Source organism: Coptis chinensis, chromosome 2, assembly GCF_015680905.1.
Source record: "Coptis chinensis isolate HL-2020 chromosome 2, ASM1568090v1, whole genome shotgun sequence".
Taxonomy (NCBI): domain Eukaryota; kingdom Viridiplantae; phylum Streptophyta; class Magnoliopsida; order Ranunculales; family Ranunculaceae; genus Coptis; species Coptis chinensis.
In genome coordinates, this window is record NC_141457.1 from 21,644,949 (window position 1) to 21,780,862 (window position 135,914).

The 135,914-nt window shown below is 38.0% G+C and overlaps 7 protein-coding genes, 1 long non-coding RNA gene and 2 pseudogenes across 14 annotated transcripts; 9 read left to right on the plus strand and 1 right to left on the minus strand.

Annotated features, from left to right (window-relative positions):
* The first annotated feature begins 13,096 nt into the window (after nt 1–13,096).
* Nucleotides 13,097–17,272, plus strand: LOC147515342 (glycerophosphodiester phosphodiesterase GDPD2-like). 2 transcript variants are annotated; one of them, XM_086586977.1, is made up of 8 exons: nt 13,097–13,399; nt 13,474–13,658; nt 15,607–15,666; nt 15,778–15,855; nt 15,952–16,152; nt 16,254–16,349; nt 16,507–16,703; nt 16,836–17,272. In XM_086586977.1, the coding sequence occupies exons 1-8, from the start codon at nt 13,306–13,308 to the stop codon at nt 17,071–17,073; spliced, it is 1,149 nt and encodes a 382-aa protein (XP_086443103.1). In that variant the 5' UTR covers nt 13,097–13,305; the 3' UTR covers nt 17,074–17,272. The 2 variants fall into 2 exon arrangements, with proteins under 2 accessions (XP_086443103.1, XP_086443109.1); XM_086586983.1 differs by lacking the exon at nt 15,607–15,666.
* A 6,913-nt stretch (nt 17,273–24,185) lies between these two features.
* Nucleotides 24,186–25,292, plus strand: LOC147515343 (uncharacterized). Its single transcript, XM_086592874.1, has one exon. The coding sequence runs from the start codon at nt 24,186–24,188 to the stop codon at nt 25,290–25,292; it is 1,107 nt and encodes a 368-aa protein (XP_086449000.1).
* Nucleotides 25,293–39,248: 13,956 nt separating this feature from the next.
* On the plus strand, nt 39,249–41,477 carry LOC147515344 (uncharacterized). Its single transcript, XM_086592875.1, has 4 exons — nt 39,249–40,243; nt 40,364–40,969; nt 41,076–41,169; nt 41,244–41,477. Exons 1-4 carry the CDS (start codon nt 39,249–39,251, stop codon nt 41,475–41,477), a joined length of 1,929 nt encoding a protein of 642 aa, XP_086449001.1.
* A 13,693-nt stretch (nt 41,478–55,170) lies between these two features.
* Nucleotides 55,171–57,349, minus strand: LOC147515345 (beta-xylosidase/alpha-L-arabinofuranosidase 1-like). The gene is made up of 6 exons (XM_086592876.1): nt 57,279–57,349; nt 57,027–57,127; nt 56,729–56,847; nt 56,105–56,347; nt 55,931–56,018; nt 55,171–55,475 (listed from the first exon to the last, which is right to left on the minus strand). The coding sequence occupies exons 1-6, from the start codon at nt 57,347–57,349 to the stop codon at nt 55,171–55,173; spliced, it is 927 nt and encodes a 308-aa protein (XP_086449002.1).
* Nucleotides 57,350–59,187: 1,838 nt separating this feature from the next.
* On the plus strand, nt 59,188–59,868 carry LOC147515346 (uncharacterized). The gene is made up of 3 exons (XR_015213416.1): nt 59,188–59,577; nt 59,678–59,749; nt 59,848–59,868. It is a non-coding gene; the product is annotated as an uncharacterized LOC147515346 (long non-coding RNA).
* Nucleotides 59,869–65,903: 6,035 nt separating this feature from the next.
* Nucleotides 65,904–67,127, plus strand: LOC147515347 (receptor-like protein EIX1; annotated as a pseudogene).
* A 4,377-nt stretch (nt 67,128–71,504) lies between these two features.
* On the plus strand, nt 71,505–85,025 carry LOC147515348 (receptor-like protein EIX2). Its single transcript, XM_086592877.1, has 4 exons — nt 71,505–71,528; nt 71,590–71,730; nt 80,450–81,107; nt 81,303–85,025. The coding sequence occupies exons 1-4, from the start codon at nt 71,505–71,507 to the stop codon at nt 82,331–82,333; spliced, it is 1,854 nt and encodes a 617-aa protein (XP_086449003.1). The 3' UTR covers nt 82,334–85,025.
* Nucleotides 85,026–92,003: 6,978 nt separating this feature from the next.
* LOC147515349 (uncharacterized) lies at nt 92,004–98,051 on the plus strand. 6 transcript variants are annotated; one of them, XM_086586995.1, is made up of 5 exons: nt 92,020–92,424; nt 94,463–94,596; nt 95,497–95,552; nt 96,598–96,698; nt 97,549–98,051. In XM_086586995.1, exons 4-5 carry the CDS (start codon nt 96,602–96,604, stop codon nt 97,770–97,772), a joined length of 321 nt encoding a protein of 106 aa, XP_086443121.1. In that variant the 5' UTR covers nt 92,020–92,424; nt 94,463–94,596; nt 95,497–95,552; nt 96,598–96,601; the 3' UTR covers nt 97,773–98,051. The 6 variants fall into 6 exon arrangements, with proteins under 6 accessions (XP_086443137.1, XP_086443121.1, XP_086443128.1 ...); XM_086587002.1 differs by having other exon boundaries at nt 92,038–92,424; nt 96,586–96,698; XM_086587011.1 differs by lacking the exon at nt 95,497–95,552 and having other exon boundaries at nt 92,004–92,424.
* Nucleotides 98,052–107,172: 9,121 nt separating this feature from the next.
* On the plus strand, nt 107,173–107,733 carry LOC147515350 (secreted RxLR effector protein 161 pseudogene; annotated as a pseudogene).
* A 3,230-nt stretch (nt 107,734–110,963) lies between these two features.
* On the plus strand, nt 110,964–111,710 carry LOC147515351 (uncharacterized). Its single transcript, XM_086592878.1, has one exon. The coding sequence runs from the start codon at nt 110,964–110,966 to the stop codon at nt 111,708–111,710; it is 747 nt and encodes a 248-aa protein (XP_086449004.1).
* The last annotated feature ends 24,204 nt before the right edge of the window (nt 111,711–135,914 follow it).

Genomic DNA, 135,914 nt, shown 5'->3' on the forward strand with positions numbered 1-135,914 from the left:
ACTTAAAGCATCACTCTTATTCTTCAACAAATAAACATAGGTAAATTTCGAGAAATCATCAATGAAGGTAATAAAATATCTTTTACCACCTCTAGTTAGAACACCTTCAAGTTCACAAATATCAAAATGTACTAATGCTAGCAGATTTGTACTTCTCTCAACTGATTTGTGAGGTTTCTTAGTGATTTTGGCCTTGGTGCATGATTCACAATGTACAAAATCATCATTCTTCAAGATAAGAATTAAACCTTGTGTGCTAATGTTCTTAACATATTTCCTATTAATATGACATAATTTATCATGCCAAACATTAACATAATAAGCAATCATGTAAGCAGAAGTAGAAGTTTTACTCATGTCAACAACATTCAACTTAAACATCCCATTACATGCATACCCCTTGCCAACAAAAATTCCAGACTTAGTAATCACATACTGATCACTACTTATCACTTGCTAAAAACCAGCCTTGTTCAAAATAAAACCATAAACTAAATTCTTCTTAATATCAGGTGTATGAAGAACATCCTTCAAAACCAGTTTCTTCCCAGAAGTAAACACCAACTCCACATCACCAAAACCTACAACCTTGATAGTATGGTTGTCGCCAAATAAAACTTCCTGGTTCACAGTTGTAGTATAACTCTTGAACCAATTTCTATCAAAACAGACATGCCTAGAAGCACCAGTATCAGCCCACCATCCCTCAGAGACATTAACATAATTGACTTCAGTTATCATTGCCACAAAAGTGTCCTCAGTGACATTAGCCTCATTCCGGTTCTTGCAGTTACGAGCATAATGTCCCTATTTTTTGCATGTATAACAGATATTGTGAATAAATAACTGCGGAAACAACTTTATCCACAACAAACGGATCAATCCAACACAAGGATCGATCCTTCTCAATAGACAAGACTTCAACACCCTCCAAGCAATATCCCAACACTTCTCAATATCAAATAAAAAGCATATAAAGTAAAACAATTAATGTAAAAGAAGAACAAACCACAAGATGAGATATATCGTGGTTCGGCAATTTGCCTACGACCACACTACGAGTTCCAAGCTTTACTAGATGTCCGGAGTAACAGATTACAAGTCTCTCAATTCACTCACAAAGAATGAACACTCAACTCATAAAGAATTGCTCTCTTATAATCTCTCTCTTTCTTGGTTTTTGGAAAAGTTAGGTTTCTACAGAAAAAACCTATATTTATACTATTTTAGAAAACTTCCGAAATAAGTCAAATTCGTGCTAAAATACGGTGGGGCGCGACCCGCACCCTCGGCAAGGCAAAGTTGAGTGCGGGGCGTTTGAAGAGCACTGAGTTCAACAAGACATGAAGCTGACCAGCGCCCTTGTCCAGGCAAAAAGGAGCGCAGGGTGCGCTCAAGCCTAAATAGAGAAAACTTCGTCTTTTTCTCTACATTATCCACCTCAGTGAGGTTTTAACACATAAAACCAAGCCGAACACATCCAGCAAGAACACATCCAGTAGGAACACATCTAGTAAGGAAGACTCGCAGTCAATTGTCCTGAAGGGCCATGCCCACAAAGGGCTCTTTCAAACATGTAGGATTTGGAGCAAGTCCAAACAGTGTTGGAACTTAACTCCGGTGACAAGTTTTGTTAGCATATTAGCAGGATTGTCATGGGTGTCCACTTTCTCAAGTGCTACATCATCATCCTCAACGACATCCCATATAAAGTGATAATGGACATCAATATGCTTGGTCCGAGCATGATGAACCTGGTTCTTTGCCAAATGAATAGCACTCTGACTATCACAATACAAAGCAACATTGTTCTACTCAATACCCATATCATCTAGAAGACCTCGAAGCTATAGTGTCTCTTTCACTGCCTCTGCCACTGCCATATATTCTGCCTCAGTAGTAGATAGAGCAACTGTAGCCTATAGTATAGACCTCTAACTAACCGGTGCACCATGCATCATAAACATATAACCAGTAGTCGATCGTCGTCTATCTAGATCACCTGCATAATCAGAATCTACAAACCCACTGCCATAACAAGTGCATCCACCATAAGCTAATCCCACATCCAAGGTACCTTTCAAGTACCTTAGTACCCATTTCACTGCCTCCCAATGCTGCTTCCCAAGATTTGCTATATACCTGCTTACAACACTAACTGCCTGTGAAATGTCTAGGCGTGTGCATACCATAGCATACATCAATCTGCCCATGACACTTGCATAAGGAACATTTGCCATATGCCTTTGTTCCTCCACCGAACTAGGAGAGAACTTAACAGAAAGCCTAAAATGCCCAACTAAAGGTGTAGAAACCGACTTTGCATTCTCCATACCAAATCGAGAAATTACTTTCTGAAGGTATTTCTTCTGAAAGACAACTATTCGTCGCTTCTTCCTATCTTTGTCAATCTCCATGCCCAGTATCTTCTTGGCTCCACCTAAGTCTTTCATCTCAAACTCAGAGCTAAGTTGAGATTTCAACTTGTCTATCTCCACCATGCTTTTGGAAGCAATAAGCATGTCATCCACATAAAGCAGGAGATAGATGAAGTAATTACCACGAAGCCTTCTAAAGTAGGCACACATACTTACTTTGGGTGTACTCATGTTGTAACGTGTCAAAGCGCTTGTACCATTGCCTGGGCGATTGCTTTAACTCGTACAGTGACCCATTCAATTTGCATACATGATCTTCTTTCTCAGCAACGACAAACCCTTCAGGTTGTCTCATATAGATCTCTTCCTCCAAGTCCCCATACAAGAAAGCAATTTTCACATCAAGTTGCTCTAACTCCAAGTCGAAGTGAGCAACTAAACTCAATAACACAGGAATGGAAGTATGTTTGACCACCGGGAAAAATACCTCATTGTAGTCGACTCCTTCCTTTTGTGAGAAACCCTTTGCTACTACTCTTGCCTTGTACCCAAAGATCTTTGTCGGTTCGGGGAAGGACCTCTTTCTTTCTGAACACCATTTACTGCCGATAGTCCTTTTGCCCTTTGGCAATAAAACTAGGTCCCATGTGTGATTTTTATCAAGAGACTCTATCTCTTCTTGCATAGCAACCAACCAATCTCTGTAATGAGCATCTCTAACAGCTTCCTTGAAACTATCTGGCTCATCATCTTCGATATTCAATGCATATGCCACTAAATCCACCTAACCATAGTGTTTCACCGGCTTCTCGTGCCCATACTTGTGCACTTCTTTAACTTGTCTCTTTGGCTTAGGGTCAGCCAATACAAGTTACGGATGCTCTTTTCTTCTTCTTCTTATTCTTTGTGTGGTTCCATGATTTGGTACCTCATCATGAACCAACCGGTCATCTTTGATCGAATAACAACTCAAGCTCGATTGGCTTGAACTTCTATAGACTCACCATTCTGCCCAGCTCTTTCCGGCTTACTGAAAGATAACACGAAAGTCTCATCAAATGTAACATCTTTGTTGACCAGGAACTTGTGGTCTTCTAGACACCACAATCTGTATCCCTTTTCCCCATTTGTGAAGCCTAAGAATATGGCTTTCTTAGCTCTAGGATCTAGCTTGCTCTCCCTCACATGGTAGTAAGCAGTCGATCTAAATACTCGCAAAATACTATAATCTGCTGGGTTACCTAACCATACCTCATAAGGTGTCTTGTAATCTATAGCTGGAACTGGTGACCTATTATACAGGTAACACGCCATGGACACTGCATCTGTCTAATACTCTTTGCCTAGACTGGCATTAGACAACAAACATTTTGCTCTTTCAAGCAAGGTTCTATTCATCCTCTCTGCCATTCCATTTTGCTGAGGCGTGCCCCTGACTGTCCAGTGTCTGGTAATTCCCTGTTGTGCACAAAACTCTTGGAAAGGCCCATAGGTATACTTAGTACCATTGTCAGACTGTAGTGTCTTTACCTTCCTATCTGTGCGATTCTCAACCTTTGCCTTCCACTTCTTAAATGTCTCAAACACTTCATCTTTCATTTTCATCATATACACCCACACATAGCGGGTATGATCATCTATGAATGAGACATAATAACAGTTACCTCCTTTAGAAGTCACTCTGGAGGGTCCCTAAGCATTTGTATGCACATAGTCAAGGATGCATGTTGTCATGTGCTTGCTTGACTTGAACTTGACTCTGCACTGCTTCCCATAGATGCAATGCTCACAGAACCCTATACTTGGCTTCTTCAAGTCCTTTAAGAACCTTCACTTGCACAATTCAGACAAACCCTTTTCACTCATATGCCCTAGTCGCATATGCCACATCTTAGTGCATTCAGAATCATCACTACATGCAACCACTGCTACATCGCCTATCACCGTACTACCCATCAAAGTATACAAGGTTCTATGTCTTTGACCCTTCATAACAGTTAAAGAGCCACTGACAATCTTTAGGACTCCACCTTCGCCCACAGACTTGTGGCCTTTAGAATCTAAGGTACTAAGAGAAATAAAGTTTTTCTTTAGCTCAGGAACATGCCTCACATCAGTTAAAGTCCTCACTACACCATCATGCATCTTGATCCATATAGTCCCAATTCCCACCGTCTTACAAGCAACGTCATTACCCATCAAAACGGAACCACCATCAATGCTCTTATAAGAAGTAAACCACTTTCTATTTGGGCACATATGGTAGGAACATCCAGAATCAAGAATCCATCTTTCGGCCATATAGTCTTGTGTGGACACACAGAGACTCAACTCGTCCCCTTCAGAGCCTGAAGCATAACTTGCCTTAATTTTTGCCTTACATTTCTTCTTACCATCTCTCTTGTTATCTTTCTTTGGGTGAGGACAATTAATTGCGTAATGTCCCTTTTCATAGAAATTATAGCACTTCACATGTGTCAAAGGCTTCTTTGACTTGGACCTAGACTTCTCATTGCTTGTAGAAGCCTTTTCATACGACCTTCCTCTTGCCACTAGCCCCTGACCTGCATCAATGCTATTCTCAACACGTGTCTTCTTCATCAACTCATAAGAAAGAATAGCACTTAGAACTTCATCAAGATCAACGTCTTCTCTATTCATAAATGTAGTCATTAGATGCTCATAGCTTTCTGGCAAGGAGAATATTAAACATGCCACTTGATCCTCATCATCCATCTTCATGCCCACATTCAAATAATCTGCTAGGCACCGACGGAACTCACTAACGTGCTCTTGCATCGTTGAACCATCCACCATCATGTATCGATAAAGACGCTTCTTAAGGTACATCTTGTTCGTCATGCTTTTGGTCATATACATAGACTCTAGTTTTAGCCAAATACCGACAGTGGTATTTTCTCCCATCACACTATACATGACCTCATTAGCAAGACATAACCGGATTGATGAACAAGCCTGAAGATCGAACTCTTCCCAATCATCATTACTTATACTCGCCGCCTTAGATTTAATCCCCTTTAAAGCCTCGTGCAAACCTTGTTTGATGAGGATGTCCTTTACTTGGACTTGCCAAATCCCAAAGTTATTCTTTCTATTAAACTTCTCTACTTCAAACCTTGCGTTTGACATATTGGGAGCCATCTTTCAAGTTACACACAATAACCTAAAAAATAATTTCACTTCGGAATTTAATCGAACACCTTATCTACACAAATTTCGAGTACTAAACTCAAAATCCTAGGTCGTATACCTACGCTTTGATACTAATTGTTGTGAATAAATAACTGTGGAAACAACATTATCCACAACAAACGGATCAATCCAATACAAGGATCGATCCTTCTCAATAGACAAGACTCCAACACCCTCCAAGCAATATCCCAACACTTCTCAATATCAAATAACAAGTATATAAAATAAAACAATTAATGTAAAAGAAGAACAAACCACAAGACGAGATATATCGTGGTTCGGCAATTTGTCTATGTCCACACTGCGAGTTCCAAGCTTTACTAGATGTCTGGAGTAACAGACTACAAGTCTCTCAATTCACTCACAAAGAATGAACACTCAACTCACAAAGAATTTCTCTCTTATAATCTCTTTCATTCTTGGTTTTTGGAAAAGTTAGGTTTCTATAGAAAAAACCTATATTTATACTATTTTAGAAAACTTCCGAAATAAGTCAAATTCGTGCTGAAATACGGTGGGGCACGACCCGCGCCCTCGGCAAGGCAAAGTCGAGCGCAGGGTGCGCTAAAGAGCTTGGAGTTCGACCAAGACATGAGCGCGACCCGCTCCCTTGTCCAGGCAAAAAGGAGCGCAGGGTGCGCTCAAGCCTAAATAGAGAAAACTTTGTCTTTTTCTCTACATTAGACAACTTCTGTCATGTCTACTGGTGCCCTTTGGTTCATATGAACCTGGTTCTGGTTCTTATGTGGAGCTTTCTTGTTGTTATTAGGTTTGTTCTTCATTGCCTTTTTATTAGGTTTCAAATTAGAATTGGTTTTATTAGCATGCTGATTTATGATATTAACTTTAGCCAGCTTGGCAGATGACATAGCCACTTCCTCATTGTGGCCCTGTTTTCGGGATTCTTCTTCAATTCGGAGTCTCATAATGAGACTTTCCATCGAAAACTCCTTGGATTTATGTCTAAGAATGTTTCTGAAATCCTTCCATGAGGGAGGAAGCTTATCAATGACGATTGCAACCTGAAATTGCTCGTCAATCTTCATTCCCTCATAAAGTATCTCATGAACAATTATTTGTAGGTCGTGACACTGAGTCACAACCGACTTGTCAAGTAACGACTTACATCGTACTTTTTCGGGCCAGCCTCCTCATTATCATATTTCTTCTGCAGGGCATCCCACACATCAGAAGCAGTTAGAAGATAGCAGTACAGGTAGTACAGGTCGTCAGTAAGTGCGTTCAGGATATAGTTCTTGCACTTGAAATCCTCAGCATTCCATTTGTTGATAGCAATAATAAGAGCAGGTTCCAACAGATCTTTCACCATAGGTCGTTTCTCTGTCAAAACATTATCAACCTTCACCAAGGTCAGATAAAATGTCATCTTTGCTTTCCACCGTTTGAAGTTTTGACCGGCAAACTTGAAAGGGCGATTATTGTTGTTGTCGTTTCTGAACTGGCTTCCTTCCTCGTGTTCCATGGTTAAATAGACAAAATACCTTAAAATTGATGGAAAACAATCTGCAAAAAACAGGATTAACAATGAAATTGGAAGCTGAGGCGCGGACTAGGTCGCTCTCTTTAAGGTATCTTGGATCCGTTTCATCCCGGTGCGGAGACCATTACGAACCTCGAGGATACAACGACCTCTGTAAATGTCTTGATGATCCTTTGCCGCACAAAAACCAAAACCAAAACCGAAAAAGAGAACAAGAACTAATAGTTTACTGCTATTATAAGGGAGAGAAGTTTTTCTTAAAGAGAGGGAAGATGCGAAAAACTGGTGTGTTTGGTCTGCTGTAAAGCCTTGTATATATAGGCTCGAGAGAGTGTAACGTTAGCTCTCAATTGTCAACTCTCAACGTTATAGTAAAAAAGTAACGTTCCAACAATAATGTCTCGGTTACAGATTTACAGTCAAAGCAAAACGTTTCTTTTGTTTCAAAACAAACCAAAACTGATTTTCATATTTTAAAATAACCAACACACATGATGTAAGAAATCGAGTATTAAAATTTGGTTTTAATCGTTCTGGGGAAACTATTCATCATCATTTTAAGCGAGTTTTGAATGCAATAATACATGTGTATAAGTATCTTGTTAGACGACCTATGTGGTTTGGACAATTGAGATGGATCATGTATTAACTGAGACATTTCTTAACCAAGTTCAAAATGATAGGGAAACAAATCTGAACAAGGTTAGAAGCTTGTTGTTTGGACTATAACTGTTGATGCCATCAATGGAAAAATGTGGAAAACTAGTGACAAAGGATAATGTTCAAGCTTGTTTAAAGACTTGGACTAAGCATTTTAATATCATGATTGGGCTTCGAGACCAATCAGGATCCGAGTGGGATGACAATCGCAAGATGATTATAGTTAGGGATGACATCTGGGAGTACTATGTTAAGGTAATTTTTTTAGTAATATAAATTTGTATTTTCATGTATTTTTAAGGTGTTTCTTTTTAAATATTGGTTAAATAATTTGCAGTCACATCCTGATGTCAAAGGGTTCAGGTATAAGCCTCTCACAAACTATGATGAGTTAGCAATTATTGTTGGGAAGAATAATGCAATAGGAGTTGGCGCTAACACTGAAAGAGAACTTTATAAAGCAAGAGAAGAAGTTGAAAACAATGGCAGCAATGAGAATGATGGCCGTGAGGACATTAATGGAGAAAATGAAGGAAGTGACAAGCAATTGAAACGAGATTTGGATAAAAAACAATCCACAAAAAAAAAAAAAAAAAGTTTGCGCAGGTGATGTCATTGCCACAACTGTGACTTGCATGACTGATACATTGAAGTATATGGAGACCAACTCATGTGCACGTCTTCTCACTGTTGATGTGAACAAGTTATGCCAAGAAATTATAAAGTTCCGGATTTTGATCGTTCTCTAAAACTTCGAGTTGTTGATTTGTTTCCAACTAATAAGACTAAGGAACACGCCTTTTATGGGCTTCCAGATAATTTTAAGAAAGAATGGTTGATGATGCATCTCAATGTTTAGAATACTACTGTTAAGAAGAGGTTTAAACATTTAAAAATAAAGTTTATAATAAATTTGTTTTGTAGACCTATTAGTTTAGAGTACTTTTTTTTTTTAATATTTCAATTTTGGTTTGTAAAATTTTGAGTGGACAAACAGCTGATTTGAGATTATGTGGAATTTGAAAATGAATTTCTGTGTGCAACCAAACATAGGAATTCCAATTTGAAGAATTTTAACTACTTAAAAATTAAAATTATAAGTATTGGCGGAATTCTATTTCCAATTCCAATGGAAAACTTCCAAAACACACCCATAATATAATTCAGAATTCCAGGCGTATTCCGGTTTTTGGATATATTTGAATTCCGGTTAATTCATGTTCCTTTTAGTGGTTGTTAGTCCATACTGACATGGCAAAGCTTAAAGGTGTGTTGTGACTCATACAAAAGTGGACGAAGTCACCTTCTTCTTTTGTTTTTTGTTTTTCCGCTAAACAAGATCACCTTCTTTCAAAGGATAATAATTTAAGTATTTAACAAGCTTGAAGTATTCTGGACCGCAAAGAACGACGCACTTACTCTTGCTGGTCTACAGATGTAAGCAGGCTGTGCATTGTGACGTTTGTTGTCGTACAAAAGCGCAACAAAGTTCTGCTTTTCCTTTCACTTTCGATCAGTTCCTACGCATACGCGCATAGCCTTCATCACGTACGACAACAAAGTTCATTCCAACGTGACAGCAACACTGCACCCGGGCCGTCCCTGAGTTTTCAATGCCATGTGCAAACAGCGAAATGCGGTCCTCTTTCTGTACTTTTCCATCAACACAAAAGATTATTAAAATATTTTCATTCTCGCATTTTTGGCTTCAAAATCATCAATAAAATTTTTAAAGTTAATTTTCTTTAAAAATTTATTTTCAATAGATATTAACGCTAGCTCATTTAGTCTTTCTTGTGACATAGTCTCTTGTGACATAGTCGATCTAAGATATGATTTCAATAATTTTAATTTTGAAAAATTTCTTTCTGCGGACGCGACAGTAACGGAAACAATCAACAAAATTCTATAAGCTATGCATGCATTAGGAAAACAATCGTGTCGTTTCAAGAAATCAAGTATATCAATGACTTTATTTTTATCTTTTGGTGAATGAGGTTTTTTTTTTTTTTTTTTTTGAGTAATTGAGGCAAATAATTAATAAGGTATCTAGTAGAGATATCTAGTTGTTGAGAAGATCTTTGTTTTTCCTTTTTTCGATAATGCTCATTTATTATATATATTATTTCCTATTTTTACGAAAATGATTAATGAGGAAAGAGAATATGAAGGGATATTTCCGTTGCTTATTGTGATTTGTGAAATTTCCGGTTTTTTGGACTTTTGGTTGGGTTGGACTTGTGATTTGCCAAATAGGTCTTTTCTACTAATACTATTTTTTAGGGCCTTGTATATTGGGAGCCCTGTGCGGTCACCCACATTGCACCTGCTCAGGGCCAGACTTGACTGCACCATCACTGTTCCACCACTACTAGAGGTTTAGATCTCTTGATATACTAAAAACAGTAGAAGCCAAAGCCACATAGCAAAGAAATAAAAAAAACTATATATCTTCTAGACCAAATTCTAAAGTACGCAAGTTGTACCTACAGTTTGTTTGTTTGTTTGTTTTTTTTTTTTTTTTTTTTTTTTTTTTTTATAGCAATTTTGCCCTCGCCAAACACTATTATTACAACATATACCAAAACCTATGCCATCCGAAATTTTGAGAATTTCATTAGAAATTCCGGACAAATTTTTACACTATTATTACAACCCATGCCACAACCTATGCCATCCAAACTTTCGACAATTCTATCTGAAATTTCAACAATTTTATCAGAAATTCTGGACAAATTTTCAGAAATTACTTTTTTATTTTTTTTGGTTCAAGGTGGGTATTACCATACTTTTTTTTTTAAGTGGAAATTTTATTGATAGTGATAACAAATTTTACAAATAATTAAAACAAACGTGCAATAAGCTGCGCCGCAAGTCTTTTCTGAATAGCAAATTATATCTTTCTAAAAACAAACTCGTTAGAACTAGCTATCATAATGTTATTATTCATAACTTTCTGGAGTCTCATGAGAAGCTCAACAGACTGTTGTTCCAAAAAACCGAAAGTGTCGAAACTAAATGGAATGAAACAATGTTGGTTAGCCCTGCAAGCTTTCTCATGCTTCTCCATCTTTCCTGTCGTTGCTCTCTTAGCTGTTTCTCCCACCTCAAAGTCACCATTCTCCAACCTTACTAACGGAGAGACTCCAGTTACATCAACACATGCATGTTTTCACTCATACCAACTGTAAATCAAGACATCCGCAGGCCGAAGAGTCGATCTTCCTTCATTCGGATCAGTGAGAAAGTTAACAGGAGTTTCTTTCTTTACTTGTACCCCAGCCTTCCAAAATACATCACATAAAATGTCTCTGACATGATCATGTCGGTATTTGAAACCTGGAAAATACCAACAATATGTTGTATGATCCCCAAAAACATCCAATCTACTTTTTTTACAAACAGGGCATAAACCACCATCAGAGTACAAAAGAATCATGAGACGGTATCGGAGAATAGAACAATACTCTACCGGTGACATATGCTGTCCAAGTCCCTCCATCGGAATATCAAATAGAAAATCTTTTACTTGTTCCGACTGCAAGCATCCCATGACTGCCTTTTGACGAACAGATAAATCAAACTCCCTCTCGAGACCAGTAACAATCTTACTGTAGAACGCTTTCACCAAAATGTTTTGTGGTTTTGAGGGGATGGTAGCATTCGCAACCAGAGAATTGAGGTCAAAATCGGGTAGGCGGAGACTCAATGTACTGCTAGCAACATCAAGAATCTCATCCAAAGGTATTGTACCATAACTCCTAAGAATGTGGTCCTAAATCTTATAAGTCTGAAAACGGGATGCTACAAAAGCAAATGTAGAGACATCATTGGCATAATAAATACCTAAGCAAATGGGAGTGTTGATAAACGCCACTGCAAATCACCAAAGCCAGGAGCATTAGAAACTACAATACCCTGGAGAACACTACGGAGATGCCGATAAAAAGTTTGAGCTGCCTCTCTGAAAATGGACGGTGGACAAGTACGAATCGTGATGACCAACTTAGAGAGCCTAACACATGCTCGTATTTCTAATTTAACATATTTTATTTTATTTTTATCCCGACAAATTTAACATGTTTCTAACTACTTTCAAGAGCGCTCCCCCACCTACAGTATTTTTTCATACATTGTTTTTTCGTTTTTCCGATTTTGCCCTCACCAACACTATTATTACAACCCATGCCATCCAAAATTTCGACAATTTCATTGGAAATTCCGGACAAATTTTTACACTATTATTACAACCCATGCCACAACCTATGTCATCCGAACTTTCTACAATTCCATCTGAAAATTTGACAATTTCATCAGAAATTCCGGACAAATTTTCAGAAATTATTATTTTTTTGTTTAAGGTGGGTATTAAAGCTCCTACAAGGGGTATTTTTCGAGCTCTATTAAAATTCTACGACATCAACTTAATAGTTAACTTAAAACGGGAAACTCTTTTCTTTTTAGAATCTAAATTCAAACGGGAATCTCATTTCCTTTTAAAACCAAAACTCAAATAGTAGTATAAAAACTCTTTATTTCCAAATTAAAATGGGATTCCTCCCCCAATTAAAAAACACAGGTTTTTAAAACTTAATTAAAACAATTTGTTAAGAAATTAAAATGGATTTTAAAGATTTGATTAAAACAATTTATTAGGAAATTAAAACAGGTTAGCGACGAAAACAGAAATCACGATTTGTTATGATTGTTGAGCAAATTTTTAAAAGAGCCAGTGCATATGCACGGGTCTACTTTCTAGTATATATATATATACTATCCCAACAAATTTAACATATTTAGTCTAAAAGTCTAAATTAGTGGGTTAGTGGCATAGTTAATAATTCGTAATACGGCAAAAATTCGATATGAAAAATATTCGAATAAAATTCGAGCTTCAATAAGAATTTGTTTTTTCAATTCGGATTAAAAAAAATAGAAACGGCAAAAGTTCGGGTTCGTAAGTAAATTCTATATGAATTAGTTTTTTTCCACTGCGAAATTAAGGGTGATGAATTAGTTTTTTTCCGCAGTATTTTATAAAACAAAAAAACAGATAAAACAACTTTCTAGTAGCAGATGATTTGGAGCGGTAGTAGGTTTGTCAGTTGTCTCATGAACTGTTGCCTATGCGACAAAAGATAAGAAAACTCTGGTGATGAATGTGTTGGCCGATATGCATGCTGACGTACTCTTGGAACAAATTCTAATCTCCTAGTCTTGTCATAAACCCACTTATTCGCACACAATATTTTTAGCTGCCTCCAAATTGGACTGTAATTAACACGTGTCAATCTCACCGCCCTTGAAGCCCATTAGATCATTCCTATCTCCAGATTGTGCATTCAATTCCAATGGCTCAGATTTGAAAGAATATACCAATGCATAATCCAAACATTTCGAATATTCTACCAAAGAGTACGTCCCCCCATTTCCCATCTCTCTCTCTATCTCCACCATATATACCCTTCAAACTTAACACCTTCTTTCAAACAAATCATACAATTCCTTCTATACTAATACCCTTGTTGCATTGCTCATTCCAAGTTTTCTCCAATGGCACTTAAAGCCGTTCATGTCTCCGACGTCCCTAACCTCCACTTACCCAAAAACACCACGTCCGCTCTCTACACCGACCACGTGTCTAAAGGTATGTAAAGCCGTATATTATTAGCAAAGGTTGAACGCTGTGCCTGTGACATATTTCTTGTGTTTTATATTTAGGTGTCGATGCATTTCGGGTTTCGGTGCAATCACCACAAAAGTTTATGGTGATTGGACATAGAGGTAGTGGGATGAACATGTTGCAATCTGCTGATAGGAGAATGAAAGCTATCAAGGAGAATACTATTCTTTCATTTAACTCTGCTGCAAATTTTCCTGTTGATTTTGTTGAGTTTGATGTTCAGGTTAGATTTCAGACCATGTTCTTGCTCCTTGTTTTTTAATTTGCGGCAATTTCGGTGTTAGTGGCAAAGGTGGCGTTGTTTCCCAGCCGCGTCACGTAATGATCATGTGAACTCGGTAGGAGAAACTTGTGTTCTTTCGGGTTACTTGTCCAGTTGTCCGTATTACGTACGGTTCTACGTGTGACGTGGTGTTCTATAGCAAATGAAGTTGCTTTAGAAAGTTAACTCCCGGTTGTAGGAAACAATGTTCATTTTTAAATATGCAACGTTCTAGGTGGCTGTTGGAAATTGAAAGTTGAAACAGCTGGTTTTTTGCGAGAGTGTTCTGGAGCACGTGTAAATGTTCACGTGTGCGGGTGGTTTATTAATATTATCCCTTTTACTAAAGGATATTTAGACTTGGGTCCTTGCAGGGATAGTGTATTTAGGCCTCGGTCCCCAGTAAATCAGTAATGCATCTTTTTGGCCGTTGGTCCCGTTCCGTGCTTTTTTACCAATTCGGAATATGGGAATAGTACGGGAATAATTTGAGTTTTATTCGATTACATATTAGAAAATTTTGGTCAACAATTCAATCAAAAATTCGCAATACGTTAGTAATACGTAGTATGTTTTATATAAGTATTAAATGTTTTGAAATAAAAATTGGGTACACTTAAAAGAGAATTTGTAATATACATTTAGCAATATAATTAAAATGTTCCACCAATTTTACCCTACATAAACTCCAATAATTTAGATAATTAAGTATATGCAACAATTACGTAATTGTCATTCACAATTCACAAACATTTGTCTTAACTGCTTTTCAAAAATCGTGTTGTCCCAACTGGTTCATTAGAAATTAAAATTTTGAATTAGGTAAGTCAACTAGAGTCTAGTATTTGACTGCCCAAACATTAATCATTTTCTTCTCAAACACTTTTCTCTCTCTACTCATATCTATTTTAGAATGTAGATTTGCAAATTATATTTTATGGGAAAAAAAGAATTAGAAGCAACACATCCATATCTCTATATCCATATCTCTATGTTAGTTTACTATTTTGATTTGCAAAAAAAATAATGCTCTTCACAGATATACAAAAGTTTTTGAAGCTTTTAAGAATGCCCTTTAGAGTTTACTATTTTGTTCTTATTTATGTTTTTTCATGCTACTCATCCTTTCAAAAATTTGGGTTTATATATTTTTTTTATCATATGAAGTATTTTTTAAACGAATTTTTGAATAATTCGGAAATTCGTGTTTTGTACGTTTATGGTGAAAAAAACGTGAATTATTCCGAATTATTGAAAAGTGTGGAATTATTCCGAAAACGTGTAGGCCTTCAAAAATTCAATTCATGTATTATTCACGAATTATTCGGAGAATTGCTAACAAGGATTCTGTGTAGACTGTTATCTGTTTGCTTTATTTATTTTCCAGATTACCTTTCTAGTGTAAGGTCCAAAATCTAAATGTTCATGTTATTATAGGGATGAAAAACCACTAAATTAGATGTAAATTGCCTAAAACCCTTGTCTAGTGCCCCTAGAGGGTCGTAGTAGCAACTGCAATGTGGTTGCATCCTTGATAGCAAATTTGCTATCAGTGTTGCGGATAGTACTCTGTTCTTACAAGGCGTCCTTTTGTATCAGGCTGATGCTTGTTGAGATAAGTTTAATAAACGTTTAAAACTTAAAAACACAATGCTCAACTTGAAGTTACTTACCATTTTACTGAAAAATTATGATATTATAATCGCCGTGTATAAGGCTAATGCAAAACTTGTTACATTGTTTGTTAATGGGATATGTAATCTGTGGGTCGATTAAGAAGATTTTTGTTTGCAATAGTACTAATATGTCAACTTTTTCTTTTGTTCTCTTTTCTATTGATTGCGCTTCATTAGAAAAGTAAAAGGTAGGGCGAGAACCTTAGGAGTAAACAAAAATATAATTTTTGTAGGTCACCAGAGATGACTGCCCAGTCATTTTCCATGACAACTTCATCTACCGTGAAGAAAATGTAAGTTCAACAATTTCACAACTATAGTGTTGTATTCTGCTTATCATAGAATTTTCGTTTTCATGAGAAAGACTCGTAATAATAATATTTGCTTGCTTGCAAACATTTCAGGGTATCGTAGTTGAGAAGAGGGTTACCGAGCTTACTTTGGCTGAATTTCTTTGCTATGGGGGAGGAGAGTCTAGCAATGTAATCCTTTTGACATTTTGTATATCCTATTCTTTTTCCCGTTATTCTCCGTATTTATTAAATCAATTCGAGTTGATCCTCAACTTTCTTTTTCAGGCTGGGGAATCTTTGTTAAGGAAAACAAAAGACGGGAGGATCTTCAATTGGAAGGTAGAGAGTGATGACTGCTCCTGTACATTGAAAGAAGCGTTCAAGAATGTCGATTCTTCTTTGGGTTTTAACATTGAGTTAAAGTTTGACGACTACATTGTTTATCAAGAGAAGGAACTAATTAATATTCTGGGAGTAATATTACAGGTAATCATCTACTTTTCAAGAAAAAAAAAGAAGAGGAAAAGTTTGATAATAAGGTTAATTGATGGCTGGTTCTTATGCTATCCAATTCAATTAATGATCAGGTAGTTTTTGAGTATGCGAAAGGAAGGCCTGTCATCTTCTCAAGCTTTCAACCAGATGCCACAAGATTGATCAGGAAATTGCAGAATACTTACCCAGTAAGAGTTGCTAAACATTCATAATATTTTCTCCTTCCCTAGTTAGTCTATCCTATTATGATTATCAAAGGATATTTACCAATAATTTTGGGATTGACGGAGGTTGTATTGATGTCATTGAGGGCTAATGGTAGGGTTTTATATATTATATAAACAGGTGTTTTTCCTCACTAATGGAGGATCAGAAATCCACATAGATGTCAGAAGAAACTCATTAGATGAGGCCATACAATTGTGCATGGAAAATGGATTGCAAGGCATTGTATCAGAAGTTAAAGCAGTGTTCCGACAACCAGGAGCAATAACCAGAATAAAAGAATCTAGTCTATCCCTTTTTACCTATGGCCAGTTGAAGTAAGACTTATTTTCTGTGTCGCAGTTATAGTTAGTGGTTGTATCATGTGTATCAAAAACTTCGAAAGCAAGCTCTTCCGAGCGTTACAAGTCAAGTAAGTCTTGCTAAATTATATCTGTTATTCTGTGCAGTAATGTCCCAGAGGCCGTTCACATGCAACATCTAATGGGAATCGACGGGGTGATCGTGGATTTGGTTCGAGAAATTACAGAAGCAGTTTATGATTTCGTAAACAAGACAATAGAAGGTGGAGAAGAAAAAAACATAAATGAGGGAGAAGTGCAGATGTTGCGAACTGAACGACCCAACTTCTCACAACATGAGCTGTCCTTTCTTTTGAAACTCATACCCCAACTAATACAGCTCTAACGCTACAGTGCCAGTGTGCCACACACACACTATACCCTTTTAATTCTCCAACAAAGAAATGAAGTACTTGACCTAGAGCTTTACCCTCCTCCCTCTCTTCTTTCATTATTCAGTGTAATGTATAGTAACGGATTTTGGTTAAATGTGCACTAGAAGATCTAGACTAATGAGATTGTCGGCAAGTTCATCTGGTGTCAAACAACATTGGATACAAAAATGACCACCAAACACACCTAAGAGCACCTCATTTTTTGTCTCGGTGGCAATACCAATCCATTTTTGGACTTACAGAATCGATCAATATTCTGTGTTAACTAGAGTGATATACGTTAGCACTAATATGTTATGTACAAAACTCAATTGGAGTGCTGACTAGTGATTACTGAGTTACTGACGACTGAAAGAACGAAAAGAACTAAAATAGAAAGTAAAATCCATCCAAAATTTGGGTCCGCACATTAGCGTAAGATGAGTAAAAAATGACTAAAATCCACCCAAAATTTGGAGCCGCACATTAGCGTGAGATGAGTTAAGAGTCCAGACAAGAAGGAGTTGGACAGGGCACAAAATAATCATGAAGGGCTACCCCCATTAGTTTTGCGACAGGTATAAGACCCAGGTATTTTAGCAGTATAAAGCCCGACCAAGTCATGAACAGCCCTCGTACTCATCAAGATCTAATCCTTCTTCTTTCACCGAAAGCCCACTGAAGTTATAAACCTTTCTTCAGTTTGGGTTCCATGGTTTATACTTGATATATTGAATTTGGCCTTGTAGGGCCTTTTGTAAGGCAATCATGTCGACCAACTTATTTTTATTTTCTACTCCATGATGATACGATGAGATATAAGTGGCTTACATAGTTACATGTTAATCATTCTTCCAATATTAGTTCTTTACCAAAAATAAAAAGTAAAAAGTAAAATATCTTCCAATATTAGTTAGGGCATTACCAAGGGGGTTTTCATATCAGCCTCTACCTTCAAATTTGAGTAGGGCTGCCAATGGGCTGGGCAGGCCCGATACCCGATTGAATCCGAACCGATAAGATATTCTAAGGTTATATTTTTTAGTTTTTCAAATAAGTACTATTAAATTTGTAACTACTAGTATACATAAAATGTTAAGAGGCTTGATGGATTAATGTTGTAGTGCCACATATAAGGTTTGGGTTTGAGTCTTACTACACTCTATTTCAATTTTTTTTAGAGAAATAATAAAAAAATACACTATTTCCATATTTTTGAGAGAAATAATAAAAAAAACACACACACAATTTCCATGTAATCTTATTGGACCTAGGCCAGGCCTGAATCCGATAATGTCCAATGGGACCTAGACCGGACTTTGACCTTCTAAATGTAAATATAATTTGGACGGGACTTGGACATAGGTGAGTCTTGTTCAAGTCCGGCCCATTGACAGCCCTAAATTTGAGAGACCAAATACAGAAATTATAACACCCGACTATTTCTATTTATTATTTTTTATAATATATGATTAATATTAATAATAAGAATAAATAAAATAAAATAAAAAGGATAATGATTAGAAAGAGATAGGGGTAAAGAGGATAAACCCATTCTCTATTTTTCAGGAGTTTTGAAAAAGGGGAAACACGTAGAGTAGTTTACACGGAGAGTTGTAACACAGGAAGAGAGAGTTTGACACAGAGTAAAAAAAAAAAGTTTTAATGAGAGAGGAAAAGGGAGGCTTCTTGCTGGAGATACGGAGAGCATATAACTGTTTTCTACTATTTGTTGGGTTTAAGGGTGTTTACACGAATAGGCTAGATCGTTGGACTTGGGATCGGCTTCATAAGCTTTACTGGCTCTTCGTAGCATATTTTCCACGTAAAAGCCATATAGCGATACACTGTCATAGATGTTATAGATCTTCTATTAATTTTGGCTCTCAAGTTGCAAGGCAAATATTTGGTGAATTGTTACAAAGGAATTTAACGTTGTTTCGTGATGTTATACCCCCATTGGCAAAATATTCACCTGATTCGATTTTAGTGATTGTTTCTAACCCAGTTGATGCGGTGACTTATGTTGCTTGGAAACTTTATGGGTTTTCTGCTAACCATGTGATTTGGTCGGGTACTAATCTTGATTCTTCGAGGTTTCGGTTTCTTATTGCTGATCATCTTGATGTTAATGCCCAGGATGTTCAGGTACGTTTTAGTGTTATAATATTTAGTTGATTACATTTTTGAGTGCAAGATTGTAATTATTTCAATATGTTAAAAGTATTTATTGCTGCTGGACTATGCTTTGTAGTCCGTATATCAATCTGCCATATGCTCAGCACAACGAGATGTATTGGTGACAATCCTTCTAGAATCATTAATGTCATCATGGAAGGGGAACCTATACTGAGTAGTATAGTTGTCAGGGATTCTGGTACCTTCTAATGGTGAGTGAACTATTGCACCTAAGCCTAAAAAAATGGCCTACCTTAGAAGGATGTCTCTAGAGCTCTTAGCACGGTGAGGTTGATCCTACCATTGGTATGATCAAGCTAGCAATAGACCAATTGAAAAACAATTGTTTATAGTGAAAAAGTTGAAGTCTAACACAGAAACTAAGCAGTCTGTAGTAATAAAATCTTATAAAATCAAAATTTTATTCTTTTGTGTTGATTCCAAAACCATTAGAATCTAGACCTATAGAGGTGCAACCTCATACTTTGACCCGAGTTCATACTCGTGTTTAAGATTATGAAAATTGACTTCAATATATGTTGACTGTTTGTGCACATATTCTGGACATGTTGCATTGTAGGAAGTGTATAGGACACTATACTTTGTAGATTTGTGCGAAACCAAAACCTAATGAAATCTTAGAGAGTCTTTTATCTGACGCAGTGAGCCTCACTTAATTTGGATGAGTGATGGAAAAGATATGACCTCGACAATTTTATGCATCAGAAATTCTATTCGTCAGAAAATAGTTTTCTGCATAGGGTTTGATCACAAATTTCATAACTCTAGGGGGAGAGTTAGAGTTTTTGTAAAACATGAAAAAGTGAGTTTTATGAGTCTTCTTTCTAACTCAATTGGCCTTGTCCAATTCCGAGTCCTGTGGAGACAGCTACGATGTCTGGAAGTTTGGTTGACAGAAAACAGTGTGGCAGAAATCAGTTTCTGTGCAGTGTGTTCAAGTCCAGTTTTCATATAGTTAGAGTGAGAGTTAGTATTTTGTAAAACATGAAAGAGTAATTTCTGAGAGTCTTCTTTTCAACGCAAAAAGCCTTGTAATGTTTGGACACTTGTAGAAAGAGTTGTGGTCTCCGAAAGATAACTCGTCAGATTCTAGTTTGTTGAAAATTAGGATTTTTACCACTTTTGACCTAAGTTTTCGTTTTGATGGGCTGAGGTTGGGACTTCGAGTTCTACATGAAAAAGAATACCTACATACCCTAGTTTCTAAATAATTAAGTTACATGTCATTTGGATGAATGTAGGAAAAACTATAGCATTGACTATGTGGCTGATAAGAACTACGAAGGCTTGATTCCAATCTTGAAAGATTTGGATACGTAGGCAGCTTTAAGCAAAAATGCAACCACTATATTATATATTAGTTATTAGTTATTGTGATAACTATATATGTACAATGTTAGTACTTAATTGTGTACGTGATTGTGGTTGTTTAAAATGTGTTCACAAGACATTTAAATAATGTGTTATTCCTGATTGAACCTTTTGATATTTATGATTTATATAATTGATAATGAGGTGAGTTGATTAGTTATTGTGTGGAATATTTAGTAATGATTCTATTGTTTGAGACGATGTTTGTTTTGTAATAAAAATATTATAATAAATAAGAACTCTTGAGTGTTAAAATCTGGAGTAAAAGTGTCTGGTGAAAATTTAATGTGTAGCCCACATCTTTAGATCTCTCCACGCCTCTTTGATGGAAAGAAATATTTATCACTAATGAGTTTGGCGTGTTAAGCCTGTAAACTGTACAGGGAACACACATGAGGAAGTTCAAGAGCAAGAGGATACTACTAATAGGGGCTCTAACTATGCAGAATGTGAAGATGAAGGGGGTAGGAGAACTGCAAGGAAATGGATTGAGTATGGTAAACTATGTCCCATCTTCAAAGGAAGGAACAGGCAGTCCTATGCTAGTGGCCCAGCAATTAGTTATGTCCGACATTCCTCGAAGGGATAGCATGGCTTCAGTCCAGAGGGGATTAGAACTAGTGATCCATCAAGATACTCCAGCTGGTTCTGATCAGCTCCACCAGATAAACCTGGAAATTAGCCAAAAGGAACAGTTTATGAAGGAACAAAATGCGTTTTAGGTGTTGGCGCCGATGTGAAGAGATTGAGGACGATATTTCGAAAGAAAATCCGTAGAATTCTTCACAGATCATGAGCCGGTTAAGGAAAAGGTGGTGAAAGCTAAAACCAGGGCACAGAAAAGAGCAGAAATCAACGAGATAAACAATGAGGATGGAAGTGTAGCTCAGGGTAAGAATGCTCAAGTATCTGAGAGGAAGAAGAAAGGTAGACCAAAGGGGTCCGGTAGTAACAAACATTAAGCAAAATGATCAAGATTGGAACATGGAATATCAGGGGACTAAATGAAATAAAAAAAGCGAAGGAAGTGAATAAATTCATTCTGAAGAATAATCTTTGCTTGTTGGGGCTACTGGAAACGAAAGTCAAGGAGGTGAAGAGGAAAAACATTAGTGATATATGTGCACCGAATTGGCATTTTGAGAGTAATTATAGTAGTAATCCTGGGGGTAGAATATGGATTCTTTGGAACCCAAATTTTGTGGACGTGAGTAAGATTCAAGAGACAGCTCAGTTTGTACACTACAGGGTGACTATTTGTCCTAACTCAGCTAGCTTCCTATCAACGCTTATCTATGCGAGTAATAATAGCCAGGAGAGATTAAGGCTGTGGCAGGATTTGCGGCAGCTTCACAATAGTTTTACAGGACCTTGGTGTGTGCAGGGAGACTTTAATAATGTGCTCTATTCTCATGAGAGGATAGGGGAGCTGGTTCATCCTCGAGAAACAGTTCCTTTTAGGGCTACCCTAGTCGATCTGAGGGTTGTTTGATTTAAAAGCATCAGGGTGTTATTTTACATGGACTAATTATGGAGTAGGAGGTAATAGGAAATGGTCAAAAATTGACAAGGTTCTTATCAACATCCTCTGGTTGTCTTTGTTTGTGCATGCCTCAGCTGAATTCCTTCCATAAAGGAATTTCGGACCATTCTCCCATGATAGTCTGCTTGGTTGATGATGAAAAAGGGAGAGTTCCTTTCGGTTTTGTAATTCATGGGCCCTTCATGACAGATTTCAAAGAGTTGGTTCACCGAAGTTTGGGCTACAGAGGTGACGGGCAGTTGTCTATATATCGGTCCAAAATTGAAGATTCTTAAGTCTAAACTGCGAGGATGGGCAAGGGTGCATATGTCCGATATTCATATAAAAACTGAGGCAGCAAGGGAGGATCTTCACAGATTACAGAAAGAACTACAAAGTTCCCCTACATACCTCCAGTTATGCGAAAAGGAAAGAAAAGCTAGAACTCTCCTGTGTAAACTGATTGAGATGGAGTATATGGAACTTAAGGCCAAAGCTGAAAATGATTGGCTAGATTACGGCGATAAAGGAAATGCATTCTTCCATCAAGCAATAAAAGAAAGAAGGAACCGTAATTTTGTGTGGACTATTTCAGATATGAGCGGGGTAAAACATGAAGGAGTAGCACAAGTGTCCAACGCTTTCATCAGTTTCTTTCAGGACCTTCTGGGAGTTGAGGCACAGACGACTAGTACTGGGTTGCTGTTGGAGGACATATCAGTTAGGGGGGGGTGGTGGATTCGGTACAAGCAGCTAAACTGTCAGAAGAGGTTACAAGTGGGGAAATTACACGAGCTTTATTTGATATGGAGGAATTTAAATCCCCAGGGCCTGATGGCTATACAACATTCTTCTTCAAAGATTCATGGGACATAGTCGGTGAAGATTTCCTAAGAGGTGTCAAGGAAGTGTTCGGTCAAAACAAAATTCATAAAGGTACTAATGCAACATTTCTATGTCTGGTTCCTAAAAAGCCTGTTGTTTCACAGGTTGATGAATTTCGTCCGATTGCATGCTGCAATATTACTTATAAATGTATTGCAAAGGTTCTCGATAATAGGATGAAGCCTTACATGGAACAGTTGATCGCTCTTAATCAGTCAGCATTCGTTCCTGGAAGATGTATACAGGACAATCTTCTACTGGCTCATGAATTGCTTTCGGAGGATACAACGAAAGCATGGGCCGTAGAGATGCACTATCAAAGTTGATATCCAAAAGCTTATGACATTCGTTAATCGGGAATCACTACTGGCTGGTGCTCAAGAGATTCAGATTCCCGACAAGTTTATTGGTTTGGCTAGTTATGTGCTTCTCTTCTCCTTGTTATTCAGTCCTTGTCAATGGTAGTCCCAGATGGCTTCTTTGAAGGGAAACGAGGGTTAAGGCAAGGTGATCCTTTGTCTTCGTATTTGTTAAATCTTGGTAATGGAACTGTTAGGGTAGGTGGTCCGGAAGCAAGGGCTCTGTTGAAAGGCATCCAGCCTCATTCTAGATGTAAAAGACTTGCAATAACTCATCTGAGTTTTGCTGATGATGTGCTACTTTTTTGTAAAGGGGAAGCTGGCTCTATCTTGGCTGTTAAGTCGGCAATCAATTATTTCTCTTCTCTCACAGGGCTGAAGATAAATACTCTGAAGACGTCTATACTCACTGGTAGTATGACAAATGATGATGGGCTAGCTCTTGCTGGTTTGTTGGGGGTTCAACTGGTCACCCCTCCTATAAAATATCTGGGGCTGCCGCTCACTTCTGCTAGAATCAGCACCAAGGATTGCTTGCCACTGATTGAAAAAATCACCATGAGAATGTCCAACTGGAAGAACAGGTCTTTATCTTATGCGGGCAGATTACAACTTATCTGATCCTATCCCGCCCTCGTTTCATATATATTGGAAGCTTAAGACTTTTATCATTCCAGTTGGTGTCTTGGACAAGGTCGCTAAACTCTGTAACAGATTTTTGTGGTCTGGAGATTTGATGCAAGTGAAGATGCATAAAGCAAGTCATGCAACTTTGAGGTTGCATAAAGAGGAAGGTGGACTGAGTATTATTGATCCTAGGGTATGGAACAAAGCAGCATACTGTGGGTTGGTCTTTAAGGTTGCTACTAAGGATGAAACTCTGTGGACGAAGTGGACTTGGGAGTACCACATTCGACAGAAAAATTTCTGGACTATGAAGATTCCTTCGGATTGCTCGTGGGTGTGGAGGAGTATACTGAAACACAGAAAGATTGCTCGGAAATATATTAGATGCTTGATTGCTAACGGAGAAGGAACTAGTTTATGGCATGATCCTTGGATAGCCTCTATGTTGCTAATCCACAATGCACAAGCTAGAAATTTCATCCATGAACCAGATGATGCTAAAGTAAGTGAGCTGATTACGAACGGTACTTGGAACGATAAGGTCCTCAACTTGCCAGACGGTGAGTTGAAATTAAAAATCTTACAGACTCCCATCAATGTCAATATGGCTAAGGATTTGGTAGTGTGGACTGCTACAAGTTCAGGTAGGTTCTCCACTAAGTCAGCTTACATGTCCATCAAGAAGATGAGAGAAAAGGTTGGTTGGTATAAATTGGTGTGGGGCAAATATAATGTTCTGAAACATTCTTTCATCACCTGGCAACTGTTTGCGGGATGTTTGGCAACACAAGATCGGCTGATTCATAGGAAGATTCTCTCTCATTCAGAGTGTTGCTTGTGTAACGACAAACTCCCAGAAAATTCGAAGCATCTCTACTTCAATTGTGCGTTCACAAAAAAGATTTGGGCTGTGGTAAAAGATAATCTGGGGCTGGGAGTGGTGCGTGAATCCACTGCTGAGTGGCAGTTTCTGTTGCGCACGACAAGATCGAACTTGATCTCAAGTGAGATAACAAGGGTGATGATTTGTGCAACTGTGTATGGGATTTGGAACGAGAGGAATAGCAGGAGGTTCAGGAACAGAGCACATTCTGCAGAGTCGATTAGCAGCTACATCATGGAGAAGATGAAAACCTACTTGCAGCGAGTAATCAAGTCCACTGAGGACTCTTCTTCAGCGACAAGGAATTTGATTGTGAGACTTGGTATTGAGATCACTATAAGGTAGCGAGCGTCTGAGCTAGTTAAGTGGACCAAACCACCTTTGGGTTCGTCAAGATTAATTCGGATGGGTCGGTGACTGAAGATAGTGCTGGTTATGGCGGTATATTGAGGAACCATGAGGGGTCTCCTATACTCTTATACATGGGAAATGTGAACTTACGATCGGTGATTATCCAAGAGTTAAAAGGAATTGAGGCGGGTCTTCTGGCAGCTCTCAGTGTTAACTGTAATATGATTCTGGTTGAATCCGATTCTCTAAGAGCAGTCCAAGTTATTAACAGACAGGAGATGAGCCCTTGGTACTGTCTCGATACAGTGGAAGGCATCTGGAGGCTAATGAACCAGTGTGGGTCGGTTAGTGTGTCCCATGTGTATAGGGAAAAGAATAGAGCGGCAGACTTGATGGCTAAGTCTAGTACTACTCGGGATAGAATTATAAATCCTGGAGTTACTTTTGTAAGCATGCCTCCTCTTACGTATGAGCTTAATGTAATAGTAGAGGAAGATGCTATTGGTAAGTTGTACCAGAGAGTTTGATTAATACAGGTTGGGGTCTGCCAAACCCCTCATAAACGTTTAAAAAAAAAAAAAAAAGGCATTCGCCTTGCGAGTGAGCTGTATTCCTTGAATGTACGGGACTGTAGGTCTGTATTCCTTGAATGTTGTGGGAATGACCTAAGGTATTCATTGAATGTACCATGAATGACATGTTAGTATTATGATGGGTATTCCTTGAATGTGGCGGGAATGACCTAAGGTATTCATTGAATGTGTCATGAATAACCTGATATTTTGTTATGCCTAAAAGAGGCTTTGTGTATGTGTATGAAAAGCCCAGAGATGGCTGTGACTCACAAGTTACGAGTTTACAAGATGAAAATATATTTTCTGGAGGCGATATCCCCGCTTGGGACATATGTCTTGTAGTGGTACTCGGTGTGAGTGAGGCACACGGATATGTGCGATTTGGTAAATGTGTGAAGTACAAATCGTGGAGTATGAACTAAATGTTGGGCTGTGTCTTTTAATAAATGAGTCAACGAGATAATTAATAAGCAAAGTAAAATATTGATTTTACGTGTGATGGAGTTATTGCATATGTGTTATGATGTACATGATTTCTTATGAGAAATGTATACGTGGTTTGTGTGAGTTGATACTCACGAGTGATGAATGTACTCCCTGGTTGTAATATTTTTCTCGTTCTCATATGTAGACGAGTGGTTTTTAAGAAAAATATTGGTTTTAAGTATGAGCGAGTTGTTAGATATGATTGGTGACATATTATGATATAATGGATATGGTGGTGTGACATGAATGTTAATATTAGCGATATATTATGCCAGATTATATATACCAATGATGGTTGCAGTGAGAGAGAAATAGATATATACTATAAATAATTACGTTTGGGAAATCTAACTTTGTTTTGCACGAGGGTAGGACTTATTAACTTTTTATGCAGAGACGTTGTCCTACTCTAAGATGATGTGCTGGCTTAAAGGTAAGGTGTATCAAACTCATATTTAATTAGGTTATTATATGTGCATTTAATAAGTGGAATGTAAGTGGTATTTATGTTGTAAGTTATTTTGGGAAGGTGAGAATAATGAGTATTGTTATATGAGTTAATCTTGGAAAAATGAGAATGTATATTGGGATTGAAATCTTACTTGGGAAGAAACTACATGCCGTTTTAAAAAAACGGAACTAACTTGTCTTCCAAGTTGAAATGATTGTAATATTTTTATATGTGAATGAAGAGTTTTTCTTTTGGTTTTAAATTATATCTCATTTTTTCTATATCGTGTTTAGTAATGGGTTATTAGGGTTTCGTTTCATCCTGAGTTTTCAGAAGATGGAATAGGATGTGGATATTTCCCTATTTTAATTTTTTTGGAAATTTTGGGTGTGACAGAAATAGTTTCCAATGCAGCCCCTATATGGGCCTCTATAAATACCATCTTTCAAATATATCTTCATTTCAACAAACTATTTTAAGGGACCTGGCTCGTTTTGCAAATTTATGTCAAACATGAAAACTTAAATGCAAAATTTTGCTCTTGTGGAGATTCGAACTCGCAACCTACCCACTACCAACTTACACAAACCCCAAGCATTTGCCACCAATCCAATAGATCTTGTATTTATAAAATCTCTCAAGATTTTCATTTTGACGTTAGAGGTCGCAGTGTAGAACCCCTCATTTAGAGGTCCTTCATATCATGTTTTTCCTTTATCTAGCATGACCAATGAGATTGTGTAAACCACTTTTATTGTAAATTTAAACATCCAACTCTAAAAATTCTCTACCAATGGAGATGTGTAAAACCACTTTTAGTGTAAATTTAAACATCCAACTCTAAAAATTCTCTACCAATGGAGATGTGTAAAACCACTTTTAGTTTAAAAATGTGTAAACACATGTTTAAAAATGAAAATAATTTTACACATTTTTAAACTAAATTAGTTCTAACTACCCACTACTTCAAAAATGGGACTTCATAAGTTTTGCATTCTCACTATTTTAAACCAATGGGAAGCCAACATCACTTGTTTTTATACATTTTGCAAAAAGTTTCCATTGGTTCACTATTGGATGTGTTTTTTTTACACATTAAACTTATTATGTAAATCTCTTTTAAAAATACATGTGGCTCCTATGTGGAGTCTATGTGGTTGTGTAAATTTACACAACCCATTGGTGATGCTCTAACTTCTAAAATGCTGACGTGGCCCTCTATTTTGAGGGCATGCATTGGCGATTCCCTTAGCTGGAGGCCTGGACCCAGAGAACCATTCCCCGGTCGACCCTATTGTTACGAAGGACCCGCCATTGCTAACCAAGGAAAAAAATTGTACGAAAACATAAAGGTAATAGTACTTCGTACCATAGTATAAAATATCAGGACAATTGAGGCTAGTTGGATGCTTAAAACTCTTCCCCCCCCCTGGAGATAAAAAAGTTGTGAAGTCAATTCTTATTGGCTTAAAAGAATGATGTAGCGAGAACCCCAAACCAAAATCTCGATCGGGCAGGAAAAGTAGGGGATAAAGAAATAGAAATTAGAGAACAAAAAATTCGGAGAGAAATAAAAAAGAATGGGAGCAAAAATTACAAAATCGTCCATCCCCTTCTTCCTTTCTGATAGTGACTCCCATTAATAATGAAAACCAACTCACCAAAAAAACCCAAAATAAAGACCTACATACAAAATTCGGGGTAGGACTTGGGAAACAAGCAAGAAATCTTTTCTCTCTATTTTCTTCTCATAAAGAACTTTACAAAGAATTTGACCAAAACATTTTTTTTTTCTCGCTAATACCAATTCATTTGTGCCTAATTTTATCAGCTATGAAGAAAATTTGAAAGTCTAGACCACTTTGTAGTTTTGTGATTTGAATTTAATTTTGGAACTTAATGAATATTCGGAGAAAGGACTGATAGAGCTTCAACATTTGTTCACAAAATTCCAATTCTTTTTGGGTGAGGTCATGGAAAGGGAATGGTGATTGAGTGTTGAAGAATGAGAAGTATTAGATGTAAAACCAATTTGTGTTATTGTTATTGTTTTTTAGTTTTATTTTTATTATGTTATTTGTATATTAGGAGAAAAATAGTACGAGATTTTGGTTTTGATTTACTTTTGAGGTTCTCGCCACGTGAATTGACTTCGCAACTTTTTTGTGTGCTGGGCTACGTGTTGTAGTCACACCTTATTCATAAATATATTTATGGCCTATGAGTAATAAGTCTCTTGGTAGTTCTATCATTGGATTGGACTCTTTTTAGCGGCCTACCGCCTACTGAATTACCCTAGAGCCTACTGAATTATTAATTTTCAACTTTCAAATTGGACCCTTAGTCATGTTTGGTAGTTGGTACCTTGGTCTTATCATATATCGTGCGTCAGTTTTTTTATTTCCACCTTTTATCTTAATTCTCAACAGATATTCTTTCAAAAAGGTAGTGACGTAGCAACTTAAAAGTAAAAAACTGTAATTCTACCAAATGACGTATGTTTCTGAACCACTTCATTCTAAAGTACAATACTTCGGTTATAAACCGTTGATTACACGTGGGACAATTCTATAAGCCGGGCAAACAGAGTGACTAGATTTTCCAGATTTTGCGTTCCCTCAACAAAAAAATGGTACATAAAACCTTCCCGTATGCAAACAAACTAACAAAACACCCCTCTTTTCTAAAACAAAATAAACTGACAAAAATACCCCCAAAAAATTATGCCAATGCCGTAAACAATCCTCGTCTCTCTTTTCTCTTTTTCACATAAACAATCATCACCTCTTTGAAAAATTATCTCGATACCATAAACAACTCTTTCTCTCTTTACTCTCTCTTTCTCTTTCCTCTTTAAACAACCATAAACAACTATCCCGACACCATAAACAACCATTTCAACCTGCATTTTCATATCTAAAACTCAAAATTAACAAAACCCCAAAAAATGAAGAAAAAATCCAAAATTGTTCTTCAAGTTTGGCCTGACGACATTGATGAAATGGTCGAAGAAGAGAAACAAGCTAAAGGTAATAGAAAAAGAAAGTAATGTTCAAATTCTAACGAAGAAAGAAAGAAGAAGGTTGGTAGTGAGAGAGCAAAGTCATTGGAAGTCACATATCTGGTAATAATTGTTACTCTGCATTCTTATATTTTCTAAGTAACCAATTCAAAAATTCCTGATGTTAGAGTTTTGATAAGCCTTAATAGGTAGGCCTTTGAGTGTTTGTGTCTTTGAAGATGTTATTATAGGAAGTTACTTAGAAAACAAATATGCAATTATGGGAATGTAAACATGCAGTGATGGTACATTGCAAGGCTTAAGTCGAAATGTTATTTTTCCTTGGGTTCAATTATTAAAGGTTGTCTGGTTTATAGTAGTTTTATTCTGCAATCTTAAATTTTCATAGTAGTTTTACCCTGCAATCTTAAATTTCACTCTGCAATCTTAAATTTTCATAGTAGTTTTACTCTGCAATCTTAAATTTTCATAGTATTTTTACTTTGTATTCTTAAATTTTACTCTGCAATCTTAACTTTATATAATAGTTTTACTCTGCAATCTTTAATTTTCATAGTACTTTTAGTCCACATTTTTAAATTTGCGTAGTAATACATTTTTACGTTTGAAAGTTTGCATAGATGATCTTTGTTATTAATTGGTTTTCTCTCACTATAACATAATGTAAACAAGAAGAAGACATTTAGATCTTCCGTAGTAGGTCTGTTAGGTCTTGTGCAAGATGAAGAGGAAGAGTCCGAGTCAGATGGAGAGGAGGAGAAATATAGATTTACACATATGACTATGTGAAAATACATTTACATAGTCAGGTGTTGGGCAGTCTTTTGGTAATTTAAATATTGTTTGTTTTTTGTTGATTCTAATTGAATTTAATGCAGCAATAGAGGGTGGTGGAAGCTATTAGATGTAGGCGTCGGGAGCTGAAGTTGCTAGATGTGGATTTGATTAAAGATATCAAAGTTGGAACATGCCCATAACAAGGAGCATCGTATGAACTTAACTTTCCGAACTTAACTATCATTTTCATCTTTTATCTCTTATTTGAAACTTCTTTTTTTGCATTTTTAGTTCAAATTGTGGATTCTTCATCATTATGTTCGTGAAGGCTATAATATGTGGAAAACATATCCAAGATATTATGCTAGAAGTCGCGATACAATTGAGAGTTGACCTGACATATGAGATTGTATCGAGCCAACAAGAAAAATGAGATCCAAAAGAAGAATGCAATAAATGAAGAGTTGACTCCATATTTCCGTATTTCTAATTGATTATATTGTATTTATTTGTGGTAAAACATTGGAACCATCCTAACTCGGGAGTGTTCGATTGTGATGTACTATTACTGTTAATGTGTTGGAGTTGTTTAGTATTCTGGTTATGCATTTTCAGTCTTTGTTGGATTACACTTTTTAGTTTGGTTACTCTGCCAAAACATTTTATTATGACGGACGAAATGCTTATAGCTTTTTCTGGAAATATTATGTGTGCAGAGTTTCTTTCTCTGTCAGGTTTAGTGAAAAGTTTCAGTGTGTATATTATTGTCTCCCAACTCCTTTGATATGAAGGTTTTGGTGCCTAGATCTATGTATGAGGCAACTAAAGGCTTAACTCCCTTTCTTCATCATCTTGTCTTACCCAATGCTGGGTAAAACATTAAAGTCAATACTCCATCTCCAACAAAAATCCAATCATGAACAAACTTTGCTTGAAAATGAGTAGCTTAGGCACTTGCTAAGGGCCAGAGTGATGACTATCACTACTGAGATCATTTGATAGTTATAAAAGTGGAAGTGGCTTGGAGGATATGTGCATTAATACAAAGAATTAACCAGGAAATGAGTTGGTTATTGACTACGCTTTTGCATGTAATCTTTTTGGGTGTGGAGTCTAACGATTATTTCATTTTAAACTATACCATTTTCACATAATTGCAACTGATAACTGATCAGACCCCAAATGTTCGTATTATTACATTTACAATGCTGCAAATATGTCTTTTTTATGCTTAATAAACAGACAACATAACTTTTACTGCCATTTGTAGGTTACAAGCCTTTTCAGACAACTTATTGTAAAAGCTGCATTTTAGCGCCAAAATGAGCTCTATTAACTCTTGTTATGAAGACTCTAACATATACGAGGAAGTGCTAAAAAAGTCAAAGTCAAAGTTAATAGTCAGCGGTCAAGGACCCAAACCTAAAAGACTTAAGATTATATATGTCATCAGCTCAAAAGACTGAAGATTATGGCATTGTCTCAAAAGTAGGCTTGCATAACCAAAACTTTCTCAAGAAGATAACCAAAAGCAAAAGTAAAAAACATAAAGCATAAAGGAAAAAATAACTCATGAGGTGGCTTGCATCTAGAGAAAACATAAAGCAAACTCATGAGGTGTCTTGAATCCAAGGAAGGAGGGCAAATTTGTAACTTGGAAAAGGTGTAGTATATAAATTAAACCAAAAAGTGAGATGAGAGAAAGCACCTAGACTTAATCTATGGTCATGTAGGAGTAGTGTAGATTTTCAATTCAAGCCCTTTACATTTTCAAGTTTTTATTATTTTATTTTCTTTTGTTCTTCAATATAAGTTTTCAATTCAAGTTGTTATTCAAGTTCTTCAATACAAGTTTTCATTCAAGTTCTTGTGTTTTTACAATCTCTACTAAATGTTTTTCATTCCAACCCAAGTTTCTTTTCATTAGTTTCATTCAATCACCGATTATTTCAATACAAGTATTTTCCTTTTTACAAACAAACCAAGTTATGAACTTTAAAGAATCACTACATTTCCTTTTTCATTAAACTCCCATTCATCCATCTTCAACATTCTATGGTGAACCTCAAACTCCCCTATTTCTACTTCAACAATAACCGCGAAACAACAAATTAAAACAAAATCTAATATTATTCCATCATGTCCCTATAGATAGCTCAAACATCTACTAGTTGATACTCAACTAACCGCGACTGAAAAGAATTAAGTGCAAATTTTGAAAGTCATTATTTGTTCTCACACATATACACCTATGTAAATTTAAGTTTTCATAGTCAAGTTACGATGTAAATATAGATTTACATATATATAACTATATAAAAATACATTTACATTCTCTCAGGTGTTAGACAATTTTCATTACAAAAAAGTTACTATGTAAATTTAAGTTTTCATAGGTCAAGTTACTATGTAAATATAGATTTACATATATAATGACTATGTAAAAAGACATTTACATATATTCTATCCAGTGTCAGGCTAATTTTAGTCCCAAAAGTTACTGTGTAAAAGTATCTTTACACAGTAATACAAAACCTTTTTTAACTAGCTATTTTAAAAACCTCCAACTAAAAAACGTAACATATAAAATCCAACGTCAAACTATAAAATCCAACATAAAAAAATGAAAGAAAGCAAGTTCATCGACATCTCGTTTTTTATATACGAGCAATATCACAGAATAGATCAAAGAATGCAAAATCATCGACATCTTGCTTTTATATAAGAGCAACCATCAAAGAACACATAATTGAATCGGTATAGAGCATGTTGTAGGAGTGGAGCCCACTCTTGGGTTGCGGTGACCATAACAAGGGCGCTTGTTATTCTTCTTACCTTTTGCAGCACCCGTGCTCTGCTTCCGTTTCTTGTATGGTCTTCCAACTCTCGCCGATCAGACATCATTTTCATAATTTTCCCACGGATCTTGTCCACCATTGCAGTGATAGGCAAGTGGCATTCTAGCAGAATCCAAGAGTTGAAGCTTCCCGTAATACTGGTGCACATATCGTCGTATCTATTTCCTTTCAAATAAGCATTACACCAATGCTCATAACTTATGGTAGACAATTTTTTTTTGTTTGATTGCCACAAACATCTCGAAAATCAGCTATCACTTTCTTAAACTCATGGTGCGTCCCAGCATAGTCAAGGTCTGAAAAGAGATCCAAGGTATACAAGCAGAAGCAATGCTGGTTATTGAGCATAGCTAAATTAAGGTTATTTTTAATGTGCCACAAACAATAACCATGATGGGAATCAGGAAAAACACGAGGGACACCCACGAGCAAACCATGGTTTCTGTTAGATATAAAAGTCAGCCTATGATTGTTAGAGGCCACCAACTTAAGTTGCTCCAAGAACCAATCCTAATTGTCATCAGTTTTAGAAAGTACAACCGCCATGGTTACTGGAAAAATACCTGAAACACAAATAAACATCAGTTACTTGATTGGTTTTGCGTACCATACTCACTATGAAAATTTAACGTACTCTTATATGTAAAAATAAATTTTCATAGGCTAAACTATTATGTAAATATTAAAATTCAAAGGTTAAACTACTATGTGAACGTAAATTTTCATAGTTTATGTTAATTCATAGGCTTGTTCAGTTTTACAAAACTACTATAAACTACTATGTGAAAAGTCATAAACTTAAAAACCATCCCAAAAGACATACCCACATTCGCATTTTTGGCGGTAGCTGACAAGACACACCCTGTATTTTGTTTTCACGAAAGTTCAATCCAAACAAAGCATAGGATGACATAAGTTAAAACCGTGAATACAAGCACCAAATGCAGCAAATAATCTCTTAAACTTTCCTATTGTCAATTCATTTTCCAAAATAGCATGACTCCCTGGATTGGTTTCTTTCAGCTTTCCAACATACTAATACAATTGATGATAAGATAAAGCAAGGTCCCCATGTATCTCCTTCAATGCAAAATCTCTGCCGGTATGTGCAAAGTAATAACTCAAGGTCACACCATATATACCCTTTGAAAATGGTCAGTGATTTCACTTGGCTTAATCAGAGGCTTGTCTCTCACCATATCTAAAACAATACTCTTTACAAGCTTAATATTCACTGGGGGATTGTTAACATTAACAAAACCAGCTCCACATGTGTGTTTTGCTTCCATTATCTTTATTACAAAGAACTTCGACATCTTATACTTCTTGGATGCGTGAACTCTCCATGCACACCCGGTTTCAGTATTCAAATAGCACTCAGTTGTGACTCTATTGGGATCATTCTTCTTAATATGAACTATGTAATGTATGATTAACAAGACAATGACGTAAAAACTCAACACGAAACTTAGTAGCACCACCAAGAAATCTTTGTCCTACACTAGTCAAAATAGGCAAAGGAGCAACCTTAACATATTTTTCATCATATGTAGCAGAAGACAGAGAAGAATTAGCAACCAAATCTCTATAAGTACAAGAAGAAGCCTGAAGAGAGACTTTGGATCTATAACTAGCGTCACGCAAAACAAAAAATCCTCTTAACGATGCCATTATCAAGAATGTATCAAAATATTTAACCAAATTGAAGCAAACAAGGGATTGAAGCTCTGAGGTCAGTATCTATCACAATACGCCTGAAATCCCTTACAAAAGAAAGTTTTATAGATAATGGAGTAAGGGGTCAGACCACTTTTTAGAAATTGTACTCTTCAAATCAGTAATTATACCATTAGTTCCAACACAAACACTCATAATTTGGGTCTTGTACATAATAGCAAAAAGAACAGTCCCGGTAGAGGCAATTCATGGCATGGCAATTGCAATTACTGAAATGGCTAGTAATAAGAAGAAAGAAGTTCTTGATTCTAGTGTTGAACTTACACAAGAAGCAAAGTTGATTGCTGAATTAGAAAATGTGTCTGGGCTTGATAACTTAGCTTTCATGCAAGCTTTAGAGCTCCTTGAGGATGAGATAAAAGCAAGGGTGTTCATGGGATTAAGGGTGGATAAGCGAAGGGAATGGTTGCTATTTCATCTTCAGAAAAACTAATTTAGGATGTGGGAACTAAAGTGGTGATCTATTTTTATGTATGTTGCTAAAAATGTGTATTTTGTTGGGGATCATTAGGTGCTTTAGTTTTTATAAGTGAGATTTAGAACGTGGGGACTAATGTGGTGATCTATTTTGTATGGTGCTAAAAATATATATTTTGTTGGGATTATTAGGTGTTTTACTTATTTTGAATGACTTATATCGCCAAGTGCTTTTGTTTGTTTAGATTTATATTTATTTGGACTTTTCTTATCCTGTGCATTTCATTTCATATTTATTTGAAGTATACATGTAAAATGAAGAAAGAATAACTTACTGCTAATATGTTATTCATGATAAACAAATTACAATGTCAACCAAACACAGGACAAGTTAAAACCGTGAGAGAATAATTGAGGACCAAACAGTTTCCAGATTAATCATCTTTATGTAATATATCTGCAGAATTGGAACACTTAATCAGTGTTAAGCATTACAAAATCTTCTGCGTCCAAACAGAGCCTAAGGATTTGGCTAAATCTACAATATGCAAGACATACCGATACGCTTGATTCTTGTCCACTCATTCTGCAGAATGCAACCGATAGAATAAGTTTACAAAAAAGGGTAAAAAGGGTATATCACTTTCTTTAAAAATAAAATAGTGTAATTAGTGTTTCTCATGATATGATAGGTGGTGGGGTTGTTTTGAACTTTTGATATCTTGTCATATAGCCTATAATTGACTGAAGTTTAGGTTTAGCTTCAAATACTAAGGATCAGCTTCAATAAGTTTTTATGTATTTCTGTCTAAAGTACGTAAAAATTCTATGACAGGACATTTGTTTCTTATTTTTATGCTACAACTATTTTTAAATAAATTGATGTTCTATAATTTTGGCAATGCCCATTTTATATGTTAGCTTAGATAAATTAAGATTAACGATGTATAATATGTTGTAATGTATAAAATTTGATCTTCACATTTATATATTGTGTTTGGAATATTGTACGTGTTTGGAATGACTATTATTTTGGTTTTGTGAAATACTTTAGCAAAAAAAATTAACAAAAATGGTCTGGAAAATTGATGTGAGAATTCTTAGCAGTCAAACAACATGTGGGAAATTGACAGTACAACTATAATTCTCGCATAATCATGAGAATCGGATTCCATTAGAATTCTAACTCTCACGAGAATTCCATTTCTCATTTCCAAACGCACCCTTATAGATTAGAATAAGGTTATTTAGACTTTAGTCCTACTATTAATAGAGAAATTAGGCTTTGGTCCTACTTTTCAAATTTATTAGGCTTTGGTCCTACTTTTTTCCTTGACTGTGAGTCAATATAGTTGACCATGGTCAAGCTGCTTGTTCTTTCAAAATGACCAGAATACCCCTCCATGTGCATGTCACGTGTTTTTATGATGTCGTATTTGTTTCGCCACGTGTCGATACAGGGTGTGGTAACAGAGAACTAAAAAATCAGACCGTTAATTTGTTGTTGCGCACATCTCGAGGAGTTAGTGAATAAGGAGGGAAAATTCCCACCATTTTTCTCTCTCACTCCACCTGATCGCGTTGTCTGAAACCATTTTTCTCTCTCACTCTCTCTTTCTCTCTCAAGCTAAGCTCTCCTAATTTTTGTCAAAACAGAAACTTTTTACTCTCAAAACTAACATCTCATCGTGGGTTTTTGTCAAAACCAACTCATTAATTCCAAGACATGAGGGAAGTTTTTGTGGTTAGTTCGGGTGGTGTTGATGTGATATACACTAGCTATTTCTACTGATAGACGAGTTTGCTCTTGAGATTTCTCCCCTTTCTTAACTGTTGCAGACCGTGAACCCTTTTGTTGTGCATTGTAAGTATAAAGCTTTGATTTTTACCCATTTTTATATGAGTGGAATATGAATTTGCATACATGAATCTGTTTGGTGATGGTTTTTACATGAATTTGTTTAGTTAGTTCTTTTCATTCGCACTCACACCACATAATTTTATGGGAAATAGTTTTAGGGTTCAGCACGAACTGTGATTGATTCTATTGCATGTTTCTTGCATGTAGATGGACTAAAAACTAATCTTTTAAATTTTTGTGAGTCTAAAAACTAATATTTTATTGTACACTAGGATTAAAAACCAATTTTTATTTGTTATGATAATTTATTAAAGTGTTTGATATTGAATGCATGTGAAATAGTACATGAAGTGTTTGTTTTGTGGTCCTTTTTATTGATATTTGATGTCCCTATCCCTTTTCTAATTGTATGCTGTTGTTATGTCCAGGACTATGGCCCGTCCTTTGTTAGGTAAGAAGCCTTTTATGATACATTATAGTGGGAATTGGGAGACAACTATCCCTGGGAAGATTAATAGTAATGATTACAAAGGTGGTATGCAGAAGTATGTGAAAGTTGATGGAGATGAGTTCTGTTTGATAGATTTGAAAAGGGATGTCCAAATATTGGTTGGTGAAGGAGTTGGTTTTCAGATTGCTAGTATTATTCAAGGGTATATATGTAGGATAACACAGGATAAGGACCTTATGTATCTGTGGGATGAGCTTAAACCTGAGAAAGACAAAAAATACCACATATTTGTATTCCCAATTCCAACAAGTCAAAAACCCACTAGAGCTCCTGTAATTCCATCCACTGCTGCTCCAGTTAAGTCCCCAACAAAAATTGCTCTACCAGTTAAGTCCTCCAAAAATAATGGTCCACCAGTTAAGTCCTCCAAACCAATGTCTCCAGCAGTCAAGTCCCCCCAGAAGATTCCTCCTCCAGTTAAGTCCTCCAAAAAAATATCTCCAGCAGTCAAGTCCCTCAAGAAGATTCCCCCTCCAGTCAAGTCCCCCCAAAATATTCCTTCACCAGTACCCACAACTCCAAAGAACAAAAGTGTACAAATTAGTCAGAGTGCTAGGAGATCCCCAAGATTCACAGAAACTCCCCAACCTTCTCAAACATCAGTTAATCCTACTAGTACTGGACAAAAGGCCCAAATACTCCCAAAAGTAAAAGGCCCAAATACTCCCACAGGTAAAAGGCCTAAATACTCCCAAAAGTCACCTATAAGAAGGTCTCCAAGGCTTCACATACTGGTTACTAAACCAGTTTTAGGTCTTAATGGAGAGCCATTGGTGTTGGAGATTTCTGATGATGAAGTGGCAGAAGATGTTGAGGGATCTAAGAATATGGTGGAGTCTCAGTTACCACCCATGGATCAAGATTTTTGTACTCAGAATATTTATGAATATCTTGATGAACTAGAACATGCTAGTGAGGGATTAAATGATGCTGAGAATGTTGAGAACATGGTTTATGAATCTGATAATACTGAGTTGAATGGTGAGTTAAATGGTGGTTTGAATGGTGAGTTGAATGGTGAGTTGAATGATGATCTGAATGGTGAGTTTAATGGTGGTTTGAATGATGAGTTGAATGCTGGAAGTGATGATGAAGGGGATAAGTATAAGTATGATAAAACCTTTGGCCCGGATTTTTTGGCAAGTTGGATGGATGCAAAGGCTATGGCAGTCTTTGAAAGTGCATCGATGATGATGAGTACAATCCAACAGATAGTGATTACTCAGATAATGACTTAGATAATGACATAGATCCAATGGTGGTGGATGAAAAAGTACATAATTTAGAAGAAGAGTTACAAGGTTCTATGTTGGCCAATGTTATGGGGCTATCAAGAAACATCTATGAGGAAGAGGAGGTGGCAAAGGTGGCAGACCCAGTAGTTGAGAAGTTTGGGTTATGTGAGTTGAAGCCCAAGATGAGCTGGCCTACTGTTGAGGCTTGTAGGGAGTTTTTTGTGACAATGGCAATTAAACATAGGTTTAGTTTCAGACAAGTTAGAAATGACAAATTCAGGGTGATTCTTGTGTGTAAAGAGCTATCATGTAAGTGGACTGTATCTGCTAGTATAACAAAAAAAGACATGCACACTTTCATTCTTAGGAAATGTCATGATGTACATACATGTGAAGCTAATGAGAAGAATAAGAACATACAGGCTAAAGCACCTTGGGTTGCTAAAGTATTTCTAGATAAGATGAGAGATCATCCAGATTTCAAACCAACTGATATAGTAAAAGAGGTGTTTAATAAATATGGAGTGAGCATATCATATTGGACTGCTTGGAGGAGTAGATGGCTGATGCTTGAAGCAATGCATGGAAATTATGAAGAAGGTTATAGACTAGTCCCTGAGTTGTGTAGGCAGATACTTAAGAGAAACCCAGGTAGCATTGCCAAGCATTTTGTGAGTGATGGAACTAAGTCTTTCATTGGTGTTGCTGTTGCATTCAAGTCATCAATAGATGGGTGGTTGAATGGATGTAGACCCATAGTTGGTCTTGATGACTGTTTTCTCAAAGGTAAGTATGGTGGATGCTGCTTAACAGCTATAGGACTTGATGCCATGAATGGAATATTCCCTCTTGCTGTCTATGTTTGTCAAGGAGAGAACAAGGATACATGGATGCAATTGTTATGCCACTTGAAGCCTCATTTAGACAAGCATAAGGATAAGGTTAGCTTCATGAGTGATAGACATAAGGGGTTGATACATGCTGTAGCTCACTATTTTCCAGATTCCAATCACAGGTACACATTTATACACATTTTATTTATTTAAGATACACATTTATACATGTTGTAGCTGTAGCTCACTATGATGAATTATACACATTTATTTAAGATACTTATGCATGTTTTTTTATACAGATATTGCTTCAGACATATGTACAAGAACTTTAAAAAGATTTATAGTGGTGAGTTGTGGGAAAATCTAGTCTGGGGAGCTGCAAGGGCATACAAGAAGCAAGAACTTACAAGGATATTGGGTATCATTAACAAAAATGACCCAAAAGCTTTAGATTGGTTGGATAGAGAGCCAAGGAGTAGTTGGGCTAGGGCACACTTTGATTGGATCTCAAAGTGTGATGAACTGACCAATAATTTTAGTGAGTCCTTCAATAACTGGATACTCAAAATCAGAGATAAACCATTGGTTCGCTTTATAGACAGGTACAATCTAGACTTGTTGAATTTGGTTTATGAGAGAAGAGAGTTGTCTATGGAGCTAGTTGAAGGAGATGTAGTCCCAAATGTATATTTCATGATTAAAAAGAGGGAGTTGAGGCACCATTGGTATGAGATTAAGGGTGTTTCAGATACTGAATATTTACCAATCAATAACAAGAGTGGGAAGAGGTATAATGTTGATCTTGGGAAGTTTGAATGCTCATGTATAGAGTGGCAAATGTCAGGAATTCCTTGTGCACATGCAGTTGCTGTCATCAGAAAGAAGAGAGTAGAAAAGTGGTCAAGGTAAATTGTATCATTTTCAAATATTTACTTATGTGTACATTAATTTCTGTTGTATATATTTTAACCTTATACATTAATTTCTGTTGTATACATTAATTTATGACAGGTATTGCAGTCCATATTTTAGTGTTGAGGCATTCAGGAGAACTTATGCAAACTATCTTTATCCACTGGAGAACATTGAGGATTGGGAAGAAATAGTAAGTAATGTATGTGATGTTATCTATCTTGATTGTATATGATAGTAATTATCTACCCTTATCTTTATTCACAGGATGACCCAGAAGAGTTGGTACTACCTCCTGAAGTGGCTAGTAAGGTAGGAAGGCCAAGAAAACAAAGAATTAGGGGGGATGATGAACCACCTAAAACAAGAAGGAAGTGCACAAAGTGTGGAGAACTAGGTCACAACTCTATAACATGTGATCAAAGACAGAAGGGGATATATGGCAAAAAGAAAAGGAAAGGTGTCCCTGGACAAGAAGAACCAACTGAAGCCCCAAGATAAAGAAGAAGAACATCAAGAAGCCCCAATGCAAAGAAAAAGAAGCATCAAGGACCAAAGCCCTGAAGCCCGCAAAGATCATCAAAAAACCCCAGTCAAAGAAAGATCAAGAAGCCCCAATGCAGCAGCAGCATCAAGAAGCCCCAGTGCAGTAGCAGCAGCAGCATCAAGGACCAACTGAAAGAGGATCACCAGAAGGAGGTAGAGTAGGGAGAGGAAGAGGAAGAGGCAGAGCAAGAGGAAGAGCAAACATAAGGGGTGGAAGGGATGGAAGATGTAGAGGAGTACATGAGCCAGTTAGCCAGAGAACAAGGGGATTGCATCATTTGTTGTTTGGTGATGGCCCAGATACACCTTCAACTCCTCCACTGAATGCAACTATATCAACTCATGAGCCACTTAGCCAGACTCAATAGTAAGTGGCTTTTGCAAGTATATTTTGTATATTTTGCTACTTGTAAGGGGATTGCATCTTTTGCTACTTTTGTATATCATATGTCAAGTCAGGAAGTGTTTGTTTGTACTTAAGCTACTGGTGTTAGTCTGCTGAAGTGTTGTGTCTGTTTTCTATTTCTCATGGTTTAGGTCAAAGTGTTGTGTCTGTTTCTTATGGTTCAGGTCTGCTGGGATTTCATTTAATTTTGAAATTTAATGTAAGAAAGAACCCCTTGTTTGTACTACCAGTTTATGATTCCCTTTTTGTTATGATCATCTTTTTTATGTTCTGCAGATAGGTTGACATGGTTTTGATATTTTATGCTGTTACAACTTACATTTTATTAGAATGGAACAATTAGATCACCACTACACCATAAGGGCCATTTTGTAACAGAGCAAAATTTTCATTTGTAACGAATGTATCTGTTACTACCTTTCTAACGGACATAACTGTGAGGTTTTTTGGTATCCGTTAGTATATTTCAATTGATTTTTCTAATTATTATCAAAGCCAGTATTTTAATGTTTGGTAACAATTGTGTCTGTTAACAAACAACTAAAATAATGAACAGAAGGGTATATTCGGAACTAACAGATAACATTAAATTAAATAGAGAAAAATTGTGCCGATGATTTCCCATTTTCGTCTCTCTCTTCAAGCCTCCATCGAACACTTCCCCTCCTCTCATTCAACCCTAGCCTATTGAAAAAAGGAAATAAACCAGGTACGCTTTCTCTTTTCTTCTACCCAAACCCCATCTAGCGAATTTCTAAGTTTTTTTTTAATTGTGCTCCATGATCGTACTGTTCAAGTTGGGTTTATTTGGTTCAGTTGCTGATAAATTTGTGGAAATTAAGCTTTGTATTGAAACTGCAAGATTGGACTCAAAATTTACGCTTCTCGATCATCAATTGGGATATTTCGTTGGTTTGGGGTTCGGTTGGCTAATAAGAAATCTAAGGAATTTCGGTATTAATTAAATAGCTTATGTTTATCTAAGATTTAGTTTTCCTTATAAACTGTTTTTGTTTCTGTTTGATTTCCTAGGTTGTGCTACATAGCTTTTTCTCTCACGGACACGAGGCAAGTTATAGAATTTTTGTTACTTATTATTTTTTTTTTACTTTTTTTTTTTTTTTCTAGTGAAATCAATCTTCAGATAATGGGTTGGTTTATTCCTTGTTCATTTTTGTTTTTGTCAAGTGAAAAGCTTCGGCACATTGAATCTTTACAGTATTGTTGTATTGTTATGGAACATGCACGACATTCTCAAATTGATGAGAGCAAATCTTTGGAGTGTGTTATGATTGGGAAGGTCGATAATTTTTCATGTGACACAAACTTGTAAGTTATATCACATTTTTCTTCGTCTTTCTAGTACATCTATGTTGTAGAAAGTGTATTCATCGATTTGTTTTTTGTTCATAATATAAAGATTGTATGTGTTTTTTATGCTTGTAATTAGATAACTCTTCATGGTCTTATAAAAGAGCTTCTTCTTTGATTCTTGGATGGAAGGGTGCCATTGATCTTTAATATATGAAGACGTCAAGCTTTTGAATGCATTTGACTAGTCTGATGTTTAATATTCTGGTTAGTTTTTTTTTTTCTTCATCTTCTTTGTTTTCATTGTTTTATTGTCTCGACTTTATCAATTAGAATTAGCATCAATCAGGCTTGTCAATATGGTTGGGGTTGAGGAATCACTTCTTTTGGATGTTCATCATTTGTTGTTGCATCCATTACCTTGAAGAAGTATTCATTGCTCATCTTTGTTTTTACTACCTTCTCTTTTATTTCTATATTTGTTCGTTTGTGTGTATGTATCACTCGGGTTTTGGGTCTAGAACAAACCATGTACAAGTTCATACAAGTATTTTTTGTTCCTTTATTTTCAAAGCTAAACTTTATTAGTAATTAACCCCATGACTAGATAAATCATACATAAAGGGAACAACTTATAGAATTGCGAGGAAACAACTTATGGTGGTGTTTCTTTGGATAGTGTTGAATTGTCTTGAATCTATTGTGCTGATATTATTAAGGGTCGTATCCATTGTGTTGATTTTATTAAGGGTTGTATCCCATTGGTTGCTTGCATTCAGATTGCTCCTTACGCTATCTATTATGCTGATTTTATTAAGGGTTGTATCCCACTATTGGCTTGCATTTAGATTGTTCCTTACGCCTTCTATTGTGCTGATTTTATTGGACTTTTCCATCCATTTTAGCTTACTTACAAAGTTTAGGGAAGTCATTTGGAGGGTTGCATGATTTAGAACTCTGATTAATTTGCTGGTCACCAACACTTGAATAGTTAAGTTTCTGTTCAAAAGGGCGTAAGGAAAAATCTAAATGCATGTCCTTTTGCCTGACACATTGTTGTTTGAAGGAAAATAGTTCTTCTAGCTATTTTGATTTGTGAGTTTGTTGACATTGAGGATGCCATTAGGATGAGCGAGCAGACCCCTTCTTTTAGCTATTTTTATTTAAGTTCTTCATTTTTTCTATGTTAGTACCAATGTTCTGGTTTGATGCTTCTGAGGTTTACAAAATTTGAAGTTGAATAGCACACCACTCAACTTTATTCGTGCTTAATTTATATTAGTGTCTTGGTCCAAATATAGGTTCAACAACATTGCTCTAAGATACGTTAGAAACATCAGCTCACCTTTGAAAATATTGTTTTCATTAGACATGTCTACCCACCCTTGTGCAAATTAGAACTCACATCACAAACCTGCCTTGGGCACCATAGAAATGTATTGATCAGACTATCGGTATCGCTCTTGTTTGTTGAATCTGATTCAGCTCCAATATACCAAGCTAGGTCTCGCATAACATGAATTTATTGAATTGTCTTTTCTCTTTGGTTGTTTTTGGAACACTTCTAGTTAATTTGCTCAGTTGCGGTGTTTATCTTTCCATAGTGTTAACAGAGTTATCCAAAGATGCCTTTTTTTAGTGAAGTAAATGCATAGTATGTTTCTGAACAATCCTTTTGTTTTGTGGAATGGGTTCTTTTATTACATTTCAGACTGAACCGATTCATGTTTGACTTGAGTTTGCTTTGCTGGATGTAGGTGACGAGGAAATTTAATGTGGTTTATAAAGGGGGGAGTGTTATTGGTCCAATGGGTATGGTTTCACAAGTTGTTCAAGGTAGTGGTTGCCATGTCCGACGATACAATCATTTTTGCTTTGAGAGGTATGTATGTTTTCCTCTCTGAAAGTCATTAGGCTTTCCAACAAAGCACGTTTAGAAATTTATAATACTAGATTACTAGTTTAAGACTAACCAAAAGCTTCTTCCCTTTTCTGTTAATCCAATTTGAACCATGGGTTTTTAGCACTTGGTTCTACTGGTTTTTAGGGGTCAAACTATATGTTATGGATCGAAGTAGTGGGGTCAAATGTTTTGCATTGGTATAGATAACTGTTGTTCTTGTCCATAGGGTTTTTAGTGATCTACTTTATGTTTTGCTACTTTGGTTGTCTATCTTTTGATCTGAATAGAAAAAAAAAAAATTCTATTGTGTTGGTTGTCTATCCTTCGTGTAATTGGCTTTATTTTACATTTTTTTTACTTTCCTCCGTGGTACACTCAGTCAGATAATTAGTAAAAGAAAGGAAGAAATGAAGGTAGTTGTAGTCTTGTAGATATGCACCATTAAAAAAGAACACCGCTATGTACGGGTATGGACCCCACTATGTATGTTTGGGAACAACACGAGCAATCTCGCCTTTGATTATTTTTCCTTTATTGAACTGGACACCAATTAAGTTCATGGTAACTTCCTACACTTTGCATATAATATATTTCATGTATGAACGTAGGTTGCCACTGTCTATATGCATCGTGTTTCAGTAATAATTTTTTCATTTTCTAGTAGCTTGACTTATTTTTAATACATTATGGTAATGTCATTTCTAATAATTTTTTTAACCATTTGCTAGTGTGCAAAGGTGTTAGAAGCAAGCCTTTCTTATAGAAGTGCATGTCAAAGAAAGAAATGAAGTTTTGAGTTGGACATATTAGGTGTACTTGTAATTAATGAATTAAATGTGTATGGTAAATTTTGTTGGTAAGAAATCATTCACCCATTTAGTACCATATTTTTTATGTCAAGACTTAGTATTTATGATCAATAAAATATATTTGTTTGACTTGAATGGTGGAGTTGGTATAAATTGTGTTTGGAATGGTAGAAGTATTTTGTGTTTCTTTACATGGTTATATGACTTTAATGGAGTTTGGTTTTTTTTTTTTTTTTTTTAATGGTGGGGTGTGCTACTGCAAGCTTGGGTGTGGGTGTAGGAGGAGCAGGAGCAGGTAGTCCATATCCAAAACAACCGGGCTAAAATATATATTATATTTTTTTTCAAAACAGTCCCCATACACTAACGGATATATCCGTTACAAATTTGTTACAAATAAATATTGACTATTGGTCAATGACATTAGTAACGATCATAAGTGTGACGAATGTCATGAAATGAACAAAATTCACTCGCAAGGTAAGTGTTACAAATTGGAACACTAACGGATATAAGCGTTACTTAAATTAATTTTAGTAACGAATATATCCGTTACAAATATTTATGTAAGTGACTGTAACACCCCAGATGTAACGGATATAAGCGTTAGTAACAATTATTACCATTACCAAACCCCCTTTTTGGTGTAGTGCACCCTTACATTGATACAGACATTATAGCCTCACTTAGGGTAGTCAAGAAGATAGCAATACTCACTACCACACACATCACAGTCTAGTACAAGAGTAGTCTTCTTCTTAGTAGGCACCATAGGCTGATTGGAAGCACCATAAAGCATCTGGTGGTTGTGACACCCAACCATGTCACATGAAAGCCACATTTCAATTACTTTGCCCGACTGATTACGACATCTATACAATTTCATAAAGCCTCTGCACTTGACCATGTCTACCCCCTTGTCCATGTTGCATCTCTTATAAAGGTACTCACAATTTGGAGCAGTGTGGCCTTCTTGGTCACACAACTGACATATCTGTGGACAAAAACACAAGTTGGATAAACTTAGATTTTGGTACAGAAAACAAAGTCATCTTTTAGAAATTAAGCCTACTGATCTTCATAAAATTAGAGTTTAGTCCTACTTATATGCCATTACAGTTTAAAAGTTGGTTAGGCTGAAAACTACCTCATCTGACACAAAATATCTTACGGGAGCTCCACCCATTGGATTAGATTGGAGAAAGAAGAGGGGTACCCAAAGAAAAGAAAGAAAGGGTGGCTTACAGGAAGAAGATGACTGTAAGGGTTGAACTCTTATAGTATTTCAGTTCTAACGGCTATATTTTTTGGGCCATTGGATTGTAGAGAGGATTTTGACATGTGGCAAATTTTATCAAGTGAGTTTTAGTTGGATTCCAACGGTTATCTACTTATTCTCGTGACATGCACATGGAGGGGTATTCTTGCCATTTTGAAAATACAAACAGATTGAAACAAATTGACCATGGTCAACTATATTGACTCACAGTCAACAAACAGAAGTAGGACCAAAGCCTAATTTCGCTATTAATAGTATGACTAAAGTCTAAATATCCCATTAGAATACCACGATCTAACTTGTTCATGTGTTAATTTTCTAATAGCTTCTTTTTTTATTAGGGACATCTGGATGCCGAACTAAATGAGGTTGGGAGACAACACGCAGACGCAGTAAGTGTATATTTCTGGAGATCCTTTTCCTTATATTGATACTTGATTGGGTACTTTCTTTCTTAAAGGTGGCTGATCGATAGTCGAAAGAATATAAAGTCTCCGCTGTTTACTCATCTGATTTAAAAGGAGCGTCTGGAACTGCTTAACTGATAGCAACCTACTGTGGTTATTATCTTGAGGTGTGAACAATGAAGCGTTTTCTTTTCTCAAGAAAAGAGAGAAAGCATTTTCTTATTAAACTACTTGCCTAATGGAAACGAATCCTCAATATTGTAGTACAGACATATTTTTATAGTTTTTTCCTGCACCATTGGTGAGCGTAGAATCGATCTCAGTACATTGGTATAGTGTTATTTGAAACTTTGATGATATAATAGAATGCAACTGTGGAACCTAAGTATAGTAGAATGAACATATGAAAAAAGTTCGAACAAATGAATATGGTAGAAATTATGTTGGACAATGCATGAATTGATTTATGACTATTGTCAATGGTGTTTATTCAGTGTGTTTTGGACTGGTGGATTGAAACTTTATTCGAAATACCTTTAGGTGGTTTGAGCTATTTTAGGTAGGTATTTGTAATAGGTTATTTTTAGACATCAGAAATTCCATTTTCTGGAAATAAGGAGAACCTGGAATCAACTAGTAACGAGTTCCATGCATAAAATAAGCGCAGTGTTCCTGAAAAAATCTCTGTATTGCAATGGACTGAAGAAATGCCTCCCTTGTCAACTACAGTAAATTCAAAATTTTCTGTCCTGTTGATTGCTAAAGAAAGTGTTGGCAAGACTGACCCCTGACCCCTTAGTTTCCACGTAGACTGCTGAAAAAATGGTACGTTAGTGACAAAAGAGAATACAAGTGAGATTGGTTGCAACCTGGATGAATCTTCTGCCATCGTCGTCCAAGCTGCCATCAGAGCATACTTCATACTTTTCTTTTTTCTTTTTTCTTTTTTCGTTTTTAAAAAAAAAATTATTTCCATGATATGATTCTAACTTTAAATAGATTTGAATGAAGGAAACAGGATTTCTTCAGTCGACTCCATACTTGGGGAATATTTGATTGGTAGTATTTGTGGATATGATATTTGCTATTTCTTCTTTACATTGACTGTAATAGGCTCAGAGAGCACTCTTGAAACTTAAGAATATAGTGAAATTGCAAGTTGCTTTCTATGGGAATTTGGAAAGAAGGTTGGCTGTAGGAGGCTAGGAGCACTGCGCTGTGTTCAGGCCATTGTCAAGATGCAGGTCCTTGTCCGTGCCCGCTGTGCTTGTGTTTCATTGCAATGGCCAACAACCGAGGAGAAGATTGGTGTTGCATTAGTAATTATCTTTTTCAAATGTACTTGACTAATATTCTCTTTTAAGATATTATTTTCTTTGCTACACGAAACAAATAGAATTAGATAGTGGGTACTTACTTGGTTGAGTGATAATTACACTAAATTGCTCAAGCAAAAGATGTCAAATGAAAAGTACATTTTTCAATATCAACATGAGGTCATCCAACCAAGGATCTTTTTTGCTAGGAATGTCCAAACGGGTACCCGACCCGGTCCGAAACAGGTTAATTAGGAAACATGCTCCTAATTAAGCCAACCTCTTGTAACACTTTTTTCATATGAATACAAATTGCTTACTTAGAAAAAAAAAAAAAAAGGGGGCCTCATGTTGCACATACAATGGTAAAGCTTCGAGCATATCCATTTTGTTATTGAAAGGTCCTTTAATAAGAACTACAGTGATAAATGCCACATACAATCGGAAAGCTTTCTGCGCATCTATTTTGGTTGTGTAAGGTCCACTCTCTCAAAATTCTCTCCGTTATGCTCCTCACCCTCGACACCGCTCAGACTTTTATGTTAATATTCACCATCCCTCGGCTGCAAAGTATCACTGGAAGAGTCTTCAGTTGATTCTGTTCCCTGGTATACACCCTTTACCCTCGCTCTATATATGTATGTGTGTGTAGGCACGTTTCTGCAGGTGCTTTCCCCTGATTTCGTTGTTGCAAGATGATTGTGTGCTGTATAAATATATTAGTCACAGTCCAGAACAATCCTTTAAGCATATTCTGCAGTGTTGAAGGATCAATGAACTAGCCAAACCTTCATGAGTTGTTCATTTTAACTATGGGACCGAAATTAATACATTAGAGTGACTTATTAGCTCAACAGCTCCTTGACCATTTTTAGAAAGCATTAGTTACTCAGTTACTCTGGATCACCATTAGACATTAGTGCCACCATTTTAGGACTCAAACCTGATCATATAGGTTGCTTGTAGTCCTAAAACTTGTAATCTATTCTATCAAGTTCTTTTAGCGAAAAGAAAAGAAGTCAATACTCTGTAGTGCAAACTGTGCAAATCAGATGACCAAACCGTATAAGAGCTTCTTTGTGGGATATACAGCATTAAGAAGTTTCTTTACGATGGTTCTTTGAGGATATATAGCTTGGGTGGCGGTATTGACACCCCACAAAATGGAGTTAGCACCCTTTTGCCTAAATCCGTGGTACTGGCACCCCTCCATTTAATGAGACATTTTCCATATACCCCACCATCCAAAGCACTCTACCCCTTCTTTTTTCTTTTGAAAAAAGGAACTTGCAACTACTTCTTCTTTGAACAGGGAAACTTTGGCGCTAAAAGTCGCGGCTACTCTTTCTCGCTCCTCTCAATTCACACCTATTTTAATAGCGAAGTGATGCATATTGTTTTCCATTCCAGCACACTTGGCGCTGAAATCACGTGGGATGATACATGTCTTGTATCATCATGTCATAAGGATGAAACATGTCATGTATCACCCATCATTTTTGGGAGAATGTTTTTTGAACTTTTCATTAAAATGATACATGTTACGTCTATCAAAAGGTTAATACATGTCATATATCTATCATTTATAGAAGAATATTTCTGGACCATTTTGTTGGTATGATACATGTCATGTATCATCATGTTAGGAGGATATATGATGATATATATCATATATCATCGATAATATATCATACCAAAGTGGAGTGCTTGGGGGGACGGGGTAAATCCATATGAAAAAGGGACACATATGGAATAACCATTATTCCACTACCCTTTTACCAAATGGGTGCTAGTCCCATTATATTTTATGGGGTGCCAATACCGTACAACTTTACAATGTAAACGATATTTCCAGATCCATGTATAAGGGTCATCCTTCCCTAAACATTTTGTGCTTAATCCAATTAGCATAGATAGAACAAATGATAATGAATGTAAGTGATGTAGAACATTAGGGTTGCTGATGTTGAGTGCGTGCACCCATTAGTCAAGTCCAAGCCCATGAGCCATGAGCCCACTAGTTTAGTTACTGCTTTATTGTTATTAGTATAAATAAGGACTTGTAATTAGGTTTTGAGTAGTTGTGTTTATGTTTATGAACTATTGAGTGATTATCAATAAAGGTGAGACTTTTAGAGTTCTATAAAGTGTAGATTTCGACTAAGTGTTGCTTTTGTCACTTCAATCTACATTATTTGGTATCGGAGCAAGTTGCTTTTTGGGAGATTTGTGTAGAAACATTGTTCACCCCGGCTACTGTTCACCGCGAATCCAATTTTATTTTTGTAAATCAAGATATGTCTACAGCGTTAGAGATAAAGAATTCATGGAGAACTCATGGATTCATATTAACCGTACCCCTAGAGTACGGGTTGCTCGATTAGAAGAGTGGAGAGAAGCCTTGATGCAAAACAGGTTTGATCGATTAGAAGAAGCGACTAGTCGACTTAGGGAGGCTATGGTGGAGCTTTTGCAGCCCAAACCCCCCATCGTTGGTGGAGCTTCTATAGCCCAACATAAAACACCGGTTGTTGTCAATGACAACAAAGAGAAGGAAGGAATTTATGAAGCCATTGTGTCATGTCTTGAGCGTGATAACAAACGAAATCAGCAAGTTCAACACCTTCCTTTGCAACAAAGACATCCTGCTGACCAGATCTATGAAGGTCTTGTTCCTCCAATTCAACAAGCACAAAGTGGTGGTTATATTGATCCTTTTCTAACCAATTTGGAGAAGGTTTTTACTCGCAGCCACAAAACACTTCAACGCATACTTCGTGACTTCTAGTATCCGTTGTGTTTCAAGAAAGGAGTACTAGCAGCATTGTGGTGCCATGTTATTCATTTGAGCCGATATTTTGGCAAGATTCGAGGTAGAATTCCTCAGAACCACGGGAGAGTGACGTATACAAGTTTGAAGTTTGAAAAGCTTTTGCATATTGGTGGGTTTTCATGTCAACAAGCTTCTTCAACATGGGGAGAGTGATGTAGAACATTAGGGTTGCTGATGTTGAGGGCATGCGCCCCTTAGTCGAGTCCAAGCCCATGGGCCGTAAGCTCACTAGTTTCGTTGTTGCTTTATTGCTAGTGGGTACGGGCTTTTTATATTTACACTTGAAAAAGATGTGATTAAATACCCGTTATACCTTTAATTCAGGGGTAATTTTGGTATTAGGTGAAATACTAACGAAACTTGGATGGAAGTCAGACGACGTGGGGCGAAATCGTGATGTTTACAAATGTGGGGGGTTTATTCAAAAGTGGTGACAAAAGTGGGGGGTTTGGACAAATTTCCCCTATAAATAAGGACTTGTAATTAGGTTTTGAGTAGTTGTGTTTGTGTTTATGAACTATTGAGTGATTATCAATAAAGGTGAGACTTTTAGGGTTCTATAAAGTGTAGATTTCGACTAAGTGTTGCTTCCATGACTTCAATCTACATTAGTAAGTCTCATTTCCAAATCCAACCATTAATAATAAAATAATAATAAAAAAAAATTAAAAAAAAAAAGACACTTTAATGATTTAAGTGACATACTCAATTTATGTGACATACAAAAGTATGATTCCTAACAGATAAACTTACTAGACTTGCACCGACTTTTAATGGAAAAGGAGAATTTGTACTATCGTGCCAATGTATATTGAAGCCACAAATGGCAGAGAGCTCAACATTAATTCCTCTCTGCTTATTAGGAGAATCTTGAAAGCTGCCAGGAGATTTGGAGAACCTTCTTCAAATGAGCAGGGACGCTGATACTTCTCGTCATTTATTAAGTCCATTCATTTTTTCAAACTGGAGTTACAAAGCACGTAATTGAAGATTTTGATGGGCAGAATTTGTTGGACAGCCATCCTGGTGGTAGTATAGTAGCTTGCTTAGGAACACATTGGCTCTTCCAAAAGTTGTTACTCCACTGAAGTTTGGACTTGTTAGTTCTAAAGACCTAATATGCAATCTAAATGGTGAACTGGCCAATAGGTTTACACAAGCTAAGCAACAAGCTTGAGGCTTAATAATACGACAGCCACACCTTTTGTAGGAGGCATGAACCAAGCCTAGAGCCAATTTCTGGCAAATACTATAGGAGTAACCTTAGTTACGCCTCCTATCACTTACTTAGGGTTGCGTCTATCTAGTATATATCCTCAAGACTGGGAATACATGAGTGCCAACCACTAGTAGAGAGTGTGACTAACTAACAGAATTCAAAATTGGAAGTCAAGAGTCTAATCTCATGTGAGGAAATTGCAGCTTATTCACTCAGCGCTCTCTACACTTCATGTGTATTATTGGGCAAAAGAAATTTGTCCCACTCACTGTATCAGAACAAGTTGCAAAAGTTTGAAGCAGATTATTATGGTGTCGACTTAATATGAAGAACAAGATGCATCATGCAAGCAGGAAGTGCACTAGTCTCACCAAAAAGGAAGCTAGGATCGGAGGCCGGTCTGGGTATTCTTGAACTCAAAGTTTGGAACCTTTCAGCATATTGTGGCCTAGTTATTAATAAGGTGGTTTCCAAGTAACTTGTGGGCATGTACAGTAGTGAACATGGAATTAGAATCTTAAAGACAAGTTAACATTTTTCTGGACTAACAAAGATACCAAAGAATTGTTCTTGGGTTTTGGAGGAGTATACTTGATATGAGACCTATAGCTAGGGAATTTATCTCATATAATATCTACATAAACCACCACTTTGCTCTCGCATGATATATGGTGCAAGGATACCCCTCTAAAGGAAGAGGCAACAGCATGGAACTCTTTATTTCTCCTTATGGATGCAACAATAAATGAGTGAATATAATAACTGATGGGCAATGTATGTAATTCTATGGTGCACGCTTTACCACAAAGCATACTGAAGGAGAATATCTTAGCAACAGAGATTAAAGAAAATTATTCTTGAAGAAGACAGAATTATATGGACCCTTCATCGTAATGGTATTTATGAATTAAAGTCTACTTATACTACTATCAAAATCCAAATCCAAGGGAAACAATAAGATGGTATAATATGGTTTGTGGAAAGTTAGTAGTTCCTAAGCATTCTTTTGCAGCTTGGCAACTTTTTTCTGGTGATGTGCCTACTCAAGATGGGTTAAATAAAAGAACAGTGTTGCACTAATCTCGTTGCCCTTCTGCAACAACTCAAGAGATAATTCAAAGTGCAAATATACAAAAGCACTATGGATCGAGTAGTGTAAAGCAACATATATGTCTCACTGTTCAAGCCCCTAGTGATACTCATGATCTGAAGATTTGTCAGGGAAATACTATGGAGGCCGAAATTGTAAGCTGTGAAGCTTTAAGTTATATATGGAGGGAGAGGAACTATTGAAGGTTTAGAAGCACTACTGCTCAAGATTGGCAAACAATTAGGAGAATTTACCTACAAAGTCTCTAGCAATTGTGAAATTTTCAAGTCAGTCTACTGGATAGATTGGCGTTTACAGTAGAGCAGATCACTAGAAAACCAATTCAATGCATGCATATGGAAAAATCTAGAGAGGGGAATAGAAAAGTTAAATACATATGGATCCTTGACAGACAACATACGGGGGAGGATTAGAGGACTAATAAGAGATTCTGATAGAGAGGTGCACTTAGCTTATACTAGCGTTGGAGGCTTAAGGTTAGTATTATTAATTCATGAGCTTAAAGCAATACTAGTTGGCTACAACGTTGTTAGAAGATTCAAATCCTCATGGTTGAGGTTGCATCGGATTCCTTTGAGAGCAGTTAACATATTGAAGAATAGTGAAAGAGCACCATTGCTGTACGTGTGACAACATTAAGGCGGCTATCGTGTGTTTATAGCAACCAATAAGGTTGCAGACCACCTTGCTTTCACGAGCACTGGATCATGTAACAGAATATTTCGTACCTCCTTTCAGTTTAACTCTAATGACCGTTGTTGAGGAGGGTAAAAATGAAACATTTTATTTAAGAACTTATATATAAAAAAACGTGTTCCCTTGCTAAACTTGTTGAACTCTTGTACACTCATCCGAATGGTTAAACTGAAATCACCATATCTACAATTATGTAGCCTCTCCCTGTAATACAAAATTGTCGGTTTGACATGTTCCTTGCGTCAAGTGTACATGACTGCGTTTACATTATTTCATGATAAGATAGATCTTTCAATTGACCTCTTCCCAGAAACCAAAAATAAATCTTCTAATTATTGTTGGCGATATTGTATATGAATCAAAATTCCTCTGATCTACTGAGCTTGCCTCCTATGTTTGAGACCAAATTAAACGATAAGGCAATCGTGGCAGAGATTGAAGTTTGGTCATCTCCTATTAAAATGTTGTGATCTCCAGTTGGTAACAACTCATAAGAATCTTCACCAATAATGCTAAATGTCTTGCAAACGTTTAAGTTGAACTCCACTAGAGAAGTTTGTCCACCCTTTACAAACACTCTTTGGAATGCAGCAACTTTCTTGATTGGGACTCCAGGTATGTAAGATGGTGGTGATGTATACAACATCATCACATGTGCCCCATCTGTATGTCGACAACAATCTTCACCATGTCATGGCATTTTGAATCTCCAACTAGGATTGCTGGGCACTTGGCTACTGTTCCATTTAAGGAACCAATTTGTCTGCATCTTACGGACTGTTGTCGTTCAAGTGAAAGCACTTTGGGTTTCACAGAAATGCTGGTGTAATTGAATGTGGTTTAACTTAAGCCATGGCCAAATGGTACAGTGTTTCCATTATAGAACTTATATGTCCTTCCAGGATAACCCTTTGCAGTGTCTGGTCTGAGTTGCATTGAAGTCATGGGGAGCTTGCTTATGTATTCGTGTGGATACCATGTGATTGGAAGCCGACCAGTTGAGAGATAGTTGAAACAAAACACATAGAATTGAAGTACATAAATGTGATCAGATTCAATTTAGCTAGCCATTTATGCATTAATTTAATAGAATCAACTATATATATGCATTATCTTACCTGGGTTATATTTTCCATACAAGACATCAGCTATAGCGCGACCACCTTCTGCACCTGGATAACCATCCCAGACTATAGCAGAGGCCCGCTGAAGTTTCGGGTTGTTCAGTAACGATGTAATGTCAATCCCTCCATCAGAGAAAATGACCACAATTGAGGAACGTTATTAAGCACATTGGCGTCTGCAAAATCTTCTACCAGGTCTTGTTGAAATCTGGGAAAACTTAGGTCAGACCGATCTAAACTCTCTGCCTCAACAAATAGGTCGAGTCCCACAAATAAAACTGTCACATTCATATCCCTAGTAACCTCTATTGCTGGCTTAATGCCACTGTCATTCTTACATTTCACATCAGTGCATCCCGATGCGAATTTAACATCCGTATAGGTTCCAAGTCCAGCAAGTGGTGTCACATACTGGCAAGTAACACCACTCTTCACTGAAAATACCACAATGGTTTCCTTTATTACTTGAAAATACCACAAATATTTTTTTTTTCTTTTTTCAAAAATATATATATTTACTTATATATTAGAGGAAACAAGACAGGCGACAAAGCAAAAGAAACAAAAGTGAAACTTACTAGCATAATTCCCTATCATGGCGACTGTGGCATTAATTAGCATGATGTCCAACTACGCCTATGGTGAACTTCTTTTGGCCACGGGGAGGGGGGCGGAGTGGCAAAATGTTGTTGTCATTCTGGAGGAACACAATGCCTTGTCTAGCTGCTTTTGCTGCCAACTCTAAAGAGGCTAGCGAGCATATATTATCTCTTCCTAATGCACCATAATTACCAGGGCTACCATCAAACTAGCAAGCCTCATCAACACAACATACAGATTCTTAAGGGCTTTGGCAACCTTCCCTTTCTTTACGGCTTCCACTCCATATTTTGGAACATAGTCTCCATAGTCTAAATCGAGCCGAGTATTTTTTGTATAAAGATATTATCATGAATGTCATGAATTGATCTGAGGAGACATACATGTTATTTACCTAAACCAAATTTAGAAGTATTTTGAAACGCTGGACCTTTGGTTTTATACCTTTTTAGCAGCTAGATTAGTGCTGAAGGATGATAAAAGGACGCACCGGCATTAAGGGATTGTGCAACAGCATCTACTAGTGTGTCGTTCAGGTATTTGTGACCCAATACCATCACTTCAACTGAATTGCAATCAGCTACAATATACCTGCATGGATGTTCTAGAACAATTAGCAACTTGGCATATGTTGTACGTATTCGTCTTCAATAGTTTGTCTACATTGATTTAACAATTTTTTTAGCAAAGAATAGTATCTTCCTTGCCTTATAAGTAGAAGTCTTAATATACATAGATTTACCCATGAAGATCCCACAATCCCCTGATAGTATCATTTAAGAGCCTGGGATTGGCACAAGCTGGCACGGTCATTCAGTGGCGGAGCCAGGAATGTAAGTGAGGGTGAGCCACCCAGAAGCCAAGCATAAAAAAAAAAATACACTAACTTTTTTTAACTAAAAATTCAAACCCGATCACAAAACAAGTATATTTCGAACGTAAAATAATCATATAAAATAATTGCAATAAATGTAATATATATATATATATATATATATATATATATATATAAGACGGTTCCTCTTACCTATTGTCCTTAGAGGAAAAGTATGATTAAGCTGACAAGAACCCCTAAGCAAATATACTTTTATCACAGAGTCATGATCATTAGGATGATAATATGAAATCTTGTTCCTCAATCCAGGGTCTCCCGAAAGACTAGACAAGTTGAGTTCTTCACGATTTTTATGTTGAACCCGCTTTGACATAGGTTGTTCAACACCACCATCTTCAGTTTCTTGGTGATTTCGCTTTGAAGAGGATCCTACTTCAACACTAACAACATGATTTGTGTTACTAGTTGGTTGAGCGGACAACAACTTTTCTTTGACCAAATACTTTAGCATAGCTATTTAAACAATTAAAATAAACCACCAATCAATTTAATTGAAATTGCACGAATTAAAATAAGCCACCAATGATATTCACAAAATAAAATAATAATCACAAACATATAAAAATCTAAATAATATGGTTTAGGAATCAGTACAAAAAGACGACAAAAAATTAAATAATATAAGGGTTACCTAGTTACATCCACAAAACTGATAGGTGTAAAGTTGTTTGTTTGGGTAGAAGAGTAGAAGACTTAAATTTTAATATAGAGTAATAGAGAATGGATGAGAGAAAAAGTAAAATATGTGAGGGGTTTATTTCTTTCTTTTTTTTTTTTTTTTTGGATAGATAGGAAAGGATTTCTTTAGATTTATATATGGGTGAATAAATACGAGATAAACAGGAGCACCAGTACGGTTGGGTTTTCTATTTTCTTGTTTTTTTTGCCTTTTTGGAACTGTTGCCTTTTTGGTATACGAGATATTAGTCTGTACATCAAGTACATCACAATCCACACATTAGCACATTAGCACACGGGCTTTTGTTTCGTTTATTACAATTCACATAATTTACACATCAGCCCTTTTTTTGTTTGCTTCTTATCACTTGCACTTTTATAATCTTTATATATATAATAGCAGTCTCTTTTCCTGGTCTCTGAAGGTGTCCACGTCAGCAACTTTTAAGTACCCTTTTTACTCACGAGAAATTAGGAGATGGAAAAAAAAATCGCGGGAAATAAGAAGAGAAAAAAGGAATTATACAGTGAGTCCCCCACAAATAAGATTCTAAACCCCACGAGTCTCCAAAAAGTTTCTTTCTCCACCTCTGAATTCACATAGAAAAGCTCCAAATTGTGAATTCCCTGCAGCAGTCTATCCATATTTTTGGTGGAACTGTAGTAATTGCTCTGCTTCAGCCAGCACCAGAAACATATGATATTATTCTACTTTCAAACGGACATTGAAGCCAAGGGTTTTAGATGTCCTGAAAGAAAGGGGGTTGCAGACTACTCAACCAATTACATTCTATTCCTATCATTTGAATTATAAATTTTGTATGCATTTTTAGTTGTCAATTCTGTCAAACTAAGTAGAATGTTAAGATCTGACCTGTAATTCTTCTCATACAGGTAACATCAAGAAAAGATCAGCACCAGTATTGGGCCAATAAAGGCGAACCCTATTCCTATGTTTCTGTCCAGGAATTTGTAGACGCATTCCAGTCGTTCCATGTTGGCCGCAAGCAAGGGCAAGAACTCAAAGACCCCTTTCGACAAAAGAAAGAGCCACCCCGCCGCCCGACAACTTTTTTGAGTATGGTGTCAGCAAAAAAGAGCTTTTGAAAGCTTGCTTTTCAAGGGAATGGCTGCTGATGAAGAGGAATTCCTTTGTGTATATCTTCAAAATGATGCAAGTGAGACCTAAAATTTGTAATCCATCATTAGCTTATATCAGACGTAGTTCTGTCTGACGAAGAAATTTAACTAAATTAAGTCCAGTTGTGTTCGAGTTAGCAGCCAGTGAAATTATTGTTGTTTAGCAAACTCTTTCAACACAATGAAGACATGAAATATGAAACAGTTATTTAGAATTGTTGTTCTATGGGCAATCACTGAGCGTCTTTGTTGGCAGTATATTGAATGACAATTGGTTAACTGGAGAGATTCCAACCACTTTGGGAGTTGTTAAGACTCTCGAGATTCTGTAAGTTGTCTTCTGATCATATGTGCTCACCTTTATATAGTTTGTTCACTTCTTCTGATCTATGTTGGTTTACATGCCACTGTTCTCCGCTCTTCAACAGTCGACTTGATAGGAACGCTCTAACTGGGACAGTTCCTTCCAACCTTAACAACCTTACTAGCCTCAACGAACTGTGAGAAAACTATGTTATTGCTTGAACTGTAGTAGTCGCCGCATGTTGGTCGAGATTTCGGCAATGTTCCTTTTCTCACTATTCTCTCTTTTTTCAAGGCAATTAGCAAACAATCTGCTCCACAGTCCGAGACTGATCTAACAGAATAAACTTCCTCAATTATGTGTAAGATAGAGTTTATGTTAAATAGATCCGATTAAATTTGATGTCTCTTTTTTTTTGCATCCCTTTTGTCTCCTTCTTACGCAGCGTCTAAGTCTAACTACTTTGGATGCAGCCTAGCTTATTGTTTGTTTATTACCCGGGGACTTGAGCAACGACTCATTTGATCCATCCAAGCTCCAAAATGGTTCTCAACCATACACTCCCTCACGACTTTGTGAATTTTTCTTGTACCACCTTCGGATACTAGGAATCGAAAGTGTTTGTACTTTACTCAATTATCTATTGATTGAAACACCTTTTATGGTGAATGACCAGGGTGATGGAAAATGGGAATCTTCATGGAGTTGTCCGCAAACTCTATTTAGCTTTCCATAGCTACAGAAAGTGTAAAATTTGCTTTTTTACTATTTTGTTTTTGTTTTTGTTTTTTTTTAAAAAAAATCAATCGAGTAAGATGCACAGATCTTAAATTTGGAGCATCCAACACAAAACCCAAATTGTTCTTGGAACTTAAATATTATTATGCAAACTTTAAATTCCCTGTGTGGGATTATACTATATGTATCACAAGTACCAATATATACGACTAGAAGTTTTAATATATATGCACGAATATAAAAGCTAATGCTTTTACAATTGAGGAATGATGTATACCCTCTTAGAAGTCCATTTCTGCCCTCTACTGACCATTTTCCCCACCACCTCATCTGATATCTTTTCACTAACAATGTGAATGTAAAGCCCAACACGAAAGATGGTTGGGTTTGCGAGTTCAATGCACTTCACCACCTTCTAAGGACTTCTCTTCAGCCTCACCTTTTTCAGGTACGTTTCTTTCTCTTTCTTCTTTCTCCTCAAATTCAAATGGTTATTCTTCAAAAGTTCTTAATAAACCATCTAGGAAGTAGGAAATTTTAGCCCCAAAGGAAGCCAACCATAAAAAAAAAAAGACTAAGTCCACTTACTGCTCCAATACCAAGAATTTGTGGCAAAAAGCAAAAGACAGGGAGTAAATCTTGATAAATTCAAACCAATTTTCTCGCATGACATATCATGTATATATCTTTCAATAATTTCATAAGTTGAGTTACAATTATGTGGCAATTGCATGTCATAATACCAACTGGTGATTCGGGTTAACGTATGTGGGTACCCATTACTGTGATTTTAGTCCTTCGGTTTTTAGCTTTTGTTATCGATAAAAAAATGGGGGGTAGATGTTATGTGTTTTGTTTCATTTCATTAATTTTTATATTCTTATAGTACTTAGTGTCCCAGGTTAAGTTGGATGCTTTTGAAATGGGTTCGAGACAGACATCATTGCATTGGCATTCATCCTTTAATTCTAAATATACATCAACAAAGCAATTTATACGCCACTTAGATCAATAGTCCCAACAGAGTCATACTTCTTCATCTAGACGGATAGAATTAGTCATCAGTTAGTATGTTGTCATGAGCTATGTATATACATCATCACTGACTGCTCATATCGTTCAACTCTTTTGCTGACTAAGTATATACATGTATAGTGCAACTTGGATTTGCAGGGTTGCTCTATTTGCGTACAAAATCACGATCTATATTATAGTTTTGTTTCGGACCAAACTAACTAAGCCAAAAGTACTATACTTGCTTTCTCTCTTTCTCCCCGCTTTTGCATTTCTATATGATGATGTATTTTTCAAATTCAAATTTATATAATGATGCTTGATAAGGGGGTGTTCTATGTACTTGGTGTAAAAGCATGAATTCTACTTCTATTTTTGGCATGTAAGGTAGTCAAAGGTACTGGCAATATAATATGTGGTGAGTGGATGCCTAAAACTATTGTTACGCCACAGTTTATGATACGCTTCTATATTTTCAGCATGCTACAATTCTACACAGATAGTGATGAGACTTCAAGTACCTTCAAAGGAGACTTAATGATGTTCCATGCCTATTAAGGTACTTGGTGCCTATTTAATTTGGTATAACCTGAGTCTTGAACTTGAGATTGAAAGTGTGAATTGGTTTAAATCAACGCAGCATTGTTATCCTGTGCTTATAATCTATTGTGTGATTTCTTTTATTCTATAGTTAAGTATGTGCTATAGAGCAAGAAACCATGACTTGGTCCTCTTTTCAGCTCAGTGAGGCTATCCACGTCACAGGGGGATTACGAGAAATCAGGAAGATTAAATTAGAAGTCTTTAACTGAAAAAGAAAAGCTAAACCCAACAAAAACTCAACGATTTAATTTATAGCACGAAAAATGTTCCTTCTCTGTTCCACAAGTGATAAACTAAACCCTACTCTTCACTATTTTCCCCTTTGATATTGTGCCGTCCATGCTTATATTATCTATGAAGTAGAGAAGAAACATAGAGGTTTGGCATCATCAAAGCACTCGCTCTCAAACTGGATTAGTTAGCTGGACGTTCCGCCTTCTAGGTCTGATTTTCTCTCTTATTTCATTTTTGTATGAATTAAATTTTAGTTCCACTGGGAAATTAACAAACAAGTTTCCTAATTTGTTCTTTGGTGTTAATAAGTCATATGTTATTTAGTTGCAAATTAAAGTAGGTATTTTGAATTTTGTGGGGTTGGGTGCCGTTTGTATCCATTGTAGATGATGGTCAAGCCATGCCTTTTCAAAGTTGTTACTTCCTGTCGTTCGTTTAGTGTTTAATAAATATGTCAATACATACATTGTAAATTGCACTCTTTGAACAATGAATTGTACATTGTAAAATGCACTCTTTGTATTTATGGGTTTAACTTTGTTCTTTGATGCTTCTTTCATTAATAATTAAGATACTTTTTGTGAAAATTGATAAGATGATAGTAACATTATTGATAGATACCTTAAATGTGTATGTATGTAACAGAGATTATATGCTTAAAGAAAAGTTTTTTGATGACCATGTGCAATTAATTTTGTTTCTTAGTGTCAAATTGCTATATTATATATTTATATTTTTCTTAATTATTGTGTATGTGTATGCACTGTTTAGCGAGATTTGATACGAACTTTAGTTATATGGAATCTACAATGTGAATGCTTTATATACTAAAGAAACTACTTAGCTAGGCTCAAGCTAGATGGTTTCCAAGGATCAATTTGAATATTTGGATATGCTTGAATGCAGGGGATACGATTTATACTTCAAACAGATTGCTCAGAGGATCACATAAGAAGATGATGAATGACAAAGTAGGCATCTCTCTGCTCTCTCTCTCTCTCTCTCTCTCTCTCTCTCTCTCTCGTGCTTGCAGTACATGTTTTCAGGGCAATTATTGCTCATTTTGTTGCTGATCGAATAGGTTCAGGCAATCTACATTACTAACAATTTTCTTAATCACAGAACAATCGCAAATTAGCCACAAAGAAAAATCTTCATAGTGAACCAGTTGATCTCTCAATCAGGAACAATCTCAAGTCACAAAAATCTGCCATCTCAGTCTATAAAAAGTTACATACGGCATTATGACGTGACAAAATTAAATAACTGAAAGCATAAGAGGTATTATTAATTACTATCATTACGTTTTCTTACTCGAATTTTTTTAATTAATTTTGATACTGTGATATGTAAATTAAACCCAATAGAAAATTGTCGATTTTTTTGGTCTATAAAAAATGTTATATACGACATGGAAAACATAAGAGGTGTTACTAATTATTGTCATTAGTTTTTCTTACCAATATTTGTTTTAATTAATTTTGAAATTGCTGCATGTAAAATCAACTAAAAAAATTGTTGATTCCTAATAAGACGTTTATAACTTGGGAAATGCTAGAATTTCACGAATTAAAATCACAAAACATACACAATATGGAAAAAGAATCACAGATTAGTTAGAGTATGATGCTATTACTTATCACATGTTATTATATTATTTCAAGGTATTTTTTGAGAATCCCACAAAGTTAGAAATCGGAAACTGGATGCAACATTGCAACTGATAAAAAAAAAAAAAAAAAAATTAACGGGAAATAAAAAAACTTTATGCAAATGCATTGAACTAACATCATAGAATAATGGCTTAACGGGAATTGAAATTAGAACCCAGATACAAATCCATTGAACTAATCTTAAAGAATAAATAGCTAGAAATTGAAAATTGGATGCAAATACATAATTAACGGGAAATCAGAAAATGGATGCAAATGCATTAATCTAACTTCAAATAATAATTAACATAAAATCGGAAATTTGATGAAATTGCATTGAACTAACATAAAAGAATAATTAACGGGAAATCAGAAACTAGATGCAAATGCATTGAACTAATCTTAAAGAAATAATAATTAACGGGAAATTGAAAACTCGATACAAATGCATTGAACTAATCTAAAAATAATAATTAACGGGAAATAAAAAAACTGGATGCAAATGTATTGAACTAACGTTAAAGAATAATAATTCACAGGAAATTGGTAACTGGATGCAAATGTATTAAACTAACTTCAATAAAAAATAATTAACGGGAAATCAAAAATTGGATGCAAATGTATTGAACTAACTTCAAAGAAGAATAATTAACGGAAAATTAGTAACTGGATGCAAATGCATTGAACTAACCTTAAATAATAATAACTAACCGGAAGTCAGAAACCGGATGTAAATGCATTAAACTAACTTCAAAAAAGAATAATTAAAAGAAAAATAAAAAACTAGATGCAACTGCATTGAACTAACTTTAAAGAATAATTAACGGGAAGTTGAAAACTATATGCAAATGCACATTGAACTAACCTTAAAGAACAACAATTAAAGGGAAATCAAAAACTAGATTTGCAATTGCATTGAACCAACCTAAAAAAATAATTAATGGGAAATCAGAAACTGGATGCAAATACAATGAACCAACCTCAAAAAATAATTAACATGAAATTGAAAACTAGATGTAAATGCATTGAACTAACCTCAAAACACAGTTGTATTGGGAATGTCTCGACAAATATAGTTTTACAATACCGAACCGACTCATAAATATAACCAACCAGAAACCGACGAGTTCAATTCGGTTTGGTCGGTTTTGTCGATTCAGCCAGTTTTATGCACACCCCTACCTCATTGGGCATTTTTACAAAACTTTAATCGAACTTCTCTTATTAAGCAACAAAAAGAAGTCGAAATGTTTTATCAAGGGTGGGATCTTTCTTTTTTATTGAGAGTGAGATTTTCACGTTGCGAGAAATTTAAATGAGTGATGAATATAATAATAGGGGGATATTTATATCTCATAACTCTGCATAATTGTAAATATTTTTCAAAATAATTTAATATAACGACACCCGTTTGTAAGACGGGTTCGAAAGCTAGTATAACTGATACCTTTTTTTTTTTTTTTGGTTTGGTCAAACTGAGGTTACGCCAGAGTGTACCGTAGGCCCCCCTGGCTCCGCCCCTGACACCATTGACTCTGTTGTATGAACACATGAGATTGGCTGCGTCACGCACCTTCTTTCACGCACATCTTGAACGGATAATGCAAAGTCTTGATGAGATCCCTCTCTGCTACAGTGCTACCTTCAAATATATAACATCATGTAAATAACCAATATAAAAAAATGTACCAATGGTATTTACATTTACTACTTCCATAGCAAGAAAAGCAAAGCATTGTTCAAACAATATGTCTAGCGATATCTATCGATTCCGTTTCAATTATCAACATCATATGCTCCATAGTGTTTGCAGCACGCTGCAACCTTGATGGGTCTTGAATTTGGATAAGTGGTGTTCACCTCATAACGACGTGGAGTTTGTCTTTGGCTCCTGATATTCCATATAGTATTGACTTTAATGGATTTTTTTTCTTTTGCTCCTGATATTCCATATATAGTATTGACTGACTTTACCTCCAACGAAGTCTTCATTTCTCTAGGTGTACAAGTCGTCTCCAATTCTAGACTTCGATCTAGACTTCTAGTCCCCATTCCATACGCACTATCCCCACTTGCTAAGTAAACTAAATCTTGACTTCTCTTTCTTTATGGCTATATATAAGAAGAGTCTAGGAGACACCACTAAACAGTCCATGAAGCCTTAGAAAATTAGCTTTCCTCCAATTCCTCCAATAAAAGTTTCTATTATTGCCTGCAATATGGTGTTGCAAAAAACTGTTATATTTGTGCTTATGGTCCTATTTAGTTGGAATATTTATGGCTTGAGTTTGCACTGCCATGAGAATGAAAGACAAGCACTTCTTGATTTCAAGCAAGGAGTGATAGCTGATCCATCAAATATGCTATCGTCTTGGGTAGGCCAAGACTTGTAAATGGCAAGGAGTGGGATGCAACAATAAAACTGGGAATGTAGTCAACCTTGATCTCTGAAACCCAGCCCTATTATTTGATTATGAGAGAAGGCTTAAAGTGATTGAGGTAAATTCTTCACTTCTTGAGTTGGAACATTTGAACTACTTGGACTTGAGTCAGAATGATTCAACAGGAATCAAAATCCCAAAGTTTTTTGGATCGTTTAAGAAATTAAAATATTTGAACCTCTCGTTTGCAGTGTTTAGTGGAACTGTTCCACATGATCTTGGAAATTTGTCAACGTTACATTCTCTAGATATATCTGGTTACTTCCTAGTTTTAGACATCCTCCATTGGGTTTCCAATCTGTTTACTTTACAACATCTTGCCCTCCGTGGTCTAAATCTTTTTAGTATGCCATCCGGTTCACTTCCTAGTTCTCTTCCTTCTTTATCCAGTCTAGTCTTATCATGTTGTGGATTAGATGAGATTCCTTTGTTTCTTTCTCATGCGAATCTTTCATTATCTCTTGTGAACTTTGACCTTAGTGATAATAACCTTAAAGGTTCAATTCCACAAGCTCTTCTGAACATGACTTCACTTAGGTACCTTGACCTCTCATTTAACGAATTAAGTTATGATGTCCCAATTCTAAATGAACTAAAAAAACTATACCACCTTGAAACATTAGACTTGTCCCGTAACCTTTTTCAAGGAAAGGTTGGAGATTTTGAAAACTCTTTGTCCCCATCAATCGGATATAGTCTAAAAACTCTAAACTTGGGGGGTAATAATTTCAGTGGTCATTTGCCTAATTGGTTGTACCCGCTAGAGAATCTAGAAATCCTTGATCTTTCTCGGAATTCTTTTGATGGTCCTGTTTCAGCAAGATTTGCCAAAACACACCAGTTGAGGGTCGGAAGTAATGTTTTTTTGGAGATGGTGGTTGGGAAAAGATGAGACTGGACTTCGGTTTTGAAGTTGCCTACATACCCAAATGTATTGCTTGGGATCAAAGTCTCAATTGCGTAGTTCTGGAAAAATGATGAAGGTTGAATTTTATAGGTAGAATTGGTGATAGTTACTTCCTCATTCTCCAATATTCCAATCGTGGGATGAAGTTGGAGAACTGGCGAGAGAACTGTCAAATCGTGGGATGAAGTTGGAGAACTGGCGGGTGAACTGTCCAATCGTGGGATGAAGTTGGAGAACTGGCTGGAGATGAAGTTGGAGAACTGGCGGGAAATGAAGTTGGAGAACTGTCGTAGGATGAAGTTGGAGAACTGGCGGGAGATGAAGTTGGAGAACTGTCATGGGATGAAGTTGGTGGAAGTTGTTTGACTCGCAAAACATATGCGCAATTGATATGGGTTTTACGTGTAGGTATGTAGGCTTTGAGCATGGGCTCTGAGCGTGGGCTTTATGGTAGATAAGCTCTGAACATGGGCTTTTTTGTAGATAAGCTCTGAGCATGGGCTCTGAGCGTGGGCTTTTTTTATAAATAAGCTCTGAGCATGGGCTTTTTTATAGATGGGCTCTGAGCATGGGCTTGTATTGAATTGGGCTTTTATTAGGCACATTTGTGGGGGCCGGAACATCGCCCTCTCTTTGTTACATGGGCAAAGCCTGTGTGGCAAAGACTTTTTTTTTAACTTCGACATACTCGTACTAACCACTGATAACTGATTACATTTACTTTCTAATACCTTCATTAAGACCAAGTTCATTCTTTAAAATACCCAGGCAAACTATATATAACCTTAACTCCTGAATGACTTCGGAATAAGCATTTTGAAAATCTCGACTGTCTCCTTAAACATAAGAGGCTTCTCGAGAACTTCACAAACTCTGTAAAACTCTCTTGCCTTTTCTTTTTGGGTTTTCACAGCAGCAACCTGAACAAGGGGATAACGTTCCCTAAGCAGTCGGACAAAACCAACAGCAATGAAGTGATCGATCCAATTAGCTTTGGAGGATATGAGAACCATATTAACAGACTTGTCTCTCGTAGCAGCAACACTAGTCTTCACCATGACCGCTTTCAACTTGGAAAACTGTATAGGACCTTAATATCTTCCGATCTAGTCACGTCGAAGTCGCACTGGTGCTTATCAAACACATTCTCATTTGGAAAATACCCATTACAAATTGGACAATTAAAATGTAGGGCAGCTTCGAGGGCATCTTCGAGTGGAACCTCTTCTATTCCTAAGAGCCGGGATGCAGTCTCTAGCATGGTCGTCTTGACAACTTTCTTTTCTCAACTTATCCAATAATGCAACCGATGCGAGTAGGTTCTATGGGATCGGCAAAGCGAGCGCTGTGAGCGGCATTATGGGCTCGGCAATGCGACGATGCGAGCTGCATTATTGGATCGGCTACTCGAGCGGCAATTCAAATGATCGGCAACTCGAGCGGCAATTCTTTCCAGCGGCAATTCAAATGGATCAGCACACCAGCGGCAATTCAATAAATCGAGTGGCATCGGCAGTTCATAGCGTCGGCAATCAAAGGATCGGCAATTGATTTATCGAGTAACAATTATTCAAACTCTGATTAGCAAGTTCAAACAAACTGATCGGTTTGGATATTATCCCTCGGTTTTGGAATGTGTTGTTCAAAGTTCAGAACTTTCAAACTCTTAGAACTTTGAATAGTGAATAACTCGATCCGACGAATAAATTGCTGGGTTCGAAGGATCGGTTTCGAATTTCGTATGAAAAAGGCAAAAAGGAAATCAAATTGAAGTGCAATAGGTCGGCAACTTGAATTTGTTATTGGTCGGTTTCGTATGAACAGTGCAATAGGTCGGTTTTTGAATTTGTTATTGGTCGGCAACTTGAAGTGGTTGGTCAATTTTAACCATATTAATTAGATGTGGAGAAGGATTTTGATATAGAACCGGCTTAAAGAGTTACATATATAAATAAAGGTGGGTTGAACTTCAAAAGGAAGGTTGGTATTTCAGTAGCTAACAAATAAGATATTGATTGGGTAGTAAACTAATTAGTTTATATTGAGGGAAGACTAAGGAATATTTCGGTTCATCGAGAGATCGGTTATAGACCGTTCAGTTGTGAGTGGTGATCGGCAATTGGGAATTGGGAGATTTTTGGAGTTTTGCTGTGAAAGGATATATATCTGTTGTGAAGATAGATTTTTGGAGAGTTGTTGCAAAGGGATATATATCTAGAAACGTAGTGAAGTGGGAGAGTGGAACAACCGTTTGTGACTCTAGCTTGCGGGTTCGATTATTTTATAAAAGGGGGAGACGAAAGGTATTGTGTGTTAGAGTAGAGATAAAAGGAGAACTTGCTGGGCTGGAGTTACAGACTATTAGACTGAAGAGAAATTTGAGAGAGCAAAAAGGTTTGCAAATCTTCTTTTCTTCGTCAAGCGTCAGTTAAGTGTTCGAGACTTCTTTGTTTATAGTTAGTATATTCTTTGCTTGGAACTTTCTTTTAATCAAAACCTGATATTTTTTGCTTAATGGAAAGAGTTTATAATTTGAATAGGAGATGGGGTGATAAAGGGGATTTTAATATGAATAGGGTGGCGAAGGATATTGATTCTAATAGTTTGAGAGCACAGTATGATATTGGAGATGATGTTTCTATTGAGTATGTTGGTAGCGATATCGACCAAAAATGTGAAAATGACGAGATAATTTTATTGTTTTCTCATTTTTGGCTTGGTTGTAGTGTTCCATTTCGAAAATCAGTTTTCGAGTTATTAGCTCGATGGAGAGTACATCTTTTACAATTATCTCCTGGCTATTGGGCTATATTTGTTCGTGTAGTGAGAATTTGTAAGGTTTATCAAAAGAGTATGTCGTCAGACCTTTTGTTTGAGTTATTGAAGCCTCTGCGACAAAACAAGGCTTCTTCTAAAAGTTATGCGTTGGGATATCATAACCATCACAACCAGAATTATCGATTTTATGGGATGCCTTCCAACTACAAGAATGCGAAATTGTATGGTTTTAAGATCAAAGGCAATTGGAGGTTCGAAAATATTGATTATCCTAACAATATATCAGGTAAGATGTTAACTCAATATTCTTGTAATTATAATTTTAAATAGTTAGCATCACATTTTGATTATCTTGTTATTTTTATTTTTATTTTTTTTATATTTATATAGGGAATTTTCTGAAGTTTCCAAATAAATCAGTGTTTAGCAGTGAGATGATAAAAAAGAAATTTGTTAGTTTGTTTAGTCATAATGCAGATGTCTATGATCTGTCGTTTCCAGACGATATTGTAGATTATTATCATGATATATAGAAACTGGACTGCTTAATGAGCCTAGGGAATTAGCACCTTATTGTGGCTCAAAGAAGAGAAAGAATGTTATTGTAGATGATAGTAGTGAAGATGACGAAGAAGTAGAAGGAGATGACTCTGAGGATAGTGGACAAGAAAATATTAGAAAGAAGAAAAGAAGTGTACGTCCAAAAAGATGGAAAAGAAACGGGGGATAACTCAAGTAAAATTGAGGAAGGGATTGAGAGTCGAGAAATGAATGCATTATATATTTTTTTTTTTTAAAATATCATATATGTAATACCTATAATATGTTTTGAAATGATGTTTCATTATGACAGATTTTTTGTCTTCCTGCACAAAAAACTACTGATGTGCTTAATATTGATGATGATGATGATATCGGTGAGGAAGCGATGGCTAACAGTATATCTGGACTTGATGTTAGTGTTGATCTTGTTTCTGTGATTTAGAATAATATTCGTTATTGATTGTTTAATGGTTCTTTTGGTAATGTAGATTGAAAAAGTTTTCGATGGTGGAGATACAATGGGTTCAACTTCTGTTGTCAAGATCAATTTTAGAGTGCCAACTCCTTTTGATGGAAGTAGTTTTGGAGTTCCAACACCTGTTGTTGGCACCAATGCTGGTGTAGCAACTTCTGCCGATGGCACCATTGCTGGTGTAACAACTTCTACCGATGGCACCATTGCTGGTGTGTCGAGTTTAGTATCAACTGTTGTTATCACTAGTGCTGGATTGCCGACTTCTATTGACACCGATGCAGGCATGTCAACAGAAGTGTCTACTATGGTTAGTACCAACATCATTGTTGGCTCAACTGTACCTTCTTCAATGCAGCTAGGGATGAGCGGTAGTTCTACAATGCATGTGCTCATCACTCCAGACGTGCAAGCCTTGGCAATTGAAGGTTAGATGTTGAATATTTATTTTAATAGTATTGACTTATTATTATATATTATTATTTTAAATTATTTTGTCTAATATTTCAGATCCAGAGTTATTATGTTTGGATTATCAACGAAGTGTATATTTTAGAAAAACCGTTAATATGTTGAATTCAAAGCTTGCAGAGGTAAATGTGGGTGTGTGTGTGTGTGTGTGTTTTTTTTTTCACATTATTTTTGTTCTCTTAGGCGTCAAAGCTTGGGGATTGTGCTAAAGAAATCTTAGAAGCTAAAGAAAATTATAAGATTAAAACCAGTGAATATGCGCGATTGAGAAATATTTGGAAGGAGAGAGAGCTCATCTTTCAGGAGAATGAACGATTGAGAGAAGTACTTTTGAGAAATGAAGTAGTTTTGCACGATTATGAGATGAAAATGAATATCATGAAAGCTAAATTGTCGAAACATAATCAAGAAATTGTTGTTCTCAGGGAGTAGAAGGTTTTGAGTGATGAAGTTGAGATTTTAAAATGTGAGAAATTGGAATTGGCTAAACGAGTTTGCGAGGCTGAGGGGATTAGAGGAGACTACAAGGTCCTATTGGAAGAGAATGCATTTTTTAAGAAGGAGTTAGATGAATATCATGAGAGGGTGGAAAATTTTAGGGTTGGGTGTGAAGAGAAGGATGATATGATTGAGAAGCATGTAGTTGAAACTAAACAATCTGGGGCGTTGTTGCGTGAAGCATCGGCAAGTGTTGGACTTTGAAAATCGAGAGATTCTGAGAAACGGGAAAAATTGCAGCAGCTGTCAGATTATTATACTATGTGTTATAGGAAGTTGGAAGATGTATCACTGTCGGATCTAAAAGGTGTTCCAGTTCCAGTGGAGGATAGCATTATGCCGCAACTTCTTGAGTGAAGTTTTTGTTTTTTATTGTTAGGATGATGTGAGGTTAGGTTACGGTTTTTTCTTTCTCGATTATGTTTATTTTTTCCACTGTATTCATGATATTTGGTTTTTATCTATTTTTTATTAGATTGGTAATCAGAATATATAGGTCGGTCAAAATATATAAGAGTTGGGTAATCTGGCCTTGAGGTAGGTCGGCAAAATAGATATAAGTATTAAGGATAACGTAATTGGGGTGTCGCCGCCCCCATAATATAATAATAACGTAATGAAATTTGGGGTGTCGCCGCCCCCATAATGTAATGATAATATAATGAAATTTGAGGGGTCACCGCCCCCAAGATAACGTAATGAAATTTGGGGTGTCGCCGCCCCCATAGTGTAATGATAACGTAATGAAATCTGGGGTGTCGTCACCCCCATAGTGTAATGATAACATAATGAAATCTGGGGTGTCGCCGATAGTATAATGATAACGTAATTAAATTTGGAGTGTCGCCGCCCCCATAGTGTAATGATAACGTAATGAAATCTGGGGTATCGCCGCCCCCATAATGTAATAATAACGTAATGAAATCTGGGGTGTCGCCGCCCCCATAGTATAATGATAACGTAATGAAATTTGGGGTGTCGCCGCCCCCATAGTGTAATGATAACGTAATTAAATCTGAGGTGTCGCCGCCCTCATAGTGTAATGCTAACGTAATTAAATTTGGGGTGTCGCCGCCCCCATAGTGTAAGTGTAATGATAACGTAATGAAATTTGGAGTATTTGATTCCTAGTTAAAACGAAAGATAGATCGAATTTTATTGAATTATGAAATGATTACAATGAATGAAAAACAAAACATTCAACGATAAAACTTTTTCAAATGAAAAGCATTCCATGGCTTGACAAATTTTTCTCCAGTGATTCTACGAAAGAAATAAGACCCTTTAGATGCTGGCCTATCAATGATGAACGGTCCTTCCCAATTCTTTGACAGCTTCCCAGATTCAATGAGCTTCTGTTTTCGGCTAAGTACCCAATCTTCTGGTTCAAAACTCTTGAGGCGAAGCTTTCTATCATATTTGCATTTCATGTCTTCCTGATATTTTATTAGACATTGTAAAGCTTCTTCTCGAGTTTTATCGATTGAGTCTGCCACCAAAGTTAGAGCAGCATCATTGTTTCCAGTTTGTACCGCTTCTGTCCTTGTAGTTGGTGCAATTAATTCTGTCGGGAGGACAGCATCCATGCCATAAGCTAGGTTGAAAGGGGAAAGATTGGTAGAATGCTTTGGAGTGGTGCGATAAGCCCAAAGCACTGCTGGTAACTCTTTAACCCAATTTCCTTTTGTTTCATTAAGCTTCTTCTTCAAAGTCGAGAGAATCGTCTTATTGGTTGCTTATGCTTGTCTATTTGCTTGTGGATAATATGCAGCGGAAAAATTATGCTGAATTTTTAGTGAGGCGCAAAATTTGTGAATTTCTTCCGCATCAAATTGTTTACCATTGTTAGAGACGATGTTAGATGGAATTCCAAAGCGACAAACGATGTCTTTCCATAAGAAATGTCGTACATCTGTTGTTGAGATGTTGACAAGCGGTTGAGCTTCTACCCATTTAGTGAAATAATCAGTCGCAACCAATAAAAATCGTACACTTCCAGGAGCCTTTGGTAGGGGTCCCACAATATCCAAGCCCCATTTCGCAAAAGGCCAAAGGCTTAGAATTGGGTGGAGTTCCGTTGCTGGGAGTTTGCCCATATTTGCATGTTTTTGACATGGTATGCATTTTTGGGCAAATTCCACTGAGTGTCTTTGCATGCTAGGCCACCAGTATCCTTGAGTCATGGCTTTATGTGCAAGACTACGTCCCCCAGAATGGTTTCCACAAAGTCCGGAGTGTATTTCTTTGAGAACTAGATGACCTTGATCTTTGGAAAGACATCTGAGAAGAGGACTGAAGTTGTTTGCTTTCCTATAAAGTAGGAGCTTGCCTTTAGAATTTGGAATTATGACAAATTTCCAGGCATCTCTCTTAATTTTGTAGGAAATTGAGGAATCCTCAGGTAGAGTTCCATGTTGCAAAAATTCTAAATAAGTAGGTCTCCAATCATCTGGTGAAGAATCACTGTCGATAGATTGGAGATCCAAATGTGGTACTTCTGGAGAATTATTTGCTTCATGGGACTCATCTTCCATATCAACATTGCTTTGGTCGGCATCCTGTGTGAGTGGAGAATCACTCTCAAAATGATGATCGGCCAAATCTTGATGGTCGGCTAAATCTTCTTGAGTTGCTTCCTCTGAGTGAGATTCTGAACTTGTGCCGGCCGATTGAGCTAGCTCTTCTCTCTTTCTTTTCCTTGTTGTTATGGCATTTACTTGATCGAATTCGAAATGCCGAGATGTCGTTTGGAAATAGCATAGATGAGCAATATATAAGTTTTGAACATTTTCTTCTATAACAGTTATGCTTGGAAAAGGTTGGAAATCAATATAGATTTTTCTTTCATTGTTAACATCAACTGCGGCAGAGAGAGAGGCTAAGGCATCGGCGTGACGATTATCATTGCGAGAGCATTGGTGAACTGCAATGGATTTGAAATGAATGGATAGCTTATGCATTTTTCGGACATATGCAGCCATCCTATCATTTCGAGCAACAAATGATCCGCCAAATTGATTCGCAACAAGCTTTGAGTCAGTGAATAACTCGATCTTTGTCACCCCTGTGTCAAGTTCGTCAGCGATTGCATAAAGAACCGCTTCATATTTAGCTTCATTGTTTGATGCGCAAAATCCGAGGCGAACAGATTTTTCAATTTTCTCGCCATCAGGTCAGATCAAAACACAACCAAGACCTGAACCTGATTTGTTCTTGGAACTGTCCGTGTGTAGAATCCATAAAAAAGGGTCGGCACTTGTGGATGGATCAGCTGATCCTTGTTGTGGATTAGGAGGAGGTTCCTCAAACTGCTCTTCCATGGTCCGTATGTCATCGACAGGAAAATTGGCCATAAGTGATGCCATTGCGTGGCCTTTCTCAGATGATCGGGCTTTGTAGATAATCTCGTAGGCACTCAAATATGTTTCCCATTCTGCTAATCTGCTCAAATCAGCATTTCGAAGAACTTTTCTCAAGGGGTATTCAGTGTAGACATTGATGATACGCCCTTATAAATAAGGCTTCAATCTTCGTGCACTATGGACAAGTGAGAGAGCTATTTTCTCAATCTGTGAATACTTTGCTTCTGAAGCTGTAAGGGTCTTACTTATGAAGAAAATTGGTTGTTCATTTTCATCATCAATGAATAAGACGGCAGACACGCCTATTTTGATCGCCAAATAAATGCCAATTGTTTGTCCGATGGTCGGACTAGCAAGAATTGGCGGCTGTACTAGGTATTCTTTCATTTTCTGAAAAGCTAGGTCACACTCATCTGTCCATTGTGGGGATCCCTTAATGGCTTGAAAAAAGGGGTGGAGCCGATCTGAATATTTTGAGATAAATCTACCCAAAGCTGTTATCCTACCCGTAAGTTGCTGGATCTGCTTCTTTGTTTTTGGCGAGGGCATTTCGGTAATTGCACAGATTTGATCAGGATTAGCTTCAATGCCTCGTTTGGTCATAAGATATCCAAGAAATTTACCCGATGCTAACCCAAATGCGCATTTTGTTGGATTTAGACGCATTCGAATATGCACAAGCCGATCAAAGAATTTTTGCAAGTGATGAAGGTGAGAAGACTCTTCATGCGACTTGATGACCATATCGTCAATATAAGCTTCCATAAACTTGCCTAAGAAGTCTGAAAATGATGTATTTATAAATTTCTGATATGTTGCTGGTGCATTTTTTAGACTGAAAGACATTACCTTATAGCAAAATAAGCCTTGGTCTGTTATGAAAGTTGTAAGTTCTTGTTCATCTTCAGCTAATGCAATTTGATAAAATCCCATTGAGGCATCCATAAAAGAAATTCGTTTAAACCCTGAAGTGGCATCAACCATTTCAGAAATACGAGGCAAGGGATACGGGTGAACAGGACATTTTTTATTGATATCAGTAAAATCAACACAGATTCTAAGTTTCCCATTTTTCTTAGGGACCGCTACTACATTGGATATCCATTTCGGATATAGTACAGGCCTAATAAAATTAACACTTAGAAGTTTGTCGATCTCTTCTTTCACTTTGAGCTTTCGATCGGGAGCCATTCGGCGAGGCTTCTGACGCACTGGCTTTTGTGTTTTGTCGATATCCAGCCTGTGACATGCAAGTGAAGGATCAATCCCAAGCATTTGTTCGACCATCCATGCAAACATTGTGCAATTTTTCTTCAAAAGCTCAATGAGTTCATCCTGTTCCTTCTTGGAAATTTTCGCAAAAATAAAAGTGGTTTCTTCTTCCTTGTTGCCGATTTGTACTTCGAGGAGCCTGCCGATGGTCGGGGGGCCACCTAAACGCTGCTCCATAGTGTTTACCCGGCCAATAGAATTCTGTAATTGCTATTTTACCCCATCGACATTTAGGATGGTGTTGCCCTTGACTTCCGAATCTTTATAATCTTCGAGTACAGACTCATGTCACTTCAAAGCTGCTATCTGATCACTTCGAACTTTGCATACCATACCATCACACCAGAACTTGATAGCCTGATGGAAAGTAGAAACGACAGCTCCCATTGAGTGGATCCAATCTCTTCCCAGAATGACATTGTAAGAGGAGTTACAATCCATGAGAAGAAAATCAATTGTAACTTCCTTGTTCATTAATGTCACCGGAAGAGAGCATCTACCAATTGATTTTGCTGCTGTCCCATCGAAGCCTATGATTGGATTTGGATCGGGAACTATCATTTTCTCGGGGAGATTGAGTCCTTTGTAACAACGCTTGTAGATCACACTTGCCGAACTACCTATATCGATCATGATTTTCTACACACGATGAATTCCAACAAAATCTTGTATTACAACAGCATCATAATGAGGATGGTGCACTCCTATTAGATTAGTGTCAATCCAACAGAGAGGTCCTTCCTCATAAGTCTCAGTACCCATACCGTGGAGAAAATCATATCCACTATAAACATAGTGGTGGCTGAGATCAATGATCTTGGAGTGATTGAAATTCTTGCGCTGGGTGTTAGACATTGAATCAACTCTGGCATGACCGACTTTGATTATATTGTGTGCGGTCACGACTAAAGCTTGTTTCATTTTACCCAACACATAATCCTGGTGCATACCCTTCTCGATCAAACCTTGGATTCTACCCCTTAGAGATCGGCATTGTTCAGTTTCATGACCAAAATCGTTGTGGAATTTGCACCACAGTGATTTGTCACGTGTAGCCTTGGTATCTTCGGAGAGAGGAAAAGGTGGAGATAAGATATTCTTTCCCTTAATCTTCTCATAGATAATAACATACTTCTCGTTGGGGGTGGTAAGCTTTAACTCGGGAAGTTTCTTTTATTCTTTGTCGTTCCATTGTTGTGGCCTACCATCACTTTTGAACTTTTGATCGGTAGTTTGTTGAAAGTTCGATTTTTTACTTTGTTCATGCGGCTTGCTTATCCTATCCCTATCTCTGTGAACTCGTGCCGATACATCATCTTCAACTCGAATAAACTATTGAGTTCAAGCAAAAAGTTCATAACAAGTTGTTGGGACGTCTTTTACTATAGAGTTGTAAACGCCGTCCCTATCATAATTAATGCCTTCCTTGAAAGCATAAATGACAAGAATATCAGATGTATCTGAAATTTCAACAGCCGCTTTCCAAAATCTCGTAACAAACTTACTGAGTTTTTCGTCCTTTTGTTGTTTAATACTGAATAGAGAATCAATATTTTTCGGTTCTTTCCAATTGTGACGAAAATGCTCGTCAAATTTATATGCAAGATCAGTAAAATTATGGATGGATCTTTCTGGAAGCATGTTAAACCATCTCATCGACTCAATTCCAATGAGTGTGGACGGGAATAACTTGCAAAGAAGAGCATCGTCGAAAGTCCATAAGATCATCTTGTTTCTGTAATTAACAAGATGCATCAAAGGATCTCCATCAATCTCATCATACTTTTCGAATTCTGGCTGCTTGAAGTCCTTGTGATAAACGGTTGTTTGGATTCGAAGAGAGAAGGGAGAATCGATACCACTCTCTATAGTGAGATTTCGTATTTTGTTTTCTCGTGACTCCTTATCATTAACCGCCTTGAGTATCATTTCATGGAGACGTCGTTCAGAAAATGGAACATTCTCTCGACCATGGTCACGACCGAACTGTGGACGTTTTGGCCAAGATTTCTTCGGAGGAGGTGGAGTGAGTTCTCATCGACCTGTCCATGCAGGTGAAGGTGGCCGAGCCAGTAGTGGAGATCAGTTCCTTCGTCTCCTATGGTGAACATCGGAGAGTACGGACGGAGTGCTGGACTGTCACAACCATTTTCTTGACCTGATGCAAGTAAGTCTCTATCTCTATGGCTACCATTGTCAACATACTTTGGCCGACAATGAGCTCTTGGATTGGGACTACAACTTGGGCGACTAGGTTGTGAACTGGAATTGCTTGGTGAATAGTGCTGCTGTCGGGATCGGCACATATTGCTGTTGCGACGAGGACTTGCAATGGCTTGCCTACCCCTCCTAGAGCTTGGGGTAGGAACTTCATGAGTTTTTCGTTCGTTGGGTAGTCTACCTTGCCGACTTATATGCATATTTTGCCGATCTCCCTTTGTACGGTTCGAATCGTCTAAACCGGTTTTCGTCATGAGATCTTTTGTGAGTTGGTGATCCCTCACAGGGTGATCGGCATCAAGGTCGGCAGAGGAGTTTGTGGATTCGCTTACGATTACACTGGAAAGTGTTAGCTTTCGGCGTTGCACATTCTGTTTGCGTGAAGGCTTTCGTAAGCGACTTGCACGGTTTCTCTTGGTGCGGGAGTTTGTACTTGGAGTCTTTGACAGAGATGCTTCAGTGTTCAAACGATCCCAAACACTTTTTGTCGTGGACCCTGAATCATCTTCGAGAAGTTGACGCAGCTGTTTCTTCAAATTGTTATTCTTGCTCTCCAATTGTCGGAGACGACGGTCGACTTGAGTTGATGGATCAGATACATGGATACCTACTCTCTCAGTCGCAGATGGCCGAGGACCATCGGACTTAGAAAGTGAATTCCCAGTAGAAGGGGAGTGCTTAACTTGTGCGGTAAAAGGGATACTTTCACCGTTGTTTATTTTTCAAGAAGCCATTGACGTAACTTTTGTTTTGTGGTTTAGGGTATCCCCACAGACGGCGCCAAATATGTTTCAGCAAGATTTGCCAAAACACACCAGTTGAGGGTCAGAAGTAATGATTTTTTGGAGATGGTGAAGGAGATGGTGGTTGGGAAAAGATGAGACTAGACTTCGGTTTTGAAGTTGCCTACGTACCCAAATGTATTGCTTGGGATCAAGTCTCAATTGCGTAGTTCTGGAAAAATGACTAAGGTTGGATTTTATAAGTAGGATTGGTGATAGTTACTTCCTCGTTTTCCAATATTCCAATCGTGGGATGAAGTTGGAGAACTGGTAGGAGAACTGTCAAATCGTGGGATGAAGTTGGAGAACTGGCGGGTGAACTGTCCAATCGTGGGATGAAGTTGGAGAACTGGCGAGAGATGAAGTTGGAGAAGTGTCATGGGATGAAGTTGGAGAACTGGCGGGAAATGAAGTTGGAGAACTGGCGGGAGATGAAGTTGGAGAACTGGCGGGAGAACTGTCAAATCGTGGGATGAAGTTGGAGAACTGGCGGGTGAACTGTCCAATCGTGATGAAGTTGGAGAACTAGCAGGAGATGAAGTTGGAGAACTGGCACGAGATGAAGTTGGAGAACTGGCGGGAGATGAAGTTGGAGAACTGGCGGGAGATGAAGTTAGAGAACTGTCATGGGATGAAGTTGGTGGAAGTTGTTTGACTCGCAAAACATATGCGCAATTGATATTGATTTTACATGTAGGTATGTAGGCTTTGAGCATGGGCTCTGAGCGTGGGCTTTTTTGTAGATAAGCTCTGAGCGTGGGCTTTTTTATAGATAAGCTCTGAGCATGGGCTCTGAGCGTGGGCTTTTTTATAGATAAACTTTGAGCGTAGACTTTGAGCGTGGGCTTTTTTATAGATGGGCTCTAAGCATGGGCTTGTAATCCTTGTATTGAATTGGGCTTTTATTAGGCCACATTTGTGGGGGCCGGAACAAGTCCAATTCCTGCATTTTTTTGGGCATCACCAAGGTTGAAGATATTGGATCTCCACAGCAATAGACTGAGTGGCGAGATTCTGGCCTCTTTTAGAAATCTATCAAACTTGACACATCTAGATCTCAGCTCCAATAGACTGAGCCAGATTCCGACCTCTTTTGGAAGACTATCAAATTTGACACATCTAGATCTCAGCTCCAATAGACTGAGTGGCCAGATTCCAACCTTTTTTGGAAGACTATCAAACTTGACATATCTAGATCTCAGTGGCAATCTGTCGACAGGTGTTGTATCTGAGGTGCACTTAGCCAAACTCTCGAAATTAAAAATTCTAGACTTAAGCAACAACTCTCTCTCTTTGAAAATAAGGTCTAACTGGATACCTACCTTTCAACTCGATTATATTTATCTGAGTTCTTGTGAAGTAGGACCTCAATTTCTAGAGTGGCTCCGAACACAAACAACACTCGACACACTGCTTATGCAGAATTCAAGCATTTCAGATTCATTATCAAATTGCATTGGAAACCTTTCCTCCTTAGAAATTTTAGATCTCTCTAACAACCAGATATATGGAAAGGTGCCTCCTTTACCTCGCAATGTAACTGAATTGGACCTTTCAAACAACAAAATCTCATGACCTATTCCGAAAACTATTGGCCATATGATCCCTTTTGTTAAGTTTCTCAGTCTTTCCAATAATTCTTTGACTGGAAGCATCCCCGACTCATTGTGTAAAATGCAATCCCTGGTTTTTCTAGATTTAGCATTCAACACTCTATCAGGAATGATTCCTAGTTCAATTGGTCAGCTCCGGATGCTATGAGCGCTGCATTTGAACAACAACAATTTTCACAGAGAGTTTCCTTCAGCCTTGCGAAACTGCCTAATGTTGAGCATTCTTGACCTTGGCGAGAATGCACTTTCAGGGGAGATTCCTTCGTGGATTGGGAAAGGCCTAGTTGGTCTGGAAATTCTAAGTTTAAGATCAAACAGGTTCAATGGTACTATTCCTCCAAAAGTGTGTGATATGGGCCATATGGCTAACCTACACCTACATATATTGGATGTCTCACAGAATAATCTATCTGGGACCATACCTACTTGCTTTGGCAATTTTTTTGGTATGGTGGTTTTCAATGATCCATTTAGGGCTAGGGCCATTGATGTGTATAGAGACACAATTATGCAAGTGATCAAAGGAAGAGATCTTAAGTATCGTATAAGAGATGTACGCGAACTTCCCTTTAACTTAGATCTCTCTGGTAATAATTTTGTCAGCCAGATTCCAGAAGAACTCATGCTCCTTACAGAATTGATTGGTTTGAATATATCTAGAAATCATTTGATAGGAAAGATCCCAGAGAATATTGGTCAGATGAAAAGGTTGGAATCACTTGATTTCTCCTCAAATCATCTTTCTGGTTCAATTCCACCAAGCATTTCGGCAATATCAACTCTAGCCATCCTTGACTTGTCATTCAACAACTTGTCAGGAGCAATACCATCGGGGACTCAACTCCAAACCAATTCTTCTTACATAGGGAATTCAGAACTTTGCGGATTTCCACTTGAAAAGAAATGCTTTCATGACGAACAATCTCAAGCTCCATCTCATAATGATCTCAAAGGACAAGCAGAAAAAGATGATTTGAAGATAAATTGGTTTTATATTGGGATTGTGTCAGGATTCGTGGTGGGAAATTGGGGTGTTTATGTTGTCTTGTTGCTCAAAAAGACTTGGAGACGTGCTTATTTTCGATTTTGTGATGACATCTATGACAAGCTATTTGTGTTTGTAGCTGAAAGGGGGGTTCGGCTAAAGATTAAACTGAAGTGCAGTGAAGTTCAAGATTAAAGTCGACACGTACAGGTCACTTGGTTTGTATCCCTTGATTGATTTCTTTGTTTAATAATCTGATATTGTAATAATGTATTGTTTTTTAAGTTTTTAGTTCATGTTATACTTTGGTTGTTGTTGTTGTGTTTCTAAACTTCTAATGAGAATTCCCTTTCACTCAGTCATAGTACAAACTAGTTAATGCCCATGCCGAATTATTGTGAATTTGTGATTGAGTTAAACACAATCAAAATAAATGAAAGCAGGAAAATTACACTTTTAAAATTGGTACCACAAAGTTACAAGAATGCAGGCCAAGCTCCTTACATCTGAAGCAGAGCCTTCTAAGAAGAGTACATAAGAAAAACCTATAGTATGATCTATATAGTATGTCTTAATTTATAACCAAATTCAGCCAATGATGAATATTAAGCAGATCTTAATTTCGCCTGTGTTATGTTATACTATTTTTATGTAAGGCTAGGCACCCATGTTCATGTTCAAGTTCGTATGTTCCATTGTTCCATTACAACAACAGCCAAAACTTAGACTAGTTTGACTTTTGAGGAATATGCGGAAACGTTTTCTTTTCAAATGGGTACTCAGATTCATGCTCGTTTAATACAACTTGGTATCTATATTGATGTTTATTTGTCAACCAAACTTCTTTACTTCTACTGTCGTAATGGGTATCTTGATTCAGCTCATTTGATATTTAATAATGCAAATCCAATTAGTTGTTTTAGTCAGTTTTTTTTTGGAATACTATGATTCGAGCTTATGTCAATAATCCGAGGTTTATTGATGGAGTTGAATTGTTTTTGGAAATGTGGGGTTTGGGTTTTTTTTTGCCTAATGAATTTACTTACCTTTTTGTTTTCAAGTGTTGTTCTGTTCTTGGGCTTGTTGAGCTTGGTAGAATGATTCATGGTGCGATGATTGTTCATGGATATTGTGAATATGTGTTTGCAGGGAGTGCTTTGTTATATGTGAAATGTGAAATGTGGGTGTTTTGGTGAATCTATTAAATTGTTTGAGAGAATTCCTCAAAGAAATGAGGTTACATGGAATGATGGAATTCAATGGTTTCTAGCTAGGTATGCTCAGAATGGGTATTGGATAAAAGTATTGGAAGCATTAGAGATAATGGGGACGTCTCGAATTGAAGTTAAAGTTAGTTGTTGGAATGCAATCATGGTTGGTATGGTGACGTGGTTTAGGCATTTGAGACTCTAAGAAAGATGTTGGTTTCCGGATCATGTTTGAAGCCCGATTCAGCCCATTTTAATACACTCTTGTCTGTGATACCTAGAGATGTTTTGTTGATTTGGTTGAAGGAGATCCATGGATTTGCTATAAAGCAGAAAGGGATAATAAATGTTGATTCTATAGATGATGACAAACTGAGGGCTTATATTGTTCCTGGGTATGCTTTTCATCATTGTATGAGTTACACCTGACGGCTTTTCGAAGGGATCTCCTTAAAGACTTCTCAATTGTTGATCTCGATCAATGATGTCTAGGTTCATAGAATATAAGCAAACTAATGAAGCCTTTCGTGTTTTCCGAGATATATATGGTAATGCATAATGGAGGGGAATTTAAAGTTGTATCATAGGTTCCTTAGACTCTGCTGCTCCCAAAGTGCAGTGCATCATCTTTGACAGGTGTTTCGGCAATAAACTGCTTCAACACAACGAGAGCAATGGTAAAGAACGCACTAAGAAACAGAGGAATTTGATGTTGAGGGAGATGAAACTGAACCAAGATAATGGCTGCCTAGGTACCCAAGATCTATTATCTAGGGATCAAGTTTCCACGTAGTTCCTTATGAAAAATAATGTGGTATTTATATAGGTAGAGTAGAGAGTCCTTGTAGCTCAAGTAATCTTGTAGCTTGAGTAATTGTGATAGACTATAACTCTCATCTGATAATTATCTATTTGATAAGAAATGAATCTAGACATAAATCAATATACATTAGTGGCAAGCCATGTGGCTAAGGTTCAACCTTAGGCACATGAGTTAATGGGCATGTACTTTGATCCATGGTATTGTAAATTGGGCTTTAGCCCTATTGATTAAATGAATAAAATAGAGACCCCTAATAATGGACATTTGCCACGTATGTGAGGGTCGAAACAACAGGTTTGGAGTGACAGAAATCACATACTTAAATGAAGAAGATGATAAAGCAACAATGAAAAACACCTGTGGTTTATTACTTAATGAAACCTAAAATAAAATATGATGTTCAAGTGATCAATGACTAAGTTACATAGTCTTTATTTATATCTGCAGACTCTCAACTACTAGCAGGGCTTCTCCTAAAGATACTCAACTACTAAGACTCTTGATACTCTCAACTACTAAAACTCAGACAGAGTCAGACTCTGAAAATAACTCTAGACTTAAACAACTAAAAGACTTATTCAACTTCAGAGGACACGACAATAGTCTGCACTAATTTGTAACACTCCCCCTTAGTGAAGACGTACGATCAACAATACTAAGAGCACTACGGAACTTATCAAACTTAGCTCGCAGAAGCGCTTTGGTGAACACATCAGCAACTTGATCATTTGTCCCTATTTTCTGCAAAACAATCTCTTGATTTAACACTTTTTCCCGAACAAAATGATGATGAATCTCAATGTGTTTTGTACGAGCATGAAACACCGGATTTCCAGCTAACTTGATTGTGCTTTCATTGTCATAACTGAGAGGTATTGGAGAATTTAAAGTGACACTAATATCTTGAAGTAGTCACTTAAGCCATATGCATTCTGAAAGCGACCATAGTTCCGCCACATATTCCGCTTACATTGGCTTGAAAAGCTACGCTTTGTCGCTTCTTACTACACCAAGAGACTGCGCAAAAAACGATGCATCGGGCAAGCAATAACCAGTTGTTGAGCGTTGATCTATGACATCTCTAGCCCAATCAGCATCTGCCAAGCCATGTAATGAAAATGGTACATTCGGTTTATAGAGAAGGCCAAACTGCAGTGTGCCTTTCACATATCGAAGGATTCGCTTTCCTGCAACCAAATGACCAACACATGGGATATCCATAAATTGAGACACAACTCCTACAGAGTATGCTAGGTCAGGTCTTGTGATAGTTAGGTAAAATAGACTACCCACAAGCTGACAATACTTGGTGGCATCATTCAATGGAACACCTTCAATTTTTTGTAACATGAGTTGTGGTTCCATGGGAGTGGCTATCGATGTTGAATCTCTCATGCCAAAACGATTCAACAGACTTGTAGCATAAGACTCTTGAGAGACAAAGTACCCATATGTTTTGACAATTTCTAATCCAAGGACAGAGTGAGCCTCTCCCAGATTCTTCATTTCAAACCTTGTAGACAACTCATCCTTAAGACGAGAAATTTCAGCATTGTTGTCGCCGGTGATAATCATATCATCCACATAAAGAAGAAGTATAGTGTACATGGACGAAGTAAACTTGACAAATAAACTAGGACCTGAGCTTGAAGAAGTGAAGCCACAAAAAGAAAGGTATTGTGCAATTTTTCCATACCAGGCGCATGGAGCTTGCTTGAGGCCGTACAACGCCTTTTTGAGCCGACATACATGATTAGGGAACTCATGTGAAACAAATCCATGGGGATGCTCCATAAAAATTTCACGGTCCAGATCACCATAAAGGAAGGCGTTCTTCACGTCAAGCTGCCACAGGTTCCATCCATGGCATGCAGCTAATAAAAAAATAGTTCGAACCATCACCATCTTAGCAACTGGACTGAATGTTTCCTCATAATCCAGTCCGTGTTGTTGAGAAAATCCGTGTGCAACCAAGTGTGCTTTATACCTGTCAACTGTCCCATTGACCTTCTTCTTTAACTTGTAGAGCCATTTACAAGTTACTACCTCAACGTCTGATAAGTGCTCAAAAAGTGCTATTTAACCCTCGATTATGCCTCTTGTTTAGCCATTTTAGTGGACTAATAGTGTTTGTAAGTTATGTTTTATGATTCTACAGGTCAAAGAGAGAGTTTTGTGGAATGTTAGAGAAAATGGGGTAAAACGGAGCAATTTGGAACATTAAGGATCACATGGGAAGCCCGTGGACAATCATGGAGAAGGCTAAGGAATTGGAGCTATTAAAGATGCGACTTGGACCTATTTTAAAGCCTATTTGGAAGCCCAAAGCCAAAGGATTCGTTGCTTGGACCAAAGCCCGCAAAAGAGGATAGAAGGATAGAGCAGAAGAGACAAAATCGGCTAACGCGTCTGGGACGCATGAATCGACACTGTAGCCAATTCCTTCTCAGTTTTGGAGACGAAGTTGGACTCTGAAAAAAGTCTATTTGTATTAGGAAACAAATGACGGTTTGGAATGCTTCTAGAGCTCATTGTAACCTCTATGAATAAAGGACCTAATTGCCTCATGTAATGTGTCAATTCACTTATATTCTTGTCTCCAAAACTTGAGGCAGAGAGAGATTAATAATAAAAGATTAGTTTTAACTAGCTGAGTCTTAATAAATTAGTCTTTCTAGTCTTATGTTCTTCGACTCTTCTTTTTCTTGTTCTTCATGTTCTTCCTTCTCTATGGAAGGCTAATCTTCTCCTTCAAGGGAGGAGATGAAGCCAGTGCTTAAGGTTTAATGATTCTTCTGGTTCATGGTGTTCTTCAGTCAGGTTAGTTCTTTATGTTTTTAGTTATTAGTTCAATTGCCCACACCAGGGGATGGAAGTATAGAATAGGGTTTATGTTTTACAATATTAATATCATGCTAGTGTTCTTTACTTTTCTTCTAATAGTATAGTTCTTTAGAGTTAGGGAAGTATTCTTTGTATTGCCTTAGAAGGAGTAGCTCAGGGAGTGGCTGCCTAGGGGAAGTATTCTTTGTGTTTGCCTTAAGTGGTGATTCATTGAATGACCGCCCTATTAGAAAGTACTCCTTGAGGTTGCTCTCGGTAATACATTGAATGGCTGCCCGAGCTTACATAAAAGGAAAGAAGATATTAATAGCATAAACATAGGAACAACCTTAAGTAGAGTTAATTGTTAACGATGTTTCGTCTAAAAGGGCATCGGCACTCGCTCGATTGCCTAATTGTAGTTTACTTGTAAGAACAACCATGAAGCAGAAGGTCATAGATTAAAAGTATTGGTGGATTCTAATCTCTTGAATTTCCTCTCTTATAAATTCTCAATAGTTTAGTTTAATTTAGTTTAGTATTAGAATCTATAATCTCTACAATCATAGTTTTTAATCCCTTAAACCCCCTTTCCAGTCCTGTCCTTCACATAACATACACTTAAAAGTGGAACGATACCCTACTCATCATTTACTTATTGAGGGATAATTAGGTTTTGATACGCTTCTGTTTTGTTCAACGACCATACACCATCTACATACACAAAAAAGAAATTGGTCAGCGTCCTTTGGCTTTGGTACTAATTCCCATGTATCATTTTTATGCAAAGCCTCAATTTCTTCAGTCATAGCAGCTTCCTATTTAGTTTCTCCTTGAGCTTCTCTATAGCACTTAGGTTCATCATCACACATCAACCCCATGAGAAAACAAGATATCACACTAGAATAGTTAATCTGAACCACATAATCATTGAGTTTATCAGGCTGCCTTCTTGCCCTTATTAACCTTCGAATATCAGTTGCATCTTATGAGACAATTCCTTTAGATAAGGAACTGGTGCTCCCCCTTTCTCCATTAGCAATATCGCTAAATAATGGCTCTAGAGCAGTAATATTACTCCTTACAAGCTCAACAATATAATATGACGACACCTCGTCAAATACCACATCACGAGAAACAATAAACTACTTTGTTTCAGGATCCATACACCGCCAACCCTTCCTTCGGGGATCATAGCCAACAAAAACACACTTTCTAGCCTTGGGATCAAGTTTAGTTCGACTACTCTTTGGTACATGAACATAACAAAGGGAACCAAACACCCGGAAATAATTCACATGTGGCTTACGGTTGTAAAGAGCTTCAAAAGGAGATGCTTCTTTACCTGGCCATGGGGGCAACCGATTAATGACATGACAAGCATGTTGGATAGCTTCTGCCCACAGCTCCCTAAAAAGATTTTTGTCATGCAACCAGGACAAACAGACTGCAATGAGATGTGCCAACTTCCGTTCAGCCACTCCGTTCTGCTAGGGCATCTCTAGACAGGTCATTTGCCGCTGAATCCCATGCTTCTTACAATATCTGAAAAACTCATCAGACATGTATTCACCTCCATTATTAGTTCTAAGACACTTTATATTTAGACAGAACTCCTTTTTCTACTTGCAACTTGAACTCGATAAACTTAGAAAGAGCCTCACTTTTGTGTTTGAGAAAATAAACCCAAGTAAAATGAGAGAAGTCATCCACCAGAATCATCACATAATGAAGGCCACTGTAACTAGGTGTTCTTGTTGGTCCCATTAAATCTGAATGAACCAACTGAAATAAAGTAGAAGCTCGATTCGTCGATCTCTGAAAAGGAAGTCGATGAGATTTTCCATATTGACAACCAGGACATACCACATCTGTATTTAAATCCTTAAAGAAAGGAACACCATCAAGCAGATTCTGTGTCGAAAGCTGTTGCAACAACTGATAGCCAATGTGGCCTAACCGAGCATGCCAAACTGAAGGGCTAGTATTCTGGCTTGTTTTTTGAACATATGCTTCACTAGCAGATAGGACATATAAAGAATTATTCATTCTCTCGGTGAAAAGAACATCAGCTGCAACATACTGCATATTATCAAGAATTTGTACATCATCAGGACCAAACAGAACATACTTACCCGAAGCAGCTATTTGAGAAACTGAAGCGAGATTCTTCTTTAGGCCTGGAACAAGATACACATCTTTGAAAGCAACTCCTCCTTCATTTGAGCTATCGGCCTTAATAGTGAAATGTCCTTATTTCATTACAGGATGTAATGAATTATCAGTTGTCACAATAACTCGCTTCCCTTCATGTGGACAAACATCTGAAAGTAAGGTGACATCTCTAGTAGCATGATGTGAACAACCCGAATCAACGATCCACTCATTCATGTAATCAATGCAGCCATGATCATCTGTGTTTGCGTCAGTCTTGTGCATAATAGAAGCCATATTATCTGGCTAATTTATAACCTCAAACGAGAAACACTGCTCCCATTTAGGTTCATCCAAATCTATAGTTTCATGGACAACATTTGCATTCACACCAGCAAGCTTTACCCGGCAATTTTTCTTTATATGGCCTGATTTTCCACACCTAGAACAGGTCACCTTCACACGACAGTCACACTTGAAGTGTCCTGGCTGTCCACATCTATAACAGGTTTTCAAATTACCTTCAGTCTCCCCCTCAAAGCTAACTTGCATGCTTTCACCTGAAACATGCTTCGAAGGAGACCTGCTTTTGCCTTGATCTCTAGTATAAAGAACATTATCTATCTGAGAGAGAGGTTTGCTGGACATTTGTTTCACCAATGCTTCCTGATTTGAGAGCAGATTTTCCAACTCAATGATCGAGGGCTGATTTGCCCATCCTTGCACCGAAGAAATAAAAGGCATAAATTCTTGTCGCAAGCCATGAATAAGATAACGACGTAAACGTGCATCACTAATAGGCTCCTCTATATCCAGCTCTGAAACTTCAGAGCACAAATTCTTAATTTTCAAAAAATATTCGGAATTGAAAGATTACTTTGCATCGTCCACAAGTTCGTTCTCTAAAATTGCGGCCGCGATTGTATTCTTTTTGATGAACGACCTTTCAAGTGTCTCCCACACTTGCTTTGGTGACGTCACATCACGAACATGCTCAATATAATCCTTGCTAATCGATGTGCGCAAAGCAAATAAAGCTTTGCCACACTTGATCTTCCACTTTCGCCTTGAATCAACATTTTGCGGAGTGTCCTCTGGAATTACCATTTTAGCACCAGCTATAAGCTCCCACAAATCCTACCCTTGTAAATAAGCTTCCATACAAAGCTTCCAATAGCTGTAGTTGTTACAAACCAGCTTGTCCACAACAGCATGAGAAGCACTGTTGCCAACATTCATCTTGGAAATGTTATGACCACTTCAAACAATAAGAAGAAAAAGAAAGAGAAAAAAAAAAACTTCCTAGACGAAGCTTCACTTAGTAACACGAACAAACACCTTAGCAACTTGGCTCTGATACCATGACAGAAATCACATACTTAAATGAAGAAGATGATAAAGCAACAATGAAAAGCACCTGTAGTTTATTACTTAATGAAACCAAAAATAAAATATGATGTTCAAGTGATCAATGACTAAGTTACATAGTCTTTATTTATATCTGCAGACTCTATGCAAACTCTCCACTACTAGCAAGACTTTCTCCTAAAGATACTCAACTACTAAGACTCCTGATACTCTCAACTACTAAAACTCAGACCGAGTCAGACTCCGAAAATAACTCTAGACTTAAACAACTAAAAGACTTATTCAACTTCAGAGGACACGACATTTGTAACATGGGGATCCATGGTCATGCCTATAGAGTTGGATTTGAATCTGCTACTGCAGTAAACAATGCTCTTATTGACATGTATGCAAGAAAGAACAAAATTAAATTGTCAGAGCGAGTTTTCAAGAGGACCCCTGGAAAGGATGTGGTTTGTTAGAACTCCATGATTTCTAGCAATGTCAACAACGATGATTTTGTGAATGCTTTTGACTTTTTCCACAAAATGCACTCTGAGGGCATGCCACATGATGAATTTACGTTCAGCTCTATTCTTAGTCTATGTGGAAACTTGGGGGCTCATCCTTAGTCACACAAACCGTGGGGTTAGTATAAAGCTCCCGCTCTAAAACCGCGGTTTGGCAATTTTCGATGAAAAGCTTATTTAAATCGCGCTCCCAATTATTTTGAAACCGCGCTCTCAATTTTCAAAATCGTGCTCTGATTTGTTAACTGCGCTTTTACACTTGCGAAGCAGTTGATGGGTTTTCAATCATTCTTTTGTGGAAGTTTTCTCCGGAAATTAAAACCCATTTTTAATTTTTTGGACAAAGCATTTACACTTTTGAAGAAAATAGATATAGATTTTGAATCCAATTGAAGATGAATGAAATATGGAAGAAAGAATAACTGTTTCAAGACCCAATTAGAAGAAAGGAGATATGTTCATTTGAATGAAATACATTGGTTTCTCAAATTTCATTGTAATGTTATAATGTCGTAGGTGAAAGTGTGAAACTAGTTACTGTAATTCGTGGGTTATGTGAACTGGTGAAGGCAAATAAGAAGAAGACAATGACAATTATAACGTACTCCCTATCCCAAAATAGCACTTGTTATTTTTTTAAGAGTAAAACTAGTTTTCTAGTTTGGTAGCCAATTAACCAACGAAGAAATTAAAACAAATACTTGTGTTTTTAGTGGGATTTATTGGTCAAATTAATGTTGTTTTTATTACTTCTCCTTAATTTCTTTCTTTTTAGTATTTTCTATTTACCATATAACTTATATTGGACTATAGATTACCAAGGGAAAAATCAGTAGTAATTACTAATACCTCTCTTTTATTTGTAGTTTAATTAATATAAATACTAGTGTAAATAAGCACTTTGTAGTGGCTCTCAAAGTGGGAGCTTCTCAAATTAGGCGCTCTCCGAGACCGCTCAACGATCTGGTGACTAATGGCTCATCGACAAGCTGTGGGGATACATGGGTACATAATCAGAAGTGGACTTTGTGTCTTTCTTGGGCATTTGCAAAAACACAACAAAGAAAAACTAATGAATCATAATAATTGTTTTAGCAAACAAACAATTCTAAATGTATTTTTACATAGTCAATATCACCCATAAAACAATATGTAAATCATGATAATATCACCGATTAAAAAATTTCATTGTCAAAATCAAAATCGCAAAGAAGATTGAAAAAAGGTGAATCAAAACTTCCAATGAAACGATAAATGTAATTTTTTCAAAAGGGTAAAAAGAGAAATAAGATAAAATGGGAAATAAAAATTAGATCGGACAAAAGACAACACACTAACAATTCCCTTTCCAAAATTGTTGTTATTGGCCCTTTCAAGGACATGATGATGGCTTCAATCAAGGTCAGCTATTATTTTTTATTTTTTATTGGAACGTTTGGTGTAAAATTTTGATACTTTGCTGTCATGATTGATAGTATTTGAATGGCATTTGATTAATTTCGTGTTTTGGAAGGATTTGGTGTAGGAATTTATTGGTTTGGTGATTGGAAAAAGCTTTTCTTTGCGTTCTTTTTTGTATGGTATTGCTTAATAGAGTAGTATTTGTTTATTTTCGAGTTGTAGATGGATTTCCAGTGAAATATCTGTGATTAGTATCAGATTTGTTTATGTGGGAAGCAGAACAAGGTTTTGAGTTGTTGAGTTTTTCAATTAATTTGTTATTCTTTGTATGACTGTTAGAATTGAGCTAGAGTTGTTGAAGGATTGGGTATTGGAGTTTTTGGATTTTCTGCTAGGAATATCTTTGTTTGTTTCTCCTTAATTACTTATAAAGTTTTGATATTTGTCGTATGTTTATGTTGAATTTTGAGTTATGGAAAGATTTTCTGAATTTCTATCATATAAAATTTATCTGTGTTGTGCTATTTTATTTATTTATTTCTGTATTATCAACCATCTCTTTAGTTTGGCCCAATTCATTAAGCATTGAGTTTTTCCTTTTTATCTAAATTTTGAGTTAGAAGGATTGGGTAGGAACAACTTTGTGTTTGTCTTTTTTAGGGTAGAGAAATGAGCTTTGCAGTTGTGTTTTTCTTAAATAAAGATTTTGAGTTATGAAAGGAATTGGGTAGGGGAATTTCTAGGTTTCATGGTTGCAACAAGTTTTGAGTATTGGATCTTCTCTAGCTTTCTAGTGTATTGATATATCGACAACAAGTTTGTAACTCTCTATTGTCCACCACCTTTTTTAAGGGGGGGGGGGGGGGGGGGGGAGACAGTAGGATTGTTTGGGAAGGTATTTGGGACAGCTTTCTCAATAGGTTTGCATGCTTCAATGGGTGTTGTGCTTCACTTGTACCTTTTGTTCTCATGAAATGGTACTTTGATTTCGATGAGTATTTGTTTTGGGGATGATTCTATTCTTAAATTTTGTTTTATTGGGTTAGTTTTGAGAACCGAATGTATCGCTACTAATTTTCAGTTCTATTATATGTGTATCTCTCTATATATATATTTTTTGGAAAGTATTTCTACTATTGATTCTCAATTATATGAACGCTTCTGTCTTACATTTGTGAGGGATTCCCTGCTCCATTTTGATTAGGAATAGTAGCTTTTCCAGTTTCAAGACCAATGTTTCTGTCTTACGTTTATGAGGGATTCCCTACTCCATTTTGATTAGAAGTGTAGCTTTTCCAGTTTGAAATCCGGACGGACACAAATTTGTCTCCTGGATCTTATCTCAAGGTCCGATTTTAGCTCTTCTTGTTACATTTCTGTCAGGACTTGGTATGGTATGTATGAACGACTTTTATTTTGCTCAGATGGGAGACAGAAAGAATGTAAAGTGCTCAATTCTTTGAAGTGTTAGAATGTTTTGGGTCTTGTGGTTTTGTACATAAAAATATCTTGCTCAAACCAGCCACACTGTATAGTGATACATCTTTGTAAATCATAATTCCTTTTTGCTTATAGTAAATGATGAACAGCTTAGTAGACTGGTATAGCTCCAACAATGTTATCATTCATCCCAAGTATCTTGGTGATGCTGATAGTGTGGGCAGTTTTTGCAGCCTGAATTTCCATAATTTGGGTTGTGATTGCAGCATTTCCTGCATTCTTTAGTGTCTGTTTTGGTGTCACTGCCCCCTTCTTGTTTGGTGGTTTATTTTATCTGGTTTAACATTAGATTTAGTACAACTTTTCAAATTAAGTAGGACTAAAGCCTACTTAATTTGAAAAGTTGTACTAAAGTCTGATATCGACTGACACAGGTTGTACTAAAGGCTACTTAATTTGAAAAGTTGTAATAAAGTCTGATATCGCTATTGAATATTGATAGTTATACTTAAACCTAAATAATTCTTTCTTATCTGGAGTTTGATCATACCTTTTACAAGTTGTCATATGTGAATTGTTTTCTTATATTTTTTTATAGGATTGATGGAACTGAATCATGGGAAATTTGATCCATTTAACATATGAAGCCACACTAGTCCTGCCAAGTATGGATCAAGATAAAATCGGGTCATCAATTAGTGTTTTTTCGATAAGCATCCTTAATTAGAACTGGTAAGTCACTATGTTGTTTCTCATTACGTTCTTATGTACCAAACAGCTAGTGTAGTTTTTACTGGTCATATGTTTTTTTGTTCTTATTTAATGAGGTAGAATTAGAACTTATGCAATTCTCCTTTTTATATCTTAAATGGGAACTAATATAATTGAGGATTATACTGGGCCTGGCCATGTGTTTGTTTGTTTGTCTGTTTGTTTTTTTAGAAATTCCTATTTTTATATTTTCACATACCTGTCTTGTGTCTTCTGGAAGCCTACTTAGTTGTCTAATTTATCCATTAAAGTATTAGTTTTTTTTTTTTTTTTTTTTTTTTTTTTTTTTGTCATGTTGGTTCGAAGTATAGTACAAAATATTGTGATATTTGGCAATATTTTGTTTGGGTAACAATTTTATTCAATATTTACTATTATATTTTAAATAAATATAAATGATATATCATGATATATCAATAAATATTTATAATATCTACGATATTTGTTGATATTTTGGATATATCTACAATATTTGCATATGAAACAATGTAAAATATCCCTAAAGAGAGGATATATCTACGATACATATCAAGAAATTGAGTATCGATAAATACCCGTATTCGGATATTTTATACTATGCTTTGTACTAGTCCAAGACTTTTTTCTCCCCGTGGGCTTAGAGAAAGCCCAGTATATAAAAACTAAGCCCAAGCATAACAAAATTCGTGTCAAGGTCACAGACGTTGGCTAAGAATATTGATTCCGAATTAGGTGATTTCCAGCTATGCCCTCAATTAGTCAATTTGGTGATTTCCGTCTATTAGGTTTTGGGATTCAAGTTTATTTCTAGCATTACTTTGTTCTTGATTCTGTTATTCCTCTTTTGTTTCTTACAAGATATCTTTTTTTAAACATGTTCAGATTTTTATTGGAAAGAGAGTAGTGTCTTTGATTGTCCAGTAGCTCAATTGAATAAGGTGAGGTGATTTAATCTCACATGGTGTACAAATTGCTATTTCCTCTCCTGACATTTATATTTCAATCGATTTAACTATAATATAAAAAAGAATCATTCATTAAAGTATTTTTCATATCTAAAAGGTTTCCACTGAAAAATGCTCTGTTTTGCAAACATTACCTGGTATTTGAAATTGATAGGTGCTCGGTGTCAAGGCCCACTGGAAACTGTCTACTATAAGAATTTTTTTGAGAACTCATGAAAGTACTAGCAAATCTTTGCTCAAACGACGACCTCTTAGACCCTGACCTTATCTCTCGTCACATAATAAAAAAAAATCGATCTATTCTCTCTGTAGACACCAAGTCATCACCAACTCTATCTTCTTTCTCTCTGCAAATCAGCAACCTACTTCGGCCAAGGGTCGAGCAGGATTGAAATTCGGTGGGGTTATTATTTTTACTTTTGATTTTCTATTGTTGAGTATTTGAAAATTTTCAACGAGGGTTTTTGACAATGGGATGATGGTCATGATCGCACTTGCGTGGGATAGTTGCCAATACAATTTTGTTGTCAAAATGAATAAATGTATTAACTGTTTGAAGAAGGTGATTATGCGAAAAAACCTTCTGTTAGTTCTGTGTTCTCATATGAAGCCATAGGACTCACCTCAGTTGGTACATTATTCAATTGTTGTGTTCTTCACATTCCTGAACAGGTATTTCAGAGGTTTTGTTAATTTACTTTTTTTAGTTTTTAAGTTTTACACAATTTGTAAAGTTCAGAAACCAGCCACCAAAGAATATACTACATGTTTGTTTTGGAAAAGTTAACCAAGCAAAAGTTTCTGCAGGAAACATTTCTAAATTTTCCTGTACTTGTGTTAGCAAACAAGAGGACCCAGGACCCTAATAAATTGAATCAAATTACGTACAAAATCCATTTCGTTTGTCTATATTTGTGTTGGAAACCTTTACCTTTTGTTCTAAAAAATTTCTAAAGTAATATGAATATCAGATGATGCACTTGTTTTCTTTTCGTTACGGCTGTAGATGTCATTACAGGCGGATGGCAGGGGTGGTCAGAAAGTTTTTTGTTGCGTCAATGTTTATGTGGATTGTTCCAGTTGCCATTCTATATGGTTTTAACCATAATGTATTTCCTGGTAAGCTTCCCTCACATACATGTTTCTTTCGCTGTCTTTATCTTTCACATATTATATGCTTGTAATAAGCACAAACTGGTTATTTGTCTCCTTTCAAAACCAATTTATTACTTAGATTTGTCTGTTTTCTGTTCTTGTTTTAAGTTTTTGATTGGTTTTCTTGACTACTTTGATCTCTGTATGCTCTTGAGTTTTGATTTAAGCATGAACAGCATATATGAGAAAATCAGTCCAGAAACAAGTGCCACAAGCCAGTGCATGTGGTTCCCATGCATATTTAAAAACGAGATAAAATGAATTTAATGTCTTCTGAACGCAAACATAGCAATTCAGTAACCTTGGTATTCTGCTAAGTGCCTGTGGAGGTTGATCTGATTGTTGAGTTGACTTATACAAGGCTTAGTGAATTTTAGCAGGGATATGAGTGTTCGCACGCAGCACCTAGTCTGATGCACGAGCTAATGCGTTGCTATGACTCTGTAGAATAGTTCTTGCATAACATTTTACTTATACATGAGTGGACAATAAACATCAAAGCCAGAGCTCAAGTTTGAAACTGCCCTCTTTTCAACCTTTTGTAGGTGCTTTGGCAGTTTTTGTTTCAACACACCTGAAACAGTTGGCTCACCATAAAAGCTCTCACCTAACTAAATGTGGTGGTATAGTACCACATTTAATCCAAAAATCTTGTGGCCATTATAAAAGTTTTTACATTCAAAGAAAGAGCACAACAAAAACAAAGTTCTTCTAAAGTTGTCCACAAGGAAGTGGTTTTCCTTGGAAGTATTGACTACTATGAAACACAGCTTGTGTTATGTCTATTGATCATGTTTGTATTTCATTGGTACAGGAACAACTCAATTGTCCTCCCATACGCATACGCTTCTGAGTGGGTTCCTTGCTGTCATATCAGTCAATATTGTCATTGCATTCTACATTTGCATGGCCATGAAAGAGCCTTCCGAAAGACATGTGCCTGATCCTACTTTTCTCGCTGCGGCCAAAGCTAGTATCACTGAATCCACTCCAGCTGAGAATGATGAATGTTCCCAGGATCGCAACAAACAAGAATAGGCGCTGCTCAGCAGGATTAACTTTCTAAATTGATTTGGATTTGGTTTGCAAGAATTCCTTGGACTACAGACCATGCCGAGTGACTGACGCCATGTCTAAAAAACTATGCTAGCTAGTTTCTCAGCTTATCATATCTTTTACTAGTGAATGCCCGTGCCAGTTGGCACTCTAGACACATTGTTTTTTAACAACACCCCAAAAGACCATCTCTATGGTAGCATTGGATCGATGATATAATCATTTTCAACAGTTTTATACTTCATAATCATTTCATACGCATACTCAAGTGAGCTTAATGATTGCAATTTTATGTATTTCATTTCTCACAAACCAACTCATTACACATACTCTTACACATTCATTAATTCAACTCATCAGAATGAAAATGAGGAAAATAAGGGGAGAGAGTTTTCAATTAAGAGTATTATCATTTTTTTTTAAATAAAAAAATCCAACAGAGTTTCATTTGTACTTTCAACATTTTAAAAATCTAAATCCTGTGATAACTTTAAAAGCAAACAATACAATTTTCATAGATCAATCATACCAAAATATATAACTTTATATTTATACATAACATAAATTATCTCTAAAACTAAAAGACAACTCATTAAACATTAAAGAAGATTTTGCATACCATTTATGCATAAAGTTAAATGGTATCAACTGAAATAATGGTTTAATAAGGGGAGTTCTAAAAACAAAAGCGGGTGAAATATTATACCTGGAATATTGGTTTAAGGGAGTTTTAACCAATTTCTGTAAAACTCGAGAAGCTCATGAATATCCTCCTGAACAAAAAATGGGATTTTAATTTCATCAGATGAGTGATTGTCAACAAAACCATTACCACTATAGTCCTTATTGTAAGTTATTGACTCCAATTCTCACTTGGAAGTAAAAAATAAAATTCAAATACTACCTAAAAAAATGGTGTTGACTAATAACATGAAGTAAACACAGTTTGCCAAATCTATGTTTTTCTTTTTTCTATTCAGGTTTGATAAATTTTAACGAAAACAGCACCAATATAAAATAGTCTAAAGCAAAACACAAAACAGTATCGTAGTATAACACACACATAATATCAACACATTGACACATAATGACAAATACTCTAACAAACTTGTAATATGTCACAAACGATAGGTAAACACAAAGCATTAGCACATATACAACATCTCTAACCACCATCCCCTCAAAAAGCTCTTGAGCACCTCCACATCGCTGACTCCAACATACCACACAATCATCGAATTCAGCTCCAAATATCTCTTTTAGGCATCACATCAAAACACTTCCTTGCAATCAACTTTCCCATTCTTCACATACCCAACAATCATATATCGAATTCCATGACACCAAATCCAACTCACACCTCTCATCAAACACCTTCCTCGCATTCCAAATTCTCCTAATTGAATAATACATATAAATTATAGAATTTTGCCCAAACAAATCTATTGCAAACCCACTCTTCACAATCCTAGCATGGCGTTTCTCCTTTCGTAAATCAACCCAAGTTCCGCACAAACCTTAACTAAAAAAGAAAAAGTATAATGATTATGCCCAACCCCTTTCCTAACCATACGTTCATAATAAAACTTAATAACATTATCATACTCATTTAACTTAACATAAGACTTCCTAACCATACGTTCATAATAAAACTTAATAACATTATCATACTCATTTAACTTAACATAAGACTAATATATAGTATTATTATAAATAAAAACAGCATAATTACCCATAATTATAACAAATGTAGGCTGCGAAGATGGAGAAAAACACGTTATCTTTTTTTTTTTTTTTTTTCTAAAACTTGTAAATTTTATTGATCTATGCATTTTTCATTCTGTTTTGCTCATCCAGTTGCAATTGTTGGTATTGAAGTTGACTAGATTCACAAATTCTTGTCTTTCAAAGTGGATTGATAAAAGTCCAATCTTTGCGTTTTGATTCTTCAGATAGGGCTTTTAATATTCCATTCTATCCCTAACTGTGTTTTAAGTGAAACGACTTTGTGTTACAGTGACAGTGAAGATGTGTCTGTAATCTCACCACAGTTACAGGAGTTTAATCATTGGAAAAAAGAAGATAATAAATATTAAAAACATGCATTTTTATCACTAAAGAATATTGTAAAAGGATCGATTGAATGTAGAAAATATGCTCACATATTTCTGAAACAGTCACTGGCTCATCGAATGAAGGAGGTGATTAGGGTTAATATGAAAGTAATGGGGAAAGTATATGTTCCTGTGCTGAGCAATTATAAGGAAGGATTTGGACGAAGTGTATATGAATACACTAAACATAGCTTAAAATTTTCTGACAGATTAATCGAAAACTCTGATGGTAGTTAAACTGCATAATGGTATACTGTAGGCTAGACTACTTACCAAACCTTGTGAAAATGGACTTTCAAGTAGAAAAACATGACTAAATGGTATCTTATTCGGCACGCAGTTGACTCTGTCAAACATATTTATAGTCATATTTAGTCGAATTAGGGGCCTACTGATTTGGGGTAATAGTTATAAACTTGTAATATACCTAAAAAAATAACAACAACATAATTAATCATATAAGGTGTTTAACATGAATCTGGCAACCACAATATAATCTACAAACAAACAAACAAACCCATCACCAAAATTTCAACAATCCAAAACCTTAAAATAAAACTATTACCTCTGAAAGAATCTGGCAAGACCGAAATCTCGCAGTCTTATTTAAAGCAGCCGAGGCAGTTAAATATCGTTAGAAATCTTCTAAAAATTTGTCTGAGAATGTGTCGTCGCAATGGGTAGAGAAGATGGAGATGAAACGAATCTTTTGATTATGGCTTGAGCAGTTCTTTCAACTATAACTCTAGTCGCTCTTTGAAATTTGCATATTAGTACTGTATGAAAATTGTCATCATGAAGATTGTGTCACAATTTGCAGTGACAAATATCATTCAGTTGGAGACTGCATCCGGAATAACTTGGGCGCAAGGCCCAAAATATCGATATCGATGAATATATCGGTGTACTCAAAAATCGATATATATCGGATATATCTATTTTTTTGGTGACCAGTCCAAACTATTTAAAATATCAAAAATATAATATCAGAAATATCAGAAATATATTGGAAATATCGGATTTATATTAAAAAATAGTAAAAAAGTCAACCGATATGTATCGTAAATATCAGATATATTGATTATATTGGCGATATAAAGTTTTATATCAGAAATTCCGATATATATCGGAAAAAAAAGAGTTTTATATTCAGTAGATATATATCGAAAATATCGATGTCGGTGTACCAAAATATCGATATATATCGGATATATCGACGATATTTTGGTCCTTGCTTGGGCACCTGAAAGTCAATGTCGCAACCCTGACCCAATTGTGGACCCAAGGCACTCGACCTTGCATACTAAAATTGTATGAAAACTGACATCATGACGATTGTGTATCAGCTTGCAGCAACCAATACTAGTCAGTTGGAGAATGCAAATTTAGGCGTACCTGAATGTCAATGTCACAACCCTGACCCCAATTGTGGAGCCAAAGTACCCAACCCTTGCATACTAAAATTGTATGAAAACTGTCAGCCAATACCAGTCAGTTGGAGAATGCATCCGGAATAACTTGGGCGTCCTTGAATGAATGTCGCAACCCCAACCCCAATTGTGAATTGATGTCACTGAAACTATGAATAATTAATCATATAAGCCTTAAAAAAAATTATAAAGAATCTGACAAGACTGAAATTGAAAAGTGGGTTTTTGGAAATTGAAAAGTGGGGTTAGTGTTTTAGTGAAGGATGAGAAGAAAAGTGAAGATGAAGAATGGAGTGAGGAGTGCTCGACGATGAGTTTTGAACAATAGCCGTTTGATCTTGCTCAAACAGATCTAGACCGTGCTTTGTGTGTTATTTTGTCTTTTAGTGAGAAAAATAAAACATATCTTATTAGGTAGATGATGGTATCTATGAAAGCTTTTCTCTCCCCGTCTGACTATTTGTGGGGAAAGGCTGCTGCAGTGATGTTGTGCGTGTGTTTGCAGGTATCTAAAAGTATGTAATGAATGTACAATTTCATTCCTTTTTAGTACAGCCTGAAGTGGTTATTACAGAGTGTATAATGGCGTGACATTTTTATATCTCCTAGTCCCAAACAAAGGCCATCTTTACTAATTTTAATGCCTTCGGTTTTTTGGTACTTGAATCCTGTTTCCCCATTGAGTGTTCCTTTCTAGATTTAGATTGCACACGTCTATGATTGTTTTACCCCGTCGAGCATTGCAACCAAATTGTAGTCTGGACAACATTGAGTTCCATATCGTTGCCTCTGGGTCCAGGTCTGTGGACTTCCATAATGAGGGTTTCTGCACCTTATAGATTAATTTCTGGTCAGATTGGTGAACTGTGCTTCTTATATTTACAGAGCATACCTGATAGGTTCTTACAATAAAAAGATTTGAATGCTACAACATTTTATTTATAGTCATTGCATATTACGCTGAATATAGAGGTTTTGTCTGGCTGAGTTTGGACACACTTCGGTTCGGCCTTACAGGCATAATATGAACATAAAGTTGCAGTGCTACTTGCTGATAACATTTTATGCACACACTGTTAGAACTTTTCTCTTTAAGGTGTACCTACATAGATCATACACATTACACAATTGTTAATTGTCGAACCACGCCCGAGTGACATTATCGGAAGACTCACTAAACCGTGATCTTAAAGTAACATGGTCGAAGTCATTTACATGTCTCGAACCACACGTGTCAAGTCATGACACGTGTATAAAGTGAGTATGGGCTTAACGATATGCGCAGATACTTTTTGGGCTTAAAGCGTATTTCTATTATCGTGATGGGGTATAATAGAAATACACCCATAATATATAAGTTGAGGTCCCCACCCCAAACCCTATTCGATTCTCATAAGTTTTCCATCCAACGTGAGAGAACACGAAGGGTTTTGGAGTGGAAAAGACAACAACGTTCCGCTGCTGCTTATAGGACTTGCTTGATCAACGCTATGGCTTCAGGTATGTCCTATTATTATTTGGTTTTCTTTATTGATTGACATGTATTCTGGGTATTGGAGAAATCCTCACAATTGGTATCAGTCGCCTAGATGTTAATCATGAAGAAAACATACACTTTAATTTAATTACTGTGTAACATTGAGTAAAAATCGAATTTTTTTTTTTAGTTATGCGGTTAAGTTTGCGAAATATATTTTTTTTTCGTTTTTTATCGGATCACCGAATCTGTTCCGGTAAAAGGTTTTCATAGGGTCGCAACTTCGTTATCCAAGAATCATGTTCATAAGGTGGATGATGGATTTCGATTAATATACCTTTGATTCGTTGCCGCTAATCCGTTAAAAACTCGTTTTTTCTCGACTTTAAATCCATAGATCTTTGTAATCTATTTTGGATTGTGCTGAAATTTAGTGGGTAGGGTCGTACTAAACTCTAGATTACATCTGTACGGTTGGATTTGTGTTTGCATCATCTGGTTGTGGCGTTCAGGGGTGGCAGTAAGGTTGCCGAAGCATCAAGGGTTTGTTTTACATTACTGCTTCAGACTCGAGGAAGGTGACGATGAGTTGTCCTTGAGTCAACTCGTCAATCCCAAATTTTGAGTTTTAAAACCGATCCAAAATTTTGAGTTTTAAAACTGATCCAAAATTTTGAGTTTTAAAACCGATCCCAAACACAAATTTTTTTTTTTTTGGGCCTTTTTTTTTGTTTTATATTAAAGCCCACTAAAAGAGAGATTGTGTTTTATTAAAGTCTGCCCCATAGCCTAAAGTCCATCTCGACCCATAAACTATATTAGGCTTGGGTCTGACCCATGTATGCCAAGTCTGACTTTGCAAACAAAGTTTGACTTGTGCTGACCGGGTCCTACTCATGCTGAATGGACCTAGTTTGACCCGGTTTTGGGCCTATTTGGTATTTTTTGGGCCCAATTACCTTATTTCAGTTGTATATAACTCAATTTAAGTCCGTTTTGGGCGGTTGAATAGTCAAATCGAAGAGTTTTTCGAGCCCAATAAAGTAGACGAACTTAAATTTTAGTTTGATCATGTTTGGATTTCTTAAGTTTGCTATTGGAATTTTCTTTTCTACTATTATCATGTTAATTAATAGAATTGAATAATAGCATGTTCCAAACATTTGAAAATTAGCAATCTAAACCATGAAATTTGGGTAAGTTCAACGTGATACGCTGCCTAAGTGGCCTCTTTCATGGAAAATTTATTTGGGTTTAATGGTAAAGTTGATTAGATTGTATATGGTTGCGTCTTAATCCATGCCAGTAATAATCGGCCCAAAGGAAGTTTATTACTTTGGCCGGATTAGTGACGGTATAAGGTAATTAATATATGTAAAATAATTTTAGGAGTTACTTATGCATTCAATAGTCGGCCCTAAGGAAGACTTATTGTTTGGCCAAGCCTAACTTTGTTTTACATATGTCGATTAGCCTTATGTGTTTAGGGAAAACCACTTACACGTTAAATGCTTGTCCAAAGACTTGAATTATAACGGTGTGTTAGGTTTCTCATTAAGGCCCCCTACTAAAGTTTTATAAATGTTTTTTCTTTCTTGTCATTTGTCTATTTGATTATTATTTTTCATTTAGACTAATGAATGCATGATAATATTACAGCTTATTATTGTCTATGCATTAAAGAAAATGGCATATGTATTAATGTGAGTTATCTTTTGTATCATGTTCAGTGAATACATCTTCTATATCTGCCAATTTAACTAGTATTCCAGTTCTTACTGGTTCCAACTTTATATAAAGTGGAAAGCAAAGCAAGCAGGTAATGAATTTAGTTTTGTTTGTTCTGAATTAAATCTTACCGAAGTACCTTCTAATTCTTGGTGGATAGATACGGGAGCAACTATTCACATTAGTGTTTCCATGCAGGGTTGTCTAAGGAGCCGCAAGCCAAGTGATACCGAAAGGTTCATTTACATGGGTGATGGCAATAAGGCATGTGTTGAGGCCATTGGAGTCTTTAGATTAAAATTAGAGTCCGGTTTTATTTGGATTTAGATGAGATCATTTTATGTACCGTCTTTTAGACGAATTTAATTTCTATTTCTGTTTGGACAAATCCGGTTATACTTGTTCAGGTTGGAAAAGGAATATTTAGTCTCTTTCAAAATTCAAATCTTATCGTATGTGCTCTTTGATTGATAATCTATACAAGTTAGACTTGGATGCCTCTCACTTAAGGTTAAATGAAACTTTGCATGTTAATAACTATGGTACTAAGCGTAGATTAATTAATGAGAACTCCTCTACATTGTGGCACAAGCGTTTGGGTCATATCTCTAAACAGAGAATTGAAAGGCTTGTGTCAAATGGAGTTCTTGGTGCCCTTGATTTTTCAGACTTTAAAGTTTGTATTGAATGTATAAAGGGTAAACAAACAAATATAAGGAAGTTTGGTGCCAGCAGGAGTTCAAGTGTCTTAGACTTGATATATACCGATATTTGTGGTCCATTTCCTACGGCTTCTTGGAATGGTCAACGGTATTTTATCACGTTTACAGATGACTATTCTCGTTATGGGTATCTATACTTAATTCATGAAAAATCATAGTCACTGGATGTATTTAAGGCCTATAAAGCTGAAGTTGAAAATCAACATTCTAAGAAAATTAAAGCTATCAGATCCGACCGTGGTGGTGAATACTATGGTAGGTATGATGGAAAAGGCCAACATCCAGGACCATTTGCAAGATACTTGGAGGAATGTGGCATCGTTCCTCAATACACCATGCCAGGGACTCCACGTCAAAATGGTGTATCTGAGAGACGAAATCGGACTCTAAAGGACATGGTTAGGAGTATGATTTGTCATTCTACCTTACCAGAGTCTCTTTGGGGTGAAGCCTTAAAGACTGCAGTATATATCCTTAACCGAAAGTACCTAGTAAAGCAAGAACTAAAACCCCATATGAATTATGGATTTGGAAAGAAACCCAAGATAAGGCATTTACATATTTGGGGTTGTCCGGTGAGGCTAGGCCATATAGGCCTAATGAAAGAAAACTGGACTCAAGAACAGTTAGTTGCTACTTTATTGGTTATTCGGAAAGGTCAAGGGGTTTCAAGTTTTATTGCCCCTCTTCCAATACCCTAATTGAGACGGATAATGCCAAATTTATTGAGGATGTTGAGGATAGTGGGAGCACACAACAACGGAATATTGCTTTTGAAGAAGAGCATGTTGATATTCCTTTAATGGATATCCACAGAGATGAGTTGATCACACCTGTCATTAGGCAGGATGCGGTTGTAGATCAACTAAATATTCCAGAGTTGGCCCCTGCTATTATAGAAGAACCTCAACAAATTCAATTGGAAGTGCCAATAAGGAGATCAACTAGGGAGCGGAGAGCAGCTATTAATTCAGATGAATATATAGTCTATCTCCAAGAGCATGAGTTTGATATAGGAATGGAAAATGATCCTACTACTTTCATTCAAGCCAAACAAAGTGCTCACTTCTTAGATTGGATGAATACCATGATAGAGGAGTTAAAGTCTATGAAAGACAATGACGTTTGGGATCTTGTCGAGTTGCCTAATGGAGTCAAACCCATTGCTAACAAATGGATTTTCAAAACCAAAAGAGACTCAAAAGGTAGCATTGACAGATATAAAGCACGCCTTGTTGCAAAAGGCTTTTCAACTCAAAAAGGCATTGACTATAAAGAGACTTTCTCTCCGTTTTCATCGAAAGACTCTTTTAGACTTATTATGGCACTTGTAGCTCATTATGATTTAGAGTTACACCGGATGGATGTTAAGGCGGCTTTTCCGAATGGTGACATTAGGGAGACTATCTATATGAGGCAACCTCATGGTTTTGAGTCCAAAGGCTCTGAACATTTGGTTTGTAAATTAAAGAAATCCATCTATGGCTTAAAGCAGGCATCTCGTCAGTGGTATTTAAAGTTTGATCACATCATTTCCTCTTTTGGTTTTAAGGAAAATGATGTGGATCAATGTGTTTATCACAAGATCAGTGGGAGTAAATTTATTTTTCTAGTGCTATATGTTGATGACATCCTATTAGCGAGCAGTGACATAGGCCTTTTGCATGAAACCAAGCGATTTCTTTCAAGGAATTTTAAGATGAAAGATCTTGGTGAAGCATCTTTTGTGCTAGGCATTGAAATTCATCGTGATAGATCACGTGGCATTCTAGGCTTATCACAAAAGGCTTATGTTGAAAGGGTGCTAAGTAGGTTTGGCATGCAAAACTGTGCACTAGGTGATGCCCCATTGCTAAGGGTGATAAATTGAGTTTGCTTCAATGTCCAAAGAACGATTTAGAGAAAGAACAAATGCAAGATATTCCTTATGCATCAATAGTAGGGAGTCTTATGTATGCTCAAGTTTGTACGCGTCCAGATATTGCGTACGTAGTTGGAATGCTAGGCAGATACTTAAGTAATCCAGGAATGGATCATTGGAAAGCGGCTAAAAAGGTGATGCGGTATTTGCAAAGGACAAAAGATTTTATGCTCACATACCGAAAAACCGATCATTTTGAGTTGATTGGGTATTCGGATTCAAATTTTGCTGGTTGCTTGGATAGTAGAAAATCCACGTCTGGTTATGTTTTCATGTTAGCTGGAGGTGCTGTATCATGGAAAAGTGTCAAACAAACACTAATAGCCTCCTCCACTATGGAAGCAGAATTTATTGCTTGTTTTGAAGCATCAAATCAAGTAAAGTGGTATAGAAATTTCACTTCTGGGCTTCATGCAATGGGTTTCATTGAGAAACCATTAACGGTTTATTGTGATAATAAAGCCGCAGAACTTTATTCCAAGAACAACAAGAGTTCGTCAAAGTCTAGGCACATTGACATCAAGTTTTTGTTGTCGGAAAGAGAGGGTTAAAGATCATTATATGACAATTGAGTATGTTAATACAAATCTCGGATAGCGATCCGCTAACTAAGGGCTTACCACCTAAGGCATTTAAGGAGCATGTAGCTCGTGTATGGGGGTGGTTAGTCCTTCCGATGTTTCCTTTTAGTGGGAGTTTGTATTAATTTTTTGTTTACTATTGATGATTTTTTTTTTGAAATAAAGTTATCTACTTATTCATTTATGGTTGCACATATAAAGTTTGATTAAGTAGAATAAAGAAATCATTATAAATCATAAGGTTGGACCAGGTTGAAAATGAACATGTTCCCGGGATCACATTACATGTTATTTTCATGCTACACATCCATACTTAATCTATGTCATTGGAGATATTAGTATTGTGACCACAGATGGGTCTAGTCATGCTAAATGTGGCAAAGGTCATTTGTGATCCTATATTTTTATTTTCAATGGACCGATTGTTTTTTGAGACGTCACTCATTATTTCGACAATAAAATTTAGAGCTCTTAAGGTCAACATTGTTTAATATCAGGTTATGACCTATGTGGTACAAGTGGGAGATTGTTAGAACTTTTCTCTTTAAGGTGTACCTACATAGATCATACACATTACACAATTGTTAATTGTCGAACTACGTCCGAGTGACATTGAGAAGACTCACTAAACTGTGATCTTAAAGTAACATGACCGAAGTCATTTACATGTCTCAAACCACACGCGTGTCAAGTCATGACACGTGTATAAAGTGAGTATGGGCTTAACGATATGTGCGAGATACTTTTTGGGCTTAAAAGCGTATTTCTATTATCATGATGGGCTATAATAGAAATACACCCATAATATATAAGTTGAGGTCCCCACCCCAAACCCTATTCGATTCTCATAAGTTTTCCATCCATCGTGAGAGAGAACACAAGAAGGGTTTTGGAGTGGAAGACAACAACGTTCCGCTGCTGCTTATAGGACTTGCTTGATCAACGCTATGGCTTCAGGTATGTCCTATTATTATTTGGTTTTCTTTATTGATTGACATGTATTCTGGGTATTGGAGAAATCCTCACACACACATCTTAATATGGGTTCATGATGCCCAGAATGTGACTTTCCTTTTGGTTTCCTTCAAGTAGCGTCTGAGTATGGCCAAATGTAGGCATACAAGAGCCAGGGTTTCGAAACTAAAAGTCTCGCCACTAGCATCGATCTACATCTTGAGTTTTGGGAATTCTGGGACTACCAAAAGAACGTACAGAGGATGTCAGTATGTTGGATTGATTTATTTATCTCATGGTTTAATGATGATTAGAATGATACTAGTCAGAAAGGGTTTGTATCGTCTTATTCTATTCAGAAAGGTTTGTATTAGTTGTCTTATTCTTTCGCATGAAATATGGAAGCACGGGAACTATGTAAAATTTGAGGAAGGAATTAGTTCTCCTAACGTTGTATGGAGAGTTGCTTCTAGTGCTTGGTCTAGTGTAGGGGTAGTATGTATGACCTATGAGGTTGATGGTGACAAATGGACCGGATGTGGTATAATATAGGGAAGCAGATCGCATGGGATCAGGGCCGCGACATCATAACCGTTTTGGAACCGCTGCAAGACGTGATGAGAAAGGGAGTGGTATCTTAACCGCCAGAAGACTGCTAGGAGACGTGGAGAGAGAGGGGTGAATAGAAAAGAGAGGGGGCTAACCGCCGCGATACGTGGAGAGAGAAAGGACCGATGGATGAAGAAAAAGATGGACGAACCAGAAGAAAGAGAAGAAGATATAAAGGAGAGAAAGGAGGAGAGAGAAGAAGAAAAGAGAGAAAGAAAGAAAAAGAGTGAGTTCAGAGGTTAGAAGAAGAGAGCATACATTTTGGCGCCGTCTGTGGGGAAGAAGAGAAAATGGCTACGGTAGTGAAAAAGGAGTAGGGAGACCTAAGAAAGCAACGGTGAGAGAAAATATCGAAGAAAGAGAGAGCACTGAAGAAGAAAGGGTAGGAGAAGAAGAAGGGGTAAGAGAAGAAGAGGTATCAAACGCGGCAGCGGATGCTACCAGACTTCTTCAGGAGGAGATAGTTAGGCTACGAACGGAGAATGATGAGTTAAGGAAGGGAAGAGAGGTTACGCAGGGTGCAACGGGTAGGGAGGATCATCGGAGCAGCGAAGTAGAGGGGGAGAACGAGGAGTATCCGCCACATAACATTGAACAAACGGCGGGTATCACCTTGGAGGTAGTTCAGGCGATGATTGAGAAGGAGAGAGAGATGAATCACACTGCAGAAAAAGCGAACCAGAGCGCTGCGCAGAAGGAGGTTGCAAGCCTCAACAAAAATCCATCGGGCAGGTCGGTATGGAATTGAGGAAGTGCAAAAAACGATTCTCCCAGCCCAGATTTGAGAGGTATGATGGAAGGGGAGACCCGACGGATCACTTGCACCATTTCAGGCAACAGATGCCGTTATGGCAGGAGAATAAATATGATGGGCTTCGTTGCATGATGTTCCCCGCTAGCCTGAAGGGGGGAGCCTCGGATTGGTATTACAGGTTGGCTTCGTGGAGTATCCAAAGGTTTGAAGAATTGGAGCGTGCGTTTGTTGATCACTTCATACACCAGAAAAGAAGGGTGGTTGACATCGCAGCATTGTTCAACATAAAACAAAGGTCAGCGGAATCCTTGAGAGAGTTTCTATGCAGATTCAAGGAAGAGACATTGAGGGTGGAAAATTTGGAGGAACATGCAGCGGTCATAGCCTTCCAGCACGGCTTGAGGGCGGGAACTAGAGTTCATGAGTCGGTTTCTAAAATCGAAATCACTTCTTTACACGCTCTGTATCCCAAGGTAGAAAAATATATACGTTATGAGGACATAATGCAGAGAAATGCAAAGGAACATAAGAGAGCGGGGGGAAGGCAAGAAGCAAAGCGTTTGACCGCGATGACCGCAAGGGAAAAGGAAAAGAAGAAGAGGAAAAAGGGAAAGGAACGTACAGAGGTGAAAGCCGAGGTCCGGATAGGACGGGAGATCGCGGCCGAAGGGATATCCGAGAGAGGAAGCCGTACAGGGAAATTGAGCAGACCCCGCTAAACCGACCGCTGGAGGAAATCTTGCCGCTGATTAAGGGACTACAGTACTTTGAGGGTCCGCGAAGTACGCCAGTGGAGATAGATGGGAAGCCATTCTGTGCCTACCATAAAGTCAAGAATCACGCCACTAATGAATGCTACGCCTTGAAGTGGTTGGTGGAGAGAATGATTGAAAGAGGGATGCTCAGGGAGTTTGTCGCAGAGGTTCGCCAAGCCGAGAGAGTGCCAGTTCCGGCAAGAATTTTAGGTACCATCAATGTCATCTTCAGTGGGGAAACCCTAGGAAGAAATGCACACCGAGAAAAGATGAGAAAGACAGCAAGCCTACAACAAGTGAATGAAGTGGTGAGCATACCGCGACTAGTTCGAGGAGTCGTAATGGGCGATGAAAGTATAAGGTTCACCCCGAAAGACTTGGAATCAGTAATTTCTCCACATGAGGATGCTCTGGTGATTACTATAGCGATGGACAATTATCTGGTAAAGAGAGTGCTGATAGACTGCGGCAGTTCAGTCGACTTGTTGTTTAAAGGGGTGGTGGAAGAGATGAATATTGAAAAAGATCAGTTACAAGCCCCCCAAACTAATCTTTATGGGTTCAACGGCAGCATGACAGAGCCCTTGGGTGAATTGATGCTACCGGTTACAGCCGGCCCAACAACGGTATTCACCAGATTTATGGTGGTGGATGCAAGTTCCCAGTATAATGCCATCCTGGGGAGGAAATGGATCCACAAAATGAAAGCCGTCCCATCGACATTATACCAAGTGATCCGCTTCCCTACTAATGGGGGAACATATGAAATAAAAGGTGATCAAGTAGCAGCGCAGAGTATCCATCAAGTGACGGTAAAAAGTATGGTCCGCGGTACCAAGGGCGAGGGGTCATCGCACGATACTGGACATGCATAGCAATTACAGAAGGAAGCGGAAATAGAGGGGTATGAGCCTCCACTGGGACCGAAAATGTTGGATGAGTTGGAGGTAGTGAACCTAGGTGTGGGAGAGGAGGAAAAGTTTACTTCGGTTGGAGCGGACTTGCCGGAGGAATGGAAAGGTAAATTGGTACATTTTCTTGCAGAAAACACCGATATATTTGCATGGGTAATCGAGGATATCATAGGTTTGGATCCGGAGTATGCTTGTCATCACTTGCATATGAATAAAAATGCTAAGCCAGTGCGACAAAAGATGAGAAGTATAAGGCAAAAATACGCTGAAGGGATCCGCGAAGAGGTTATACGGTTGAAGGGGGCAGGGATAATAAGGGAAGTGGAGTTTACAGAGTGGTTATCTAATGTAGTCGCGGTACCGAAAAAGAACGGCAAGGTTAGAATGTGTGTCGACTTCACAGACGTAAACAAAGAATGCCCGAAGGACTGTTACCCGATGCCCCGGGTGGATGAGCTAGTTGATAGAACGGCAGGTTACAAGGTGTTTTCCTTCATGGATGTGTCGATGGGATACAATCAGGTTGCGATGTTCGAGCCAGATCAGGAGAAAACCACCTTTGTGGTGGAGGGTGGTACTTATTGTTACACCAGAATGCCTTTTGGCTTAAAGAACGCGGGTGCTACTTTTCAGCGGTTGGGAGAAAAGATGTTCGAAGGCAAGATTCGAAAGGGGATAGAAATATACATTGACGATATGGTGGAAAAGAGCATGTCGGAAAGAGAGCACTTGGAAGGCCTCCAGGAAACTTTTGGCATACTGCGGAAGCATAAGCTAAAACTAAATCCCGAGAAATGCTCATTCGGGGTAACTTCAGGAAAGTTTATGGGCTACATAGTCACTCATTGCGGCATTGAAGCAAATCCAGATCAGATCCGATCATTGATTGAGATGCCATCTCCGCAGAATGTGAAGGAAGTACAAAGACTGGCTGGGAGAGTCGCCGCACTTAACAGATTTATCTCCAAATCGTCGGACAAGTGCCGGCCTCTATACCGATTGCTGCGAAAATCTCCTGATTTCCATTGGACCGCTGGAGTGCTAAAACACCTTTCAAGAGTTGAAAAGATACCTAGGGGGGCACCCTTTGCCGCCACGGCCGAACAGGAGAGAAATTGCATTTGTATCTGGGGGTTAGTCAGTACGCGATAAGTTCCGTTCTGGTGAGGGTGATCAACAGGATAGAAAAGCCAGTGTACTTTCAAAGCAAAACCTTACTGGAAGCAGAGACCCGGTATAGCAGAATTGAGAAGTATGCTTTGGCGTTGATATTTTCAGCCTTTAAATTGAAACCGTACTTCGAAGCTCATTCTGTGGTAGTGGTAACAAATTTACCTCTGAGACAAGCATTGAAGGCCGAGAAGTCAGGTAGGATGCTTAAGTGGGCGGTCTTACTCAGTTCTTATGAGATTACTTACCAAGTCAGAACGGCAGAAAAAGCGCAAGCCTTGGCGGAGTTTCTGGCCGAATTTCCTGCAGAGGATCCCACTTGGGGAGATGAAATGGTAATGGACTTTGAAGGGGAGGTTAGCCGCGATCCGTTGGATCCGTGGGATGTGTGTAATAGGTGGAGAGTTTTCGCGGATGGGTCTGCTACGGACACAGGAAATGGCATAGGAGTCGTGTTAGTTACTCCTGAGAACAATCGCCTTGAGTTATCCATGAAACTGGGGTTCGCAGCCTCAAATAATGAGTCTGAATATGAAGCCGTGATAGCTGGGTTAGACTTGGCGAGAGATCTAGGGGTGAAGGAGTTGTCTGTTTTCTCAGATTCCAACTTGGTAGTGAGTCAGGTGAATGGTGGGTTTGCAGCTCGCTGTCCCCGGATGGCAAGATACCTTGAGGTCCTACAGGGAAGGGCAAGTAAGTTCGACAAAATACAGTTTACACATCTGGGCCGCGGAGAGAATAGACATGCCGATGCTTTGGCTTATGTGGCTGCAGTTTTGCCTGGATCAGAGGGTCGGTCTATTAAAGTAAGGGTGTTAAGCAAGCCGAGTACATCAGACGAAAATGGAATTTGCCTCGCTACCGAAGGGGATCAGAGTTGGATAGAACTAATCAAGGCTTTCTTGAGGGGAGTAGAGGTGGAGAATAAACAAGACAGGCGAAGGATGGAATAGTTGAGTCAGCGGTACACATTACTGGATGATGACCTGTACAGGAGAAACTTTAGTGCCCCGTTGCTAAAATGTATAGGTCCGCGGCAAGCTCATAAGGTTCTTGCGGAGGTTCACGAAGGAGATTGCGGCAGTCACTCCGCGGGGCGAACCACAACTCATAGATTGATAGGGCAAGGGTATTTTTGGCCCCATATGAAAAGAGACGCCACCGAGTACGCCAAGAAATGTGAGAAATGCCAACGATTTGCTTCATTCATCCATTCACCAACTGAGCCACTGCATAATGTGTTCAGCCCATGGCCGTCAGCCATGTGGGATTTGGATATTGTAGGACCTCTACCCCTCGCAAATGGAAAAAGGAGATTTATGTTAGCCGCTACTGACTATTTTACCAAATGGGTGGAAGGCGTAGCTTTGCAACAAGTTAAAGAAGAGAATGTAAAAAAGTTATTGTGGGAGAATATAATATGCAGGTTTGGGCTGCCGCATACTGTCATCGCAGACAACGGAACTCAGTTTACAGGGAAAAAAGTGCGAGAATTTCTTCAAGCATTTAAGGTCAAGCAAGGGTTTTCTGCCCCATACAACCCTGAAGGAAATGGACAAGCAGAAGCATCTAACAAAATAATAATGGACAATCTGAAGCGAAAGTTGGAAGAGAGAAAGGGTGCATGGGCAGATGAGTTAAGTCATGTGCTATGGGCATATCGGACCACACCAAGAACTTCCACTAATGAATCGCCGTTCGCAATGGCTTACGGAGTAGAGGCCGTCATCCCAGTGGAAATGATAGAATCCACGACCAGAACGCAAGCGGTGGAAAGTGGACTGAATGAGAAAATATTGGCCGTGGACTTGAATCTTGTTGAAGAGAGAAGAGAGATCGCCCGTATTCGGTTGGAGGAATACCATCGAACTCTGCAGAGACAATATGATAAACGAGTGAAGCCACGGAGTTTCCAGGTGGGGGACTATGTGCTGCGACAAGTTACTCCTGCCACCAAGAAAGATAACAACGGGAAGCTGGGGCCAAACTGGGAAGGCCCATATGTCATCAGTAAGAAGGGTACCTCTGGAACTTATGGATTAGAGACTACGACTGGAGAGAAGATAGATAAGCCGTGGAATATCAGAATGTTAAAAAAATTCCATGTCTAAGATCTTTGTTCAGTGTTTTCATGTTTGATAACACTCTTTGTAATGTTTATTATTACGGCTATGAAATAAACATGCATTTCTTCCAACCGGATTAGCAGCAGATAATAGAAACGAAACAGGGATGAGTATGTATGTTCGAATCAAACTGGGGGCAACCCTGACTAGCTTCACATCTATACGTATGAGAGCGGGGACGAGACCTTCGCGGACTATATGTCCGACTCAAACTGGGGGCAACCCTGGTTATCTTCACAGCTATACAAAGGGGAGCGGGACGAGCCCTTCATGGTTGTATGTCCAAATCAAATCGGGGCAACCCCGACTAGCTTCACAGCCTATACGAGGGGGAGCTGGGGACGAGCCCTTCGCGGACTGTATGTCCGAATCAATCTTGGGGCAACCCCTGCCTAGCTTCACAGCTTACAAAGGAGCTGGGGGACGAGCCCTTCGCTGGATCAGATGTCCAAATCAAACTGGGGGCAACCCCGACTAGCTTCACAGCCTATACAGAGGGAGGGGCGGGGACAAGCCCTTCGCTGGATGTATGTCCGAATCAACTGGGGCAACCCCGCCTAGCTTCACAGCCTTACAAAGCGAAGCGCTGGGACTAGCCCTTCATGGACGGTATGTCCGAATCAAACCTGGGCAACCCCGAGTAGCTTCACAGCTATCCAAAGAGAGCGGGGGACTAGCCCTTCATGGGACGGTATGTCCGAATCAAACCGGGGCAACCCCGGTAGCTTCACACCTATACAAAGGGAGTGCAGGGGGGGGGGACGAGCCCTTCGCGGAATGTATATCCGAATCAAACTGGGGGCACCCTGACTAGCTTCACAGCTATACAAAGAGAGCGCGGGGGGGACGAGTCCTTCGCGGACTGTTTGTCCAAATGTAACTCGAGGCAACCCGATCTACCTTCACAACTAATTAAAGTCAGAAGACCGTAAGACAGAGTTAATTTGAGAAACAAATCACGATCGCCCCATTGAATGGTTAGGAAGGAATATCAGGGAAGAGTTTTGATTAAATGGATACCATAGTGATTTGATAAGAGAGAATGCTCAGATAATAATAGAAAGTTAATAGCATACAAAGGGAAAAACAAACAGCAGTATTTGCCACTTGCAAAACGGAAGCATTGGTTCGGAGAAATACATGTTCTAACACAAGCTCAAGCAAAAGCATTTGTTCACAAATGTTACAGATCACAACTCCAAAGAAAGAAAGCCAGCATAATCTACTGCTGGGGGACTGTATTCACTCCTTCCTGAGTGAGGTTGGCTTCATCACAAACAGCGGTGCTATTCTCTTCGCCCACTTCTCCAGGGGAGGCCTCGGCGCTAGCAGTCAATATAGGCACCTCTGTGGTAGCCGTCTCAACAGTTTCAACGTTCGGGGACGAGGGAACCAGAGGTGGAGTATCTGAGACAGGAGGTGGCGGGGGAAGAAGGCGTCCAGCCGCGGATAGATGGTCCAGTTGCTGCTTCAGTTCCCTAGTTATCTTCTTGGCAGCCAACCTATTTAAATCGCCCGCGGCTTCCTCGCAAAGCCTTGTCCCGGGGCTTGGGAGGCAAGTTTTTCGCCTCTTCTTTCAGCTTTCCAGCTTTGAAGATACCCCGCCACATAATCCCTATGCTTGTCCTCGGCAACCTGGAGCTCCTTCTGTGCTTTAAGGGCCGCGCTCCGTGAGTCGTCCCTTTCCTTCTCCAGCTTGGAACACTTCGATTTCAAGCCATCAATCTCTTGCTTTCGGCGGCATCCGTGTTCTCCACAAGATCGTTGGTTAAGTTAGCAGAAGACATAGCCAATATCCAGGCTCAGCTGAAGAGAAATATTGGGAATTAAAGATAGTGAAACAGATAATGGGAAAGTACAATGATAACACACACCTTTTCCCAACCCGTATAGATTGAAGCCCTATGGGACGCAACAGTGCCAGAGTCTCCATAGGCCTGATCCCGAGGGAGATGGGAGCTGAAGAACAAAGATGTTGCGACAGCTGGATTCTCCAGAGCGGAGTCGCGAGTGTTGACATCGCGGTCTCTGGCCTTGAATTTGGGATGCCATACTTCAGTTGGGCCGGATGTCAAAGGACCCGCTAGACTGGCATCTTGCCTGAGACGGCGAGGGGGAGCACTAGACCGCGAAGTATCAGCGCGGGTGCCAGTTGGGGGATGAGAAGTAGTCTTGGCCCTTTTCGCAGGAGGACTTCTTCGGCAGCCTTCAAGTACCGCGATCGCCCGTTTAATCGGCTGTCCCAAAGTTTGAATTTATTCACATCCATATCGGGGGCAGAAGTTGGGGAAGGATGGCAGGCAAAGTCGTCTTCCCACTCAGCCACACGGGAGTATGAGGGAACAGAGGTAGAAGGGGCCTTAGAGACAGCGGCACGTTGAGCGACAGCTCGTGAATGAGAAATTTTGTTGGTATACTTGAAGGATCGGTGAAGGGGGCGTTTTCATTTTTGAGGAGGTGACGATTTTGGCTTTCTTTCTTTAAGGGGCGGCAGGCAGTAGAGTGGGCCTTGGTATCGGCCGATGTCTTTCAGAGAAGGGTCAAGTAAGAGAGGATTGGCTTTTACGGGATCTATGCCGAGAATTTCACACTGGGCACTCCCAAGGTCGCAAAGAGATTAGAAGATCTCAGAAGTAACGCCGGTGTATATCTGGGACCGCGAGTCGGATCTCCAACCTGGATCAACAAAAATAGAGGCAAGTTACAAACAAGTTGAACAAAAAACACTATGACTCAAAATGGTTTGCTTACCACTAGGAAGGAAATGGAGATGCCTCAGAGAAACTTCTGAAGGGAGGTCCACGGACAAAAAACTCCCCGACACGTACAATGGATAATGGTGCCACACTTTGTCAGAAGTGGTAATGTGAAGAATAAAAGACTTCTTCTGCGGACGAGTGCAGAAGGATTGGTATCCCACGCCCCCAAGTTTAGTGCTTTTCTTTATATAAAAGTGGGCGAGAATATCGCGAAGCTGGATTTTGGGGGAATGGGTCTCGTTGTAATGGTTGGCGGCGTACATAACACGCCAGAAGTTACCTATGCCTTGACATGGCGGAATGTTAAAGTGGTTACTGTTTCAGCAAGATTTGCCAAAACACACCAGTTGAGGGTTGTGAGTAATGTTTTTTGGAGATGGTGAAGGAGATGGTGATTGGGGAAAGATGAGACTGGACTTCGGTTTTGAAGTTGCCTACGTACCCAAAGATATTGCTTGGGATCAAGTCTCGATTGCGTAGTTCTGGAAAAATGACGAAGGTTGGATTTTATAGGTAGCATTGGTAATAGTTACTTCCTCGTTCTCCAATATTCCAATCGTGGGTTGAAGTTGGAGAACTGGCGGGAGAATTGTCCAATCATGGGATGAAGTTGGAGAGCTGGCGGGAGAACCGCTACCGTGGGATGAAGTTGAGAATCGGGCGGGAGAACCTGTCGATTCGTGGATTGAAGTTGAGAACCTGGCGGGACATCCGCTCGTTGAATGAAGTTGAGAACTGGCGGGACATCCGTACCGTCGTGGAATGAAGTTGGTTTCACCGGGCGGGAGAACTGGTACCTCGTGGATTGAAGTTGAAAATCGGTGGGAGAACCGCCGATTCGTGGATTGAAGTTGAGAGAACCGGGCGGAGAACCGGCTCGTGGATGGAGTTGAGAATCGGGCGGAGAACGCCGATTCGTGGATTGAAGTTGGAGAACTGGCGGGACATCTGTCAGCTCGTGGAATGAAGTTGGTTTCACCGGGCGGGGAGAACCGGCCACCGTGGGATGAAGTTGAGAGTCGGGCGGGACATCCGCCATTTCGTGGGATGAAGTTGAGAACTGGCGGGACATACTCGTGGGATGAAGTTGGAGAACTGGCGGGAGAACTGTCAGTTCGTGGATTGAAGTTGGAGAACTGGCGGGAGAACTGTCAGCTCGTGGAATGTAGGCTTTCAGCATGGGCTTTTTCATAGATAAGCTCTGAGCATGGGCTCTGAGCGTGGGCTTGTTTATAGTTGGGCTCTGAGCGTGGGCTTGTTTATAGTTAAGCTCTGAGCATGGGCTCTGAGCGTGGGTTTGTTTATAGTTGGGCTCTGAGCATGGGCTTGTTTATAGTTGGGCCCTGAGCGTGGGCTTGTTTATAGTTGGGCTCTGAGCATGGTCTCTGAGCGTGGGCTTGTTTATAGTTGGGCTCTGAGCGTGGGGTTGTTTATAGTTGGGCCCTGAGCGTGGGCTTGTTTATAGTTGGGCTCTGAGCATGGGCTCTGAGCGTGGGCTTGTTTATAGTTGGGCTCTGAGCGTGGGCTTGTATTGAATTGGGCTTATATTGGGCCACATTTGTGGGGGCCGGAACATCGCCCTCTCTTTGTTACATGGGCAAAGCCCGTGGTTTTTTTTTTTTTTTTTTGTAAATTGTTATATTGATTGGTAAAATAGTAAATGGATAGTGGAAATTGAGGTGGACGAGTCTAATTGATCACATTGTACTTGTAGTCCTGTACAAAAATAATTTTAATTGAAGAAGGAAAACTCGACGCTGAGTCCATGTTCAGTTAATCACAATAAGTTGGTTCTGCAGCATCAGATCCTAAACAGCTAACTTCAGCATTCTCCATTTATTCCTCCCTTACAACAGAAGCTTGTCATCGTAGTGATAGAACAGCACTGCTTGGATTTAAGGCAAAAATCTTCTAAACTGTTACAAGCATGGAAGCAATCCAACGACTGTTGCACCAAATGGGCTGGTGTCCAGTGTGACTCCACTGGCCGGGTTGTCAATGTATCTCGTCCTAGGCTTTCTTCCAGCGATGATTTCATAACTGATACATCAATGAACGATACACTATACTATCAGATCGAGGGAAGATTCACTGCATAGACATCACTCTTGCAGAAGTTTGCATGCAGACCCAACACAACCTCAAACCATATGAAGACTGACTTCAAATTCCTCACTTTTTCTCCACATGCTCTTCATCCTTGATCACCAATTTAATAAGCGCCTCAGCCACAATGATAAATAGCATAGGAGAGGGCGGCATTTATGCACACTAGAATGGATGCTATTCCATCAGCTCCTCCGGTTCCTGAGGGTGGTGAAAAAGGGCCAATACACCATAGCGAGATCAGATCAGGCCTGCTTTTTCAAACCACAGTGATTCAAACTTAAAATGTTTTGGACCTCCAACAGTTACACGCTTTTGTGGTTGGGCTCGGCAATGCAACAATGCGAGCGGCATTGGGATCGGCAAATGCAAGCGGCAGCGGAAAAGATAAAATTGTAAGAGTCATAGTAGCGGTGAATATATACACATCCAGCGGCAAAAAAAGTAGCGGCATTCAGCGGCAACATCATTCGAATTCAGCGGCAACACACATTCTGCGGCATTTTAATTCGAATGGGTCGGCCCAGAATAAATGAAATTCAATCTATGGGATCGGCAAAAGAAATCGTAAATCAATCTCGAACTCGTGTAAAGTTTCCTCAGCCGCCATATCATCTAGAAGAAGTATATCTTCTAAGATTCTGATTCTTGAAGTACAAAATCTAGAAAAGGTCAGATTGCTGACGGTGTTGCAGCTCAAACTCAATTCCATTTTCAGGATAGTCTAGTTCAAGGCCATTATCTCTCGCTATTTCTTTCATTAAGTCGAGCTTCAAATGATCTGGTATTGACTTAGTGCAGAGATTCTCAATTATCTGGGGATTCACTAAATTTCCATAGCTCAATTCAACTGCAGTCACTGCAAACCTTTGCCCATAACGTTCACTAAAGAGTTTCCGAAGCTTTATTAGCTCAGGAAGATCACCAAATCTTGCAGAAGCAAATAATAAACTTGACACTGCTTCGTTGATGTCGTTGGGGCAGTCCCTGTGTTTCCGAATATAAGATAGGTTGACTATAATGAATCCACAAAAATTGTCAAGCAGATCATAAACTGCTTTTAGACTTTGATCCTTGTGTATTTGATCAATTTTGGAGACAATGCACAATCCTCATGCCCATCCTTAATGAGCTGAACTACATCTTGGCGTACTTGTCTTACAATCGAATCTCTCTTGTTCTTCAATAGCTTCAATCGACACTGAACTCGTCTTATCAGCTTCTTACATCTAGATGCCTTTCTCCAGCCAAATAAAACCTCAAACATGTTCATCTTCTGATCTTCTTACACTTCCAAATAATTTACTAGAAAGAATAAGAAGAAGCAGCTAGAGAAGAAGAACACCAGTTAAAGTTGCAGTTACATCTAGCTGAAAGTGCATGTAAACTTGATAAATATAGGGAGAGTAAAACAAGTAGTAGAAGAAGAAGGAAAGAAATTATTATTAGAAACAAGAGGAGTGAAAATATATAAGAGCCCTCCGTCTTACAGGTGTTTTGAAATGAATATAGGTACCGTTGGTGGTACCACAGCTCTACCTAGTACCCAAGATGTCCAGGAGTTTAGCTCTGACTTGATCCATGAAAGCTCAGTCAATATGGAGAACCATGACGAATCTGATACATTGTATGAAGTTGAAATGCTTCCCGAAGAATTCCATGCCGAGCAATCCAGAAGAAGCAGCTCAAGCACGCTTTCTAATGCCACTTTACAACATAAGGTGGAAAAATAACTAGAGCCTGCATCCGAAAAGTCCATCTTGTTTTTTTCGAGAGAAGTGTCGTTTATCTTGATGATGTGATGGAACTACTGACCTAATGTGAAAGATGATAAACAGAAAGATCAAAGACTGTTTGTGTTTACAGAAAATAATCCCATTAAACAAATCCCATTGCCACATGCTTTTGGAGCTCATCTTCAAAGGTAATCGCACTCGGTGTTGTGAAGGAACTGCTCCTCGCACTATCCACACCAACGCCTTCCCTCTGGATTCAAGCATTTGGAGCAGGACAAAGGCTCGGCAAGCAACATGCTTGCTAGGATTCAACTTGCCATTTTTCTTCATCATTTGGTCACGGGCTTCCTCTTCCAAAACCGTAAGATTTAATTCGAGATTGCTTCGATTACAATATGAAGAGAGACTTGCAATATAAGTTTAGCTTTGATGGTTTATTATCTGTAGTTCTGTACTTTATGTTTTATGAATATCAAAGTCTTGGCTTACTGTTGAGAAAGCTAAAAACACGGTTTATTCTAGCAACTCCAAATGGCTTACTCTAAAAATCTAAACCCCGGATGCTAGAACCGATAAGGATGCTTTATGTTGAAGAATATGCTCATCACTTTAAGTTGATGCAAATCATCAGCCACCACTATTTTAGAAGAATATGCTTTGCGGCAAATTCAACAAGAGCGGCAATTCGAGTTTTCTATTGGCAGCGGCAAATCAAGGTTACTATAGCAGCAAACATACGGTGCAATTTTTTTTGAAGCTTTTGGTCTCCAGTGGTCTTTGTTTCCCAACTAGAAAACATGTTTTAAACCCTTCCCAAAGTCTTTATTTGATCTGCTTTCGGTTGGGGGGGCTGGAGTTGACGAGCGGCATGTTACGAGCAGCCAAATTCAAACTTCTTTTTGATCGGCAATGCAAGGAAATTAATAGGTCGGCAGCTGTTATATAATGTTTGGTTTGTTAATGAATTGGATTAGACACATTAGAATACTAAGAGGATTAGGAGCGGATAGAATACGGATCGCTAATAAGAGGCGAACTAGTAAACCAAGTATTGGATGTATTGGGCTTTAGCAGAGAGAAGAGAGTCCTATTGGTATACGGCTCTGGAGTTAGAATATCTATAAAAGGAGAACTCGTGGGAGTAGAATAATTATCAGACTTAAAAGATAGAGATAGCTAGAATTGAGAAGAGAAGCATAAAAGTTCAAATTATCTCTTTCGTGTTCTTGTTTTATTTTGGCAGTAAAGTATGTTTTTATTAACCGTTCACACTTTTTTTTTTTTTTTTTTTTTTTTAATGAGGAAACATATATTAGGATTTGTATCTATGTAGTGATCGCGAGACAGTAAACAAGTGTTTAGATCTTATTATCAAAGAAAGAGAAGGATTAATCGATACTATTCTATTTTTTTGACAGTATTGAAAATATTTGATAATGGAGAAGAATTATAACTTGAAGAGGAGATGGGGTGATAAGGGAGATTTTAATATGAATAGGGTGGCGAAGGGAATTGATGCTGATAGTTTGAGAGCAATGTATGATATCGGAGATGATGTTTCAATTGAGTATGTTGGTAGCGATATCGACCAAAAATGTGAAAAGGATGAGATAATTTTATTGTTTTCACATTTTTGGCTTGGTTGTAGTGTTCCATTTCGGAAATCAGTTTCCGAGTTATTAGCTCGATGGAGAGTACATCCCTTACAATTATCTCCTGGCTATTGGGCTATATTTGCACGTGTAGCGAGAATTTGTAAGGTTTATCAAAATAGTATGTCGTCAGACCTTTTGTTTGAGTTATTGAAGCCTCTGCGGCAAAACAAAGCCTCTTCAAAAAGTTATGCATTGGGATATCATAACCATCACAACCAGAATTATCGGTTTTATGGGATGCCTTCGAACTACAAAAATGCGAAATTGTATGGTTTTAAGATTAAAAGCAATTGGAGGTTCGAAGATATTGATTATCCTAACAATATATCAGGTAAGATATAAACTTAATATTCTTATAATTATAATTTTAAATAGTTAGCATCACATTTTGATTATCTTTTTTTTTTTAATTTTTTATATATATATATATATATATATAGGGATTTTCTGAAGTTTCCAAATAAATCAGTGTTTAGCAGCGAGATGATAAAAAAGAAATTTGTTAGTTTGTTTAGTCATAATGCAGATGTCTATGATCTTTTCGTTTCCGCACGATATAGTAGATTATTATCATGATATAGAAACTAGACTGCTGAATGAGCCTAGGGAATTAGCACCTTATTGTGGCTCAAAAAAGAGAAAGAATATTATTGTGGATGATAGCAGTGAAGATGACGAAGAAGTAGAAGGAGATGACTCTAAGGATAGTGGACAAGAAAATATTAGAAAGAAGAAAAGAAATGTACGTTCAAAAAAGAAGGAAAAGAAAACTTTGGATAACTCAAGTAAAATTGAGGAAGAGATTGATAGTCGAGAACTGGTACGTATATAATATTTCTTTTAAAATATCATATATGTAATACCTATAATATGTTTTGGAATGATGTTTCAATGTCACAGGTTTTTTGTCTTCCTGTACATAAAACTACTGATGTGCTTGATATTGATGATGATGATGATATCGGTGGGGAAGCGATGACTAACAGTATATCTGGACTTGATGTTAGTGTTGATCTTGTTTCTGTGATTTTGAATAATATTCGTTATTTATTGTTTAATGGTTCTTTTGGTAATGTAGATGGAAAAAGTTGACGATGGTGGAGATACAATGGGTTCAGCTTCTGTTGTCAAAATCAATTTTGGACTGCCAACTTCTTTTGGTGGAAGTAGTATTGGAGTTCCAACACCTGTTGTTGGCACCAATGCTGGTGTAGCAACTTCTGCCGATGGCACCACTGCTGGTGTGTCGAGTTTAGTATCAACTGTTGTTTGCACTAGTGCTGGATTGCCGACTTCTGTTGTTAATACCGATACAGGTATGTTAACAAAAGTGTCAACGATTGTTGGTACAAATGCTGGATTGCCGACTTCTGCTGACACCGATGCAGGTGTGTCAACCGAAGTGTCTACTTTTGTTAGTGCCGACATCATTGTTAGATCAACTGTACCTTCTTCGTTGCCGCCAGGGATGAGCGGTTGTTCTACAACACCTATGCTCATCACTCCAGATGTGCAAGCCTTGGCAATTGAAGGTTAGATGTTGAATAGCTATTTAAATAGTATTTACTGATTATTATATATTATTATTTTAAATCCTTTTTGTCTAATATTTCAGATCCGAGTTATTGTGTTTGGATTATCAACGGAGTGTAGATTTTGGAAAAACCGTGAATATGTTGAATTCAAAGCTTGCGAGAGGTAATTTTTAGTGTGTGTGTTTTTTTTTTTTTTTTTTTTTTTTTTTTTTTGAGTAACACATTATTTTTTCTATTAGGCGTCGAAGCTTGGGGATTGTGCCAAAGAAATCTTAGAAGCAAAAAGAAAATTATAAGATTAAAACCAGTGAATATCGCGAGATTGAGAAATATTTGAAAGAGAGAGAGCTCATCTTCAGGAGAATGAACATTTGAGAGGAGTAATTTTGAGAAATGAAGTAGTTTTGCATGACTATGAGATGAAAATGAATATCATGAAAGCTGAAGTGTCGAAACAGAATCAAGAAATTGTTGTTCTCAAGGAGCAGAAGGTTTTGAGTGATGAAGTTGCAATTTTAAAATGTGAGAAATTGGAATTGTCAAAACAAGTTTTTGAAATTTGAGGGGATTAGAGGAGACTACAAGGTACTATTGGAAGAGAATGCATTTTTGAAGAAGGAGTTAGATGAATGTCATGAGAGGGTGGAAAATTTTAAAGTAGGGTGTGAAGAGAAGGATGATATAATTGAGAAGCATGCAGTTGAAATTAAGAAATCTGGGGCGGTGTTGCGTGAAGCATCGGCAAGTGTTGGACTTTGGAAATCAAGAGATTCTGAGAAACGGGAAAAATTGCAGCAATTTGCCGATTATTATACTATGTGTTATAGGAAGTTAGAAGATGTATCTCCGCCGGATCTATTAGGTGTTCCAGCCCAAGTGGAGGATAGCATTATGCCGCAACTTCTTGAGTGAAGTTTTTATTCTTTATTGTTATGATGATGTGAGGTTAGGTTACGGTTTTTCTTTTCTCAATTATGTTTCTTTTTTTCCAATTGTATTCATGATATTTGGTTTTATCTATTTTTATCAGATTGGTAATCGAATAGGTCGGTCAAAAATATATAATAGTTGTGTAATCTGGTTTTGAGGTAGGTCGGCAAAATAGATATAAGTATTAAGGATAACGTAATGGGGGTCGTAATTAAGCCCCATAATATAATAATAACGTAATGAAATTTGGGGTGTCGCCCCCCATAGTGTAATGATAACGTAATGAAATTTGGGGTGTCGCCCCCATAGTGTAGTGTAATGATAACGTAATGAAATTTGGGGTGTCGCCCCCATAGTGTAATGATAACGTAATGAAATTTGGGGTGTCGCCCCCATAGTTTAATGATAACATAACGAAATTTGGGGAATCGCCACCCCGTAGTGTAATGATAACGTAATGAAATTTGGGGTGTCGCGCCCCATAGTGTAATGATAACGTAATGAAATTTGGGGTGTCGCCGATAATCCCCCATATAGTGTAATGATAACGTAATGAAATTTGGGGGTGTCGCCGCCCCCATAGTGTAATGATAACGTAATGAAATTTGGGATATTTGATCTCTAGTTAAAACGAAAGATGGATCGAATTTTATTGAATTATAAAATGATTACAATGAATGAAAAACAAACATTCAACGATAAAACTTTTTCAAATGAAAAGCATTCCATGGCTTGGCAAATTTTTCTCCGATTGATTCGACGAAGGAAATAAGACCCTTTGATGCTTTGGTCTATCAATAATGAACGGTCCTTCCCAATTCTCGACAGCCTTCCCGTGATTCAATGAGCTTACGTTTTGCGGCTAAGTACCAAATCTACGGTTCAAAACTCTTGAGGCAAAGCTTTTATCATATTGGCGTTTCATGGCTGCCCGATATTTTATTAGACATTGTAAAGCTTCTTCTCGAAGTTTTATCAATTGAGTCCGCCACCAAAGTTAGAGCAAAGATCATCATTGTTACCGGTTTATCGCTTCGTCCTTGTAGTTGGTGCAATTAATTTGCAATGGGAGTACATCATCCATGCCATAAGCTAGATTGAAAGGGGAAAGATTGGTAGAATGCTTTGGAGTGGTGCGATAAGCCCAAAGCAACACTGGCAACTCTTTAACCCAATTTCCTTTTGCTTCATTAAGCTTCTTCTTCAAAGTCGAGAGAATCGCCTTATTGGTTGTTTATTCGCTTGTCCATTTGCTTGTGGATAATATGGAGCCGGAGAAATTATGCTGAATTTTTAGTGAGGCTTAAAAATTTGTGAATTTCTTCCGCGATCGAATTGTTTACCGTTGTCGAGACGATGTTAGATAGAATTCCAAAGCGACAAACGATGTCTTTCCATAAGAAACGCCGCACATCATCATTGGCCGAGATGTTGACAAGCGGTTGAGCTTCAACCCATTTAGTGAAATAATCAGTCGCGAACCAATAAAAATCGCATTACACTTCCGGGAGCCTTTGGTAGGGGTCCCACAATATCCAAGCCCCATTTCGCAAAAGGCCAAGGGCTTAGAATTGGGCGGAGTTCCGTTGCTGGAAGTTTGCCCATATTTGCATGTTTTTGACATGGTATGCATTTTTGGGCAAATTCTGTTGAGTGTCTTTGCATGCTAGGCCACCAGTATCCTTGAGTCATGGCTTTATGTGCAAGACTACGTCCCCCAGAATGGTTTCCACAAAGTCCGGAGTGTATCTCTTCGAGAACTAGATGACCTTGATCTTTGGAAAGACATCTGAAAAGAGGACTGAAATTATTTGATTTCCTATAAAGTAGGAGATTTCCTTTAGAATTTGGAATTATGACAAATTTCCAGGCATCTCTCTTAATTTTGTAGGAAAGCGACGAATCCTCAGGTAGAGTTCCATGTTGCAGAAATTCTAAATAAATAGGTCTCCAATCATCTGGTGAAGTGTCACCGTCGATAGATTGGAGATCCAAATGTGGTACTTATGGGGAATTATCTGCTTCGTGGGACTCATCTTCCATATCAACATTGATTTGGTCGGCATCATGTCTTGATGGAGAATCACTCTTAACACGATGATCGGCCAAACCTTGATGGAGGCCAAACCTTGCGTGGCCTTTCTCAGATGATCGGGCTTTGTAGATAATTTCGTAGGCACTCAAATATGTTTCCCATTCTGCTAATCGGCTCGAATCAGCATTTCGAAGAACTTTTCTCAAGGGGTATTCAAAGGTGTAGACATTGATGATCGCCCTTGAAAATAAGGCTTCAATCTTCGTGCACTATGGACAAAGAGAGAGCTATTTTCTCAATCTGTGAATACCTTGTTTTCGAGCTGTAAGGGTCTTACTTATGAAGAAAATTGGTCGTTCATTTTCATCATCAATGAATAAGGCGGCACTCACATGACTATTTTCGATGTCGCCAAATAGATGCCAATTGTTTGTCCCAATTGGTCGGACTAGCAAGAATTGGCGGTATCGTACTAGGTATTCTTTCATTTTCTGAAAAGCTACGCCACACTCATTTGTCCATTTTGGGGATCCCTTAATGGCTTGGAAAAGGGGTGGAGCCGATCCGAATATTTTGAGATAAATCTACCCAAAGCCGCTATCCCACCGTAAGTTCTTTGGATTTGCTTCTTGGTTTTGGCGAGGGCATTTCAGTAATTGCACTAATTTGATCGGGGTTAGCTTCAATGCCTCGTTTGGTCATAAGATATCCAAGAAATTTTCCGATGCTAATCCAAATCGCGATTTTGATGGATTTAGGCGCGATTGAATATGTATCACCGATCAAAATATTTTTGCAAGTGATGAAGGTGTGATGACTCTTCATGCGAACTTGATGACCATATCGTCAATATAAGCTTCCATAAACTTGCCTAAGAAGTCTTTAAATGATGTATTAATGAATTTACGATATGTTGCGGTGCATTTTTAGACCGAAAGGCATTACCTTATAGCAAAATAAGCCTTGGTCCGTTATGAAAGTTGTAAGTTCTTGTTCATCTTCGCTAATGCAATTTGATAAAATCCCATTGAGGCATCCATAAAAGAAATTCGTTTAAACCCTGAAGTGGCATCAACCATTTCAGAAATACGAGGCAAAGGATACGGGTGAACGGGACATTTTTATTGACATCGATTAAAATCAACCTGATTCTAAGTTTCCCATTTTTCTTAGGGACTGCTACTACATTTGATATCCATTTCGGATATAATACAGGCCTAATAAAATTAACACTTAGAAGTTTGTTGATCTCTTCTTTCACTTTGAGCTTTCGATCGGGAGCCATTCGGCGAGGCTTCTGACGCACTGGCTTTTGTGTTTTGTCGATATCCAGCCAGTGACATGCAAGTGAAGGATCAATCCCAAGCATTTGTTCGACCGTCCACGCAAACACTGTGCAATTTTTCTTCAAAAGCTCAATGAGATTATCCTGTTCTTTCTTGGAAATTTCCGCAGAAATAAAAGTGGTTTCTTCTTCTTTGTTGCCGACCAGACTTGCCGAGGAGTCTATCGATGGTCGGGGCCACCTAAACGCTGCTCCATAGCGTTTACCCGCCAATGGAATTCTGTAATTGCTACTTTTCCCATCGACATTTAGGATGGTGTTACCCTTGACTTCGAATCTTTATAATCTTCTAGTACGACTCATGGCACTTCAAAGCTGCTATCGATCACGCCGAACTTTGCATACCCTACCATCACACGTAACTTGATAGCCCGATGGAAAGTAGAAATGGCAACTTCCATTGAGTGAATCCAATCTCTTCAGAGAATGACATTGTAGGAGGAGTTACAATCCAAGAGAAGAAAATCAATTGTAACTTCCTTGTTCATTAATGTCATCGGAAGAGAGCATCTACCAACCGATGTCTTGCTGTCCCATCGAGGCCAATGATAGGATTTGGATCGGGAACTATCATTTTATCGGGGAGGTTGAGTCCTTTGTAACAACGCTTGTAGATCACACTTGCCGAACTACCTGTATCGATCATGATTTTCTGCACACGGTGAATTCCAACAAAAGCTTGTATTACAACGGCATCATAATGAGGATGGTGCACTCCTATCAGGTCATTGTCAGTCCAACAGAGAGGTCCTTCCTCATAAGTTTCAGTACCCATTCCGTGGAGAAAATCATATCCACTATAAACATAGTGGTGGCTGAGATCAGTGATCTTGGAGTGATTGAAATTTTTCATACTGGTGTTAGACATTGAATCAACTCGGCATGACCGACTTTGATTACATTGTGGTGCGTAACGACTAAAGCTTGTTTCGTTTTACCCAAAGACATAATCCCTGAAAGCATACCCTTCTCGATCAAACCTTGGATTCTACCCCTTAGAGATCGGCATTGTTCCGGTTTCATGACCAAAATCATCGTAAAATTTGCACCACGTGGATTTATCACGTGTAGCCTTGGTATCTTCGGAGAGAGGAAAAGGTGGAGATAAGATATTCTTTCCCTTAATCTTCTCATAGATAACAGCTGTACTTCGTTGAGGGTATGTAAGCTTTAACTCGAAGTTTCTTTTGTTCTTTGCCGTTCCATTATTGTGGCCTACCATCACTCTTGGACTTTTGATCGGTTGTTTGTTGAAACTTCGGTTTTGACTGTTCCTCTCGCGGCTTGCTTATTCGATCCCTATCTCTCGTGAACTCGTGCGATGCATCATCTTCAACTCGAATAAACCGTTGAGTTCGAGAAAAGTTCATAACGAGTTGTTGGGACGTCTTTTACAATAGAGTTGTAAATGCCGTCCCTATCATAATTAATGCCTTCCTTGAAGGCATAAATGACAAGAATATCAGATGCATCTGGGATTTCAACAGCCGCTTTCCGAAATCTCGCAATAAACTTACTGAGCTTTTCTTCTTTTTGTTGTTTTATCTTGAATAGAGAATCAATATGTTTCGGTTCTTTCCAGTTTGACGAAAATGCTCGGCAAACTTGTAAGCCAGATCAGTAAAATTGTGGATGGATCTTTCTGGAAGCATGTTAAACCATCTCATCGACTCAATTCCAATGAGTGTGGACGGGAATAACTTGCAAAGAAGAGAATCGTCGAAAGTCCATAAGATCATCTTGTTTTCGTAATTAACAAGATGCATCAAAGGATCTCCATCAATCTCATCATACTTCTCGAATTCGGCCGCAAGTCCTTGTGATGAACGGTTGTTTGGATCGGAGAGAGAAGGAGAATCGATACCACTTTCTATAGCGAGATTTCAGATTTTGTTTTCTCGTGACTCCTTATCATTAACAGCCTTCAGTATCATCTCATGGAGACGCGTCGTTCAGAAAATGGAACATTCTCTCGACGATGGTCCCGACCGAACTGTGGACGTTTTGGCCAAGATTTCTTCGGAGGAGGGGGAGTGAGTTCCCGTCGACCCGTCCATGCAGGTGAAGGTGACCGAGCCAGTAGTGGAGATCGGTTCCTTCTTCTCCTATGGTGAACATCGGGAGAATACGGACGAGTGCTGGACTGTCAGAACCATTTTCTTGACCTGTTGCAAGTGAGTCTCCATCTCCATCGCTACCATTGTCAACATACTTTGGCCGACAATGAGCTCTTGGATTAGGACTACAACTTGAGCGATTAGGTTGTGAACTGAACCGCACGATGAATAGTCTTCTTTGTTGAGATCGGCGCGATATTGCTATTTGCGACGAGGACTCAGACTAGCTTGCCTACCCCTCCTAGAGTTTGGGGTAGGAACTTCATTGGTTTTTCGTTGGTTGGGTAGTCTATCTTGCCGACCTATATGGATATTTTGTCGATCTCTCTTAGCACGGTTCGAATTGGTAAAACCGGTTTTTGTCATGAGATCTTTTGTGAGTTGGTGATCCCTCACAGGGTGGTCTGCATCTAGGTCGGCAGAGGAGTTTGTGGATTCGCTTACGATTACACCGAAAGTGTAGGCTTTCGGCGTTGCACATTTTGTTTGCGCCGAAGCCTTTGTAGCGACTTCGCGACGGTTTCTATTAGTCGCGGAGTTTGTACTCTGAGTCTTTGAGAGATGTTTGGTGTTCAAACGATCCCAAACACTTTTGCCGCCGGAGCCCTGAATCATCTTCGTGAAGTCGACGCGCATTTGTTTCTTCAAATTGTTATTCTTGCTCTCCAATTGTCGGAGACGACGATCTACCTGAGTTGATGGATCTGGTACGTGAATACCCACTCTCTCAGTTGCAGATGGCCGAGGACTATCGGACTTGGAAAATGAATTCGCAGCAGAAGGTGAATGCTGAACTTGTGCGGTAAAAGGGATACTTTCACCGTTGTTTGTTTTTCGGAAGCCATTGACGTAATTTTTGTTTTGTGGTTGAGGGTAGGAGCAATGACGGCGCCAAATATGTTTCAAAGAAGATTTGCCAAAACACCACTGATTGGGTTGTGAGTAATGTTTTTGGAGATGGTGAAGGAGATGGTGATTGGGGAAAGATGAGGACTGGACTTCGGTTTTGAAGTTGCCTACGCATCCAAAGATATTGCTTGGGATCAAGTCTCGATTGCGTAGTTCGGAAAAATGACGAAGGTTGGATTTTATAGGTAGCATTGGTGATAGTTACTTCCTCGTTCTCCAATATTCCAATCGTGGGTTGAAGTTGAGAACTGGCGGAGAACCGGCCCAATCATGGGATGAAGTTGGAGAGTTTGGCGGAGAACCGTCACTCGTGGGATGAAGTTGAGAATCGGGCGGAGGGCTGTCGATTCGTGGATTGAAGTTGAGAACTGGCGGGACATCCGTTTCGTTGAATGAAGTTGAGAACCGGGCGGGACATCCGTCGCCATCGTGGAATGAAGTTGGTTTCATCGGGCGGGAGAAGCTGTCATTTCGTGGATTGAAGTTGAAAATCGGCGGGAGAACTGTCGATTCGTGGATTGAAGTTGAGAACCGGGCGGGAGAACTGTCGGCTCGTGGGATGGAGTCGAGAATCGGGCGGGAGAACTATCGGTTCGTGGATTGAAGAAGGCGAGAACGGGGGGACATCATTTCGTGGAATGAAGTTGGTTTCATCGGGCGGGAGAACTGTCATTTCGTGGGATGAAGTTGGAGAATTTGGCGGGACATCTGTCGGCTCGTGGGATGAAGTTGAGAACTGGCGGGACATCCGGCTCGTGGGATGAAGTTCGAGAGGCTGGCGGGAGAAGCTGGTCGATTCGTGGATTGAAGTTGAGAACCGGGGGAGAACCGTCCATTTCGTGGAATGTAGGCTTTCGGCATGGGCTTTTTCATAGATAAGCTCGAGCATGGGCTCGGCGTGGGCTTGTTTATAGTTGGGCTCTGGGCGTGGGCTTGTTTATAGTTAAGCTCTGAGCATGGGCTCTGAGCGTGGGTTTGTTTATAGTTGGGCTCTGAGCATGGGCTTGTTTATAGTTGGGCCTTGAGCGTGGGCTTGTTTATAGTTGGGCTCTGAGCATGGTCTCTGAGCGTGGGCTTGTTTATAGTTGGGCTCTGAGCGTGGGGTTGTTTATAGTTGGGCCCTGAGCGTGGGCTTGTTTATAGTTGGGCTCTGAGCATGGGCTCTGAGCGTGGGCTTGTTTATAGTTAGGCTCTGAGCGTGGGCTTGTATTGAATTGGGCTTATATTGGGCCACATTTGTGGGGGCCGGAACAGTTACACACTTCGACGTCAAGAAGAGTTAATGGAAAACGCAAACCTGCCGCTATCTGTCCTACAGTGGCGATAAGATATCCAGGTCGCGGAGTTACCAAGTGAGGAAAGTGTGTGAAGCCGGACACGTGTTCTAGTATCACGTCACTGGGTATGCCATAAGCGGCTTTAACGGCATCTAAGTTGGGTCTGCGGTAGTACGACGGCGGGGGAGGAATAGAAGAGTTCCTTCCGTAGTAGGGAACAAATACCGGACGCGGTGTGATTGAAGTGGGGATTCCGATCCGTCCGGAGGGGCGTTTAGATCTGGGGTTGGCCGATCCAGAACGATCGGATTGGGTGGCGGAGGTAGCCGCCGATTCCGATCCAGACATAATGGGAACAGCGCAAGGAATGGACTTTCACTCAAAGGGAAAAATCAAAATTCAAGATAGGAAGAAAGTGATGCAACAGCACCAACGATACGAAAAACAAATAACGAGAGGAAAAGAAAATGAAGAGCAAAGGAAAAAAAAAGAACAAACCTGCGATTGGAGGAGCCAAAGCAATAGAAGAGGTGAAGAGCGCGAGCGGAGCCGGAGATAACTGCCGGAGGTAAGAACTGGAGAGAGAAAGCAGAAAGGGTTGAAGAGAGAGAAGCGGAAGAGGTAAGTGAGGGTTTGAGGGTTTTGTAAAAAAATAAAAAGTTTGAGCGGGATTTGAAGGGGCAGGGGCAAAAGGGGAATTTACAGAGAAAGAAAGAACCACAGAAGTTGAAACACGTGGATTCTCGAAAATCGAAGAGGCAAAGAGGTTTGGGCGATGCGCGCCGTATTTCCACATGGCAATAAAGAGGGAGCAGGTGGGAGTGTGGAACACGTGCTGAGAAAAGTAAAATAGGGGACAGAATAAAATAAGGAGGGGTGAGTGGTGACAGAGAAAAAGAGCTAGATATACAGCGGGAAAGAGAGGAGGAAAGTTAGTTCTCGGCCCCATTTCTGTCCGCGGACCATCAATGGGACCGAGAGAGGGCATCTGTAGGGGTAGTATGTATGACTTATGAGGTTGATGGTGACAAATGGACCGGATGTGGTATAATACAGGGGAGCAGATCGCATGGGATCAGGGCCGCGACATCAGTGATGAGAAAGGGAGCGGTATCTTAACCGCCAGAAGACTGCTAGGAGACGTGGAGAGAGAGGGGTGAATAGAAAAGAGAGGGGGCTAACCGCCGCGATACGTGGAGAGAGAAAGGACCGATGGATGAAGAAAAAGATGGACGAACCAGAAGAAAGAGAAGAAGATATAAAGGAGAGAAAGGAGGAGAGAGAAGAAGAAAAGAGAGAAAGAAAGAAAAGGAGTGAGTTCAGAGGTTAGAAGAAGAGAGCATACATCTAGCTGTCTGGAGGCTTCCCTCAGTTGCCATGGAAATTCCTAATGCTTGGAATGTCTCTTCTTTTGATGTTGCATTTGACATACTTAGCAATAGAATAGCAGCACCTAGGTGCCCTATGTAGGAATGCAGAAGGAAATATTATAAATGCATCTTTGACTAGATTCAATGTCTGCGGTTCACTACTTCAAGCTGAGTTTGTTGCTGCAGAATTGATCTGGAAATTGATGCTATTAGGGAAGACTTGAATTATGTTGAGTGGAATATAATTGTTACTTAATTTCCGTTATTGTTGTAATTGGACAAGTAGGACATGTATTCTGGATATATATATATCTTAATATTAAAGCTCTCACAAAGGGTATTTTTCTAGCTCTCTTAAAATTCCACGTCATCAATTCCTATTAAAACGGAAATTCCTCCTATCGAAAAGAGAAATTTTAGCACTTTTAATTAAAATGGGATTCTTTCTCCTATTATAATGGAAATTCTTCTTTTATAGAAAAAGAAAAATCTAACACTTCTAATTAAAACGGAAATCATTCTCCTATTAGAAACGGGAATCACTCTTAAATTAAAACGGGATCTCTCTCTCAATTAAAAAACAGGTTTTTAAAACTTAATTAAAACAATTTGTTAGAAAATTAAAACGGGTTAGCGACAAAAATATAAATCACGATTTGTTAGAAAATGTATATATGTATAGTTATGATTGTTAAGCAAATTTTAAAAATAGCCGGTGCGTATGCACAGGTCTACTTTCTAGTCTTAATATTAAAGCTCTCACAAGGGGTATTTTTCGAGTTTTATTAAAATTCCACGTCATCTCTTATTAAAACATGAATTTCTCTCCTATTTGAAAAATGAGAATATTTTTTTATAACGGGAATTCATCTCCTATTATAACGGAAATTCATCTCCTATTAAAACTAATTATAGCACTTATAATTAAAACGGGAATTCTTCTCCTATTAAAATGGGAATTCCTCCCTATTGAAAATTAAGGGAAAATCTAACATATCTAATTAAAACGGGAATCATTCTCCTATTAAAACAGATTCTCTCTCTCCCAATTGAAAAAATGGGTTTTTAAAATTTAATTTAAAACAATTTTTTAGA

Excerpts from the sequence above, each read along its gene's own strand:
- LOC147515342 (XM_086586977.1), top strand. The coding sequence starts at position 13,306 with ATGGCACTTAAAGCCGTTCATGTCTCCGACGTCCCTAACCTCCACTTA. Across the intron at positions 13,659-15,606 it reads TTGTTGAGTTTGATGTTCAG|GTCACCAGAGATGACTGCCC; the intron begins GTTAGATTTCAG and ends TAATTTTTGTAG. Across the intron at positions 16,153-16,253 it reads TTCTGGGAGTAATATTACAG|GTAGTTTTTGAGTATGCGAA; the intron begins GTAATCATCTAC and ends ATTAATGATCAG.
- LOC147515343 (XM_086592874.1), top strand. The coding sequence starts at position 24,186 with ATGCATAAAGCAAGTCATGCAACTTTGAGGTTGCATAAAGAGGAAGGT.
- LOC147515344 (XM_086592875.1), top strand. The coding sequence starts at position 39,249 with ATGGTGGTGGATGAAAAAGTACATAATTTAGAAGAAGAGTTACAAGGT. Across the intron at positions 40,244-40,363 it reads TTTCCAGATTCCAATCACAG|ATATTGCTTCAGACATATGT; the intron begins GTACACATTTAT and ends TTTTTTATACAG. Across the intron at positions 41,170-41,243 it reads TTGAGGATTGGGAAGAAATA|GATGACCCAGAAGAGTTGGT; the intron begins GTAAGTAATGTA and ends CTTTATTCACAG.
- LOC147515345 (XM_086592876.1), bottom strand. The coding sequence starts at position 57,349 with ATGACCGTGCCAGCTTGTGCCAATCCCAGGCTCTTAAATGATACTATC. Across the intron at positions 57,128-57,278 it reads GGATTGTGGGATCTTCATGG|GTATATTGTAGCTGATTGCA; the intron begins GTAAATCTATGT and ends ACATCCATGCAG. Across the intron at positions 56,348-56,728 it reads CTAGTTTGATGGTAGCCCTG|TATGTGACACCACTTGCTGG; the intron begins GTAATTATGGTG and ends GTTACTTGCCAG.
- LOC147515348 (XM_086592877.1), top strand. The coding sequence starts at position 71,505 with ATGTTGAATTCAAAGCTTGCAGAG. Across the intron at positions 71,529-71,589 it reads TGAATTCAAAGCTTGCAGAG|GCGTCAAAGCTTGGGGATTG; the intron begins GTAAATGTGGGT and ends TTGTTCTCTTAG. Across the intron at positions 81,108-81,302 it reads GGACCTTTCAAACAACAAAA|CGCTGCATTTGAACAACAAC; the intron begins TCTCATGACCTA and ends GGATGCTATGAG.
- LOC147515349 (XM_086587011.1), top strand. The coding sequence starts at position 96,602 with ATGGCAGGGGTGGTCAGAAAGTTTTTTGTTGCGTCAATGTTTATGTGG. Across the intron at positions 96,699-97,548 it reads TAACCATAATGTATTTCCTG|GAACAACTCAATTGTCCTCC; the intron begins GTAAGCTTCCCT and ends TCATTGGTACAG.
- LOC147515351 (XM_086592878.1), top strand. The coding sequence starts at position 110,964 with ATGATTGAAAGAGGGATGCTCAGGGAGTTTGTCGCAGAGGTTCGCCAA.